Source organism: Motacilla alba, chromosome 1A (genome assembly GCF_015832195.1).
Source record: "Motacilla alba alba isolate MOTALB_02 chromosome 1A, Motacilla_alba_V1.0_pri, whole genome shotgun sequence".
NCBI classification, from domain to species: Eukaryota; Metazoa; Chordata; class Aves; order Passeriformes; family Motacillidae; genus Motacilla; species Motacilla alba.
Window position 1 is genome coordinate 3,802,440 of NC_052031.1, and position 141,909 is coordinate 3,944,348.

The 141,909-nt window shown below is 46.5% G+C and overlaps 2 protein-coding genes and 2 long non-coding RNA genes across 10 annotated transcripts; 2 read left to right on the top strand and 2 right to left on the bottom strand.

Annotated features, from left to right (window-relative positions):
* The first annotated feature begins 14,813 nt into the window (after positions 1-14,813).
* Positions 14,814-26,857, top strand: RBM17 (RNA binding motif protein 17). 2 transcript variants are annotated; one of them, XM_038155020.1, is made up of 12 exons: positions 14,814-14,890; positions 16,076-16,216; positions 17,322-17,438; positions 18,037-18,203; positions 20,090-20,187; positions 20,679-20,735; positions 22,432-22,573; positions 23,498-23,649; positions 24,292-24,365; positions 24,706-24,804; positions 25,126-25,198; positions 25,342-26,857. In XM_038155020.1, the coding sequence occupies exons 2-12, from the start codon at positions 16,094-16,096 to the stop codon at positions 25,443-25,445; spliced, it is 1,206 nt and encodes a 401-aa protein (XP_038010948.1). In that variant the 5' UTR covers positions 14,814-14,890; positions 16,076-16,093; the 3' UTR covers positions 25,446-26,857. The 2 variants fall into 2 exon arrangements, with proteins under 2 accessions (XP_038010948.1, XP_038010949.1); XM_038155021.1 differs by having other exon boundaries at positions 20,093-20,187.
* Positions 26,858-32,541: 5,684 nt separating this feature from the next.
* Positions 32,542-39,143, bottom strand: LOC119708176. Its single transcript, XR_005258984.1, has 2 exons — positions 39,034-39,143; positions 32,542-33,783 (listed from the first exon to the last, which is right to left on the bottom strand). It is a non-coding gene; the product is annotated as an uncharacterized LOC119708176 (long non-coding RNA).
* Positions 39,144-39,207: 64 nt separating this feature from the next.
* Positions 39,208-80,588, top strand: PFKFB3 (6-phosphofructo-2-kinase/fructose-2,6-biphosphatase 3). 6 transcript variants are annotated; one of them, XM_038154250.1, is made up of 18 exons: positions 39,240-39,368; positions 60,705-60,819; positions 65,022-65,147; positions 65,436-65,532; positions 65,790-65,856; positions 65,990-66,064; positions 66,369-66,425; positions 68,111-68,235; positions 68,962-69,169; positions 69,849-69,995; positions 70,123-70,227; positions 71,218-71,347; positions 71,509-71,571; positions 71,730-71,794; positions 73,302-73,472; positions 74,534-74,556; positions 76,379-76,429; positions 77,723-80,588. In XM_038154250.1, exons 2-18 carry the CDS (start codon positions 60,741-60,743, stop codon positions 77,727-77,729), a joined length of 1,596 nt encoding a protein of 531 aa, XP_038010178.1. In that variant the 5' UTR covers positions 39,240-39,368; positions 60,705-60,740; the 3' UTR covers positions 77,730-80,588. The 6 variants fall into 6 exon arrangements, with proteins under 6 accessions (XP_038010182.1, XP_038010178.1, XP_038010179.1 ...); XM_038154254.1 differs by lacking the exon at positions 60,705-60,819 and having other exon boundaries at positions 39,208-39,368; XM_038154251.1 differs by lacking the exon at positions 39,240-39,368 and having other exon boundaries at positions 60,597-60,819; positions 76,382-76,429.
* Positions 80,589-103,184: 22,596 nt separating this feature from the next.
* On the bottom strand, positions 103,185-116,275 carry LOC119708358. Its single transcript, XR_005259059.1, has 3 exons — positions 116,125-116,275; positions 104,827-105,156; positions 103,185-103,660 (listed from the first exon to the last, which is right to left on the bottom strand). It is a non-coding gene; the product is annotated as an uncharacterized LOC119708358 (long non-coding RNA).
* Positions 116,276-141,909: the final 25,634 nt, after the last annotated feature.

Genomic DNA, 141,909 nt, shown 5'->3' on the forward strand with positions numbered 1-141,909 from the left:
GAGTCTTTGGTTATTCACTATTTCCAGCAGTTCCCTGGATGATGAAGACCAGCTGGCAATGTCACAACACGAAAAACTTAAATCTAACCCTGAACTGTGCAGCACAAGCAAAGAAATCCCTTGTTTTGTGCTGTGACAGTGAAGCCATGGACAGGATGCTGCCGCTACTTGTGGGCACTGCACGCTGAGAAAAGCATGGAGCAGCAACGGGAATGAAAAAAGGTCTAGAAAACCTTTTCCAAAAGAAAGGACCAAACAACTTGAAGCTGTCTGAGGAATGATGATGGAGGAGGGGACAAGGTAAGAGCCTTAGCAAGGTGGTGATGGAGCTCATCTAGGCAGGGACTGGATGAGCCCTCAAATCTCCTTCCAGCACTGGAGTCTAGGGACTATTTAAATAGGGCACATCCCCTTTATTAGAGGCATCTAAAATCAAGAGAGACAAATGTGAGCAAGTTTCAGTGCTCAGTTTGGCACATCCCACTATTGCCATTCCACCTTTGGCCCTTAAATTGCCAAGTGAACTTCCCATGGTTGAAGATCACCATTAGAAATCATTCTGCTGCATATAAGAAAGCACCTTTCTGCATTTTCTTTACCTTCAAGAGCTGGGTAGATGCTTCTGTTTAGAAAGGCAGAGCTCAGTGCCTTCCTTTAGCTCAGTAAAAGCACAGTTAATCTTGTCTGTATGAATTTTGTTGAGTCAGCTCTGAATTTACCATCTCATAGGAAGCTGATGTAGATCTTCCAAGAACTGGGGCTAAGTTCTCTGCCACAGAAATTAAAAGCAAACAGTTTCATTTCAGGTCCTAGACCCTAAAGAAGTGCCTTATCTGGGGAGTAAAAAAAAAAAAAAAACACCTCTAAACTGGATGGATTTTGAGGATTGCTTATAGAAATGCAGAAAAATTAGAAGTTCTAAATGCAAATAGTAGTGGGAACTATTTAGAGAAGTTCTTCAGCTTGAGTAACTTAGAAAATTTCTAGACCTAACCACTAACCAAGAAAAGTTGGTATTCAAGTGTGAAAATTGGTATGGTACTCAGGAAACAAATACATAGTGAGAAAATGAAAAGCTGTGTAGAAAGCTCGGAATGCATTTTGCTTCAACCAGGCTAAAGAAACAGAAAATAATAGGAGTTTTTTCTTCTTGAGCAGAAATTATTAAACCTGACCCTTTCATTCAGTGCCGAATAAGGGTTCATTCCTTTTTTCTTTGCTTCTAATGAGGCTCAGGACTTTGTCCAACATCTTCATGATGACTCCCAAACCCTCTTCTTACAGAATAAAGTGCAATCCTTCCAATGATTGCCAGAGTAACTCAGGCTGAGTTTTGTTACAGAAGTCAGACCTGATGATTTGGGACAGAATTTTGAAACCATGATATCCTGTGATTGCTGTGGGATTTTTTGTAGGGCATTTTTCTAATGCCCATTCAGTGGTTCTCAAATACTCCAGCGACACCAGTGTTCAAGCAGTTGTAGATGAGGTAAACTAAAATGGGACAATTATGAATTAATGAGGGAGCACTGATGTTCAGCAGAGCCAGACACTCAAAGACAGAACATTATGGGTGAGATATTAAATAAATAGCTCACTGCTGGGTACCCTTTGCATTGGGTCAGATCTCCATGGCCTGTTTTGGTGCAGTTGACCTAAAACCATTTTCATTGACTGAGCACTATTTGTGCAGTGGAGAAGGGTGGGGCTGGGATGGGATCTTCGAAATATCAAATCATTCAATTATAGAGTCACAGAATAGTTTGGGTTGGAAGGGGCCTTAAAGATCATCCAGTTTCTACCTTCCTATTGTGGGTAGTGCCACCTTCCACTATCCCAGGTTGCTCCAAGCCCTGTCCAACCGGGCCTTAAACACTTCCAGGGATGTAGAGTCAACAGTTTCTCTGGGAACCTGTTCCAGTGCCTTACCACCTTCACAGTAAAGAAATTCTTCCTAATATCTAATCCAACTCTACTGCCTTTGGCTTAAGGCACTTCCCCTTGTCCTATCACTCCATGCCCTTGTGAGAAGTGCCTCTCCAGCCCTCTTTTGAGCCTCCTTTAGATACTGGAATGCCGCTCTAAGGTCTCCCTGACCATAAGACCTTTTGGATGGACGTTCGAGGTGCGAAGCTCTGAGTAACTTGACGGGTCTGTGAAGGATTCCAGGGCACTTTGTGTCTTTCTCCTGAGGGAGCTCAACTGCTGAGACAAGATGAGAAAAGAATTTTGGATCAACAAGGTGGTTTTCACATTTTGTCACTTAATGAGAATGTTGGTGTAGACACAGACTTTTGAGTTAGTCACCCGTCTGCTGTCACAGTGAAAGGAGAGGAGAAGCAGCAGCTCAGATGACCTATTTCTGATGCCTGCATTGGGGTGAAACGAGCTCCACTGTGAAGTGGCTGCTTAGCTGCACTGGCTGTGAACACCCAAATGCTGCAGATGTCACATTTGGTTTGAGGATACCCACCAAACCTCCCAGCTGGCACTCAAATGCCACGAACAAACTCTGCCTGCTATAATTAACACCAAACATTGCCCTGCATTGCCTTGGTGTCCGTAACAGTCTCCCAGTGCTTAGAGACCTTGGCAAAAACAACCTCCCTACCACCAAGTTTAATCTCTCTGATTGGATGAGCTAGAAATTTGTCAGTTGTCCTGGATGCAGACCCTGTCACCAGCCTCGCCATCTTTCTGACTCTTGTGCACAGGTTATAAATGCTGGAGCACAGCAGTTTTGGGGCTGGATTCCAGACAGTTTCACTCTTGAAGGGTAATGCAATTAAAGGTGAAAGCAATGGGCTGCAGCTGGCAAATCTGTAGAATGGAAAGGTCCAAGAAGTCCACATGAGTCCAAACACCTGTTCTTTAAATTTGTTCAGGGCCTCTGATGGTCAATGCCTCTCTACTGTTGGGAGGAATAGGAAAGAGGATGGTGACCTAGACAGTAAAGCATGCTAATGAAATACGGGAGTTATTTCCATAAAGCAGTTCATATTTCATGCCTGGAGCTGTTCTTCCAAGAAAACAGAAGCTATTTGTCAGGCTGTTCACAAGTACTCTTACCCTGAGGAAGTTCTCCTCTGACCCTAAGGAATTAAACTGTCCACATTTTACAGCCAGATCTTATTTCATCACCTGAATCCATCCAACTGAGGGAACTGCCTGGTGGTTGGCTTTGGAAGTTGCAGAGGAATCACTCATGTGGGGCAAACGGCCTCAAGCTTTCTCCCAGAGATCAGGACAAAACTCATTGTAACTTAAGGACATTCAGTGCTGAAAAGGGGTCCTCACCCCAACATGCTGAGCCCAGACAGTGAGTGCAATTGGCTTTGAATTTTATTGTATTTACCAACTGCACAAAATATGCAAATTTTTCTGGAGGCCAGAAAAATTCCAGAATTCCATCATGTGTGGGATGGTCTTGTGCTTTGAAATTGTACAGTGACACTGAAGGCAGGAGACCAGATAAAAAAACAACATGTGGGATCTTTTCTATCTCTTCTGGATATACACTTACCCTCTTCTCTATTGTTACCTCTGATTATCATAGTTCAGCCCTTCTGAAGTCCTCTCTATTTCGATCCCTGCATGGTGATAACCATAACCCTACACAGTCCTCTGAAGAAATCATTAAACAGTCTCATAATTTTAGGCTCTGTCCTAAGGTGGATGGTTCCAACTCCTAATTTTCTTTATTTCTAGTTCCCAGAGATCAACATTCCCTCATCTTGAGTTTGACTTGCAACTTACTTTTAATATAGGGAATTATTAAATAAGTCTTTGAAAGTGAGAATATTTTGGGTAGAGTTTCACATGTCCCCATGTCCCACAGAGGCTGATGTCACTGGTGTTGAAGGAACAAAGAGAGGACAATTTCCAGGGCTGATTTACTTCCTATCAGCCAGACTGCCCCTCGCTCAGATGCCCTCATGACCATCTTCATTATATCTGTCACCTGCATGATACAAAGAGTAGCACTCAAAAAACATCTCATTAGCCGTTTTCATGGTGAGCAAGTGGAAAACCTGAATATGTGATGTGACTAATAAAAGCCAGACACTGAGCTTTCTCAATTTGGAGTGTTTTTGTCAGGTCATTTAAAGTTAGGAGTGGAAAGTACTCCAGATGCTCTGCCAGGTATGTGCAGCTTAGATTATAAAAGAATTGATGAAAGATAATATGAAAAAAATAAATCATAATAGAATGATAGTATCTACCTGCTTGGCTGTTCAGTATTCACCAAGATTATTACATCTGTATCATCTCTCTTTAATGGGATCAAGAAAATTCAAAAACTAAATATTTGCACAAAGACAGTAACTGCACCCATTTTAATGCAACTGGGTTTGCATCCCGGCTGCTGTGGCATCTCAAATGTCCATGCACAGCCAAACCTCAGCTTCTCACACTCCCCAAAAAGTGACATTGTCTGAGCAGAGCTGCTGGCGCTCACTGATTGTCACAGGCATTGCTGTGAGCTCCCCATGGTGGCACAGCCTGGCTCTGCCCTTGGAATGCTCCATTCTGACAACATCCAGCTCCAGTGAGGAGCTTTGAAATGAGAAATCATTACCAACAAAAGAGAATTTCCAATACATGGGAAACCAGAGGAGCTCAGAGAGGGAGAGCTTCATGAGAAGGACCAGCTGCCAAAGGCAACAAGCATCAGAAGCAGCCCTTTATGCCTTGAGAGGCTGCCTGGAACAGAGGCTAGACAGAGTTAAAGGAATAAAGTAGGTATTTATTAAAAAACCCCTCAAATTATACACCTTCAGCAGTACAAGAGCCTGGCTGTGGCTACACCCAAGATGGACAACCGGACATGAGTTTTCACACTTTAATAAGTTTTGGTCCATTTACATGTTGGGGTTAATTGTCCAATTACAGCTTCAGGTTATGCAGTCCCATCCTCCCAGATTGCTCTCCTCAATTTACTGTTGTTTATACATTTTGGGCCTGAAGCTGCAACAGTGTCCTTGGTTCTCAGGCTGGAAAACGGTTGTTTTGTCTAACTAAACTGTGAAGAGAATTTGCTAACATATGTTGGTTTGTATCTTGGCTGTTTTTGTGCACAGGAATGCAGAAAAGGGCATCCTTCAGGTCTACAACAGTAAACCACCCAAATTCATCCCTCAGTGTGGTCAAAAGGTTATAGGGATTGGCTACCACTGGGTGCATGTCTCTGTAATTTTGTTAATTGCTCTGAATTCTTCCAGTAATCAATAACTCTTACCATCTGAGGAGACAGCTAAGAGCACCTCATCCTAATTTTGGCTCCTCCACTAACTCCAAATGTGGATGGGCAAGTCAACTCCTTGCCTTTCCCCTTGCCCAACACCTGTAAACACTTGGTTACAAAAAATTCTTGATAAAAACCTTCATGTTAGCAGCAGAGATGTCTCTATGTTCTCCTGCTTGATGCCATGTGCAGTCTTTGAATTAAGCCAGGACTCTGTCTTAGAATCACAGAATCATTTGGGTTGGCAGGGACCTTAAAGATCACTTTGTTCCACCCCCCTGCCATGGGCAGGGACACCTTCCACTATCCCAGGTTGCTCCAAGCCCTGGCCAACCTGCCTTTAAACACTTCCAGGGATGGGGCAGCCACAGCTTCTCTGGGCAGCCTGTGTCAGAGCTCACTACACACACAGTAAAGAATTTCTTCCTGATATCCAATCTAATGTTGTCCTCTGTCAGGTTAAAGCCATCCCCCCTTGTCCTGTCACTCCATGCCCTCATACAAAGTCCCTTTCCAGCTCTCTTGGAGAGTGCTTAGGTACTGGCAGTTGCCTGAAGTTCTCCCCAGACCCTTCTCTTTTCTGGGCTGAAGGATCATTGAAAACACCTCCTCCTAATTCTGAATAACTAGAAAACAACAGAGCAGAAAAACTAGAAAATAACAGAGCAGAAAAACTAGAAAACAACAGAGCAGAAATTTAGTAAAAATGTTTCTACCTTACATTTAAAAAGAAAGAGAGAAAAGCTTCATTTGTTTTTGCTTCAGGAAGCTCTCTGCACCAACGGAGAAGAAAGTCCCTTTCTAAAATAACAAGAAATTCATTGGCACTGCTTGTACTTTTTTAAGGTCACCATTACAGATATTTTTGATAACACATCCTTTTACGTACATGTGGTCTGGTCTGATGGTGGAGATAATGCTGTTTACCTGAAGAGTAGGTTTGGGGTGGTTTTCTTTTTATGTCTTCCTTGTTTTCCAGGAACAGAAGGGAGGACAATGCTCACACCTGGCCATCGCTCGTTTATGGTTAAGGCATTGGAATGAGCGTAGGAGGAAAAACAAGGCACTTGGTGAACATTGTCAGGTTGAAAAAGATGAAAGCTCAGTGTTCAATTTCCATCATTTGCCTTCCATGATACAATGTTCTGATCCATGGTGGGATCAGATCATCAAGGACTTTAGAGTCCTTTATCTCTGGCTACACTGCTTTTGTTTTGTTTTAAGAAATATAAGAGTTGACAGGCTGGGCTACATTACCCATCAGGGTAGCTCAGTATCAGGCCTTTTTCAGTAATCAGGGTAATATTTCTGAAGGAAGTGGCAAGAAATCCTTCCCAGAAAAATGCAGAATAATCAGTCTTTGTTCCTAATCTTGTTTTAACTTCCAGTCATTAGGTTGTTTCATAACATAGAAAAGTTTTTCTGTGTTGAATGAGATACACACTCAGAATAAACACACAGCTCTTTATTTCTTACTCGAGCAGCGTCTTGTGAATTGCAGAGTTATCAAAAACTGCATGGCAAACAATTATGTATTTTCATAAAATTAAAACTGTGACCAAAAATAAGTCCTAGGATATAAAGTGGAATATAGAAAGTGTCCCAGTAAATTAGGAAAGTGCTGTTCCAGGGATTGTGTTCTAGAGATAATTGACCACCTGGCCACAGCTTGTGCTTGAAAATGTATTGGGCATCTCAGTTTTAGAAAGCTAAACCTAGATGACATTAATCGTATTCTAATTGTATAAGACAACATTCCTGAGTCCATCTATCCATATCTATAAGGTCCTCTTGTGAGATGGAACGTGTAACTTCTAACCAGCTGGAAAATGCTGCTTGGGGTTTAAGGAAGTTCCAAATCCTAAACCAGAGTCCTATCCCTTAGACCAGACTGGTCAGGGATGAGGATGTTCCAGTGCTCCTGTCTCTGTTGGCATCAGACACCTCTGTGGAAAAAAAACATTTGGGAGGGTGGGAATGTAAGTCCTCTACAACTACCCTAAACCAGCATTTCTTCATTCAACAGATTCTGAACATCTGTCTTAGCTTGTCAAAAATTCATCTGGAATATGAATGCCACTGGACATGCTTCAGTGCCCAGGATGCTGCACTTGATCCACATGGGAAGAAATCCACACAAAAAGACAGACAAGACCATGTCCCAGCACAAAATTCTGCATGGAAAAGAACCTGCATTTCTGTTTAAAAGCTGGGGATCCCTAATGGAGAAGGAGAACTCCTTTTGACATTTTCCCAGTGGTCAGAGAACTTGCAAAGTAAATCCAGAGCAAGTCTGGATGCTAAATCTTCTCCTTCATCTCTCTGGAGAGGTACACCAAATAACAAAGCCATAGAAATAATCCCAGATTCATCAAACAGTTCAGATTGGAAACAAGGCTGGTAATGAGATCCCACCTGGATTTATTCACTTGGCCTTGCAAACCTCCAAGGATGGAGACTGCACAGCCTCTCTGGGCAATCTGTTACTGTCCATGAGCATCTCAGTGCCCATTAGTGTGCTTCTAACACCAAATAATTCTGTTTATACCAAGAATGTCATGACAGCCACCGCGACAGGACATCAGAGAATTCTCTTTGAACTTCAAGTTCTTGGACTCAGCTGTTTTGGGCTGAAAATAGTGGTTCATAAGAACTTGATATAAATCCGGAGCAAGAGGAAGGGTAACCTCACCTATCTGTGAATCATCAGAGCAGAGGCATTTCCAGAGCGATGTCGCTCCGCTCGTTAACAACCTCCAGTTCTTAGAATTTAATCTCATATCCAGAAATTTATTTCAGTCCAAAAAAGACTACCTGTAAATTTGGATAGAGTTTTCATTCAGATGTTTGTAAAGCTGATTTTCTTCTCCACTCCCAAACCCTCCTTCAAAGTTTGCCTTGGCTTACAGTGTCTTTCTCAGTTACTAGTTTTAAAACCAGTGATCAATGCAACAGAGGTTTGACTTCCCCCATTCCCCTCATTTTCATAAAATCACAGAATCATAGAACATTTTAAGCTGGAAGTGAGACACTGAGATGACTGAGTCTAACTCCCAGCAAAGGTTGTTAATACAGATCTTTGTTGGTCAACTCAGGATCTTCTAGAATTTCAACTCAGGATCTTCTAGAATTCCAAAAAGACAAACCTCCTGAAATCCCTCCAGTTTCTCAGGCAGTGGGATTTGCAGCATGTAAAAAACCTGCATTTTTGGCACAAAAACCCACTGTGGCTAACACAGGGGAGTTCTGAATAATTTCTTATCCAAATCCTTCCTCTAGCAGAGCAGCACAACCTTTTTTTCCTCAGTGATGGCAGATATCCCATCTGTACTGAGTCTAGTCATGTGTAATATTTTCACTGCTATGTTTTTGACATTTTCTCACTTCTTCAAACAAGCTTGAGACCATCGTGGTAGGACAAAATGGTCATTTCCTCATTTAAAGCATGTTTTTTTTTCCCATGGCTGGCCAAACAAAAGCACTCCCTGTGCAGTGTCAAAAGCAATAGAGTTTTTTTCAGTTGTCATCAAAAATATTGAAGTATGTGTGTTAGAAACTTCATCTGTGATGAAATGTTTCTGTTCTGAGACGTTTCTTACTCATTTTAGTTATGGAACTCAGCCAAAGCATGAAACTAGGTGAAACTGTGAAGCAAGTAAAAAACAGGGGAAAAACCCCCACAATTTTCTGGGGGTTTGGGTTATTCTATACATGGCAAAAGGCACTTCACTGTTTCCTTCACTGCTTTCACAGTCACATTTTCAGCTGTTCCTTTAGCAGAAGAAAGAATATTTCAAATGCCTTTCTAACCATTTTCAATTCCTTCAGGTTGCTACTCCTTGAAGTTTGGGTTATGGTTTTTTTTTAAGGCAGCAATCCTAAGCTGATCTTCCCAAGCCAGGACAAGTTTTCCTCTGGGACTTTCCTCTTCATATTTCATTTTGCTCTGTGGGCAAAGCTGAAGATCATTGGAAGGACAACAGCAAGCATTTTCTGTGGGAAAAAAAAAAAATATAAAATCAAATCCAGAAAGGTTTGGAGGTTCTGGCAGGGTCACCACAAAAAGCGTGGTGTGTAGTAGGGTTGGTTCTCTGCTTGGGATCTTCACCATTGGCTGGAAAGCACCATTTAATGAGATTTAATAACTTTATAAGCAGGTTGACACTGCTATGATCAGCCCTCCTGTTTTGCTTTTGTGCCACGTGCTGATCCCCACCATTTCCCACCTGTGTGAGTGGGAGCTGCTCTGCTGTCCCAATCCTCAGATGTTTTTAAGGCTGGTTTCTCACAGCCATCCCAAGAAACTCCAGTTAGGTTGCCATGCACTGCCCTCTAATGCCATTTTGGCATATTAGCAGCCCTCACCCTCAGAGGAGATCTGTAACATAAAACAAATCATCCACATCCACCAAAAACTGCTATCAATGCTTTAGGGAAATGAGACATAAACGAGACATTTAATGGCTGCTTTTTCCCCCACCCCAGACCTGCTTTATTTTACACATTCTTAAAGATCACCATCAGGGAGAAAAATGAGAACTCTCTATTTACCTTTTCTGGATCATTTTGGGTGATGGATGCTTCCAGAGTCCCCTTCAGCTGTCTCTTTTCACCCAACACATCTGATTTCTTTAGGTTTTTTATTGCACTGCTGCTTCTTGGAGAGGATGAGATACCCAGGAGTGCAGGTGGCCACTCAAACATGCATGTGCACATTGGATTTATGAGGATACTTTCTCCTTTTTTAAGATTTTAATGCTTCCCAGCAGCCTATTTGCTTTCCTGCTTCCTTCCTTCGCTAAGTAGGCATTTCAGGAAAATTATCCCCAATGAATGCAGCATCTCTTTCCTTAATGGAAGCGGCTGATTTAGAGCTGCTGCTGTGTGTGTGTTTTGTTAGTGCTATTTTGTCTTGTGTGCATTGCTTTGCATTCATTAACACTGGGTCCCATCTGCCATCTCATCACCCAGCCAGTGCCACGCCATCCTTCTGCAACTTCTTGCTTCCAACTTTTGGATGATTACTCTGAAAAAATTGGGATTCGCAGCAGATTTCACCACCTTGGCTGTTCACTTTTTCCAGGTGGCCTGTTGGTACAATAAGGGGTTCCAAGCAAGGCTGGTAGTTCTTCTCACAGTGGGAAAATCGGTTTATTCACAGCTTTTTGGACCTCCCTGTAATTAATCCCATCTCCATAATCCTCCTCTCCTCTCCTCTCCTCTCCTCTCCTCTCCTCTCCTCTCCTCTCCTCTCCTCTCCTCTCCTCTCCTCTCCTCTCCTCTCCTCTCCTCTCCTCTCCATTCAGCAGACCTAGCTGCATCAAACTCATCTCAAAACGATGAGAAAATTGTGAAGCTGGGAGAAAAGAGCTGGAAGGAAACATAAAGACAGAGCTACGTGAGATTGGAAAGCAGATAGAGAGGTAGAACTGGTGACGCAGAAATCGTGAGTGGGATTCAAGAGGAAAAGCACCACCATGGAAAGGTTTGAAATATGAATGGAAAAAAAATAAAAGTAACAAGAAGATCAGACTTCCACATCTGTAAGGGTCTGCAGGAGGCACAGAGCTGGCCAGTGCTCCCCCACCTTTGCAGATGAAAAGGAGATTTCAGCCACAATTAACCCACCTTCAAGATGTGCAGGGCTGGGGATGAGCTCACACATTTCTGCTCCATTCCCAGTCTGTCTGGGACTTTGGCAGCAGGGTGAGGTTTCTTTATCTGCCTACAGCCTCCCTGAATGTAATGAGAAGGATTTTCCTGGCTCCTTTGCTTCTAAGTGGGCGTGTACAAATACACTGTGGCTGTTATTACAGTGATGGATCAGTTTTGATCCATGCCTGCTGCACTTTCCAGGCTTAACCAAGAGCTGCTTCTCTCCTTGTGAGTTATCTGATTCATGGCTTTAATAGGTAGTTATTTACAGGTCTGATAATTCAGCCTTTACCCTCCCTGTTATGACTTGTTCTGAGGAGGAACGGAAATCTCCCGTTGCTCTTGTGTTTTCCACCTTTGCAGACTCCGATCTCCTTCGAGTTTCTCCCAGTGGCTGTCATGCTGTGATGTTGCTCTGTAACATTTCAACCCACAGGGATTTCTCTCAGTACCTTTTGACGCAATTAATTACTGGATTCCTTCCTTTAACATAGGATATAGTTCTTTTCTCAGTGGGATTCTTATGCTGCAAAAGTAGTGCCTTGCTGATTTTTTTTTTCTTCCACAAGGTTACAGATGTGTGAATTACATCAATGCTTCCCTTAAAAAATGCAGGCATTGCTAAAGCAAAAAACCATAGGAAGATGCTTGGGAGATCCTCTAAAAATAAAGTGAAGCCAATTTCTTTATATATTTAAGGAGCTTTCACGTCATTATGAAAACAGACATATCTGTAAATGAGATTAGAGAGATTGGGTTAATAGAAAGCAGCATAAGTAGGAGAGGAAGTAAGAGCTTTATTTTATTTATTTTTTCAGCTAACCACAGGGAAATAAACTGCACAGTAGCACAGTCGGAAGCAATGCTGGAGATAAAGATTTTCTGATTAATACAGAGATATTAATCAGTGCTTGTAAAATGTTGAGGTTGAGGTGCCAGATCTATCTGCTTCAGGGCTGGAGGTTGAGTTTGGCTTTGCAGACAGTCTTGCATGTTTATTTGCATCATCATGTGGTGCTAGTGGCCATAGTTCTTGGAAAACCCAGCTCCTCTGTTTCACATGCTTGGTATGAGCTGGAGAGACACCGGCCCAGTGTAAGCAAAAAAGAAAATCCATTTTTGCCTCTGTCAAAAAGAAGATATTAAATAATTGGTGCAAGATATTGGGCTGGGAAATTGGTATGGTTGGGTAAATGCCAGGCTCAGACAGATGCAGAATTTTAAGGTTTGCTTTAGAAAACAAAAATTGTTTCTGCAGACTGAACAAGTCCACTTCTAATAGCCAAATATTTTGCAATAACAATTACCCAGCGACCTCAGTGGCAGTGCTGGCACTGTAAAATGGCAGCAAACATGCTGGAATAACAGACAGAACTGTTTGAAATACACTTGATGAGGAATAAGTTTTCTGTTTTCGTAACTTTCCCACTGTAACTGTGTTGCCAGACTCAGAAGAGTCTCCTATCACTGCCCCCATTTTCCCCCCCCAAAATCTGAGGTGTCCTTGGTGAGTATCTGGAAATACTGAATGGCCGTGGAGACAGGTTACTCACAGAATAAACTACCACAGATTGCTCCAGGAGTTAGAAACACCATATGGGAAATTGTAATAGAACATGCAGAGCAAACAGTGCTGGGCACAAATCCAGCCCTGCCCTCGGGTCCTGTCACTGTCACCACAGAGAGCAGGGCCTGCCCTCCTGCTCTCGGGAGGACGCTGAAGACTCCAGGGAGGTTGTCCAGTGGTCCTGTTAGAAATGAGAAGCTTGACTCAGCCAGTAATATCAAGCAGTAATTCAATTTATTAATGAATATGGTAAAGTATGAGTACAGTGGTGAGGGTTTGCTGGTATTTATTGATCTGTTCGTGCATATTCTTAAACTTTCTCAGCAGTTTCTATTTCCAATTTTTTACGTCACAATGCTATCCTTCAGGATCATAAATCTATGATAGTGATGTTTGGTTCCCTTCCCATTTCTATACTCTACTGTCATCTATTCCAGGTTTCAGTATCCCAGGATGTACATCCCAGGATGTGTATCCCAGATGGTGGGGTCCAGCTTCTATTTCCTAGGTCCATTAGTCTATGATAGTGATGTCCAGCTTCCCTTTCTGAAGTCATTAATCAGCGACGTTGATGTCCATCTTCCTTTTTCAGGATGTTTTTACCCTTTCGCTAGGAGCTTGGGATAGATTCACTTCCCTCTTTGTTTAAATCCTTTATACATTCTAAAGCTACAGTTTAAAAATCCTTAATACAAAGCAACATTCTAAAGCTATAAACCAAATGTGCTTATTTACAAACCAGCTTAAGACTGGTAATAGTTAATTGCAAACAAATGATTGTTTCAAAGGCCTTCTTCCGCGCTTTGCTTTCCTCAATTGTTTACTAGAACTCATCTTTACAACTGCCCCGTGGCCGTGTTCCACGCATTTCACAATTAAATTTACACAGGTTACCTTTATTTACCTGACACGAAACACATCTTTGTATTTCACAGTCCTAAACAACCCAAGCACCCTCAGGGCTTCCCCTCCAAACCCCTCCCCATCCCCGTGGCCTCCTTCGGACGCTCTCGGTGGTTCAGGGATTCTATGATTAAATAAAACCTCCGAGCTGTGAGACACAAAGCTGTGTTTCGTGTCAGGTACATACAGGCAGCGTGTGCACTTGTGATTGGGATATGTGTGGAAACTGATCATGGGACAGTTGAAAGATGAATTCTAATAAATAATTGAGGGAATAAAGCATGGAAGAAGGCCTTTGAACCTATCTTTTGTTTGCAATTAACCATTATAGCATCTGAATTAAAGCTTTACGGATGTTGCTGTTTGACAGGAACTTTCTGCTCGTAGCTAATATATAATATATAATATTATTATATTAGCTAATATATAATAATATACTATTATATATTATTATATATTATTATATTATATTGTATTGTATTATATTATATTATATTATATTATATTATATTATATTATATTATATTATATTATATTAGCTTGTAGTAAGGAGCTTTGTAACTATAGCTTTAGAATATATAAAAAGGAAACATGCTTATCTCAACACCTTAGCAAAACAGTAAAAAGCAGCTTGAGAAAGGAAGATGAACATCAACCCAAGGATTGATAGCTTCGACCAAGGGAAGCTGGACATCACTGTTATGAGATTTATAGTCTTTGCAATCAAAAGGTGGGCCCACATCTGGAGTCTGGACCGCACCAGCTGGAAGACCTCTTTCTTCTTTCAGAAGCCGGACCCCACCATCTGGGGATACTCCTTTCTGGGGTACATCCTGAGAAAAACTAACTCACAACAGTGTATAGAATTGTGATGGAAAAACTGGGAATAGAAACTGCTGAGAAAGCTTATGAGTACCCCTATAAATACCTGTGAGCCTCAACAATCGTCACGCAGCTGGGGGGAAAATTTGTCCCACTGTACCCAGCACTGCTTTGCTCATACTTTACCACATTAATTAATAAATTGATTGCTGCTTGAACATTGGCCTAGTCAAGCTTCTTATTTATAACAGAGCGCAGATCACACTCGACGAACCCGAAGGAACCCGCCTTTACTCTCCGTTTACTCTCTCTCACGCCTGGGCAGCTTCTCCGCCGCTGTGAGGGCAGCTGGGGCGGGGACACCATTCCTCCCGCCTACTGCACGCCCTGCCGCCCTCCCAGCCCCCGGGATTTGCCGCGCCGCCCTCCCAGCCTCCGGGAGGTGCCGTGCCGCCCTCTCACTCCCCGATATTTGCCGTGCCGCCCTCGCAGTCCCCGGGATTTGCCGTGCCGCCCTCGCAGTCCCCGCTGCTCCGTCCCGGGGCTGCCGTGAGGGGCGGCCATGGCGGCGCTGCCGCTCCCTCCTCCCGCCGCCGGGGGGCGCTGGCGCGGCGGCGGCGCGGGGCGCAGTGCGCAGGCGCGGCGCTTCCCGGCGGGCTCAGCGCCGGCTCATGGCGGCGGCGGCGGCGCCGGGACGGGTGAGCGGAGGCTCCGGGCCTGGCCCGGCCCGGCCGTGCGGGGAGGCGGCTCCGGGCCCTGTGGAGTGTGGGGAGGCAGGAGAGGGCAGGGCAGGGCGAGTGTGCCACGCTCGGCGGCTCCTCGGAGGGGTCCGGGCCTGTGTGGAAGGTGGGGCCTGCTTCGCCCCCTCTGTTCCCAGAGCGGTGGAGGTCGCAGCCCGCCCTTCCTTTTATCGTGGGACAGCTCCTGTGCCTCGCTGCCTTGTCCCTTCCCCGCGGGGACAGCGCCGTCCCTGCATCCATCCATCCATCCTTACGTTGTCCAGGGAAGGGTCTGGAGCACGGGTCTGGGGAGGAATGGCTGCGGGGGCTCAGCCTGGAGAAAAGGAGGCTCAGGAGGGAATTTCTGGCTCTCCACAACTCCCTGACAGGAGGGGACAGCCGGGGGGGGTCGGGCTCTGCTCACAGGTAGCAAGCGACAGGACAAGAGGAAACGGCATCAAGCTGTGCCGGGGGAGGTTCAGGCTGGACATCAGGAAGAATTTCTTAACAGAAAGGTGGTTAAGGTTTGGGACACACTGCCCAGGGAGGTGGTGAAGTCCCCATCCCTGGAGGTGTCCAAGGAAAGAATGGATGTGGCACTGAGTGCTCTGGTGTGGGTGACAAGTGGTTTTCAGACAAGATTTGGACTCGGTGATCTCAGTGGTGTTTTCCACCTTGATTGATTCTGTGATTCCCCAGTGCATGCTGTCTCCCCCTGGACAGCATCAGTCCTGCTGCCAAAACCCCTCTCCTCTGTGGCAGGTGGGAATTCCTACAGCACCCTGTCCTCAGCCTGTGCATCTGTGCCTTTATAACCCCCTCTGTGTTCATCCCGAGGCCAGGTGTTCAATAATCTTCAAAACCTCCTTTTTCTTTTTGCAGTAAACTTGTTGCTGTTGAGCCATAATTGTTCATAATCCATCGCAGGATTAAATTAATTCTTGAACAATTCTCATCACCTTTCAAACTCTTACTTTTAAGCAGCTTTGCTCTAGTTGTGTGTATTTACCACTAGCCAGAAAAAAAAGGTCAATTTTCTCTGGCTTTAAGAAGAGCGAAATAAAAGGTGGTGTACCCATATATGCAAACTATTAGCAAATAACCTGGAAATAGGTTTGTGATGTCATTTGGAGTTTGGGTTTTTTTTTTTCTTTTGTCTTTCAGTTTTAAATTGAAGAGAAAATGTCACTTTACGATGACTTGGGGGTTGAGACCAGCGATTCCAAAACAGAAGGCTGGTCCAAGAATTTCAAACTGCTGCAGTCTCAGTTGCAGGTGAAGAAAGCAGCTCTCACACAAGCAAAGGTACAGTCCCTTTCTGTTTTTCAGACTTCTTTCGTGTTCAGTGCATTGTGTTTGTGACCTCAGAATACTGATTTGAGGTAATTTTGCTGGCATTTGTCTGTGGGTTTGTGGCAAAGAGCCTGGCAAAGCTGAAGGGGAAAAAGGGAAAATTCATTTTTCTTAGAGGGAGTGTTGCAAAATTAAAACTGAAGGAAGCACTGATGTGTGTGCTGCAAACCTCTGAGCTTTTAACTGCAGAGCCAAAAGCTGATTTTCAAGTTTAGCTTTAAAGATAATGAGATTCAGCTTTATAATTTTTTATTTAATGTAAGTAGGGGCCACTCTGTGATTGATTATTCACATGTTTACATCATTTTATGGTTGCTATTTAAAGGCTGTTGGTGCTAACCTGCAAATCATTATGTGTTAGAAATTTTACAGCAAGTATTTCCAGAGCAGATGAAAAGGAGGAGTACAAGCTGGTTCTTATTAGGCTGTGACAGAGCCATTTTCTATTTTTATTGCTGCTTCTTTATATTTCACCCTTTTTCTTTGAGCAATGTTGATGTTTTGGTTCGGGGAGAACACAGGTGCTCTTTGGGGCAGCATAGGTTCTGTTGTGAAACTACTTAATTAAAAGGAGAAGCAGTAGCACTGATGCCAGATACCTAAGTAGCCACAGCATTTTTTCACTGGAATTACTCCTGATTTATGCTGCTGGAATCGGGGGCAGGATTTAGTTGATAACTGGAACAAACTGCGTGGATGAAATTTACTGACTGCTCTATTATTTATACTCTTTGTCCGTGTAACTGATGTGCAGTGTATCCATAGCCCAACAGAACAGGATAGGATTAGAAAACTCAAGAGTTCAGAAGAGTTTAAAGTATTTTATCTGATGATAAATAGGAAGACCAGTAGATCTTTGGAATAAATCTGAGTTTCTTAGAAACTACCTCATTTCAAACTCACCTGAAGTGATTGGATGAATTTTTAATGTGTGTTTCTGCTCCCATCCAAGACCTAGGACCATTCACCTACCACACCAAAGTATACCAAAGTAAGCTGATTTTTAGAAAACTGCTTTATCTTTTTTAGACGTTGTGTGTTTTGGTGGTTTTTGCAGAGTCAGAGAACAAAACAAACCACAGTCCTTGCTCCAGTGATTGACCTGAAACGAGGCAGCTCCTCTGATGAGAGACAGATCGTGGACACACCCCCTCATGTAGCAGCTGGGCTAAAGGTAAGACCAGGGCAGCTAAAAGTTCCAAATGTTTTGGAAGTCGAATGTTTCCTAGTGGTCAAAAAAGTGATTATTTTCTGAGAATATCTTCCTCTGCTGAGAGTTCTGTAACATTTCAGCTTCATTCAGACTTGCGTGTCATACAGCATGGAATTACCACAGTTTATGTGCAGTTATAAAGCAGTGTTCTTAGAATCCTAAACATCTTTGGATCCTAGAATCCTTCAAACTACTTGGCAAGACAGCAATTTGGGCAGCTAAATAATGACTGTAATTGTGTTTGCACCAGTGTTGGAACTGGACCTGTATAATAATCAACTGAAAAATAAAAGAACTAAAGCACCTGACGTTTTAAATTAATTTCTTGTGGTAAGGAATCAAAAGAAACTCTCTCCCTGCAACTTTTTCAAAGAAAAAGTTCTGAAATGGTTCTTTCAGATTAGAGGAGAACAGTCTGTGTGCCTCTGTTGATATTAATGGGATTAGGATATTACCTGACATTACAGAAGTCAGGAATCAGAAATGTTAAATTTCTGCTTTCCAGCTGGGTGTTGTTTTCAGATCTCAGCTAAAAAAAATAATTTATCTTTTTTTCCAGGATCCTGTCCCTAGTGGCTTTTCTGCAGGAGATGTGTTGATTCCCCTGGCAGACGAGTATGATCCCATGTTCCCAAATGACTACGAAAAAGTGGTGAAGCGTCAGAGGGAGGAACGGCAGCGGCAGCGGGAGCTGGAGAGGCAGAAGGAGATTGAAGAGAGAGAAAAGTAAGGCTTTTGTTTAAAGGTTTGACATGTTGACTCTTATCTAAATAGACATGTCGATTTGTTTAATTTTATCTCTCTGTATTGTTGGAAGTTCTTAGAGGGTCTGTGAATACTGCGTGCTCGTAGAAATAGAGCAGTGTTTTAATTAATATATGTTAATGTTCTTGGTAAGAATCACCAAACAGTGCAAAAACAATAAGAATTACCAGCTTTGCAGTCTCTTTGGGTGAAAGACCCTTGTCAAAAATATTCTAAATTTACTTTGTGTCAATAATAGCAGCAATATTTGGGTACTTCATGCATCGTTATCAGACTTTGACCTTGCAGGTGTTTTAGAGTATTTGATGTCATTGTCACCTGACTACAGAAAAACTTTTTCAACACTCAGTAATGAACCATCCTTTCTGCTTCTAAAAGCTACAAACTGATCCATGGATGAATTCAGTTTTAAATGTAGCTAGTACAGCCTTCCAGAGGCATAATTGCATTTTCTTTTTTAATACTCTGCAATCAGTAATTTAATTATTAAGTAGGTTAATTATGTGTTTAGTAATCTGTTGTCTCTGGACAAAAGAAAATACTGCTTTATTTTTAATCCCCTTTCCCTGAAATAAGAAATCTCTGTAATCATGTTAAGAAAGTTGAATGCAGAATTCAGTATCTGATTGTTATAAGTGGTAAAATGTCTGCCAGCCAAGCAGAAGATTACATTTGCTCATTTCAAGTGTAGTGAATAAACCATCTTCATCACAGTATGAATCATCTGAAGTCTGGAATTACAGTTCTGCTGCCCTGTTTAGATATAAATTAATATTTCCAGTCATTGGGTCTTCTCTGTCTCCTCTTGGTTATACCTTTGTTGTTTTGATGGAGAGGGAATGCCTGAGGCTCTGCCCTACTGGCATGCAAGACCTCAGGAATCTGGGATGCCATTCCCACAGCTTCAGCATTGACTGCTCTTTGGTTGTGCTTGTACTTGTGTGTGGGCCAAGAGTCTTTATACATATAAACATTAGACAAAAGAGGTGAAAAATGCATAATAAATTCTGATTTCAAGCTGGGGAAACAGTCTCAGCCAAACCCGCATCAGATGCGTGCTTTGGAAGTTCAGGCTGGACATTTGTTTTGATTTCATAGTGTAGAGATTCAGAAATTCTGTGTGGTTCCACAGTAGATCTGTTTTTGTCATCCTTTAGCACAGTTCTGGTGGCTGTGCTAGGAATGAGATTTGATTTGTGCATCAGGTGGTGCACTTTTGAGGAAAAGTGCTTTTCCTTTTTGTTGTATTAATGAGCAATTTCCTGATCACATCAGAGAACAGCTGAAGAGCAAACAGATCTTGAAGCATTCATTACTTCACATTAGAAGTTATTCCTGAATCTTATTTTAATTGCCAAGCAACCTTCTTCAACAATCTGGTGTTTAAGCATGAGAATATTTCTTATTCAGTAAATGATACTACTCTGTGTAGTGTGTGATGGGAAATGTAAGAGGGATTCTGTCCAAAGCAGGGTGATTGATTAATTAATGTTTGTTACCTTGCTCTCTGTTCCATCCAACACCTGTTCCATGTTAGTCATTCAGTCACTCTGGTCTGTTTGGACAGGATTTATTCAGGTGCTTCCTCCTTTCCGTGCATTCTTCTTGGCTCACTTGCAAGTGGAAAATGATCTTGGCTTAGATCCATCTTCTGTTTAACCAGAAATGCCCCATGATGGTAAAAGCAAAGAAACAAATGGTGAAGGTGTTAACTTGCACTTTCCTGGGAAGCATGTTAAATGCCAGTTGGATGGAGCAGAATAATTCACTCTGCAGAGGTGGGATCACAAATTAAAACCAAGAATTAACTTCCATGGTTCCTCACCCTAACTTGCTGTGTCTCCTAGAAGGCGTAAGGACAGACACGAAGCCAGTGGGTTTTCCAGACGACCAGATCCAGATTCTGATGAAGATGAAGATTACGAAAGGGAGAGACGGAAAAGAAGTAAGGAAACTGCTTATGGTTCTGGTGTGGAAAGAGGAGAAAGAGAGGGAAGGGAATTCACAGTCCTATTTCATGGATTCTTTATTTCTCTGTCCTCACATGAGTACTGTTAATTCTGAGCCTTTAGAATAAATCAACATAATGCAGAAGACTGGTATTTTTCCATAGAGCCAAATTACCTGTGGAAATAGCTCTGTTTAACCTTAGTTTGTTTAACCTGTTGTAAGTTTCTGCATGGTGTAGGTTCCAGGGAAGGGATGAGGCATGACATAAAATCAGGCTGTGAGAATCACTGAGTTTTCATTATTGCAGCTTTTCATTCCTGCATTTGTTACATCAGTGCCCTTAGAGCTTGTCAGGTAATGTGGGTCAGAAATACATCTTTGCATAAACAAAATTAGTCTTTAGTCTCTTTAACAACAAAGTTACAGTAAATAATTCAAGTCTGTTGTGATATCCTCCAAATGTGTTGTGTTCCATTTTGCTCGTAGGTATGGGAGGAGCTGCCATTGCACCACCCACTTCTCTCGTGGAGAAGGACAAAGAACGTGAGTACTCCAAAACCCTCTTCTCTAAACCCAGCAGTGTTAATTTCCTACTCAACTTTCTATTTAGTTAAGTCCTCTTGCTTTTCCCATTGGATTCTTTGTAGTAGCAGGACATGAGCAAGTTCTGTGTTCGTGGTGGGGAGGCTGTGGGGGACCTGTGATGCTGCCCTGCTTCACATCTCTCTTCTGAAGAAATCTTTTTGTATTGCTGGACAAGTGGCTTGGCAAACCGGGCTCTTACAACCATGTGCCACTTCTGATATGAAAGAACAAATGTCACAGGCATGTTTCTCTGGGTAGACTAGAAACCTCCACAGTGTGGGGAGGGAATTTCTCCATTGCTCTTTCCTTGAAGAGGTACTTAGTGAAGATCTTTTCTAAGTTTTGCACTAGATACAGATATTTTAAAAGATTGTCTGGGATGCAGTTTAGCTGAAGAGATTTGTGGGCAGTGGTGTGAGGATCTCAGTTGTCCACAAGATGGCATCATCCTGCTATAGGAACAAAACCATTCCCTTTTTTTTTTTTTTCATGTCTAACTGTTGTAAATTTTAAATTTAGAATAATTACCAGTATGTTTCTAATTTAAAAGATAATAATAAGAAAAAATCTTGTGCACACAAAGTTTTCTTTGGGAGTCCTCTTTGTATTTATGACAAGATTAAAATGTAAAAAGTACCTCAAAACTTAAGTGAATGATACAGTGAAAGCATTTGATATTTATAAACATTCAAAACAGAAAGCCATTGTTTTGAGTAAATAATTAAGAGCAATTGATCAGTGTCAAGGAAAAGTAAATATAGGCTGGAATTATTAGAAATATCCTTACGGGGAGAGCTTTTAAAATGTGACATGCTCCCACAAAGAAACTTTTGTATGGCTTCTTACTTGATGCTCAGATCCAGGCTGGAAGAAAATGAGAAACTATTGGTGTAGCAAAAGTGCTATAGTCCAGTCCATCTTCTGTTTAAACAGGAAGTATTTTTCTTCATATTATATCCTCAAACTTCATGTCTGACCTTTTCTTTGATAAGATACAAGAGCTAGTATACAAGAAAATATTCTAAAATTAGGTCAGTCTGATAAAAGTCTGTAAGTCCATTCAAAAGTGATTTTTTTTTCTAGTGTTCTAATAGGCTTTTTTTTTTTTTTACATTTTGCTATTTGACTTCTCCATGGAAGGTGACTTAATAATCTAACCAGTATGATTGAGATACCCAGATCCATCTCCATTCCCAGGAATAGCTGCAGTTCAGAAATTCCCAGTGAGAAGAGTTGCATTCATTCTTTTTAATAGACTGGCTTCTCTTCTCTGCAAATGTGCAATGTATTTTTATTACAGTCCTTGGGCCTTGAGTTGTGTGCAGTGATCCATTTTTGTCTTAATTCTGTTCCTGATGAATGAGAGTTTGTCCTCTGGATAATCTCTTTGTGGTGCAGGTTGTCTCTTAATGTTCTTTTCTTCATTTAATAAGAGGTTAATAAATGCATTGTAGAGCTGTGGAAATCTACATCCAATCAGGAACACCCAGAATAACTCAGATGTTGTTTCTGAGAGAGAGAGAGAGGTGAGGGGATGTCAAAACAGCATGTGCAAAGGAAATATTCTTCTGATCTGGATTTATGTGTAAAACCTTTTCACAGTTTGTTAGGATTTTATTGAAAAAAAAAACCCAAATGTCTCTGTTTTCTCCAGCTGTAGCATCATTCCCATATGAGGAGGAGTCAAGACCTCGGGCACCTTCTTCCAAAGCAGCAATTCCTCCCCCAGTGTATGATGAGCCAGAGAGACCTCGTTCTCCCACGGGACCCAGCAACTCCTTCCTCGCCAACATGGGGTAAAGAAATGAGTGACTCCTGCACATTTTGTGGGAAAAGGCAGTGGAAGGTGGTGGAAACCAAAAGCTTGAAATAGTTTGTCAGGAGAGAAGAGCTCAACCCATTGCATGTATGTGGTTAGTCTGAGTTCAGAGAGTCCAAACTGGCAGGATACAGGAAAAAATGTGGATTAACAGGATTGGGAAAAACACATTTGAGGTGGTGGCATTCAAGGCTGTGCTTTTAAGCCACACTCCAGCATAAAATGTTTATGGCAATGAGGTGTACTTGAAAACACAGGTGGAATGTGAGTTCTTCTAGGTTACTTTTCCAGCTTTTTCTTAAATTTGCTACATACCAGCAAATTGATATTTCAAATCATTTCAGCTCTGCTTTGTTGAAAAATTCAGAATGTATTTTGCATGAATGTAGCAGCTGTGGCTGCAAATCTGCCCATTTACTTTCCTGCCTTGTATGTGATGTTGTGTTAACTACTGTGGCAACAAATGAAGGTGAATCTATAGCTAAAAACAGCTTAGAGACCTCATTTTTGGGTTTGGTGGGCTTTTTTTTAATTTTCCAGAAAAAGATAACCAAACTTGGTACTGTTTGGCCAGCTTGTGCATTGTTACCACCTTTATTTAGTACTGTACCATGGAACCCTGACTTCGTTGAAGGAAGGGCTAAAAATCTGAACTTACCTGCCTTACTTTGACCACACAATTGGCTATTTCTTATGTGACTTAGTGTTTTAATCTTTCATAGCCAGGCTTTTTAGCCTTTTGCTTAGGAAAAAAATCATGTAACTTGTAGAAGCTCCTGTACTTTGTGTCCCTGTGTAAGGAAGTTTTAGGAGGTAGGATATTTGAGCACTCAGGAGAAATGCAGTGTTAATGTTTTGTGGAGGAAACCTTTATAAACTGATGGTTTTTTTCTCATTGCAGGGGGACAGTAGCTCACAAAATCATGCAGAAGTATGGTTTCAGAGAGGGCCAGGGGCTGGGCAAACATGAACAGGGGCTCAGCACAGCACTGTCAGTAGAGAAAACAAGCAAGAGGGGTGGCAAGATCATTGTTGGTGAATCTACAGAGAAAGGTAATTGTGTCTTGCACCAAGTGTGTGAAAAATTAGGCTCCTGGGTTTCTGTTTACCATCTGTCCTTGTGGAAAACATTGGAGTTGGAAAAAATAACTCATATTTGTTCTTGGGGAAATGTATTTTTTTTTATCTTTTTCTAAAGTGATCCTGTATGCCTTTTTTTTTTTTTAGCTCATCCTCTCCTTCCTCCATCAGTTGTCCTCCTTTAGTGTTGGGGAAGCATCTTCACTTCCAGGGCTGATTCTGTTCTGCCCTTATTACTTTTTTCCCTGTCACATCCTGTTGATGTCGCTCTCATTTCCCTGATCTTGAGACAACATCCAGGCTTCTGAGCACAAGTGGTAGAAGTCAGAATACTTTTAGTCTTGTATTTCTTATGATACAAATCTGAACTTAGGAATTCTTTCCCTCTAAGAAGTAATACATTGTCAGTGTTACTGCTTAAGTCATGCCACTGGAACTGATTTTTCTGCTTACTGTCATTCCAGGTAGCTACAAGTTAATAACTGTTCCTCACCAATATGAAACTACATTTTGTGGCTTTTATTTCATTGTTTGATCAATAAGATTCTGATAGAAGTCCCTAATAGAGCTTTAATCCTAAATTATACCATGATTCACTGTTCTGTCTTCAAACAGAAACGGGCAAGAAGGCAGATTCCAACCCCTTAACTGAGATCCTGAAATGCCCAACTAAAGTGGTCTTACTGAGGGTGAGTTGGGAGAAAGGGAATGTGTCTTGGTGTTGAAATGTTTAAACCTCTGTTCCTGATACAAAACTCTGCACAGTTCAAATGGTTCTGGCCTGCACCCACGTGGTGTTCTGTGTTCTGGAGAAATTATGTGACTTCCTGGGGTACGAGCTGTGACTTTAAATCAACACTGCTTTAAATTGTGCAGTTCTTTTGCCTTAGGACAGGAAACTGTCTCCTCATATACTTCTTAAGCTTTTAAAGTCTTTGTGGTCACAGTTCACAGAGCATCTGTGTTTTGTCTGCACAATCACCTGCACAGACTCCATCCAGTGAGTTGGGTTTGTTCTTTGACTTTCAGAACATGGTTGGTGCTGGAGAGGTGGATGAAGACCTTGAAGTTGAAACCAAGGAGGAATGTGAGAAATATGGCAAGGTTGGGAAATGTGTCATCTTTGAGGTAAGAGAAAACCTACCTCTCTTTTTGGCTGCTCTGAAAGTAAAAAGGGCACTCATCCCTCACAACTGGAGTGTTACTGCCTGAGAGGATCATACAAAGAAGATCTCTCAGGGTCCTTTACTGTATTGGAATTCTGGATTTTCTGTATCTGTAAGATACAAGCTTCTAACAATAGCAACTGTGTGAAAACCACTTGAGTATTGTGTTTTTGGAACCTTTTTATTTCATTCTTTCACTGCCTTTGTGAAGAACAGCAATTGAAAACAATGTTCTCACTACTGTTTTAATTACTTGTGGCTTGGGGTTTTTGTTTTGTTTCAGATCCCTGGTGCCCCTGATGATGAAGCTGTAAGAATATTCTTAGAGTTTGAACGGGTTGAATCTGCCATCAAAGGTAGGATCCTGAATTGTCCTGTGAAGCTCAGAGCTAACTTCTGTAGAGAAATTAAACAGTCTCACTGGTCAGGCTGTTTAGTTAGAGAGATGTTTATTTTATTGAATTGCTGCTTGCTGATCTGCTCTTTGTTTCAATTCCAGCTGTTGTGGATCTAAATGGAAGATATTTTGGAGGCAGAGTGGTGAAGGCTTGTTTCTACAACCTGGACAAGTTCAGAGTGCTGGATCTGGCGGAACAAGTTTGATTTTAAAAATCTAGCTCGAGGTGTCATTGTTTTGGCAATCACGTTTTCAGCAGTAGGCTGGGAATAAAGAAGATGAAAGTAGCTTTCCTAGCAGACTGGAAACAAGCCTCATTGAATGGATTTTACACATTCGTTGTGACTTATGGTTTTTTGTAATATAAAGCCCTTTGAAAGTAAGATTCACGTCTGTGTGGTTTTGAATTGCACATTTCTGCTTTCTGCTCTGGGGATCCTGGTTTTTTGAGCTTTCAGATGACTTTGCTCTGTTGAAAACCCACTGCTGAGGAGATGTTTTGTCTGTATTCCTGCTTTCTTTGTTCTGGTGCTTCATCAAGGAGTCCCTGTGCTGGATCCACAATAAGTGTGAAGCTTTGGACAAGGACTGTGTGCTATGGTCTTCTCTTCCCTGGTGGTCTCTCCTAGAGTTAGAGCCTTGCTCTCCTGAGTCTTCATCTCTGCACACCAGTGATTTGGGTCATTGGACAGTTGCAGCTGGTTTGTTCTGACTCCAGGACAGAGCTTCTGTGCCAGAATGGAGACTGAAATAACAAGGATTGAGTCTGTCTTCACTGAGCAAAAGAAAAATCCATCTCTAATCGAGGGAAATGGAGAGAGGAGGGAATTTAATGGACTCTTAGCAGCAGCTCTGTGCTGTCAGCAGTCTGTGCTGGGAATATCCAGGGATAACTGATTTCAGGTCATTAGTAGGGAGAAGGGAAACTCCTTCCTGTATCTGGCCAGCTGTCAGAATCTCACTTCTCTAACTCACACATAGGCAACTAACTTTGTTTAACCATTTCAAACCTGGCATTTGCTCTTTCTGTTTATATTTCTGTGTTTGAGGTCAAATGCCATCAGGGTTAGGCTTTCTTTTGGGAAGGAGTGCTTGTGGAAGTTTTCAAAGCAGGAGGTCATGGAGGGAAGATCTCATGAAAATCTGAAGAGTTGACAAACTAAACTACTAAACACTACTACTCTTAGTTTTAACCTGATGTAAATAGTACACAGCTCTCTGCTCCTGGGTTTATGTTTGCTTTTTGTTTGGGAACAGTGTGTGACAAAGGGGTGGCAAGAGGGGACTCTGGCACTTGTCTCTGTGCCCCGTTGCACCCAGAATTGTGGAGATACTGAAGTGGCTGTGAGCCCTGAGGGCATTTTAGCTGTTTGAAAGCTGATGCTGGATGTCTTCTTCCTGTTACACACATGGACTGGGGGGAGGGGGGACAGACCTGTAGTTCAACGCTGTGAATATCTCCAGTTCCTGCCCTTTGGTTGAGTTTTGGCTGCAGATTTCTATGACAAACCCTTGGGTCTTGTGTTTTGCTTATTTTGTCTGCTTGTGTTCCACCAACCTCTGTACAAACATTTGCTTGTAAAACAGATTTTTAAAAAAAAAAAAAACTAGTATTTTACCTGCTGTGTGTTGGCTTCCCCACTGCTCTTGTGTTGTGCAAGGCAGCCCCTCAGAGTTGGACACTTCCTCTGATCCACCCTCACTGCAGCAGAGGTGAGGAACAGGCCTGACACCAAAACCACAGAACTTGGGCAAAAACAGAATCTAGATTCTGTTCCTACCTCTGCTCTTCGTTTTCTCCTTGACTTTGAGCAACACTTTAGGGCCTTTGCTGCTGTGTAGTAAAACAGATTAGCCTGGTATGAATTAGCATTGGTTTGCTTGTAGTACTCAAATAATTTGAGTGGCTGCTGTAGAAGGTTTAAGCACTGGTAGCAGATTGAGTGTGATCTGAACGTAGCTTGAAATATGACTTGGCTTTAAGCAATGTGATTGATTTATGGCTCTTATTTCAGCAAATCCCTCTTGAGTGACTAGGCTGTAAGTATTTTCTGAGGTACACTGGCTGTTTTGTGTGCCTTTAACCAGCTGTTCTGCTTTTTAGCACCAGCTTCTGAGCTTCCAGTCTGATTACCTGAGAGTGTTCCATTTGCTGAGAATGGCTTTATTGGCAGCTTTTGAACCATTTCATTCTGAGAATCCTTATCGTGGTTGAAGACAGGAGTAAAGTTTATCCATGAAAATGTAGGGGAGAGGGTTTGTTCCTTTAGTATTTTGTGTAGGAGATTCATGCTATAAATGAGATGTTTTTTCTAGGGACACTGAAGCAAGCAAACCTGGAGCAGATTTACATCCCCTGAGTTCCATGTGCGTGATGGAGGCTGCACAAACACGTGACAGTGGAGCCAGGTGTGTAAGCAGGTGATGCAAGCAAACCTGCACAGCTGTGGAAACCTGCAAAGGTTCAGACACTCTGTGGTCAGACTTTCTTTGTCTCCTTAGCAGGAAGTATTTTTTTTGCAAATGCACCTTCTCCCTGTTCTCAACACTCTGCGTGTTGGCTCACACTTCCTCAGGCGTGTTTGTATCTTGCATGCCTTGAAATATTTGGTTCTGAATTTACTTCTCTGCTGGAGAATTGGCCTCCTCTGGAATCTTGCCACTGACTTCTATTTCTAGTAGCTTCTCAAGTAACTTTTTATCTAACACCTCCAGCTCTTCCTGCTTACACATCCAGTTTTCTCCTCTGTTTCATCAGTGAGTGCCCTTTCCAAAGGCTCAGCAGCACTTAATTTGGAGCTCTTTGCAGCTACCAAGTTTTGTTTGGTGGTTTGTCTTTAAGCCCTGGACATTGTGCAGCCACCTCATTCTGTCATGTACCTTCGTGGTGACTGGTCTGAAGCAATAATAATAATTTTGTTTCTCTTTTTGTATGGTGCCCTAAAAGGTTCTGATTTCACAGAAAGGGAAGAGGATGATGGGCTGTTAGGAACATTTACCTTACTGGCAGTGCAGGATTGGTTATAGTGCTATGGTGAAACACTGCGTGTTTTTCAGGTATGATTTCCTAAATTTAAGCTTTAAGTACCTGTGTAAATGCTGTGATTCTCTAATACATTTAATAACTGCATCATCTCTTGGGTTAAGTATGAACTGTTCATTGCTTCTGAGAATTCAGATTAGATGCCTGCTTAGAGAGATTTGAGTGTCCTGAAGCCAGCAGGAAGCTGAGAGGGACGTGTAGGACGTGTCAGCCCAGAGCTGAATGAGGTGCCTGGTGCATTAACAACCCTGAGGTCTTAAGAACAGGGATTTGCACAGTGGCATCACTGCCTTGTTCTCTTCCTAATTCAGAACACTGGCTACTATTTTAATAGTGGGGATTTAGTGACTTGATTACCTTCCTAATTGTTAAAACCCCAAGGTGTTTTAGAGCTGTAGCAGCTATTTCAGAGCTCATCGTTAAGCACATGGGTTATGATTTATTTCCTCACCTGCACTGTTCTGCACTTAACCTGTGTTGTATTTCACCTGTCAGTTTATCCCTTTGCCTGCTCGATGTCAGACTAAAATCTGATGTGAGATGGAGCTTGCAAGGAACATTTTTAACATTACTATTGTCAAAATCCTCTGTTTGCTTTGCCACTGTTACATGAAAGGTGAAAGCTGTTGCCCTGAAGAACTTTCTGTCTGAATAGCCATGGAAGAAGGGAGGCAGGTACAAGAAATACCTTGCCCAAGGACATGCAGAAGGTGGTTTGGAGAGTTGGCATTACACCCTATTCCCTTGTACTTGCAACTCTGCAACCAAAACCCACATTCCTGGTGGAGCTGCTTTTTATTGTGGCAACAGAAAATGGTGGAATCTCTTAGCCTTGAGCTTTGGATTCTGAAGCAAGTTCAGAAGGAGATGTAATTCATGTGCTACAGTCTGTGTAAGTGGTTGCCTTAGGAGAGGCTTATCTGAAACAAATCTCCTGTGGGAGATCTGAGTGTGTCAAGGTATTCTCCCCTTCTGTGCAAGAGAAAATATGTTTTGCAACATCATACAGTTTTCTTAAAGATAGGAAGACAAATATGGAAGGTTTCAAAGAGGATCTTAAACTCTCAGATCCTTCTTGTTCCACAAGCAGAAGTCTAATGGGGGAGTGAGAACTTTCAGTCCTCATAGCCCTTGATGCAAGAGGCCCTGAGCAAGATTAAGATTCACCTTACCTTACATTGAATTAATCCCATGTTCCTGCCTGGGATTGCTCCTCCTTAGCTACAGGAGTTGGCGCTTCTCATTGAGCTCCAGGATGTTCTTGCCAGCCTCTTCCCAGCCTGCCTAGGTCCCTCTGGGTGGCAGCATGACCCTCTGAGGTAGCTGCCACTCATCCCAGTCCATATGATCTATAAAATTTGCTCTAATGAAGGTGTTTAGGAGGGCTGGACCCAGCAGAGATCCCTGAAATTCACCAGCAGCTCCTGGCCTCCAGCCAGACCCTGAGCCACTGATCATGGGACCAGGCATTCGGACAGCTTTTGGTGTCTGCTCCTGCAGCTTCAAGAGCTTCTCTGTGAGGAGGATCTCACAGATGTCAATGTTTGGAAGTCTTACAGGAGTCCAGGTAGACAATACCCACAGCTCTCCTCTGCCAGGCCAGTCTTTCATTGTGGAAGGTTGGTTAAGCTGGGCAAGCATGACTTCCCCTCAGTGAATCCAAGCTGGCTTGCTGATTATCTTGTCCTTCATAAAAACAGTGTTAGATTAGCTACTCCCAGAGTTGTGGAAATTATTTTAAATTCTCTAAAAATTGGAAGAGAGCAAGAACATCCACATAGCTGAGGTCCTTGTATGGATGCATCTGGCACTGGTAACGTGCTCCTAGCTGGGTGCAAGACTAACCCTATTCCTTTTCCCAAAAAGCAGGAGCTGCTTGTGATCATGGAGGACTTGGTGTCACTTACAAGCCCTTTCTGTCACAGTAAGTGCAGTACTGTAATGACTGAGTTCTTAGGGGGATTCCTGCCTTTAGGTGATGAGGCAGTTGTCCTTAAAGACAAGCAGGGATTGCTTGTGTCTAGCAGTGTGTGCTCTGTTAATTTGCTGTCACTGAGCAATGAGAGAACTCAGCCAGGAGATTTGGATTCCTGCTGTGCTGCTCTGGGCAGATGTAGGTTCTTCATAGATGGGTTTGAAAGTAGCACCTGGGCTTAGGAATTTTTTTGGTGTGTCCTATAGACAGGACTTTGCATAAAAGACTTCCCTCTTGCCCTGTGATGCTGTGATTTTATTCAAGCTGCAGAGCAGTTAAAGAGTAATCTCAGTGCCTTTGTCGTCCATCAGTTTGGTTTATCCTCACACATCACCACTGACTTCTGGTTGTGGCTGTAGAAGGTACTTCTGAAGTCCAGCTGGAGATGATCAGGCAGCTCCTGGCAGGACATGTGGCCCTTGACTTTGTGTTTAGTATGTGAACACAGCTGTTTCTTACCTGTGACGTAATTTAGAGGATGAATTCATCTGCTTTGCCTTGTTGTGAATCATAAAATCATAGTATGGTTTGGATTGTAAGAGATCTCAAAGACCATCTAGTTCCAAACCCCTGTCACTGGCTCTTGTATTTGCTGGGACCCCCGTGGCAGGAAGGAATGAATCTGACTCCATGTTCTCAGAAGGCTAATTTATTATTTTATTATACTATATTTTATTAAAGAATACTATACTAAAACAATACTAAAGAAGACAGAAAGGATACTTACAGAAGGCTAAAAAGATAATAATGAAAACTCGTGACTCTCTCCAGAGTCCTGACACAGCTTGGCACTGATTGGTCAAAGAGTGAAAACAACTCCCAGCAGAATGCAATGAAACAATCTCCAAACACATTCCAAAGCAACAAAACACAGGAGAATCAAATGATATAAGAATTGTTTTCCTTTTTCTCTGAGGCTGCTCAGCTTCCCAGGAGAGAAATCCTGGGCAAAGGGATTTTTCAGAGAATGTGAATGCCACAATTGGCAGAGACGCTTTCCACTAGACCAGGTTGCTCAAAAATTAATCTTCTCCTCAAAAGACTTTAGTGCCATTTCCTGCTTCACAGAGGACAATAGGATTTTTTAAGGATGCAAAAACTGGTAATTATATGAGTTGCTCATAACATTAGCCAGAGCTGACAGACCTTAACCCCTGGGCAGCCCTGGATGTAACCATAGATACTCATGCCTTATGTCAGGAGCAGTAAAGGAGTAGCTGCTCCTTTTTGCTCCTCACTGAAGGTTTTATTAACTCTGAAACTTCTTCTAAATGAGTGCTTGGATTGGTAATATTGCCTTTCTTTTCCTGCAGGTCAGTGGGTTTCAAGTGCTGCTTGCCTTGAATGTCCAGTGTGATTTTTACCTCCTATTTACTGCAAAAAATATTTTGTGCCACTCAAGACGCAACTTAGCCAGTTAGTGGCAAGGAGAAAAAAAAATGCTGTAAAGTCTGCAGGACTTTTAACTGCTGCACAAAAACATGGGCAAACCTAAAGTCTTTCACTTCTGTTTCTAAAGAGAGAGAATGAATGACTAAGTCCATGTCTGTGTGTCTGTGTTTGGTACTCTAACCAGAACTGTGCAGTAGCTGACCACAAATACAAAAGTGATCCTGTTGTCAGCTGTGCTCCTTTAGGGATCTTGCTGCCTGTTTGTGTCAGGTGGGGCTGGATCTTGCTGGTGGCTTTTTGTACACGGGTGCAAACACAGCTTTCCATGTCAGTAAGCAAAGTCCTGTTTGAATGGGGGAGGGAAAATGGATATTGAAGAGGAAAAGGTGCAATGGAAGAACAGGAATGAAAGCCAAAGGAAACATTTTGTAAGTTGAAGAAGGGGTAGTGTGTATGTGCTCCTGCAGAGGTTTCCTCTCACACCCTGATTCCTGCTGAGCTCATGGTTGTGGCTTTATGGCTTCTTCTCTTTTTAGCATCAGGAAATTGGGAAATCCCTGAGCACAGGGTTGTTAGTACAGAAATGTAAAAACACAGCTTTATGTCTTGTGTCCAAACAAGTATCTGGTGTCCAAACAACCTTACCCACCCCAAGCTTTCAGCCCTATAGCTGTAGGAATCAGGGGATAGGGCACAAATGTCCCAAACGTCCTGCACCCACCAGGCCCTGTCTCCCATGCAGGACATCCCCCTGCCCTGCTTTGGCAGCCCCAACACTTGCAGCACAGGCTTAAAGCCCAAGACACCCTCAGCTCTATGGAAAACAAGATCTTTCCCAGGATCTTTTCTTTCTTCTCTCCTGCTTTTTATTCCTCCTCTGGGAGGAGCATGGTTTTTTTTTTTTTTTTTTTTTTTTTTTTTTTTTTTTTTTTTTTGGTTTTTTTGTTTTTTTTCAAAGCAGCTTTTAAGCATCTTGCTACTTCACAGCCCTTGAGTTGTTTTTCCTCTCCCAGTCTCTAAGGTGTTGATCTCTGGCCTCCATTTGAGAGCTTGCAGCCAGTCAACAGCTCAGGAATCCACATGGTCCTGCCAAGACAAAGGTCTTCCACTCCTCTTGGGTTTCTCCACCTTCCGCCGCAGGCACAAAGCTGGGTAGCACTTTTGGACTTCTCTGCTTTGAACTTGTAAAACTTGTATAGCAACTGTGAACCAGAGCCCAAATGATACTCTGGCAAAACACACCAAGCTCCTCTTGGGAGGATGGAAAGTGAAAACTGGTGGGGTTTTGTGTTTTTGGGTTTGTGCAGCTGAAGTGATGCAGTTAGCACTGGGAGACAATGTGAGCTGGAGCAATTCCCAGTGTCTTTTCCCTCTTTGTAGGAAGGGGCATTGCACTTGAACAGCAAAATTTAAAGACCTTTCCAGGGAAATAATCCTGTGGCAATGAAGTATACTCAAACTGGGGTTCAGAGATTTGCTTCAGGCACAAATTTCAGAGGAAGATCCATCTCCCTGCACCAGTTACAGCCCTGCCCATCATCCCTTATGGCACAACACCATTGCATCCAAAGACACTGTCCCAGAAGTATCACACTCAACCTGCAAGGACTCAGCTCTTCTGAGGAAGTCAGGACTTTAGGGATAATAAGGAAATTAAGTTTTGAAAATATTTTCAGCTATCACATACTAGTCATAGTTTCTTCCCCTTTCTTCACTTGGATTTCTACCTGATCATTTAAAAGTGTTTTGCTTTGTTTTATTATCCAGCAGGCTGATTCATGGGCAAAGCCTGGTGGTTTTTATTTTTCCTGCAGTGCTGGAGAACATAAAAGCCTGGAAACTTGAGGCTGCTATCAGCATTTATCAGCTAAAAAATAATGGTGTTGGCATCATAAAATCAATACATCCTTTTTTTCCCCCCAGTTTTAAAAACAGGGGGAGTTAACTGCACGGCAAGAATTTGCCTCAGCAAGCCTGGACTGTGTGAAATACAATTGATTATCTGTCACTCTTGATGCATCAGAAGAAGGATGCAGATGTTTCTCCAAATGTGACATTTCCTCTTCAGTGCCAGGTGGGTGTGTGGTAGCAGTTCAAAGCCACAGAAATCAAAGGAGAAGGGAAAGTGAATTTCCTGCATGGAAAGAGCAAAAGAGCAAAATCAAATTTAGAAACCTGCTGGAGCTGGCAGCAGCAGAGAAGCTGAGAAGGTTTCTACCTGACAGCTGCAGTAATTACTGCCTGCAGATCACTCCTGGGAAACTCTGTCTGGTTCTTTCTCTCCAAAACCCAAAAGCTGACAATTGTGCAAAACAGGAGACTGGGATCTGCAAGGGACCAAGAGTACTTGGTCACAAAATGATTTGGGGTAGAAGGGGCCCTAAAGATTATCTAATTCCAACACCTTTTACTATCCCAGGCTGTTCCAAGCCCCATCCAACCTAACCTTGGACACTTCCAGGGATCCAGGAGCAGACAGATTGTCTGGGCATCCTTGTGCCAAGACCTCACCACCTTCCCAGAGAAGAATTTTTTTCTAATCTCTAATCTAACCCTGCCCTCTGTCAGTTTAAAGCCATTCCTCCTTGTCCTAAGTCTTTGACCTGCACCTCTCTAATCCAATCTCATCTCCACACCTTTATAGAGCTCCTAATCTCTGTGATATGAAGATGCCAGCACTAATACCAGAGGTTAACAAAAGTAATCTCTCTAGGTCAGGCTACAAGGGGGATATTGGCTGTAAACTTTCCAAAAGCTGATTGTTCCCAGTCCCTTCTGCATCTTAAGCCCTGATGACCTGGTTGTGCTGCCTGTTCTCCCAGCAGGACTGGGCCACGAGCCCTTCTGCAACTTTCCCCTGCTAAATTTGCGAGGCTGAAGCATCAGGCTGGTGATCAGCACATGAATGAGGAGAGCCTGCTGTGAGAAAGGGAGCTGGGTGTGGTAATTCCTGGGCTCCTCGTGGCAGGAAGGAAATTATGACTCCATGTTCTCAGAAGGCTAATTAATTATTTTATGGTATTAATATATTAAAGAATGCTATACTAAACTATACTAAAGAATAGAGAAAGGATACAACAGAAGGCTAAAAAATAATAATGAATCTCATCACTCTCTCTCTAGAGTCTGACACAGCTGGAATGTGATTGATCATTAAGTTAAAATAATTCCCATGAAACCAATAAAACAACCACCTGCTGGATAAACAACCTCCAAACCACATTCCAAAGCAGCAAAACACAGGAGAAGCAAATGAGATAAGAATTGTTTTCCTTTTTCTCTGAGGCTTCTCAGCTTCCCAGGAGAAGAAATCTTGGTGAAGGGTTTTTTCCAGAAAATATGACAGTGACAGCTCGGTACCAGTGTCTGGCTGCTGGAGCGTGGGAGGGTCAGCAAAGGCCTGGAGAACCTGGGAATGGGCTGAAAGCAGAGGTGTAATGGTCAGTGCCTGGTCACTGAGGTGTGACCTTGAAGACTGGCTTAGTTGTGGCCACAGCAGCTCAGCCAGGAGCAGCTGAGCAGTAGGAGAAGGGGTCCGGTGCTGACAGGGAAAGCAGGACCTGTGTAACACAGGGGAAGAGGAGGAGAGCCTGCCTGAGCACTCAGACATCTTATAAAAGGACAAACCAGAACTTTGCAAGCTGGATCAATCGTGTAAGCGAGTCCCCTGGTGTGCCCAGCAGCAGCAATTCCCAGCAGCCTCATCTTCCTTGGGTTTGTGCCATGCAAGTCATTCCAAACATTATAAATATTTCAAAGGAACTGTTTGCATTCTTATTTGCTTCTAGAGTGCAAGACTTGCAGACAAGGAGATCCCTGTGACTGCTTTTCAGACTGGAAGCGCTGACATTCCTGACTGCTCCCACCCATGACCTCACTACCTGCAAAGGGAGAGCAGTTCAACACTCATTTCCTGGCTGGGGATGTGCAGGGCAGCTCATTTCATCCCTGTGTCCCTTGATGCAAAGCCTGGTTGTGCACACAGATGGATGCAGTGCAAGGTGGGGAAGGCAAATTAAATCTCCATCCTGGATAAAGAGGCTTTCCTGGGCTTAAGGATGAAGTTAAAGGAAAAATTCTTCCCTCTGAGGGTGGGCAGGCCCTGGTACAGGTTACCCAGAGAAGCTGTGGCTGCCCCGGATCCCTGGAAGTGTCCAAGGCCAGGTTGGATTGGGCTTGGAGCAACCCGGGATAGTGGAAGCTGTCCCTGCCCATGGCAGGGGATTTGGAACTAGATTGTCTTTAAGATCCTTTCCAACCCAAACTTTTCCATGTTTCTATGAAATTTGGGTTTGAAACCTGTGAGACAGGTAAAAGGATCCTTTGCAGGGTCAGTTCTAACTAAACAACCCCCTCAATAAATTAGTAATTAAATTGTTTCTTTTGGAGACCCCTTTCTACAGGACACAGCTGGGAAAGCTGGTAGCAACCACTGAGGCTCCAGGTGCCTCTCCCACAGAAACCAGGGCTTGGGAAGATCTCAGGAAGCTTTCTGGACCATCCCTCAGCCCTGGGGCACAATCAGTGCTGGCTGAAACCCTTCCCACCATGTTTGCTCAACATGTTCTGAAAACCTCAAGTGATGCTGAGCCACTGCCACCCTCTCTGGCATTTGTGCTCTGCCAGGAGGAGAGGTGCTCTGATTTCACCATCCTAGACCAGAGTTTGGTTGGTTTCATCTAAATCTTGTTTTGGGACCAGCTTGATTCTCAGTAATTTTTTTTTAAATTATTACTGTTTTTTTTTACTTTTAAGTTGTTCTTTCTAGATGCCAGACAGAAATCTGTTGAGCTGTGAGTAAGGGATGAAGATCCTCATACACCAGAAATCCCCAGACTATGTTTGAAGTCTTCTCTGCTTATTAAAAGTGCCTGGCACCACTGAGATTGCCTGAGGTGCTTTCTGTGGGTGAAACCCAATAATATCTGATAGAGGGAATGACGCTCTGACTGCTGTGATGGCCTTGGCTGGAGCTCGGAAGCTGGTTTCTGGAATTTTCTGGAAAATGGAAAGCAGATCCATTGGTGTGGACACCAAGGATGGTCCCATCTGGGATCTTCCTAGGCCAATGCAGAGAATAACTGGAGCAAATCCCAGGGCAAGGACCAGGTGACAGGAGCACCTTAATGGGGACCTGAACCATCATCCTCTACTACAGGTCCTGGTCACAACTACAAAACTCTGGGATGCTCCTACTGGGAAGGTTTTGGAGCTGAAGTGGCATTGTCCTGGCAAGATCAGCGTTGGAAAAAAACCAAACCAAAACAAAATCCATCTGAGGAGTTAAGCCCTTTCCAAGATGGGCAAGCACTGAGCAGGATGTTATGGACAAAAAACTTGGACATGAGCATCCAAACATGGATTTTCATGGATAAGCCACTCATTTTTGGGTCTAACCCTGAATATATTGCATTAAGTTTCTTTTGCTAAGCCCTGGAATCGTGTGCTGGAAATATCCTTCTGGAGATGAACTGCTGATCCACATTTATCCTGGGAAATAAAACTGTAAAAATCTGCTTTTGTAGAGATCTGAAAGCTCATCACTCCAAGGAATTTCACTAGTTTGCCAGAGCAGAGGACTGGGTTGGAGTTGAGGTGGATGAGGAGAACTCCTGGGTTCTGCTGCCCTGGCCTTGGGCATGGCTGGGCTCTTCTTCCTTTCCACCTGGGTGCTGGGACACATGGAGTGAAGGACGAGTCCCCTTTACCTTCTGGGCTGTCTGGCAACAGCACATGGGTGTCCAACCCACCTGCCCTAAATTATCCCAGCCTGTGGTCCTTTAAGGTTACTAAACAGGGAAATTCCATTTTTTGGATGATTTTTCCCCAAGGAAATGGTTGCCTGCTCAACGTGCTTGGGCAGAACCCCCAGCCTGTCCTGCTGTGTTTTCCAGGGGCAGGGCATAAACCAGCTGCTGTAACTGGTTCCAGTCACAGGAAAAAGCCCAGCAGCCCATGCCATCAAATCTTGAACAATTTTGTTCCTCACATGGTGCTGGGGCTCAAGAACATCACCTACAGCAGCCAACACTTCCTGAGCAGGACAGAGGCTGCAAAGCCATGCAGGACATTGATGTCCCTGTCCCTGCCACTCCTGTTGGTGTCACAGCTCTCATAACAGCCTGGGGAGTGGTTTTTTTTGGAGTGCTCCTCACCCACTGGCCTAAACAGGTTTCTCCAGTGAGGGTTAAGCCAAACCTGGCAGACTTTGCCCTGGGGAGGATGAAGAACACTCACCTGGAGCATCAAGGTGGTCTGGAAGGGGCTGGAGCCTGCAGGAGGTGGATGGGGAGGCTTTGCAGCACCCCAGGGATGGTTTGAGGAAAGCCCTGTTAACTCCAGGAGGGAGAAACAGTTTTGCAGGGAGCAGAGACACAGCATGGAGCTCATGGTATTGCTGTCAAGCACCAGGATGAAAGGATGGGTGTGGCATTCTTATTTTCTGAAAAATCCCTTCACCCAGGGCTTTCTCCTGGGAAGCTGAGAAGCCTCAGAGAAAAAGAAAAAACAAATTCTTATCTCATTTGATTCTCCTGTGTTGTGCTCACATGTGGAATGTGTTTGGAGATTGTTTACCCACAGGTGATTGTTTCATTGGTTTCATGTGAATTATTTTGACTCTTTGGCCAGTCAGTGCCAAGCTGTGTCAGGACTCTGGAAAGAGTCACGAGTTTTCATTATTATCTTTTTAGCCTTCTGTCTGCATCCTTTCTGTATTCTTTAGTATAGTTTAGTATAGTATTCTTTAATATAATATAGTATCATAAAATAATAAATTAGCCTTCTGAGAACATGGAGTCACATTCATCATCCCTGCCTTCATCTGGGGGCAACCCAAATACAATAGATGGGGAACTATCCTGCACAGTTCAAAGAGTTTGTCTTGAACTCCCTCCAGGCCAATGCCTCCTTCTACCTCCAAGGGAGGACATAAAGGAACCACAGTAAAAATAAACAATCCTCCCAGGTTAAAATGTTCCACCTTCACCTCCTGCTGCAACCGGAGCTCCAGAGATGAGCACACACCGACCTGATGCTGTTCCAAAGCTCATGGCTCATCCCCCAGCCCAGGGATGCCACCAAGGGGTATTTGCTCATCCCCAGGACGCAGCTCAGCAGGATCTGAACTTCCAGTGGCCCGTGCAAGGGCAGGAGATGCTGAACAGGGGGATCTGAGTTTCTGAAGCAGCTGGGTTTTCCCAGTTTGTCCCAGGGCCACCACAGAGAATATGGGATTGGCTCTCTGATGAGCTCAGAAATTTGCATAAGTGATGCAGGAGGCCAAAATTCCATGATCACACCCACATCCATTACACCCGGTTCTGTACTGCTCCTACCAAGAAAAAAAACCACCACAAATCAACCAAAAACGCTTTCCCAGTACCTTCCACCTCTTTCCAAGGCAATCAACTCCCTGTCACCTCCCTCCCATCTCTGCTGTCTCCGGGAAGCGAAGGGTTAAAAGCTCTGAAACTGCAAGAACTTCCTCCCTTCTGCAGTGCCACCCTCGGAATGACGCTGTTTTCTGCCGGGCTTTGCCCAAATATGTCCGTTTCCTTCTGAAAGACGGAGGAGGAGGGAGGAAAGAAATAGAGATACAGAAGAAATATATATTTTTTTTTTTTTTGTGGATATATCTAAGAGAAGACGCCCGCGTCCGGGGAACCCAGGCGTCCGAGCGCAGCCCTGCCTCCTCCTGCTCCATGCCGTTCCGCAAAGGTAGGGATGGAGGGGTGGGCAGCATCCCGGGATGCTCATCCAGGGACTGCCGGGCATCCAGGGACTGCCGGGCATCTAGGGATCGCCTGGGCATCCAGGGACCGCCTGGGCATCCAGGGGTGGCTCCGTGCCCCGGCGGTGCCTCCTGCAGGGTGGGAGATGGGAGCACCGGGCTGTGCCCGGCTCTGCCGCACCGCCGGCTTTGGGGGAGGATGGGGGGACACCCCTGAGGTTGCGTGGGTGTGTTCTGTGCAGCCTGAAAAGGGCGACTGTCCCCTCTCCGCCTCTCCTGTGGGGGTTTCCCTCTGTGGCCGGGCGAGGGGGATGAGCTGCTGTCCTCCCTCAAGGGCTGGGGGCAGAGGGATGTTTCTGGCCAGGGGGTGCTGCTGGGGGCTGCCTGGGGCGATGCAGCTGAGAACTGGCAGCCTGAGTGCGTTTGTGTCCTTGGGAAGGGCTGGGCTGAGGGGCTGCGAGGAGAGACTGGGCAGGTAGACAGCCCTCGCCTTCCATGCCTCAGATCCGCGCCCCAAACCATCTCTTTTCCACAGAAATCCCCACTCGCCGCCCCCTGGCTTGGCAGTGTGGGCAAGAAGCACCCAATATGGGATCTAAAGCCCTGATGGGTGCTCCTGTGCTGCTGTGGATGAGTTCTCCATCCTCTCCGGGCTGCTGTGTAGCAGAGACTCTTAAATGTCACCTCCTCCTCTGACCAGAGGGAAGCGGTGGGACACAGAGTGAGATGCTTGGGGTGGTTTCTTTTGGAGAAATGGAAGGGGAAAAGTCTTCTCCGGGAGACAGACAAGCCAGGGGAGGCAGGGTTAACTCGGGATGTGCAAGGACACGGGCGGGAGGCGCTGCCCAGCGTCGCACACAGGTGCTCTGGCCGGCGGGCAGTCCTGTGCTGGGGCAGGGACAGAGCTGGCACATCGAAAAGCAGCAGGGAGGGGATGAAACTGGCGGGGAGAGGGCTGGATTTGTTTTTCTCCCCTCTGGGGAGGATGTTCCGGGGGTGAGGCAGTGCCCGCAGTGATGCTCGCAGGCATCCAGGGGCTGCTCAGCGCGGCGTGATGAGGCTCACACCCTCGCATCCTGCCAGCGCAGCAGACTGCAGGGCTCCGTTTCACTTTAGGTGACAAACGCATTCATTTGGAGCAGAGGGAGAGATGCTGGGGGTGGGAGGAAAGAGCGTGTGAGGCTTTAAAAGAGCCGAGCTGGGGAGCAGGGAGGGAGATCTTGCCGTGTTGGAGGGCAGCTCCCGTGGCCCTGCTGGGGTACAAATGACGGGCAGGGCTCCAGCACCTGGGGACACACGGCGGATTTGCAGCAATTGATGCTTTTCCACGCGGTGCTGCCCAGCACACCTGCACTGGGTGTTTTGGGACACCGTGCTGCGCTCGTCACCGCTGCCGGGCTCGGGGGGCACAGCTGAGCCGCAGACCCTCGGCAGTGCTGTCCTGCAGCCCTTGTGTCACCGTCGCAGCCGTAGCTCGTGTGCCTCCAAACTTCCTCTAGAGGTCAACCTTGAAATGCCAGAACAGCTCTCGGCAGCTCCGTGCAGCAGCCTGCAGCTCCAAGGCGGCTCAGAGGCCGGTGGGGATGGGATGGTATTTTAGGAATAATTTTGTCACCACAAGAGTTGTCAAGTATTGTATTTGCGGGGTCCCCAGACGAAAGAAGGAATGATGAATCTGACTCCATGTTCTCAGAAGGCTAATTGATTATTTTAAGATATATATTATATTAAAGAATACTAAATTATACTATACTAAATTATACTATATTATAAAGAATACTATATTATACTAAATTATATTAAAGAATACTAAATTATACTAAAGAATACATAAAGGATACAGACAGAAGGCTAAAAAGATAATAATGAAAACTTGTGACTCTTTCCAGAGTTTCAACACAGCTTGGCACTGATTGGCCAAAGAGTGAAAATAATTAACGTAAAACCAATGAAACAATCACCTGTGGGTAAACAATCTCCAACCACATTCCACATGTGAGCCCAACACAGGAGAAGCAAATGAGATAAGAATTTGTTTTCCTTTTTCTCTGAGGCTTCTCATCTTCCCAGTTGAGAAATCCTGGGTGAAGGGATTTTTCAGAAAATGTGAATGCCACTGGAAAAGCAGTGCCTGGGGGAGTGGTGGAGTCACTGTCCCTGGAGGGATCTAAGACCTGTAGATGTGGCACTTGGGGACATGGTTTAGTGGTGGCTTAGCAGTGCTGTGACCTGGCTGCAGCCTTTCACCTCAGTTCAGAGCATCCCCTTGGGCTGGTGGGACCCCACATCACCAGCCCTGCCTGGAGCACTGCTCAGTGGCTGCTGCTGGGCTGCCTGGGCTTCCCAGGGACACCTCCATAAGCCACCAGGCAGGAGGGTTGTGGAGAGCGTGGCCTTGTGGCTGCCCTTCAAAAGCTGCCCACAGCAAGATGTGCATGTGCTGAGTTTGCAGCAGAGGTGGGCATGAAGGTATTTTCCTTCTAGTTCAACTTGGTGCATAAAAATCCTTGCTGAAGGTGGTGGCATCAGCTGGGTTGGGATCTGGCCGTGTTCCTGACCCTCCCAGAGGAACAGGGGGACTCCAGGCAGCTTGGCAAGGAGGCTGAGCCTTTACTCTGGGAGCATTTTGGGAACAGCATCTCACCTGAGGGTGGCTCACAGCCGCCCTGATCAAGGGTGCGAAGAGGAGGCTCTGCCCAAGGGCTGCTGCTCTGTAGACCCTCGGTAGCTTGAGGCACAAGGACACTTTGGGATGAGCATTTTGGAGGCTCTCAGCTGTCTTTGCACCCCCCTGTGTGTGGAAATGGAGCATCCTGTGGTGGAAAGTACAAACCCCACCCCTGTTTTGGCCGGTTTCTCACCGCTTGTAGCTTTGGCATCCCTTGCCTGTGTCTCCCAAGAAGCCTGTGTGAAATCCTGGTTGCCTTGGCTCTGTTCTGCCTCCTTTCTCCTGGGGCATCTTAGCCAGTGGCATTGCCTGTGGATCTGCACTCCCTGGCTGTGTAACAGCTGCCACTTAGCTGACCTCAAGGCATTTGGCAGTTTCAGATATTAAAGAAAGGTATTTCTAGCAGAGGTGCTCGAGCACAGCCAGGAGGAACGAGCTTAGCACAGAATTAATTTCTTCCAGCATTGCTGCATCAGCTGGGAGCCCTGGAGAGAGCCCTGATCCCCAAGCAGTGCCACTACCCAGGCAAAGGCCTGTCTGTGGCTGCAGCTCTGCTATCTGGAGGTGTTGGGAGCTTTCACCTAAAGTGCCCTTCCTGAAAAATATGATTTAATTACTGCAGCTGACGCGAGGAAGCCTGGGAGTGTGCAGGTGATAAGCTGGCAGGGCACTGCCAGCCAGCAGGACATTTGTCATCTGTCAAAGGACAAATGAAATCCCGGTGCTGCTGGCTGGGAAGGAGCTGGAGATAAGACTGAAAGCCAGTGAGCAGAGAATGAACACAGGATGATAGAAGCATGGAACAGTGTGGGCTGGAAAGGATGTAAAAGATCACCTAGTTCCAAACCACCTGACAGGGCAAGAACATCTTGTGCTTGATGAGGCTACTCAAAGTCCACTCCAGCCTCACCTTGAACACTTCCAGGGATGGGGCATCCACCACCTCTCTGGGTAACCTGTGCCAGGGTCTCATCACCCTCATAATAAAAAAATTCTTCCTTTTATCTAATATAAATCAACCCTCCTTCACTTTGAAACCATCACCCCTTGTCCTATTGCAACAGACCCTGCTAAAAATCTGTCCCCGTCTTTCTCATGGGTTCCCTTTAGGCTCTGGAAGGGACTCTGAGATCTGCCCAGAATCTTCTCTTCTCGAGGCTGAACCCCTCAGCTCTCTCAGCCTGTCTCTGTAAGAGAGGTTCTCCAGCCCTTGGAGCAACTTCATGGCCTCTTCTGGACTTGCTCCAACAGCTCCACATCCTTCTCATGCTGGAAATCTGAGCTGCACTTGGTGCTCCAGGTGGGGTCCCATGAGCAGGACCCCTTGCTCTCCTACTGCTCCCACTGCCTTGTGCGTCCTGTTGGCACAAGTTACACCACCCCCGGTCTCATTTCTGCTTGCTGAGATCAAGGAGGCTCTTGTTAGCAGGAGCAGAGGTGCCTTTTGCCTGCAGCACGAAGGGAAGGGCAGGACTGTGCCACATCCCGGCATTGTCACTTCTGCTGCCTGTCCCCCGCGCCACCGAGCACTTCCTTGCTGTCCCAGCTCTTGCAGTGACTCAGATTACGACACCCCCTGATGGGAAACTCTGCTTTTGCAGAATGGTTGCAGCTAAAGGTGGAGCACTGCCTTTCTGCAGCTTTTTTTTATGCATTGGAAGGGATAATTTCGTCACTTTGGGAGGCTTTCTGGGTTGCTGGCAATGCCCTGCAGTCCCACATGCTGCTGCCTCTGCTGGTCACATCACCCATCCCTCCTCGATGTCGTGTCTTCCTGGCAGCCCTGGAAAAGGTTTTATCCAGCATTTCCTGTTTGAAGCACTGACGGATGCAGAGGAGCCATGTGAGGAGTCAGGAGCTGCTTGAGGGGGGGTCCTGCCAGCTGCAGCTCCCTGGTGACAATGACACCATGGATGTCTGCTGGAGGGTGTCTGCTCAAAGAGCAGGGAGGAAATGTGTGGTAGAACTGGCCCTGGCTCTCCTGACTCACTGGCTCATGCCTGAGTCAAACCATCACCTTGTTTTCACTGAACACCTTTCCTGGAAGGCTGGAAATCCCCTCCTGTCCTGCTTTGGCCCCTGGCCTGTGTTTCTCACTATGGTATTTTCACTTTGGCTCTTGGTTTCATTTCATCCCCTTTCACCTCACCAGCCCCTTGAGCCAAAGCACCCAAAGGAGCAGGTGTCTGTCCCCCATCTCACCCCTCCCAGCACCTCCCTGCACTTCCAAGAAAGCCCTGGGTGAGCTGACCTTTCCACTGCCTCTCAGCCTTTGCACTTTCTTTAGCATTTATGGCCACTCATGGGCAGTTTTTTATGGATTTCAGGGTCACCATGCCTGGTTTTGTTCCCATTATCACTCACTGGATCATGCACAACCAAGCAGCAGAGGTCACCAGGTCTCAAGGTGCAGGGGAGCACATCCCAGGCCATGGTGGCCTGGTGGGACAACCCTGGCTGCCAGGTAGAACCACCACTCCACTAGAAACTCTTTGAGGAGGCTTCTAAAGGGTGCAGTGGGATTTTGGGACCCGCTCTGCATTCTGATCACTGCACAGAAACCAGCTGGTGGGGACAGATCTGGGTTGTTGGCCCCTCTCAGACCTCCTGAGCCTGGGAGTTAAACCATGTGACAATATTGAAGGTGCATCCTCATGTCCTAACCTGGGAGCAAGCAGACACACTGATAACCTCCCTGCCAGGGCCAGCACCCCACCAAGCAACTCAAGATGCTGGAAAACCCCTCCTTTTGGTGTCCTGCCTCCCTCCTGGCAGAGATGGGGAAGGATTCTCCGCTGCTGTATCTCCAGCCACCAGCTGAAACCAAGCTCAGTGGCTATGTCACACAGGAGAGCAGCTCAGGCTGGGCTTGGGCTTCACCCCAGTGCTCAGATCCCACCACCAACACCCCCCAGGCCCCTTTCTCCACCTGGCATCCCACCATCCCTGTGTCACTGGGAGCCTTGCCAGCAGAGCTGCTGCTTGAACCTTTCCCTAACACACCCTCCGTGATGGAGAAATTGATCGCAGCACAAAACAGCTCCAAAGGCCTTAAATCAGATGACCACAGATTTTTTTTTTCGTGGAGGAACGTGGGAGGATTTCAAAACCAGCAGGCAGCAAGGTGTGATCCCTGTTTTCCTGGTGTGTGCGTGCAGGCACTCACATCTCTGCAGGGCACCTGATTCTTTTCCCCATCATAACTACATTTAAAGGTTGGGGAAAAAAAAAAAAAAAAAAGAAAGGGGCACAGTCCCCAGCTGGGACTCAAGAACAAACCCACACAAGCAGATTTAGATTTCCTTTGAGTTTTCCCCTGAAGAAATCCTTGTCCTGGTAAGAGGTATTAGGATTCCACTAATTAGGATTCCACTGGGGCAGCGTATCTTGTATAAACCTTAAATATTCCTTGTTATAATGAACAGCTGTTATCTTCTCCATAGCATCCTTTTCCAGGCCAAAAGCTATTCCCCAGTTTTCTCCTTCCCGGAGAACAAAATCACTTTCATTTTGTCCTTTCCCATATACCCGATTCTGAAAACATCTCCCTGCTATTGCACGCTCTGTCCCATCCCAGATTAAACCTCTTCCCAAAACTGCAGGGCCTGGAGTGAGATGTGCCCTCCTTGGTGCTGAGGAAGCAGCACCATCCAGTCCAGAAAACCCACCCTCCTGCATTTTGTATGCCACCCTCTTGCTAAAACGTCATGGAATTGGGCTTTTCTTTTGGTTTCCCTGTATTACTATTATTAGTGTTATAAATAAATAAATATAAATATAAATATAAATATAAATATAAATATAATAATAATAATAATAATAATAATAATAATAATAATAATAATAATAATAATAATAATAATAATTTTCATTCTGGGACTTCATGCTGTTTGTTCAGAATTGACTGCTGAGACCTTTTTATTCCCCCTCTCCCCAGTCCTTTTCTCCTTGCTGGATGAGTTCCAGCTTTATCAACTGAGGCGGGGGAAACTGAGGCACAGGAGGGCTGAGATGGGCTGGAGGCTGTGCTGACGGTGCCTTTAGCTGCTCATATCCACGGATCCAGCTCTCTCTGCACCAATCCTGGCAGTGCCAGAGCATCCTGAGGTGTGTGTTCCCTGTGTAGGTCCATTTTGGGGGAATTACTGGTGCAGAATTGTAGCGCAGCGCTTCCAAATCAGCCCCTGGGGGGAGGAGCAGGGTGTTAAAACCCCACCTGCAGAGATGTTGATTCGGGCTGGAAATCAAGGAAAGTTTTGCTCAGCCCTGGAAAAGATTATGTGAGGACAGAGGGGGCAGGCTGAGACAGACCAGTGTCTCCTTGTGAGATGGTTTGGGGAGAAACGATGCTGCTGGGGAAGGGGCGATGGGGAAGGAGGTGGCGATTCTCGGAGAAATGGAAGTATTGCCGTGTCCTTGTGCAGTCCCAGCCCCGCTTTGGGCTCGGGAAGGAGGTGTTGATTCTCGGAGAAAAGGAAGTGTTGCCGTGTCCTTGTGCAGTCCCAGCCCCGCTTTGGGCTCTCTTCGGGCAGGGCTGGCGTGAACCAGCCGCATCCCTTCACCCAGCCCGATTTATCCATCCCGCTCCCCTCCAGCCGCCGCCGGAGCTTGTTTATCCGACCGGACGCCAGGAGAAGCTTTCCCAGGGCAGCGGGGTGAGCTTGTTTCCCAGCTGTGTTTATCGTTTCCCTGGCCTGCTGGCACAGCGGGGCACGGCCGGCCCCACGGGCCGAGCACGCCCCGTCCCCGTGGGCAGCGCCGCGGGCTCCGCTCCGCCGCTCCTCCGACACACGCGAAAGGAGCGTGCTGGAGCCGGCTGCTCTGCCCTTTGCAGCTCTTTCCAGGAAGCCCCGAGAGCAGCTGAGGCTGGTAAACAACGGGGATAATCTGTCGGTGTCACTGGTGGTTTTCTCCCGGCGGTGCTGGTGACTTAGGCTCTTATCTTTTTTATTTTTCGCGCCCTGTGCCGCGTTAGCGAGTCACTCTGAACTCCATTTAAAGCGTTAGGTAACTTCACAAACTTCACAAAATGTCTTCACATTTTGGTCAGACAGAGCAGTCCCTCTGGACCTGAGTTTCAAGCACACCCTACAGCCTCAGATCCCGAAAAGTCTGAACAAAAGTGAATGGGGGGAAGCAAACTGGGATGACTTCATTATACCCCTGATATGTAAATGGACCAAACTCATATAGGTCTGAAAAACTTGTGACTGTCATTCATTTTGGGATGTAGCCCCTTGGGGAGGCTTTGTCTACTCCACATAAAGTGTTAGTTAACTTCACAAACTTCACAAAATAGCTTCACATTTTGCTCTGGGGCTGAGACCCAAGGATACCCGACAGCCTTGAGCCCCCAAAAGTCTAAACAGAAGTGAATTGGGGGAAGCAAACTCGGGGTATGTGACCTCATTAACCCTGATATGCAAATGGACCAAACTCATGTAGGTCTGAAAAACTTGTGACTATTATTCATTTTTGGGTGTAGCCCCTTGGGGAGGCTTTGTCTGCCCTTAATGTACCTGGACGCCCTTCATTAAATATATCCATTTTTATTTTTTTTAACTTTGTCTGGCCTCTGTTTCTAGGTAAGCTCAAAAACACATCAGTACTGGGAGGAAAATTGGGTGTTTTGTCTCCTGCTCCCAAATCCATGAGCCCCAAGGAGGGATGTGGCTTCCCAGTTTTGGTCTCTATCAAGCCAGGATATTTCAGCTGCTTTTACTGGGGGATAAGCAGGGTTGCACTGGGTCCTGCTCGTGGGCTTGAAGGTGAGGACTGAACAACTGCTGATTTCTGTGCCTGGGAAACCAGATTTTTCCACACCTAAAAATGCAAGTGGGCACTGCTAGGTCACCTGGCACAAGTGCAAAATAAAGGCTCCTCAGTTACGAATATGAATTTATTTGGAGGAAACTCATGCCTTCATGCCATGTATGACCCAGGCAAGCACCCCACCTTAATGCCAGCAGGAGACCTGAACATGGCTGGAGCAGAAAATTGAGAATTTTACTTGATTTGTTTTGGTTTTTTTCTCCTTCTCACTGACTTTCTTAGAAATCCTCCTTATTAGCAAAGGATTTCTCACAGGAGCAGTAGCACATAGCCGAGGCTGTGATTTGGACTTTGGCATCCCAATGAAGCCCTTCCACAAAAGGAATGTGGGATGGCTTTATGCCAACACCAGGTGCTCCAGGGATGGATCCATGCTCACAAAACAACATTCCCATTCAGAGCAAAATTAAAAAAAAAAAAAAATAGAATTAACAGTATATAGAATAATAATAAAGAAAAATAAATGGTAGGGTTTGGGGTTTTTTTTTCCAGGCTGGGTCCATTTCCCAGCTGGAGGGCTGGATCTCATCCATGGCTGAGCACAAGGCTTTGGGGTGGGAAGAAGGACTCAGAAGTAGCTTCACCACCAAAATCTCCATGTTGCTGAACCAAGTTGAGACAGAAGAGTTGAGGCAGAAGAGGCACCTGCCAGCAGTGATTTTTGTGTTTATTTTTTTTCTCCAAGGTGGCTTTGCCAAAGGCAGGGAATGGATTTCCACCTCCTGCCAGCTGTGAAGATCATGTGCACGGGGGAACACAGTCAGCAAAGCCTTTGTTTCTCTTAAACATTAAATCACCTCTGGTTGCTGCCGTGCTTCTCCTTTCCCCTTTTTTTTTTTTTTTTTTTTTTCTTCTCTTAATAATTCTTGGGTGCAGCTGAGCTGCTGAGAAACCGATCACGTCCAAAACATTTACCACAAATACAAGAACAATGCAATAAACAATTAAATCATGTAGGGCTGTTGCAACAGCAGCAACTAGGTGGAAGGCATGAGGGTGGGAAGCGTTCTTTTTATGGATGTGACTTTCCTAGCCCAAATTCTGGACGACCTGAGGTTACCTTTTCCAGCCTGGCTTGGCATGTGCTGTCACAGGGTGCTGGCAGCCACGGGGCTGGGTGGCCTGGCAGGTAACGGCCCAGCTGCAGGCAAGATGGGACAAGGCAGCGTGGGATGGGGCTGGCGTGTGCCAGTGCTGGGCTTTAGTCACCCCTGTCATCGCTGACTGGCTCTGCCTGAATGCAAGAGGACCAGATTTTTGAGTAGCATCCCAAGGCACTGGTGGCTGCCAGGGGCTGGGGTGGCTGCGTGTGCTCCTGCACGTGTGCCAGGGAGTTGTGCTTGCTCAGGCTTGGGGCTGACATGGGTTTGAGATGGGTTTGAAATGTATTTGAGATGGGTTTTCAGGGATATTCAGCTGGTCGGGTCTGGAATGAGCACCAGTGTTTAGGGCAGGAGAGGCAGGGGCACAGCACATCCATGCTCTAAGCATGTCCTGCAGGTACTGCAGTTCCTGTGGCACTCTGGCTTCCCCACCTTCATCCCAAACCCATCCTGGTGGGATCCCCCTTAGCCACAGCTGCAGAAAGGCCTTGCTTTTGCCTAGCTGGCAGGTTTGGGAATTGCTCTGGGCTCTGCTCCGTGGGTACAAACAGTATCTCCCACTGCCCCAGTGACCATCCATGGAACCCTCGAGGCATCGCAAGCATTTCACCCAGCAGTGGGTGAAAGGTGCCCATCAATCAGGCACCTGGGGCTGTCCCAGCCTGGGAAATAACAACATGAACTGAAGGAAGGTCATGCCTTGAGCCTGAGCCTGGCTCTCCTCCTTTATAGGGAAGCTGGCAGGAAAGCCTGCCCAGGAGTCGGGTGTCCCTCAGATCTCTTGTTGACTGTCTAGCAGTTGTTTTGCTTCAGGCTGAGCTCTGGGTAAACAGCTGGGCTGGGAAATGTGAAACCCTGGCTGTGGCAGTGCTGTCACTGCAGGCTCAGCCCAGGGACGTGCGGGGAGCATGAACCCACCAGAGCTGTGCAGGGGGGCACGGGGGGATGGACACGTGAGGTGAGCCCTGTCCTGGGCTGTTTTGAGAGGTGTCCTATTTGTGACACAGAGTTTGTGCTGGAACAGCGTGCCCAGCATCCCTGGAAGTGTCCAAGGCCAGGTTGGATGGGTCTTGGAGAGCCTGGGATAGGGGAAAGTGTCCCTGCCATGGCAGGGGTTTGGAACTGGATAATCTTGTATGTCCCTTCCAACCCAAACCATTCTGTGATTCCCTAATGGATGGTGTTGCTGGAAATGCTGAAGCAGAAACAATAAAAGTGGTTTCCCCCATCTCCAATTTTATTCAGTGAGGATGAGTCATAACCAATGGCCAAGATGTGTTTCCACCTGTGCCATGCCCTCCTGGCTCTGGCTCTCAGTCACAGTGGTTATTTGGAAGAAAACTGAGGCACTCCCAAGTGCTTTGAAGCACAGCATCTTTCCTTGTGACCCCTGCCAGGCACCCAGACACAGCTTTGCTACTCCCTGTTAAACTCCAGGGCAGAAATCTAAACACTGAGCTCAGTTTTCTTTTTTATTTCCCCCCCCCTCAAGGAGCTGTTAACAGCTTGTCATTGCGGGTTGGAAAATATAAATGTATTTGAGAAAATATGTTGGCAGCAAGCTCCCCACATTGTTTCAGCTTGCCCCAAAATTCCAGAGAAATTTTCCATTAATATTTTTCATGTCTGATTGGAAAATATCAGGGAAAGAATAAACAAATTCTGTCAAATGTTTTTAAACAATTTTAGACTTTTTTTTTCCTAGCCAGGTCCCCATGGCATAGAAAAAAGTAAATTAAATACACAAATGAAAATCATCTGCTTGGACTTAAATGCACTAAAATCGTTGCTCTGTAAGTGGAAGAATTTTAAGAAAACCATGATAAGGAAATTTGGTTATTTAATTTCTGCATTCCAGCAATCTGTATGATCTGATTCCAGTGATTTGGGTCCAAAACTTGGTTAGGAGAGGTGTTAGGAAATTGGAGGTTCCCCGAGAGAGGTTGTGACTGTAAGGAGCTCCAGCAAAAGATATGGAAACAAAACTGGCCCTTACTATTCTAAATTTCACCTTGTTAACCCCATACTTCCCCTCTTACTTGGCTTTCACAGACCTCCTAAAAGCAGCGCCCGCAGGTCTGGAGTTTAAAAGCACATGGCACCACTCTGGAAAAGTGGGACACTTCGACCTCACCTTGTGGTTTCCAGCAGCTGAATGGAGAGGGGAGCCCTTGGGGAGGCTGATCCAGGGAACAGCTCAACCCCAGGGGTGGTGCTGGTCCCAAAAGTGGTTCCTCTTGGCCAGAGCTGAGGTGTGTGGGCCACTGTTGGGCAACCATCGTCTGTGTCACGCCAGCCCTGTGAGGAGCAGGGATGAGCAGGTTGTCCATGGGGCAGACGTGCTCACAAAGGTGAGCTGTGGGTGGGAAGATCCTCGGCACGTACACGATTTCAACATGCAGCTCCTCACCAAAGCTCTGCTCTTCCTCCCTGCATGGGACTCTGGATTGGCCACGGACTTGTGTTGTGGGTCACCTCGTGCTGGAGGGCACTGAGGTGTGTGTGGAATGGTTTTGGGCATAGCTCTGATGTTTCCCCCGTGCTCAGAGGACACAAACTCCTCGAGGACTCATCTCATCTTGGTCTGCAGTCAGTACCCACAGCAGGGCAGCTGAATTGCTCCCTGTGCAAGTGAGTGCCCATTTCTCTCCACAGCTGGTAGAAGTGGTCAAAGGTGACCAATTCCTTGTAGACACCCCAAAATTACATAAATCCTTCCCGTACTCTACCCACAGCTTTGCTGTGGATGGAGGCAGAACAGCAGGAGCTGAGAGCTTCAACGCCTCCTCCCTGCTCAGCATCCCTCAGGGGAACCTTTCCATCTGAGCCTCCCAGGCAGTGCAGATCCTTCTGGGATGCTGCTTCAAAAGGCCCTGCATCAGGAGCCAAACTGATTATCAGCGGGGGTTGAGACCTGAGATAAAAAAAAATACCCTTCTTCCTAGGCTGTGATTAATCTGCTGCCCACTGCTGCCTACAAGCACGTTGTCCTTGATGAAATCCAAACCCATGTTCTCCCCCAGAGCTTTGTGTTTTAGGTTTTTTGCATTACTTTGAAGAGATTCCCCAGCATCTCTGGGGTATCTGACTTCTCCACATCATTGCCTACAACTTTTTAGACGCTTCCCTGTCGCCATGACGATGCTGAGGTTGTCTCTGGCCCGGGCTTGTTACATAATGAGGTGAGTCAGCCCCAGAAAAGGCCACAGCCTTTGCCATTGTTTGATTTAATAACCTGCAATGATGAGATAACGATCCAGGCTCTTAATGAAAGGTGGGCGGTAATGAGGAGTTAGGAAACAGTTCAATAGCAAAGTCCACGGCATAATGACAGGCTGTGATTTCCGGAGGGTGCTCGTTGTCCGCCGTAAATGGGCTGAACGGACTCATCAGCCGTGGGGGGTTTCACATCCAGCACTGAGCTCTGCAGGCAGGAGACCTGGAGAGCTGCATCCCACGTGCATCTCCAGGCTGGGAATTCAGTTCTTCAATGAATACAATCAGCTTCAGCCACTGGGCACCTCCATGAAAATAAATCCTGTAACTATCTGTGCGTGCGGGAGGGCTGGAATTCTTTGTTCTTCCCATCAGATCTCCAAAACGCTGCATTGCTTTGCAGCACTGTGCTGGTTTGGGCTGGGACAGGTTGATTTTCTCCAGAGCAGCTGTTCTGGGGCAGCAGAGTATTCCGTGATTCTGACTTGTGGCCAAAACAGAGATGGTTTTGGTTTTGCTGAGCAGGGCTTACATAGAGTCAAGGCTTTTCTGCTCCTCACCCCACCCCACCAGTGAGGAGGCTGGAGGGAGAGCACAAGGAGTTGGGAGGAGATAGAGCAAGGACAGCTGACCCCAAACTGACCAAAAATATTCCATAAAATATTCCATTTTGTCGTGTTTAGGAAAGGGGTGATGGTGTTTGCCTTCCCAAGCCACCGCTATGTGTGATGAAACCTTGCTTTCCTGGGGATCACTGGAAACCTGTGGGAAGTGGGGGATGAATTTCTTGTTTTGCTTTGCTTGTGCATGTGGCTTTTGCTTTAGCCATTAAACTGTTTGTACCTCAACCCATGAGTTTTCTCACTTTTACCTTCCAGTTCTCTCCCCCATCCTACTGGGGGGGTAGGGGGGGGCGCTGAGCGAGTGGGGCTGAGCTCCCAGCCGGGGTTAAACCAAGAAAGTCCTGAATTAATTCTGGTTCAGGTGCGAGCAAATGGCTGTAATTCTGCTGGTTTTCCCGGAGAAGGCACTGTGGTAACACATGCCAAGTTCTGCTGGCAGCAGCAGGACAGGGAACATCTGATCTGGCAGCGGGGACGGAGCAGCCCTGTAAACACACTTTTCTCTCAGAGCAGCAGGATTTTTTCTGCTGGAACAGTGCCTTGTCGCAGGTGGTTGTGGCCTCTTGATTAGGGATGAGGTAACCTAAAGTCAAGTTCAACATCCTGTGGATTTACACCCTAAAGCGATCCAAGGATTTTCAGTGGGGAAATTCACACCTTAAAATAACAGTGCAAACAGGGAAGTGTTCCTTTCATGTAACTAAAAGTACCTGGCAGTAGAAGGCTCAACCCAGTGTCAAGCTAATGTGAATATTGTCTTTTCGGAAGCTCTGACAACGCCAAAACCTGAATTGTGGCTCTCTGACTGATCTGCACTCTTTGACCCTTGCTATTAGGACCAAGCCTGAACTTCTGCAGCCAGGTTTTGTTTCAAGAAGAACCAGTATTAAATTCCTGAGACTGGAATATCCCAACTTCTTGCCATTTAATTACCCCATAACTACTTTTAGAAACCTGTGTTTCCTAGAATCACAGAATGGCCTGGGCTGGAAGTGACTTTTAAAGTCATCCAGCTCCAACCCCTGCCATGGCCAGGGACACTTTCCACAAAAATAGATTGCTTCAAGCCCTGTCCAACCTTGGACACTTCCAGAGATGGGACAGCCACAACTTCTCTGGGCAACCAGTGCCAGGGCCTCACCACTCTCACAGTGAACAATTGATTTATAATATCTCCCCTAAATCTACCCTCTCTGCCACCTATGGAGTCAATTCTCTTTATGATTTAGCCCATTTATTATGGGGTGAGTTTTGTTTTGCACTAGTCTTGTACGGTCAGGAACTTTCACAGGACATTGCTCAATCCTCCTGGACCAGTTTCTGAGCAGACCTGCCAGCTTTGAGAAATGTCCCTGCTTTAAGGAACATTTGCAGCTTCAGAGTGTTATCTCCAAATTATATTTTTTGAGAACTGCTGAATGTAATTATTTTTAAAAATTAAAAATAAACCTAGTTTCTTAAATATGCACCTCCATCCGGGAGGCTCATTTGGGGTCATCAGTCCTGGCTAATGGACACCCATTGTACACCTCCCCATTTTTGGTCTTAAGATTTACTGGGTCTTCCCAAGGATCATCCAAGACAAATTTGGATTTGCATGTCCACCTCTCTGAGGACAGTGGAGGAAACCTTGAGTGATTTTGCTTTTAATTTGATGAATTGAGATTGAATCCAGGCTCTCATCCTTCCTTCTTCCCCATATTCATCAAAGCCAGGCATTGCATTTACAGCTCCCATTTCCTTTCCTGCTAACTCAGCCAATTATAACCAAACACCTCTAAGTTAGGACACAAATCTGACCACTCACAAGAAAATAAGGTTTGAACCCTTGTCCTCCTGCCTGAAGAGCTATAAATTAAAAGAAATTTAACAAACAAACAACTTTGTAGAGTGTTGACTTCAGGAAGAGTTTACTGTCCTTGAAAGAGTTCTGTGTGACAGTGACAGCACACGGGGAGCTGAGAGCAGAGGGCTGAGCAAAAGCAGCAGGTCCCCCAACCTGCTATCAGCTGAATGAAGCTGAATTCTGCATTCCTGCTACCCCTTCCTGGCTTTTCCTGTCCCTTGGCTGCCAGGAAAGCAAGGTCAGCGCTGGGTGCAGTGTTTGACAGGGGCTGATAGCGGGGTGAGCAATGCCCTGTGCCTTTGTGGGGATTTTCCCCTCTGGGGCTCAGCCCTGCTTTCTCAATGCCAGAAGCTGAACCCAGTTGAATTTCCCCCCTTTCTCTGCTTGTGGCTATTTTTAGGCAAAGCTGCACCCAGAGGCAGCCCAGGTCTTGCTCTGGTCGTGTCCCAGCGCCTGGCTGCTGTCAGCAATGATCAGAATTTCTTACAACAGGCAGAGGAAGGAGTTTCCTGAGCACATCAGGTGCAATTAGAGGGTGCAACAGGCTGAAAAACTGCACGGCTTGTCCGCAGCCGTGTCTGCACTGGTGGGTGAAAGGAGGGAGAGGCCTGGGGCACACGATGTTCCCTGCCCTGCCTGCATCCCGCACCCCGGGCAGGGCTCAGCCCTCACTGCTGCAGAGGGACCAGGAGCTCCCTTGATTTCAGGGTAAATCCCGTGCTGAGCAACATCCCTTAATCCCTGCAGGATACCCTGTCTGCAAATAATATCGTGAAGAGATGGTTTGGCTTGGTTTCTGTTCCCCTTTGCGGCAGGAGGAAGAAAAGCAGAGTGAGGCTGCAAGAACGGGGGGGGATGAGAGGAGAGAAATGAGGAAGCAAAACACAACTTGTTTAGAGGAGGGGAAATAAAAAACTCTTTTTCACGGCAGAAGCACCCCGACCCATGACAGGGACAGATGCAGGAGCTCTTGGTGTCCCTCCCGAGCATCAGGAGCTGGGCGGGATGAGGGAGAGGGAGCGGTGGTGATCCAGGTACAGTTCACACTTCGCTCCGTGTTTATTTATTCCTGTAGCTGAAATACCTGCGAGGGGCAGGGAGGCAATTGAAAACTGCAGGCGCAAAGGACCGTGAACTCCAGCTGCCGCTCCAAATCCAAACATTTTTATCAGCCTGATAAAAATCAGACGTTTATCACCCTCCCCGCCACGAGGCTGACCCGTAGCAGCTTTTTTTCAAGTCCTTCCAAAGAAAGCGCCATCAGCAGTGAAAACTACTCAGCATCCAGCTGGCAAGGGGAGGGGTCTGTCAACCACTTGGTTTCCTTCCTGACCTTTCTGAAAGCATCTAATTCCCCGAAAAATATTGCAGACAATTTTCTTGGCTTCTTCAGTATCCCACTATATAAGTTTGGTTTTTTTTTTGTAAGTGCAAAATTTAGCGATTTTTTTTGGTTGCTATTGCTGTTGGTTTGGTTGTTTGTTTGTTTTTTCCCCTTGAAAACCATATAAATTCCCCTTGGTCAGCCCAGAGGAATAAATTTTTCAGTTGCAAGAAAATGTCATTAACACACTAATAAGAGTCTGGGCAGCTGCTGCCTGACTTTTGCAACCACCCTCCCTGGGTAGGGAGCCCTTTGGAACTGCTTTAAACTGGATGAGAGTAATTTAGGTGGGATATTAGGGAGGAATTCTTTCGTGTGGGTGTGGTGAGGCCCTGGCACAGGCTGCCCAGAGAAGCTGTGGCTGCCCCATCCCTGGAAGTGTCCAAGGCCAGGCTGGATGGGGCTTGGAGCAGCCTGGGATAGTGGAAGGTGTCCAGGGCGGTGAGATTGGATGATCTTGAAAATCCCTTTAAACCCGAACCCTGCTGTGATTCTCAGCTTTGTGCCCACATTCCAGGCTGATAAACCAAGGCCACACTGGAAAGTGCTGCAGATGAAGCTGCCCTGACATGAATGGAGCACAGTGTGTGGCTGCATCTGCACAAAGATGTACACGCAGCTGCCAGCCACCCTCTCCAAATTCTAACCATGCAAAGAATTCCTGGATGTGTGACTGGGATCCCACCAGGCATCTCCCCCCCTGCACATCTGAAGGAGAGGATGCGTGTCACACTGAATGTAGGCAAGAACGTGACTGCTCCTTCCCTTCCGAGTTTCCTTTAGAGGGAATCAAATAAATAAATAATAATAAAAAAAATGTCTAAAGAGGAGGGTGAATCATGGCTTAGTCAGAGTTGGTGCTGGCATTTTGATGCTGGGGGAGCATGTCAGGGAAGGCTGGCTGGTGACCAGTAGGTTCTTCCAAAGGGGATGGAGAATGAAGTCTGGAGCTGTTATTTTGGGATGCATCCAGAGCATAATGCCACTGTTCAGGGTGGGTTGCTAGGTGAGTTTGACGTTGGAGCAGCAGTGGAACAGAAGAAGGAATTGAGAGGAGTTAGTTTTGGTCTTTTGGAGACGTTTGAAGACTGTAAACCCCATCAGAGGTGGGTATCCCATTCTCACAGAAATGGGGTTTTTCCCCTTCTCTGCCAGGTTTTCCCTTTTTGTACTTCCCTCTCCCACCTCTCTGGACCTGCTGCATTCATCCCTTGGATGCTCAAGGTCAACTTTTTTCCCATCTACCACCGGGACTTTCATATTTCAAACCCTGGCATTACATTTACACCCCTGTCCCTTCTCATTTATTAAATATCTGCCAGTTCCTGACTGGGGTATGGATGGGAGCACCTCCAGCCTACACTGGCTGGTCGATTCCTCCCTCCACCCTCTGTCCCACTGTGGGACAGCATCACTGGCTGTCCCATGTCACCCTGAGCCTGCGGTGGCTCTCCAGGAGCTGACACATCTTCTTGACAGCCTTCAGGCTGCATCAGTGACTTGATTTCCTGAAAAAATCGCTGAGCTAAGCACCCCCTTGGGCTTCTTATCACAGCAGCTGCGAGCAGCATTTTATTTACCAGGTGCTATTTTTAGGAAGCTGGGATTTTGCATAGCACGATTTGGGAGGGGGGAAAAATAATCCTCTGAGCACACCTAGTGCCATCCTGCTCCCTGCCCTCTCCCCGGGGTGCAAGTGCCTTAAAAATAGAAGTGCTTCTTCCAGCTGACCTCCCTGGGAGCAGCTGGGTGCTGGTGCCTTTGAAATCTAGGCCACTTATTTAGGAGTTGAAGCTTTCCGCTCCACTTATTTAGGAGTTTGTAAGCCAAGAGTCACTAGGTGGATCTAATTTGAAGCGACTGTGATTTTAATTCAGGCAGGGTTTCGCTTTCGGGCTCCTTTTCATGTCGTGGTGGGGGTGGTATGTGAGGTGGGAAAGAGCCACGGAGAGGGGAGAGAGCTGCTGGGGGAAGGGGGGCGATGCCCAAATTCCTTGTCCTGTAAAATCATGTGAATTTTTGTCCTCCTTCTGACTCATGCTCTAGCTGGGAACCGGCTTTCTGTTGCCCTACATGTGAAAAGGATTTGGGGATTTTGTGCAGAGTGGTCCAGGGAGGGCTGTTGTGCCTGACTCCCATCCCATCCTTGCCAACTGGAGCACTCACAGCTCTCTCCCATCTTCCTTCCCACATCCAAAATCTCTGGTTCTTTTCCAGCTCCCTCATAGTAGCTGTTTTTAAAAATTTCTTTTTCATTTTTTTTTTCTTTTTGCCTGTGAATATTTTTTCCCTGTGTAGGAGAGGGAAAGATTGTGCACTTTTTACTTCATCTTGGCTCCATGTAAGGAATGAGCCAGAAATATCTCCCTTCTAAATGCGTTACAAAAATACAAGCCTTTGCTTCCAGAGGAGGAAAATGCCCTAAGTAAAAAAAGATTATTGAACATTTTAGGTATCCGAGATGCTCCTTATCAGGCCTTAAATTTTGAAGCAAAATTTGCTGTATTAAACACCTCTGTAGCTCTTCCCACCAGTTTCCCTGCTGCGGCAAATTCCCAAAATCCTTCCAAAGAAACCCCTCCATGCCAGGTGGGATCATCCCCATCACTGTTGGGGGACAAGGGGGTTTGAGCACCTCTGTGTTTGGGATTTGGGCGTCATCGCAGGAATTTTCAGGGCGGTCCCAACCCCTTCCTGCTGCAAACAGAGCCTGTGTGGGGGTGTCAGCATTGCTGGGGTGCAGTTTGCAGCCTAATTTAGAGTGGAAACATAACTTGCAGGAACCTGGCAAGTGGATTAAGACGTTTAGTAAACTAATAAAAGAATGCAAATACAATTATTATTATTAGTAGTATAGTTATAGTTATAGTTATAATTTATGTTTATATTTATACTCATCGTTATAGGTACAATTTATATTTATATTTATATTTATATTTATATTTATATTTATATTTATATTTTTCTTGTATATGAAGATGACATCATTAAGACCAATTATATTATTATTAAAATTAAAAAATAACAGAAATAATAAAATAACTTAATGAAAACATTAAATAATAAATAATGAAATGAGATTATTAAATTAAAAATAATATTAATTTTAAAAAATATTGATTAAAAATTAGCATCATGCGCCCGTTTGAGAGCAGGGGCTCCCCGCGGAGCATCCCCAGCGCTGTTGGCGGAGGGACGCGGGGAGGCCCCGCCGCCTCCCGGCCCCGGCGGGGCGCGGAGCGGGGCGGAGCAGCCGCGGTGGCCGCGGGCGGAGGCGGAGCCGCCGCATCCCGGGCATCCCCTCCGGGGGAGGCGGCTCGGCACCGCATGTGCGACGTGAGCGACGTGCAGGAGCGCAGGGCCGGCATCCCCCGGCCCCCCGGGACCCCCCGGCATCCCCCGGCACCCCCCGGCCCGAACCTGCTGAGCGCGGAGTGAGGGGCGCAAGGGGCGCGCCGGCGGAGCCCCCCCAATCCCACCGCTGTAGTACTCAGGGTTCCTTTCTCTTTTTTTCCCCCCCTCTATTTTTTTAAAATTGTTTTTATTTTATTTGCCTCTAGTTAATTTCTTTAATTTTATTTTTTGCTTTGTCCAACATTATTCCCATTTTTAAGTTTCTTTCCTTTTCCCTTTCTTATTTTCGCCTCTATTCCCTATTTTATTTTCTTAATTGAATTTATTTTTTCTCTTTATAGCTTATAACATAGTTTTTTAAAAGTTATTTATTGTCGAGTTTTCATTCTCCTTTTCTTTTTTTTTTCTTTTTTAAACCCATTAATTCAATTTCCATTATTTCACATCGTTCCACATCGTTTTCCCTCCTTGATGGAAAAGACGCGAGAGATGAAATAGGGCATTTATTTAACCATAAATATTCCCCCCGGGGGTCCCGCGGTGCCCCGAGTCCCCGCTCGGGGGGCGGGCTCGGGGTCGCGCTCCCCTCGCGTCCTTTGTCCGCCCTGCAGTGCGGGGGGCGGCCGCCAGGCGGCGCCAGGGGCCGCGCCGCCATCCCCGCCTTCATCCTCCTCCTCCTCCTCCCTCTCCTTCCCATCCTCCTCCTCCCTCTCCTCCTCCTCCGCAGCGCCCGGCCCGTCCTGCCCCGCCCCGGAGGCGGTCCCGGCCTGTCGGGATAGAAATAGGCGGCCCGGCGGCTGCCGGCACATCGTGAGCGGAGCCGGCCGGAGCAGCGGCCCGGACTGTGCCACCACTCCTTCCCCGGCTGCCTCGCGTGGAGATTCTTCTGCCTTTCTTCTCTGGCTGTTTTTTTTGGTTTTTTTTTTTCCAATTTAAAAGGGAAGATAGTTTTTATTTTTATTTTTTTTAAATATCTACATTTTTTTCCACCCCGCTTTCCATCGCGGCTCGCAGCGGGGCTCGCCCTCGCTCCCTCTCAGCGCGCAGCGGCTGCGCTGGGGCCATTCCTGCCCGGCTTTGTGCCTTGCAGACCCGGCCCTCCTCTTCCTCCTCCTCCCCCTGCTGCCGTAAAACCTTCACGAGGCTCGCAGCAGCATCCGAAAGCGCCGCAGCCGCTCGCCCAAAAAACCGACTGCAGCAAAAACCCTTTTTATATTTTTTTTATCATATATTTCCCCCACCTCCTTCCCCCTCCCCTTTTTTTATTTCTCCTCCTCCCTCCCTCAAACGCATCAAGGTGGACGCGGAGCGCAAAAAGACCTTTGTTTTAAAAATGCCCATGGAGCTGACGCAAAGCCGCATCCAGAAGATTTGGCTCCCCAATGACAACCGCCCGGCGCTGCCCCGCCGCTGTGAGTACGGGCACGGCGGCATCCCGGAGGGATGGGATGGAGGGATGGGATGGATGGATGGATGGGCAGCTCTCCCCTTTCTCTGCGCGCCGCGGCGGGGCTCTGTGCAGCATCCCTGCAGCATCCCTCCTCCTCGGCGTGCCCCGGCATCCCGGCGGTGCCCGCATCGCTGCCATCCCGTGACTCGGTGCCGGCAGGGCAGGAAGGTGCAGCCGGCTGTCACATGGCCCCGCAGGATGCGGGGAGGTGCCGGCCACACGCGTGGCCCCATTTCCACTCTGCTGGGATTAAAAGGGAAGGGAGCAGGTTGTTCACCTCGTACCGGGGCTCAGCTGGGATTTTCATCGTGTCCAAGCGGCTCGCCCGGGGATTTATTAATGGCAGAAGCATGAATGGTTTGGGTTGGAAGGGACCGTAATGATAATCTCGTTCCACAACCCTCCTGCCATGTGACAGGGCACCTTCCACTAGACCAGGTTGCTCCAAATCTTGTCCAACTAGAGTGTTTTTTCGTTTTTTTTTTTTTTTTTTTTTTGTTGGGAGGTGGAGGGCGATGTATTTAGGGAGAAAAATCCCCAACCAGACACCAGCCGTTTGCAGTTTACTATTTAACCCTGGGGGGATGAGGAGGCAGGTGGAGGGCAAGGCAGAAATTAGTGCTGAAACTCCTGCAGTGGTTTCCCCTTGTCTCTGAAGCTCGGCATATAAAAATGTTTGGGTCATCCCGGTGTTACTATAAACCAAATCTTGAATCATGAGCCGATCCGAAAGCTCAGGAAGCAGCTCCTTTAAGTCACCCACTAGCGACACTGACAAGCTGCCAGTTGTGTGACTCCCAACTCCAGAAGAGCCTCGCAGGAATGTGCGGAGCCGGGATGGAGGGGGTGGCACTCGCAGCCTGGCGAGGGATGGAAGTGGCTTGGGTGAATCAGTCTTTCCGCTGCTTGCCTTCATCAGGCGTTTAAAGTCGCTTCCGATGTTTATTTACCTTGGCTGGGCAGTTTCCCCTTCTAAATAATAATAATAATTTTTTAAAAAATAGATCCTATGAACTTGCCAGATGCTGTTGCCCGCGGCTGTGGGTCAGGCACCCTGGAGCAGATGTTGGGATGCTCAGCCTGTGCCTGGCAAGGGCAGCCCTGCAAGCGGCAGCTGCCGAGGAAATGGATTTCTGTAACAGGCTGCACATCTGGGTAGCCAAGGGGCTTTGCTCAGAGTGGGGTAAAACGTCTCCCGGCTTAATGCTTTGCACGTGTGTCTCTGTGGCTGGATTTTTCTCGAGGACTGGCACCTCTGAAAGAAATCCCTTGTGCATGCAGTGGTTTTTTGCCACTTCGTTCGCCCGGTTTCTCAGAGAGAGCTCCCTTTTGCTAGCGGAAAAAAACCCGAACATATTTGATATATTAAGGCACCGAGGGGCTTATTAATAACACAATGCGGCTCGTAATTATATTTTCTTGGCGTGGCAGCAAGCCGCGCTGTGCTATACGAGAAGAGGCTTTTTAGGCTTTTTTTAGCAAACTCGAGGTATTTTAAACGCGAGGTGCTATTAATTCCTCAGCACTAACAAAGAGCGAGGGTGCAGAGCTGGGTGGGAAGGAAGGGAGGGTAACGGAGACCGCTTCCAGCGCGACGCCTGGAGGGAGCGGGCGCATCCCGGGGAGCATCCTCTGGAAGCACGCTCCGCGGGGGTGAAACAACCAGTCCGATTGTGTGATGGCTGGTCCAGGGGAGGCTGCAGTGACTCCTTCAGCTGCCCTTTTGACGGCGATCCATTAAATTGCTGTCACGCCGCACGTCTCTCACGTAGGGGCCGGGAAAGTCGAGCCCTCGAAGGCGCTGGCGGGGCGAGGGGAGGGGGATGCTCCGGCAGCGAAGGGGCTGCCACTGCCTCTCTCCATCCTGTCACTGCTTTTTCCTGTCCCTGGGACACACGGCGGGGGTGAGCCGCGGCTCAAGGGGCGGCGGTCACAGCGGTGCCTGCGGTGGGGAGGGCGGCAGCATCAGTGAAGGTGCTGGGGCTGCAGCGGGAGGGAGCTGGGAAGGGGAGCAGGACTAACAGAACGTGCAGCCTGGGCTTGCGGGAGGTTTTGGGGAGTACTTAGGAGGAGACAGTGCAAATGCCTGAAGTGGGGAGGTGGCTGTTGTATCCGACTTTTTATAGAAGCAAATTTCCTTCCCTTTTGGGCTTGGTGGTTTTTGGTTGTTTCTTTTACCCGCTGGTGAAGCTGACTTTCTGGCAAATAGCAAAAGTGATAAGCACCTTTTAAATACCCTCTGACTGAGCCTGAAAGTCATCCCTGCCCTCGACTTACCTGGCTAGATGTCGATAAGGAGTAATGAATATGTATTGAAATCCCTGATAGCTTCCCAGCAGTGGTGAAAAGAAATGATGAATGAGGCCTTTGTGGAAGACTGGGAGCAAAACACTGGGTTCTGTTTCATCCCTGATGCAAAGTTTCCCGGAGACTTTTGCTCTGGGCTCAGATTCCTGATGAAAAGTTGCTCGCTGATGCCATGGTGGTTTGGGAGGTGCTTCCCAGGTGCAGTTCCATTGTGCGAGGGCAGCAAAAATCCTGGATTAGGGGTGTTTAACTCTTGCAGCAGCCTTTGGAGGTGACACGTGTGTGCCCACACAGTGCCAGCCCTGGGGCTGTCGCAGCTGTCTGGAGCCACAGGGACATGAACAGTACCCAGCATTGTCCCTTTACTCTATTTAATGGTCCCAAATCCTCTTGGCTCTGCTCTTCGAGATCCTTTGTCCACTGGCAGGTAGGGAAAGGAAGAATTTCCTTATTCAGGTATTAATTCTTTCTCCTCCCTTTGTCTAATAAGTGTGTGGGTTTTGTGTAAAACAGCCTTGCACCCATAGCTTGGATGAGGATGTGAGATTATTAGAGGGGGGAAAAGTATTTTTCTTGGTATGTTGCACAGTTCCCTTGTGCCCCAGCACAGAAAATTGGCACTTGCTGCCAAAATCTTTGGGATCTGCCCTGGGATTTTGGAATGCAGCACTGGGCCCGGGGCAGGTTGCACAAAGGGAGTGTGTGAGGGCAGCTCCAGCAAAAAAACCCCAAAAAACCCCAAAAACTATATTTTAGGTAGTTTTAATCTCTTGCCTGCTGAGTTTGCCTTGGTGAGAAACTTGGAAGATGACGGGAGGTTCTTCTCTGGCATCTGGGTACCAGTGCCATAAATCTTCTTTGTGGCCTTAATTTGGTTTCTCCAGCTGCTGGATTTATTTATTTTCTTAGAAGGGGAAGGTAATCCCATGTACTTTAAATGTTCTGTGGGTACCTCTCAGTTTGTTCTGCCCTTTCCAGATCCACACTGACGAAAACCTCCCCCAGCCCTGTGCCCATCCCAGGGAGCCCCTGGCATCCCCTGGTCCCACCTTCAGGCAGCTGTGACAGGCAGGCAGAGCTCTCCACCCAGGCCATAATTAAAGCTGGGTTTTATGGCTCTGCCACCAGCCACTCACTCCCTGCATTCCTTTCCTATGAGGTCTCTGTGCTCACCGGCTGGATGGAAGGGTGGCTGGAAGGAGAAATCCCCTGCAGGGTCCCATCTGCCCTGCAGATGCTGCCTCTGGGTTTTCTTTCCAGCTGTTTGACATGGACCCTCTTCACCACAATAAAAAAAAACCCAAAAATTGAAAAAAAAAAAAAAATCCCAACAACCCAGCTTGGGTTTGTGAGGAAAAAAGAGATTAATCACTTGGATATCAGCTTTTAAATGCTGCTAGTTCTGTGGTTCTCTTGCCTTGTCTTCACAAAATCCAGTTAGCTGGTGGTGTGTCAGCTAGAGATCTAGTCAAAGATTTTGGGAGATGCTTTCCGTGGGTGAAGGTCTGGACCAGACCTGGTATTTCAGGGATGGGTCCAAAGTCCTTGGCTATCCTTGAGCTTTTCATGGAATTGCCAAGCCATTGGAATGTGATGTTGTGCTTGTTTTGATATAATTTAAAAAAAATATTATTTTGGTTGCTCATGAGGAAACTGAGGCACAGGCTCTCCAGAGAGCCTGGGCCAGCTGTTGGCTCCTTGCCTGCTTTGCACCCATCAGAATGTTCTTGCTGTGGCTTTCATGTTTCCTCCAGCTGCTGAAGGACTTGGAAGGAGTCTGGATAGGAACAAGCGCCTTGTTGGGTCGATGCAGGATGAGCTGGAGAACTAACAGCTCCTGTTCTTTTTTCCTTGCAGCCTGTGGGCCTCAGCTTGCCAATTCCCCCACTGTGATAGTCATGGTTGGCCTCCCAGCCCGTGGCAAGACCTACATCTCCAAGAAGCTGACTCGCTACCTCAACTGGATTGGTGTCCCCACAAAAGGTAAGGCTTGCACTGGCTGCCAGGGGAAAGCAGGAGGTCTGGTCCTCAGGAATTCCTCTAGATCAGTGCTTTGGGAGATGGAAGGTAGTGGGAGATGTTTCCAAGATCCCACAGGCCAAATATCTGTGTTTTCACATCCTGCTGCAGCCCAGGTTCTCCTTCACTTTAATGACCAAGGGATGCCCTGTGGATGCAATTACTTGGCCCTAGCTTGCTTTGACTGCAGAAGCTACACAACTTGGTCATGCCCCTCATTTTGATGGTTTGTTTTTTGCTTTTCCCACCTAGTTTTCAACGTTGGGGAGTATCGCCGCGAGGCCGTGAAGCATTACAGCTCCTACGACTTCTTCCGTCCTGACAACGAGGAGGCCATGAAAGTCAGGAGGTGAGAGCGGGCACCCTGACCCCACGTGGTGGTGAAGCCCGTGGCTGGGAGCAGAGTTACCCACCTTGGGGGTCGTGAAAAGAGGAGTTGGGCTCTGAATTTCCCCTGGACTTGAAATGCAGAGTTGGGCTCTGAATTTCCTCTGCTCAAGGAGGATTCTGAGAGCTCAACACTGAGTCTGTACAGGATTGGTCACTTCAGAGTGACCATCACACCCAGAGGACACCAGGGCCACATGTCTGTCCCCTCTTTTGCAGGCAATGTGCCATGGCTGCCCTGAGGGACGTGAAGCTGTACCTGACGGAGGAGGCCGGGCAGATTGCGGTGAGCTCCCAGATGTGCTCTGGGGTTTGGCAGCTGTGCTGACCCCAAACATCCTCTGCAGTCCCCTCTCTGAGGAGGGGCTCTCTGGGAAACCAGGCCCTCGTGGTGCTGATGGAGATCTTTTGTTTTAAAGGTTTTTGATGCCACAAATACCACGCGGGAGAGGAGAGGGATGATCCTAAACTTTGCCAAAGAGAACGGGTTCAAGGTCAGTGCCATGGGGCTGATGCCTGCACTGTGAAGTCCACTGTAGTGTGGAGTTGGTGTATCTTGTCTAACTCAGCTGTTATCCTCATGCTGCTCTGTGTGAGGGAGATTTCATTGCTGGGTTTGATTAAAAATATGAAACTCTTCCTTCCCTGTACCAAGCGATGGGGAAGGGAAGGATGGGAGTGGGGCAGAGGGGGAGAGCTCTCTGGGCAAGCAGGGAGGAGGCTGGGTTGAGCAGGGAGCTGGTTGAATGTTACAGAGCTTGTTGGTGGCTTTCAGCTGAGCTTTGCTTTGCTTCACAGGTGTTCTTCATCGAATCTGTCTGCAATGATCCCAACGTGGTTGCCACCAATGTTATGGTAAGTGTGGAACTGGTGGAAGTGTCCTGCTTTTGCTTTCCCTCTGTAGAGAGGTAGGAATGGCATCGCCTTCACAAGCATTGGTCTTCATGGTGGGCTTCAGCCAGCCTGGTATCTGCTGGAGGGAGAGCACAGCATGGCACTGCCAATCCAGGAGGTTCCTGAAAGGTGTTGGTGACTTCCTTCTCCAAGTGACAGCGCCTCTCCTTGTTTGCTCTGTGTTGCACCTTGTTGTCACCAACAAGGAGGGGCTGGTGAGGAATGTGAAGGTCCAGGGCAGCCTGTGCTGCAGTAGCTGTGAAGTGAGATGTCAGGAGAGCGGATTTTGGCCTGGAGTACTGTGGGATAAAAAGCACAGGAGGGAAGAGGGGCCCAAGAAAACTGGCTCATGCTCAAGGATCATCTTCTCCAAGTTCAGCTGTGACGCATTCCCAGCAAAGGAGCAGCCATCAAAAATGCCAGGATGAACAAGGAGCTCCTGGACAAACTCAAGCACTAAAAGGAAGCCTACAGGGAGAGGATGGAAGCAAGGACAGGCAGCCAGGGAGGAATACAGAGATTGTCTGAGCAGCCAGGAATTGGGTTAGGAAAAACAAAGCCCTGACAGAACTGGGGGACTGCAGGTGCAGTCTCACATCAGTGTTTGGGAAGAAAATGGGGCAGATCATCCTGGAAACTCTGCTGAGGCACATGGAAGATAAAAAGGTGGTTGGTGACAGCCAGCATGGCTTCACTGGAGGCAAATTGTGCTGCCAGCCAGGGGCTGAAGAGTGTCTTTTGCTCCTGCTGGGAGCTGTTATCCCAGTGACCAACTTCTTGGGAGGTTGCATACAGCCTTTTCTACAACAAAATGCTCAGTTTGCTACATTTTTTCCCTCAAGCTGGATTTTTTTTGAGGATTTTAATCCTTTTATTTGGAAACTAATGCTTGAAGGGTGAGAAAATCAGCTCCTAGCTGAGCATGGGATTTTGCTCCACAGGGAACTGCAGATGAATGCTGCTCTTAGTGCTGGGATCAGTGTGGCAAATACACCCCAGGCCTGGGATGCTGCCACATGTGTTGATCCACTGTGTTATCCTGTTGGTTTCAGGACTGCTTGTGAGGTTACCAGTGTGTAATGCTGCTGTTCAAACCCAAATCTTCTGGAAAATCTGCCTGTTAGATTAGTTCAGGCAGGACTTAGTCCGTGAGGGTTGTGGATATTCACACTGCCTGTTTCTAGTGTCTTTCAGCCCTACAGCTTGCAGCGAATAATGCACAGAAAGGGGTTGAATGTTGCCATCCCACTGTCCTGCTGCTGAGCTGGGATAACCATATTGTCTAAGTTCATGCACTTCTCAGCTTGAATTTGAACCTGATGGGGTTTTTTTTGGCCATTAGGAAGCTCAGTTTTCCTGCTGTTGGGTGGTGAAGTGCTAGCCCAGCTTCTGGGAGAGGGGATTGATGGGTGTCTGTACTAATCAGGCAATGGTTGATACCAAATTCTCCCACCTGATGCTTGGTTTTGGGTCTAATTTGCTTCTTTTCTGCTCTGTGATGAGTGATGACTATCAAGTACTCATCACTTCTTTCGGCTAATCACTGGATCTTGGCAGCACTTTGAAATTCCAGATTAGCATTGTCTGGCTTGGAAAGCTTCCTAACCTCTCCTTGTGGCATTTTTTCTTTTTTTCTTCTGTTGCAGGAAGTCAAATTGTCCAGCCCAGATTACCGGGACTGTAATTCCACTGATGCCATGGAGGATTTCATGAAGAGGATCAATTGTTACCAGGCCAGCTACCAGCCCCTCGACCCTGATGACTATGACAGGTAAGAGACCTTGACTTCTGTGCCTTTGAGCACCTGCCCTCTCCCAGGAGAGGAGCAGTGAAGGGTGGAGCTGTATTTCACTTTGTCTTCAAACGCCTGACTGTGCTAGAATGATTTATGGCCAGGCCTCACCTTGAATTTAGGCCTTTCATAGGAAAATGCTGTGTTCTCCAGGCCCTGTGCCAGGGATATGGGCACTGATGCCTCCCCAGGCTCTTCTGGGCTCAGATGAGCTGTTTTCAACCTTGTTCTGCAGGTGTAAATACAAAGACTTTGGAAAAGCACTTGGGTTGGAGTGGTTGAGGTGCTCTTTTCATTGCCCCAGTTAAAGGAAGGGACTGCTTGGCTCAACCCACAGGATTGAGCAAGCCCTGTGGCTTCTGCCTGGTGGCTGTGTGCCTTGGAAGAGCTTTGCTGTCCTGCCTGACTCTGCAGGCACCTCCCAGCCCCTCTGCTGCTCACAAGCACTTGTGTGTGCCCTGTGTGGATTGTCCCTGTCCTGGGGAGGAGCATGTTCCCCGTTAGTCCTGTTTAATCCTCTTTACTGCTGCAAGAGGAGGGGTGGCGATTACACTGCTGCTATTCAGCTCTCCACGAGTCTCCATTACCTGTTGGCTCCCTGCTGAAAATAGCCTGCAGGAAATCCTTTGAGCCGGGTGATTACATGGGCAGAGATAACTCACAGGGCTGCTTTGGAGAATGACGTCTCTGTCTGTCTGTCCCCAGGGAACTTTCTCTCATCAAAGTCATCGATGTTGGCCGGCGGTTCCTGGTCAACAGGGTTCAGGATCACATCCAGAGCAGGATTGTTTATTACCTGATGAACATCCACGTCCAGCCCCGCACCATTTACCTCTGCCGGCACGGCGAGAGCGAGTCCAACCTCAAGGGGAGGATTGGAGGGGACTCTGGCCTCTCCAACAGGGGCAAGAAGGTGAGGGAGAAGGGAAATGGTCCCCTGTGGCTGTAGTAGATGCTGTGCCTTGGGTTAAATGTGTGAGCAATGGTTAGTCACTTTTCATAGTTCAGGAAGGTTTAATAAACCTTACCAAAAATAGAACAGAAGATTGAATAGAGGAAAAAAAGGTTCTGGTGCTGGGGGCAAAGAACTTTTCCCACCATGTGCTCTCTCTCCCCAACACAATAGAGGTTTTACCCTTTCTAACCCTTTAACCCCTCCCAAAGTTCTGTCCATCAACCCCTTCTTCACTGGCCATGGTGAGATCTCTTCCTTAAATCCTGATTGGAGGTCAGATATCACCCTAGTGACAAGCCAGCCCTCCCAGCTGTCCCTTGATAACCACCCGAGGGGGTACAACATAACTATAAATCTATAAAACTTTTCTTAACCTATATACATGATATTTGTCTGCTCATTGTGAGAGTCAATCATTGCATTAATCATCTCTCACAAATGCATGTTTGATGACAGCTGGGCTGCTGAGGGTCCATCTGTAGCTCCTGGGGATCAATGAATGTGTGGCTGCCCTTCTCCTCAGAGCAGGAGGCTGATCTTTCTGCCTATGGAAGGCAACACTTAATGGGAATAGGGAACAAGGCCTGTTGGGAAGCTATGGACCAGGAATCAACCTCTTTTTTTCTATGCCCCACAGTTTGCAGTGGAACTGAACAAATTTGTGCAAGAGCAGAACCTGAAGGACCTCAAAATTTGGACGAGCCAGCTAAAGAGGACAATCCAAACAGCAGAAGCTCTCCAGCTGCCCTATGAGCAGTGGAAGGCACTCAATGAAATTGATGCTGTGAGTATCTCTGCAGCCACAGCAGCTAGATGGGGCTGGTATTTGCTGAACAGGAGAAAGAGAGGTTTTGTCTGGTGGCTGTGCTGAGAGCATGTCCAGTAACCTCATGCTTGTCCTGCCCTGGCAGGGTGTGTGTGAAGAAATGACCTATGAAGAAATCAGGGAGCAACACCCAGAGGAATTTGCTCTGCGTGATCAGGATAAATATTACTACCGCTATCCTTCTGGGGAGGTAGGTCTGCAGAGACACCTCCTGCAAAGTCTGCAGGACTTTTACTTTAAATGTGGCCTCTTTTTCCTCATTCTGTCCTCTACTCTTGAGCAGATGAGCAGTGGGAGCTCCAAGAAACTAGAATTAAAAGAGAGAGGGGCACACGGTTACCTCTACCTTGAGCTCTTGTGAAATCTTGGCATGTGAAGATCTCACTAATAAATATGTCACTTAACAAACAGTCCCACTGACTTTATAGCAAATAGCATGGAAAGGTCTCTGGAGGTTTTTAGTCCAACCTCCATCGTTCTATCTGCTCACAGTTTTGTGCTGCCCTAATTTTCTTTCCTTTCATTTCCAAAAAAAGTAATTTCCACCTTGTTCTCAGTATCATTCCCTAAGGGTTGATGGTAATATCTCTGTTCCTGGCAGTCTGCTTTCAGGGTGTGACACAATGAGGTGGGAATTGACATCAGTTCTGGATGATACTTTAGGCTGTGAATTGAGCTAATTATCCCCAAATTGAAAGTCATGCCCGTAGACATTTCAGAAAAATCTTTGGAGATATCCTCATGGCCCTGTATCTAACAGAAGAACATGTGGGGAGTTCAGACACCAACTCTGGGTGTCTGGGGCTCCTTCTGGCTGCCTGTCATGGTTTTTATGAAGCCCTTCAAAACCCTGGGGTTTCTCAGGTTGCTCCAGACTTCTCAGAATTTTGAAATCCTGTGCTAAATCAAATACCAAGATGATGGAGAAGCTCTGTCTTCAAAGCCCTTGTTGCTTACCTTAATTAATGCTCCAGGACTGAGATGTGAATGGCTGCTTCTCTGACAGAAGAATGAGGATTTCCAGAGTAGCCTGGGGATGAGGATTTATTTGTCTTTAGCAGTTCGTTGGTTTGCTCAGAGGCATGAAATCAGGAGATATGTACCAAGACAAGGACTGTTGTTTCTTTGGGATGCTCGTTGCATTGATTCCATGCCTCATCTCCCTTCCCTTCTTTCCCAGTCCTACCAAGACCTGGTGCAGCGCCTGGAGCCAGTCATCATGGAGCTGGAGAGGCAAGAGAATGTCCTTGTCATCTGCCACCAGGCTGTCATGCGCTGTCTCCTGGCCTACTTCCTGGACAAGAGTGCAGGTGAGCTCCCTGTCTCTGGGAAGAGCATTGGCCCTGCTGCAGGAGGGATGGTGGATACAGCTCTGGGCTGTTCGCATCCTGGGGTGTGCACCTCTTTGGTGTGGGATGAAGGCGTGTGAGCCTTGTGCTCAGATAACCCTCCTGCTTTGCTGTCTCTGCAGATGAAATGCCCTACCTGAAATGTCCCCTGCACACGGTGTTGAAGCTGACCCCGGTAGCCTATGGTGAGTGAGACCTTCCTAAACATGCTAGGGGGGTTGACTTGTACCTCCTCCTGAATCCAGGCTGTCTGGGAGAAAAGCAGGGATTTGTGGTGGGGCACTTAGGAACATCCTGTGCCTGCTGGGCTTGCTGACGTGTCTCTTTGTGCTCCTTTCTGCAGGCTGCCGGGTGGAATCCATCTTCCTGAACGTTGAAGCAGTCAACACCCACAGAGATCGGCCAGAGGTGAGTGTTGCTTTTCCCTGGAGCTGTCCTTTGGTGTCCCCCTCCTGTCCCCTGTGGTCACCTGGCAGTGGGAACTGCCAAGTCATGCCTGGGGTGGTGGGAATGGGGAGATTGCTCAGCTGGGTGCTTGGAAGTGCTGCTGGAAGACTGGGAGCACCAGATGTGTTCTTGCTCTGCCAAGTCATGGCCAGTTGAGGGTTTTCCAAGGGAAAAGGACTGTTGCATGTTCCTGCTTCCCAGTGTGTTTGCCCAGGGAAAACTCCTCTCTGGTCTCTGACTTTCACCTGCACAGCTATCCACTGGCCTGAGCAGGGAGTGGAGCTGTGGATGGACTTCTCCCAGGTCTCCCAGTTGGCTGGCAGAGCCTGGGCTCAATGCTTGCCCTCCGTCTGCCTCTGAGGGTCTTTTTTCCTGGTATGCCTGTGGCTCTCTGTCATTCTGCAGGGTGGGAGGTGGCAGTGCTGGGCTGGGGATACTCTGTGGAGGAGACCCCTCCTGTGGAAAAAAATTCCTGTAGGGTTGGGTCTATCTGCCAAGTGCTCCACTGGAGCTCAGAGGCCAGGACAGGAGGATGCCAACTCAATGTCAGGGCTGGGCAGCCACACAGAGTGGGCCACACCTGGCAGCACCCATGTCTCAAGATGCTGGGACATTTCAACTTGTGCTTAGTGGTGGAGCCCAAAGTGATGCTGAACAGTTGGGGCTGTCCATTTTGGCCCACATCTCCTTTCCTTTGCTTCCCCTGTCAGGTGGCAGCACCTGAGCTGCCTGTCCCTCCCCACAGCTGCAGGGGGAAGCCAGTCCTTCCCCCTGCATGGGGCCACTGATGCCCTGCTCTGCCACCCTGGGGATGGCACCAAGGCCTTGGGTAGGACAGGGTGAGACACGTGCCAAGTGCTTGGGTGCCCCTGCTCAGCTTTGCCTCATCCCTCCTCGCTTGAGTTGGAGCTTGGCGTGGCGCTGACCCTCACTGGCTGCTCTGCTCCCATGTCCCAAATCTTCCTGATCAGCCTGGGCTGGCTCATCTTCCCTCTTCTTGCTTTCACTCCTCTCTCTGGGTGGAGGGACCAGCTTTGAGGAGGAGACTGATGGGCACCTCTGTGTTCTGCAGAGTCATGGCTTGATTGCTGCTGGGTGTGTTCAGCTACCTGTAGTTACTTTTTTTTTTTTTTCTGTCAGCTGAGACTCAGATGAGGAGAAAATCTGTCTCATATCTGAGTGCAGAGCCATTTTTTTCCTCCCCTCCCCTTCTGTGCTCTTAAGCATTTTGCATCAGATTTTTTTTTTTTTTTTGTGCCCAGAGACTTTCAGTGCATCCTTTGCTCATGGACAGTGACTGTGGGGAAAAGCAGAGGCCACTTTAAGACAAAAAAAAAAAAAAAAAGAAAACCAAAGCAACTTGCTTCTTTTTTTTTTTTCCTTTATAACTGTCGCCTTCTTCCTTTTTCTTTATTTTGCTTTATTTTTTTATATTTACTTTTATTTTCTTTGTCTCACTTTAATTTAGGAAGCAAAGAAGGGACCTAACCCGCTCATGAGACGTAATAGCGTTACCCCTCTAGCAAGCCCAGAGCCCACCAAAAAACCTCGCATCAACAGCTTTGAGGAGCATGTGGCTGTTTCTTCTGCCCTGCCAGGCTGTGTTCCTCAGGAAGTGCCCACGCAGATGCCGGGACAAGTTAGTTGAACTCTTCTTTTTTTTTTTTCCTTTCCTTTTTTTTTTTCTTTTTTTTTGTTCTCGTTTTGTTCTCGTTTTTTTTGTTGTTCTCGTTGTTTTATTGTTTGTTGTCCTCCTGTCACTCCTGAAGCTGAGGAGCTGCTTGCACTTGTCGTAACCTGTGCTGCTGTCTGAGATGCACCTTCCTCCCACGGCTGCTGTCCCTCCCTGCCTTGGGTCACTGTTGATCCTCTCTTGGGTTTTGAGAGTGTCATCAACTTCCACCGAGCTCTAGGCTGCATTAATTTAGTGCCTTCACCATCCAGCATCAACCTCCTGAGGGGTCTCCTCCCTGGAGTGAGCAGGAACAAAGGGCTCGTGCCTTACCTTCCCTCTGGGTGTGCTTGTCTCTGTTGTGGAACTTGGCATGGCAGTAAATCAAGTGCTCTTGTGCTTCTCTGAAGGAGGAGCTGCTGCCAAGACTCATCTTTGGCTGGTCTCCTTCATCCTGGAGCTGTAGGCAAAATGGACCAAAACTGAGTTGGAAGGTTCTTGGTGTGGTGAACCTGGGTGAAACCCTGTGGGTAGCTGCCGTGGTGCTCATGTGTCCTCTGTCACCCACCCATGAAGGGACATAGGAAGAAAGGCCTTGCTTGCTGCTCACTTTCCCAGGCACAAACCCTCTCCTAAGCTCACTAAGGAGTCCTATATAATCTATAAGAGCCTTTGCCATGCTGCCCTTCCCACCAGCTGCCTGTTGGATCTTCGTCTTGCCCAGCCCCTCTCCCTGATGCCTGTGTTGGTGTGATGTCCTTTCTCCCCTCCTCGCCCAGATCCCAGGCAGGTTAGGAACGGCTCTGTGCTCCACCACTGCTCTGCTTGGTTGCTGCTTTGCATGAGCCTCCCAGGACAGCTGGGTCTGTGTCAGCTCCCAGGGCTCTGCTTGGGCTGGTTGAGCCTCACAAAGAAACCTTTTGCCAGCTCAGGCTGCCCGGTGCCCCTCGCTGCTGTCCACTGTCCTCTGCCCGGTGTGGCACGGAGTTACTGACACCTCTCTCTCTGTTCTCTCTGTCTCTCTGCAGCCTTTACTAGGGAAGGCATGCCTGTAAGTACCTTCTTGCCTCTTATTTCCCCCTTCCAACCCTTTTTTCCATGTCTCTTGCCATCCTGCTGGATTGTTCTGTTGTTGCAAAATCCGGACGGGGTGTGGATTTCTTGGAGTTAATGTTTGGCTGGTTTGGGGGGGATTGGCTTTAGGAAAGGTAAAGAGGAGACTGTGGGTGCTGGTTTGTATCCTTGCTGGATGGAATGTCCCAGTTTTGTTGTGAAATTAAGCAAATTATGACTTTCACTCTGATGATGCCTATGGGCAATGCTGTTTGGGTTTTCCTGGAGTTGTCTCCTCTGTGATAGCATGTTGTACTGTAGGGTGAGAGACCTGGGTGCTCTGTCCTTCCTGAGGGCTCTGAGTTGTGAGTGATGGCACCAGAGAGGTATCTGAGAAGCTTCTGACCTTCTCAGGAATGTTCTTTTCTGGAGCTGGATGATTCTGGGACCAGCCATCTGCAGTTCTGCAAACTTGGATTTTGGAAACAGTCGGCCTAGATGTTGTGAGCAGAGTGAATGGAAATTGTCCTTCTCTAGCTCTGTTAAGAAAGTAAAACATCTTGAGCATTTGATCCACTAATTATGGATAATCAAGGTTCTGGCAGTTTGGCTTAGGGCTGTTATATCCCCGAGGAACAGGACAGCCTCTGGAAAAATTTGAAGCTTTTGGACGTAATTAATGCTACATGGAGTTGAGAGCAGCAGTTGTGTGCTCAGATGTCTTCTCAAAGACTGGGAAGACTTTGGAGATGAACTGATATTGGGTAGTGTCCAGGGGCTCTTTTTGTCCTCTGAGGCCCAATTCAAATCAGCCTGAGAATATCCCTCTCAGGGCTTGGGTTGTTTTGTGGGCTGAAGATGGAGGGATCTGCTCTACCATGGCCAGGCCAGAGCTCAGCCCTGCCCGCCTGTAGCAGCTTTTGAATCTCGTATTTCTTCCCCTCTTAGAGTAAATGTTTTTGAGAAAAGGGAAGTTAGGACTGTTGCACTTGGCTTTGCTGGTGCATGGGTTAGGTGAGATCACCGAGTGTAGAAGTTGAGTTGCTCAGCATGGCCTGCATGCCTGTGATCCTCCCCTTGCTGCTCATGGCCACTAAAGCCCCTGATGAAACCTGATCCTCTTGGGTTGCTCTGAAAGCATTTTAGTTTTTATCCATCCTTCCCTCCACCCTTTTCACAACTGTATTGGAGCAAAAGGCACTGCATGCCTTGGTGCTGGCTGGGAGGCTGAAAACACACTCAGGTGTTGAGTTTGGGAGATGGATGTGTCAGATTTTGCTGGAGCAGGCAGTGATGGTTACCCAGGCCAGGTGTAGGCTGGCAGCAGCAAGTTTAAAATCTCCAGCTGCTGGGAGCCTGTCTCCATATCCTAGTGTGGGGCTCAAAGGCTGCTTTTGTGGGACCCATGAGGACATGCCAAACCCAAGGCTTGGTGACATTCACACTGCTGTTAGCTCTGGGAGGCTGCTGTCTTGCACATTGGTTTGTCCCTCACTGTCACGACCTGTAAAGGGCTGGGGAGGTGGAAGGTGCTTGTCACAACATCATGGGCCTGGGTTGGTAGTGGGAGCTTCACTGCATCAGCCCTCACTGTTGGGGTCTTGACCCCTATCCAGGAGGACAGCTGGGGGGGCTGGGGATGTGGCTGAGTACCTCAGAGTCCTCCTGGCTGTGGGATTGAGCTGGCTGGGGGTTGTGGGACTACCTGGCGTGATGATTTCTTTTCTTTCTGCTTGCTTTGTGATCCAAAGTGCACTCTTGAACAGTCACCTGATTCCCCCCCTCCCTTCTTCTTCCCTTCACTTTTCATGCTTAAAAAGAAGACCCGTTTGTCACTTTCTCAAAGTTTTCTCTTTGCTAATATTTCCAAGGTAAATGGCTGTGGTGCATGTGGCTTTTCCTCACCCTCCTCCTGTCTCCTTAGACAACAGAGTGAACAGCTCAGCCCGCTCTGCCTTGTAGCCTAGCTGGGATTCCTGGTGCTTGTAGGAGGCAGCTTAGGTAGTGAAAGCATGAAAGAAACCCAACAAAGGGACAAAAAAACTGCCAAAAACCAAACCAAACCAACAAAAAAAAGAGAGAGAATCCTTCCTAGCTGTTTACTAGTGCTTTTTTCCCCTACCTTGTTTCATGTAGTTCTGTGAGTTGCCCAATGTCCTTGTGCTCCCCTGGCCTTTTCCTGGAGCAGATCTCTCCTGGGGGCTGCTCCTGCTTGTGTGTAGCTGGTTGTCTCTGGTTTTGTGGTCCTCACCACGTGCTGGTGGGTACCTGTTGTCATCATTTAGTACCAGGGCTGTGTCTGGAGTGTCTCTTGGACCTATGAGACCTCATGGAGTGTCACCAGGGGAGTTGAGCTGCTGCTCTACCACTGGTGATGGGTGGTCCTTGGCATGGCCAGCAGGAGCTGCCTGTTCTTGGCATTGCCAAGGATGGGCAAACAATGGCCTCGTCCTTGGCAGGCAGGGGGGACACTGCCCACCCTCAAGGGGAGCAAGAAAGAGATGTTTAATTGGGCTGCTTGAATGAAGAGCATGGTCCCCTGTCACCTTGCTTTGACCAAAGAGCAGCTTCAGAAGCGCAGACAGGGTGGGGTGGGGTGAGAGGGTGTGGGTATTCTCAGTTCAGCTGAAGAAAGAACAGAGATAACTTCTCCCAGGCCGAGCCTGAGAAACTTAGAGAAAAGAATTAAAACAACAATTATTCTCTCTCCTTCTGTAACCATAGTTTATAGCTATGGTTCTCCAGAGTGTGTTACTCACAGCTCACCAATAGTGTGAGAGGTTTTTACTTTGAGACCAATCAAGTCTTGCCTTAGCGAGTCACATTAGAGAAGATCTGCTCCCTTCATTAAATTGCTTTCTGCTCCACCTTCTGAAGACTGGAGTCTTTCATTCTGTCCCTGCTCAACAGCATCAGGAGGGGTTCAGCTCAGTTTTTAGGGATATCTAAATTCTAACCCTGCAATTAAAGCCAGGCAATGCTTGAGGAGGGGTGAGCAGTGAGTCAGTCAGTGCCTCTCTCCTCGGGTGGGCCGTGTCCTCTCCTCTGTGGTGGGCGCTTTGTGGTGACCCGTGCGTGGCTTTGTCCCCTTGTTCACGTGTTCCTAGAAGCCGCTGCTGGGCTGGAGCCTGACCTCACCACCTCTCCTTCCCCTCTCGTTCCAGAACATGAACAACTCCCAGAAGCCGTCGTGACTCCGTGGGCACCGTTGTGAGGCCGCCGGCGCCGCCAGCTTCTCATCCCATCGCCATTCCCGAAGCTTGCTTCCAACCCGGTCCCTGGGGCTGCCCTGCGGCTGGCTCCACTCCCACTGCCCCCAGACCCCGCGCTGCTCAGCGGGGAGGGATGCAGGAGAGCCCAGGAGGAGCCCAGCTCCCTCTCGGGGTCACCACCAGCTCTTCAGGCTGCAGCGTTTGCTCTCCTCTCCAGCGTCCTGTTAGGTCGTAGCGAGCTGTAAAGTGCTTCTGTAGTGCACAGGAGTTTAATTTTCTTCTGTTTTAGTGGTTTTTGATCTTCTGTATGGATGATTGGTACCCATCCATCTCTGGGTGGGGTGTGTATATATGTGGATGGTGAGGGGTCAGTATAGAAATAGGGGGAAGGGGGTGGGTAAAGGGGTTTTGCATTATTTTTTTAATTATTATTAATGTTGTTAATTACTTTTGAATAAGCCCCTAACATGCTGTGCTGCAGTCCCTCACCCACACTACAGCTGGTCACACATGCCAGCCTGGCTCATGCAGATCTGTGAGCACCAGGAAAGCAGCTGTGTGAACTCCTTCACTGCAAGAACTGCTGGGCTTAATAAAAAAAACCAACCCATTCTTTCACTTTTTTTTTTTTAATCAACATACCTTAAAGGGGTTTGCAGAGAATGCAGATCTGCTGCTAAAACTGGTTGAAAGATGCTTGCAGTGCATGAGGAACCATGCCAGCAGGGGCTTGGGTGATGCTTTCATCTTGGGGAGCACCCAGAGATGGTCTGAGTTCAGGCATGGGTTAAATTTTGGGGAGGCTGAGCACTGTTTGAGGTGCTGTGCTGGTACTTCATCTCCCCTTTCTTCTTTTTTAGATGGAAGTGGAGGTATTGGGAAGGGTTTGAATCCCTAGGCTTAGATGCATTTTGTAGACACACAGGTCTCATGGTGGCCAGAGGTCTGGCTGGGTTGCAGGAGTCCCTGTCTGACTGCAAAGAGCCACAAGAAGGGACTGTTTTGTCTGTATTTTTTAAATTTTATATATACATGCACACATGTGTGTGTGTGTATGTGTATACTTAGAAATTGCTTGGTTTTTGCACTTTATTTGTGGCAGAAGCATAACTACTTTATTTTTTTTCCTAGTTGTGCCCCTTAACAGGGGAAGCCTGAATACAGGCAACTTTTTCTATTTGTTTTTAATTGTATTTTGCATGCTGGAAAGCTGGGACTACAAAATAATAGTAAAGTGTTTGAGGTTGGGGGAACAGGGTGAGGACCTGACTGACTCCATCAGCCAGCTCCCAGTGGTTTGATCCATAAGATCCCTTGTTGGCAGCCTGTCCTGGGCTGAGAGCAGTTAAAAATGGCAATTAACCACTATTGCTGTGTGCAAAAGTCTGTGGATTTTGGAAAAATTTTTTTAGGGTTTTGGGTTGGATTTTTTTTTTCCCCACCTATATGCAGCGTCTTCTCCATGCCCATCTCATGTTTTTTTTTTTTTTTTTTTTTTGTGAAGGCAGCCCCCCTCTCCTGCAGCACTAGGCTGGGAAACTGGAGGAGGGCAACCCTTTGGATTCATCCTTCCTTCCCATGACATTCCCCAGTGTCCTGTGTAGGTAACACCATCCCCAGAGATGGGATTGGAGAGGTTTTGTGGAGAAATGATCTTTTTGGGAGTGTGTGCATGTTTTGGGGGTGGGTCTGGTCTGTTTTTTTTTTCCCTTTGGGAAAAGGTGAACCACAGTGCCTCGCGCTTCGGCCTCGCGCTCGGAGCGGCACCGACGGCGGCAGGGCTCCCCGTGTGCCACGGGGCTGACAGTCCTGGCACTGCCCTGCCTGTGTGAGCTTGTGCATATGTGTATCATATTCCTGTACAGATTAAAACAAAGAACGCTCCCCCCCACTCTGCTTTATTTCTGTTTTAATAGCCTCATTAAAAGCAGACTTCTCCCTTTGTGCCCTGGGTGGCAGCTGCGCTTTCGGTTTCTCTGCCTTTCAGATAAATGAATGTTTTGGGGAGGCCACTCACTTGGCTCTTTTCAACTTCCTCCTTCGTGGGGAGTGTTATCTCTCTCCTCCTGCTGCTGCAAAAAGATAAGCCAGCAAACACAAACATGATGTCTGGCTGCCCCGAGATCAATCCTGTACACGTGTAATTGCGCAGATGTTTTGGTGTGTATTTGTGTGTGTATATATATAAATATATATATAAAAAAACCAGAAAAAAACCCCAAAATGGCCCTAAACTTTCATCCTTTAGTAACAATAGACGTCTCAGTAGGTCTACATAAACATGAAATTCAAACATGGTGTTTTTTTCCAGTATTGAGTAAACAGCTCTCCTGAGTTCCTCTTGTGCTGGAGGGTTTGGTGGGATGGTGTCAACCCTGTGCCATCACAACTGCCCCAAAAAGACTTGCTGTCCATCTTTTTGGTTAACAGAGCCAAGGACTGGGCAGTTGATGCCACACCCAAGGCAGACTGGCAGAGAGGACATGTCAAACCACACCAATGATTTCTTCCCCCACCTTTTTTTTTTTTTTTTTGCTCTCTGGTTTGTTTTCCTTTGTGATACTTGAATTTATTTTTTTAATTTTTTTTTAATAGCAAAGCGCTCTTTATTTATTTAATGTATACTGCAAAGCTTGGAGAGAAGGGTGCAGTTTCTTGGGATTCCTTTTTTTTGATTTGTGGTATGTTAACTGTTCTGTATATACGTCTGGAATAATTGCCTGATATAAAGCTGTGCCAGCTTAAAAACAGGGTATGCCTTTCAGAAATTTGTATATTTTGCAGTTGCTGGACCAATAAAATATCTTGTTGAAATACAGAGGTGATCTGGTTCTTCCTTGTGTCAGAAATCATGCTCTCAGGCCCTAAAAGTCACCCTGGGCTGCCTCACACATGTGCTCCTGTGCCTCATAAATAAAAATTCTTATAAAAGAGAGATTGGAGCACCCTGTTCTAGTGGAAGGCGTTTCTCAAACCATTCTATGAATTCTACAAGGTTAGTAGGTTAACACCTACTTAGGACAAGCAAATGCCCCCCAAGCTGTACATGCTCCATCACTCTTGAGTAGAAAAGTGATGTGTTGGGATTTGTCCTGCCTAGATCAAAATCTAGGGTGCAAATTAGGCAGGACTAGGCTTTTTTATTCAAACCCAGTCTAGTTCTTGAAATTAAGTACCTGGGTGCTGAGTGAAGGGTTGGACAAGAGCTGTCCCCTGAGATAAGGGCTGTCTGCCCTGAAGGCAGGAAAAGAGCAGGTCTCATGTGCAAGAAAAGTTCCCTGTAAACCTATGCGGGTTTTTTTAATTATTTAATTTAATATTAATTAATTGTTCCAGAGAAAAAGTAGGAAAAGGCAGAGCAAGGTGTAATTTGACATGATTTTTGGGAGCACACCTTGGGTGGATGCCTTTTCTGTGATTAGAGGCTTGTCCCACTATGGGAGTTGTATCTCTAAAAGCTTGTGGGGAGCTGAAGGGGCTAAAAGGTGCAGAGTGCTGTGCATCCCAGCTCAGCTCCGTGGTTTGGCTCCTGCTGGTGATGAGCAGCCCTTTCTCTGCTCTCCCCTGGGCTGGCAGAGCCTGTCAGGCCTTGCTTTGGGCCAGAGCTTTTTGGGGTGCACAGGGATCATCTCCCTTCTCCCAGCTGCTCTGTGCTCCAGGCTCTCTCACCAAGGAGGGTGTTCTCTCATTTTAAGTGTGATTGAGGCATCTGCAATAATATTTTCTAGGTGGACATGCTGAGGTGTGAGATTGTGGCCACACTCATCCCTGTGTGCATCCCGAGGACAGGGAGGACCCCAGGAAATCCAGCAGCCACTAGATTTTAATTAATTTTTTTAGCTTTTTTTTTTTTTTTTTTATCTCTAGCAACCTGGCTGTCTCCTTGAACCAGGCAGAGACAAAACACTTGTTTTAGGGCAATGAACATAGCCTTGCACCCTGCTCACAGGGAGTCCTGCAGGGGCTCTGATAACACCTCCAGCCGGGGTGGGCTGAGGTCACACGGAGCCACAACATCAGTGCAGCTCCCCTGCCCTCCCCAGGGCTCTTTGGAAGTCGTGATAAAACCTTATCCTTGTGGGAAGAGCACGGGGTGATGGGGGGAAGGTTTTGCCTCCTTGAGAATGGCTTCGGGCAGCATTTCCAAGGCTGCTCTGTAAGAAAATTCCCCCCCCTCCGAAAATCTGTTCCTTTTTTCCATGTGCACGATGGGGCTTGTGTCACACCCCCCCCAAAGTGAGGGAGGGGAATCAGTGCCAATGCCATCCCAGGCAGCAGCATCCTTTCTTTTTCTTCCATGTGATGCATTTTATAGCAGCATCCCAGAGAGGAGAAGCTGCTCGAGGCCGGGCAGCTTTAAAGGTTATACTCGACAGCAGGAACATTTCCCTGCTCCCAGTCCAGCCCCGTTTTTATTAAAAAAAAGAAAAAAAAAAAAAAAAAAAAAAAAAAAAAGGAATAAACCCCCAGCTCACTGCTGGCAAACAAGGCGGCGAGAGAACTTGTGATGGCTAAAAAAAAATAAAAAGGGCAGACCAGTCACGCTGGCTGACTCAGCTCTGATTGATGGCTCAGGAATGTGTCTGGGATTAACCCAACCACGGGCAAACCTTTACAATGCAACACGCTGGATGAAGCACCGCGGCACCGCTCACCTGCCTCCGGCTGGGGAGGAACTGCCCTCACATCATGGGATTGCAGGGGGGCTTTCTTCTCTTTTTTATCCATCTGTGAGAAAAAAAGATAAAAAGAAATGGCTGTTTTCGGGAATTGCTTTGCAAGGGGCTCTAGGAGGAATTATTTGCAGTATTTCCAGGTGTCTAGCTGCATTTATGCAGTTTTGCTGCAACCAAGACATCCTGGGAAGGAATATATTTATGTTGAGATATGGCATAAATCATCTCCCCTTCCTTCTTTTTTAAATGGAAGTGGAGGTATTGGGAAGGGTTTGAATCCCTAGGCTTAGATGCATTTTGTAGACACACAGGTCTCATGGAGATGGCCAAAGATCTGGCTGGGTTCTAGCTGTGTGTAAATCAGTCTCACTGCTCCTAAACTCTGCCAAATGTCAGGGTCTCTTCCCCATCCCCAGGGGAGCCCCTGTTATATTCATAGTTAATGGAAAACTGTGTGGATTATGAACATTTTTCCCTCACATTTCCCTTTTCTGTGTGTCCAGCTCTGTCCTCTTTGAGGCTGAGTGGTGTGGTGAGTAGAAAAAGTGTATCAAAATTGAATTATTGAATTTATTCGAATTAATAATTAATTAATTATTGAATTATTGAAATTATTTGTCAGCAATGCTGGGAGACACTACATCATGTGGATGGAGGAGTAGTGGTAAGCATCAACACCAAAAGCATTGACATAATCCCATAAACCTAATCTAGCTGAAGATGTTCCTGCTCATTGCAGGGGGGTTGGACAGGATAACCTTTAAATACCCCTTCCAAACCCAAACCATCCTATGGTTCTATTCTAGGAAATTAATTTGCAGGGCCTACATCAAAGTTGGCTTCATCTCTCATGCTCCCCCTGGAAGTGCCCTGCTCTCTGGTCCATCCCCAGGAGCTGTGTCTGCTCTGGGGAGGACATGGGTGTACCCAGCAGCTCCAGCTCAGCTGATGGTGGGCTAAATGCCTTGAGAGATCTTCTCTGGACGTTATCTCCCACAATCCTAAGGAAAATCTAATTTTCACTGTGACAACTGTTACTGAGTCTGGTGAGCTTCAGGGCAAGCCAGATAAAACCCAGCTGATGCATCTGTCCACACAGCTTCCTGCACAGGGAGAAGAGGTTTTTCTTGCTGATCTAAGATTCAGATCTAGCACGGTTTGAAGGGACAACAGTCAGGATCTCCCAGGCTTTATGAATTGCTTCTCCCTCTAGTAGAAGATGCAGACTCTGATATTGCACCCACTCCTGGCCAGACACCAGCAAACATTATTTGATCTTTACTTTAAGAGGGATCTGAGTGCTCTTTGTACTGATTTGATGTTGGTGGCTCAGAGAAGAAGTTAGAGAAGTGGGCTGCAGCAGAGGTTGTGACCAAAAAATGCAGCTGAATTAGAGCTACAAAGAGAAACAGTAATTAAGACCTAACGAATAATTACCATGGGGGAGGACAGCTCAAGAATGAGCACAGCCCCAAATCCAGACATTTCTAGCTGCAGCTCAAACCCCACAATTAAGCTGTGATTTTGGTCATTATGAGGAGGTATTTCCAGAGCTGGGTCTTGCCTTTTGCTGCCTTCATCCACCCAAATGACTGCCTGAGCATCAGCAGAAGGAAAACCCAGCATTTTGATAAATGTCATCCAAACCAGACTGGAGAGCCTGTGTTGGATGCCTCCACCAAAGCTGGGTGCCAACCTGTGGGCAGAGCTGGAGATGAAGAGAGGAGAAGGCTTTCTGGCTAGAAAAAAAGGCTTCTGGCATGTGTTGCTTTAGAGGTTGGTGGCACCTAAAAATACCCATGTCCTCCCTTGGGAGTCCCACCATGCAAATGTCACCTTGCATTTCTCTGGTTCTTGGTCCATCTCTACCCACTCATCACCCCAGGATGCTGATCCAGAGGGGGACAGGAGGCTGTGGCTCTCACACAGGTGCCTGGTCACCTCATGCACTCTGTGCTGCAGGCATGCCTGTCCTTGGGTGTTCCCTTGGGTGTCACCTGCATGTCAGGGTGATGGCACCAGTGCTCATGGCTGATCTCCCTCCTGCCTCTCCCACTGGTGCTGCTGCAGGGACTGTGACTTACCCTGGCAGTCCAGGGCTGCTCTTCTCCCTTTCAGACAGTATCAATGTCACCCTCTCCCCTCAGTGACACCACAGTGGTGCCCTGACTCACTCACTCCTCCTGCCAGCCTTGGTTCACCTGTGACAAGTTCAGATGTGCTCTCCTGCCACACATCCACCTTATCCTCTCTGCCTGCCTCATGCTTCAGCATTCTTTTGATATTTTGTCCCAGTTTCCTATCAGCCAGTTTCCTATCAGCCTGCTATCAGCACTTTCTCAGTGACATTTTTACACCATCACTGGTGTGGATGAGCCCACCTTTTTGAAGTCACTTGGTACAGGGAGGTTATTGTCTGGCTATTAATTACCCAGCAAGGACTGGCTGCTGTATAAGCAAGGCATAAGAAAATAATAAACAATTGATATTCATCATAATTAATTTGTAATAATGACTGGGATGCCTTTCCAGGCTTGTTAATTGGTTCATGGTGAATATTTCTGAGCATGGCCACTGCACAGAGACTGATTTAAGCCTCTTTTTTGGCACAATTTTGCCCGTGATGGGGTCTGTTGCAGAGGGGAAAGAATTCCACCTGCATCCCTTAAATAAAATCACTTGCAGGAGTCAGCAAACCCTGGAGAGAGATGGGACTGGGAAGAAAGGGAATTAAGCCAGAAAAGTTGTAATAAAGGGTTTGAAGGACTCATGGTTACAGCTGGCTGAAAACCAAGGATCTCGGTTCACCAGAGATCTTCTTTTTAAAATGTAAATAAAAATAAAAATACCTTCCTGTCCAAATGGGATGGAAACTGATATTTTTCAAAATTTCTGAAGCTCTTTTTGACCTCATGAACTGACATATCATTTTCCCTGTTTTGCTGAAGATGTTTTTAAAGAAGTGCTGGCCTTTTCTGAAAAAAAATATTCCCTTGTTGGAAAACCCTGCACTGGAGTAATGCTGGAGGAAGAAGAACCACTGATGGGAGAATGGGAGTGACCTTTTATCACTCATTAAAGATGAAATGAGGTTTTCACTGCCCTTATCTTGCACAGGGCTGGACACCCACACCTTGCCCACCCCCAGGCACCTCCTGGGAGACCCAGCAGAGAGGGGCAAGCTCAGGAATGCAGATGTGACCCAGCGTGGTGTCTCTGGCACCTCATTGTCATCCCTGGAAACGCTCTCAGCAGCTCTGTCAGCAGTGCCCCAGACAGGGAGAGAGCTCTAGGCTGGAGCACAAAGCCCACCTGTCTGCCCTTGGTGGTTTTATCAGGGCTATTAATTACCTCCCTATCTGCTAAGCTGATCTGAGCCTGTCTGCACCTTCCTCCCCAAGCCTCTCCTAGCAAAGCTCTGCTGCCCTGTGCCTGCAGAGCTGCTCCGGGGCCGGGAAGGACAGGCTGGAGGGTGATTTAGGGCTGTGAAGGTGTCAGCCAGCCCGGGATGGCTTTTTTGCCTGGGCTGTGAAGCTGATTTTCCTGCAGAAAGGCCAACTCAGCAGAGCTGGGAGGGTTAAGCTAAGCCAGGCAATCGCAGGGATGCCACAGGGTGAGCCCGTGCACGTGTTGGGTTTGGCTCATGGGCTGCCATTGCCATGGTTTGGTTGTGTGTCTGAGATTGTAATTTGAGTTTTGCAGCTTCTTTAGGGGCCTCTTCAATTTTTATTTTTTTTCCCCTCCACAAATGCGGCCTGGGGATCTGCCCTCAATGGCAGCAATGCCTTGCAAAGTATTTCTCTTTCTGGGTGCCCTGGAAGGTTTTTGTGCTAGCCTGGGGGAGAGGATTTGGTTTCATGGCTTGTCTTTGGCACAGCCAGGATTTTTGGCAAGCGTGGTGTTTGCTAAGAGCATGCAGGAGCCCACACAATCCCAATGTCCAGCTCATCCACTGGCTGAGGATGGAGTTCTCACATCTGTGCATCTCTTGCAGGCTATGGATCAAAGCTGTAGAAGTGCAGAGAACATCTCAGGTTGGAAGGGACCCATATGGATCATTACATCCAACTCCTTGCCCCTCACAGAACGACCTAAAACTAAACCCTCAGTGCCAAAAGTGCCAAAAGAAACACATCAGTGCCAAAAGAAACACAAGCAACAACCAATAAACACCAACTGTCCAGAAAGTCAGTGTTGAAGTGCTAAATGAGCACAAGCAAACTGTCCCTGCTCCAAAAGGGGATGTGTTTGCCCCTGTGCAAAGGGAAATACTAAGCAGCTGCCAAATTCCTCTATTGTTTTGAAGAGCTCATTTGAGATAAACAGCTGTGGAATCCATCTCTGGAAGAGGCCTGGGTCCAGTTTGGAAGGGTGGAGTCCGAGGCCAGGCTGCGTGGGAGATGCACTCTCACTCACAATCCCCTCATGCCTCAATAGGCAAATGCCAGAGATCAAGGTACCTCTGGATAAGGAAACATTTACTGGGAGGGCTTAGGAACGAATCCACCCAAGGAAATGGACCTAATAGCTGTATCAGAATCAGGCCTGGTGTCCTCGGGTGACCTGGACGTGTTTCAGACAGATCCCATTAGCTGCAACCCTCTCTGGGTTATCACCCCCTCTGCTGAGACAGGGTGCAGCACTGAAGCCATCAAAAACTGATCAATTCCAGGGTGGAAATCCACTAGCATCCTCTTCTAGGTAATTAACCAAAGGGCCCAAGCAACTATGTGCAAAGAGCAAATTAAATCACCGTGTGTTGGTCATGCCTGCAGTAACTAAATCTGTCAGGGAGGTCATTCCTGCTGCTGGCTGGGATTATTTATAGCCACTGTCTGTAGGAGCTCATCTGAGCAGGCAGGGATCATAGCAGGGCTGTGGCTGCTGGGAGAAGTCATCTGTGTTTAAGTGAGGCTGGGAATGCAGGCAGAGCCACGCAGGATTCTTCTGGGTGAGCTTTTTTCCTGAGATGAAAATGTTGGTTTGTCAAAAATTGAAGCTGTCTGCATCTACATGCCAGGCTGTGTTTATACAGCCAAACCAACAGGGGCAGGGCAGGGGTCATCAGTGGAGTTTTGGTGTGTCCCTGATGTGTGGCCTGGACTAACCAGGAGCAGTGCAGGGGGTGCCAGGGCTCAGGGATGCAGCCACATTGTACCCATCACCCAGTTTGGGCACATGCATCAGTTGGGGGTGTCTATTGTCCAATTTCGGGTACTTTCCCAAAATAAATCAGAGGGCTCAAATCACCTCCTTATTTGAGGCACGCTGAGGAGGATCTTGACCGCAGGTGCAGCCTGTGGACCACAGGGTTGTGTGGATTGTAACTACAGGGTCTGTGAGCACAGCTGAGGGCAGCATTCTGCTGTCAGGGGGTCAATAACCATGATGGATGAACTGGGCTGGTCTGGGAGCGGCTGCAGCCACATGAGCATGAGGCACTCCCTGGCCACACTGTGCACAGCCCCAGGAAAGTCCCAACGCTCAGAGGGAAGCTCCATCCCCACCACTTGCATATGGAAGGGGACAGCTGTGGGAAATCACCTGGTTTTGCACAGTTTTGGGGCAGAGGCATAAAATATTTCCCCTTCAGCTGCCAGCTCTGGAAGTTGCCCCTTGTGCTGGTGTCTGTATGTGTGCAAATCACCCCAAGGCAGGTCTGGCCTTGATCGGCAGAAAAGTTTTATTTTTTTTTATTACTATTATCATTGTTGTCTTTGTTACTATCACTGTTGTTATGTCTGGGAGTTGCATGAGCTCCTCTGAACATCTTGGGAGCCAGGAGGTCAGAGAGGGATCCAAAGAGTGGATTCAGGATAGATCTGTTGGAGCTGAAACCCTGTGTCTGGTTTATTTGTCAAGGAAGGGTCTGACAGAAGTGGTGAACTGCCTCATTTCTCACTCTCTGTGATCCCCAGGGGTACTTCAGTGATTCCTGGAGAGATAATTTTCTGTTAGAGCCTCTAGGAAGAGTCACACACCCACCTGGATCTCCAGCAGTTTGATTCACAAACCTGTATGGGAAGAGATCAAAACCAGGGCTCAGAGGAGGAGCCCATTCTGCTTTCAGACATAGCCAGGGCATCTCCCAAAAGAGAGACAAGGTGGAAACACATCCCTCCTGCCCTCCAGAGCCAGCATCCCCCTCCTCCCCCATGGTCCCAGTTATGGATTTTCTGCAGTCCTGGGACCTGCTCCTGGGCAATCCCAAGCAAGCAGTGTTCCCACAGGGCACATCAGCCTTGTGCTCTCACCTCACTTTGGTCACTGCCTTCTAGTTCAGGAGCTGCTGGAGCTGGGGGATTGCAGCAGAAGGGAGGTTGTCTGATGGGGCAGATGCTGGCAGAATCACAGGGTGGTTTGGGCTGGAAGGAACCTTCAAGATCATCTTGTTCCACCCCTGTCATGGGCTGGGACACCTCTCATGAGACCAGGTTGCTCCAAGACCCATCCAACCTGGCCTTGAGCACTTCCAGGGATGGGGCAGTCCCAGTTTCTCCAGGCAACCTAATCCAGTGCATTACTACTCTTTGAGTAAAGAATTTCTTCAAAACGTCTAATCCAAATCTCTCCTCTTTTAGTTTAAAACTGTTCCTCCTTGTCCTATCACTATCTGCTGATGGACCAAAGGAGTCATAAAGCACAGGAGAACCTCTAACTGATGTCCAAACTGAATATTTACTTCCTTCAGCTTCTTGCCATTACATTTATTAGTGTTGATCTTTGATTTAAAACCTGTGCCTTGCCTGGCAGGTGCTGCCATTGGCAAAATTTGCAGCTCCCGTTGCAGTTGGCAGCCAGGTGTTAATTGTTGTATTCCACCAGGCTGGAAAAGGTTAACAGCAGCCAGCCTGAGCCACAAAACTGCTGGACTTCAGGAGCATTCTGTCCATCTGTTTCCTGCAGGAGGCAGGCAGGTTTGGCTCCTCCCTGGAGGCAGCCAGGGGCTGTGGGTGGTTATTCCTCTGGTGAGTGAGCCCTGTCACACGTGGTGAGTGCAAGAAGTGACTGAGATTTGCATTTTTTCTGGCGCTGGCTCAGCTGCTCCGGAGTCACGGCTGCGTTCACACAGGGGGGAGAGAGGAAGCGAGGGGGAGGATGTCACCACATGTCACAGTCAGCCTTTTCCAGTAATTGCCGTGTGCTGAGGCAAAGCTCATGTTTAATTTAGCTGCAGGCAGATGGTGGAGAGCTCTCCCACTGCTTGGTCACAGGGCTTGAAGCCTCCTTTTCCTTCTCTGCTGTTGAGAGAGCAGAGACAACCAGCAGCACTTGTTCTTGTGATCTGTCCCTGCGTGTGGCCTCTTGGTGAGAGGGTTCCTTCCAGTTTACTCACTGGAGTTGTGACTGAAGGGCATCCTGGGCTGCATCACAAGAAGTGTGGGCAGCAGTGGAAGGAGGGGATTCTCCCTCTGTGCCCTCCTCCAGTGAGACCTCACCTGCAGAGCTGCCTCCAGCTCTGGGACCACAGCAGCAGAAAGATGTGGAGCTGCTGGAGATAGTCCAGAGGAGGCCATGGAGATGCCCCAAGGGCTGGAGAACCTCTGCTCTGGAGACAGGACCCCGGAGAAAGCTAGGGAAGAGAAGGCTCCAGGGATTCCTTAAAACACCTCCTAGTACTTGAAGGGGGGGTTTATAAAAAGGAGGGTGATTTTTTACACAGGCAGATGGTGATAGGACAAGGAGGAAGGGTTTTAAACTAAAAGAGGGGAGATTTAGACTAGATAAAATGAAGAAATTCTTGTCTGAGAAGGTGGTAAGGTGGCCCAGGTTGCTCAGAGAAGCTGTTGCTGCCCCATCCCTGGAAGTGATGGCTCTACCACTGCCCCACATCTAAACTGCACGAGATGGGGTCAGGTGCTTTGGGTTACCTGGAGTGGGGCTGCTGGCACAGCTCCTTCTGGCTTTGCTCAGCAGATGGATGTCAGAGGTCCCAGACTGACTCCTGACTCCAAGGGCACGTGGTTTTATGGAGAGCCCAGAGGCTGCACTGCAAAGGCTGGGTGGGTGGGCAGGAGATGAGGAAGCAAACCACACCTATTGTTTAGGTGCATAGATCTAACAAATTCCTTGCCACCTAGAGTTTGCTTTACAGAACAACCTGGGAACAGAGTTCATTAGTTATGCAAAGCTTCTTGATTATGAAAATAAAGTCTCAGCTAAGTCAAACTTACCTGTCATGAATCAACAACAACAGAAAAGAAGGTTTTAGAGAGAAGCAAGCCCAGCTCTCTGCAGGGAGAAATGGCCTGGTTCCTAGTCCAGGACTGTGCATCAAGTCCTATCTCATCTCCCAGACAATGCACTCGGTCCTCATCTCCTCCTCCTCTTGCCCACGGGATGTTTTGATTCCAGCACTGAGCAAAGAGAAAGGCATATGTGACCTAAATCAGGTTTTACTTCTGCTCACATCCCTGCAGCTGGAGTAAACAGCAGAGGATGTGACTGAGAGCACATACGGTGCCTTGTCAACGCCTCCTCTGCTCCAAGTCTTCTTCTCCATTCGCCAGAGGTGAGTTTGACTCACTCTGTATTTAGGGAGATGCTTCTCCTTTCCCCACACTGCTCATTAAACCTCCCTGATGAGTCGATCTCCAGCCCACCTCCGCAGCTTTTCTTGTCACACAGAGCAGCGTTGTCAGACCCTGCCTGCCAAACCCCGCCAGAGGGCTGGGAAAGGACGGGAAAAGCCCCCCCGGAGACCGACAAAACAAACACAAAAGGGACTCACTTGATCAGCCTGAGTGCCAGCCCCACCCTGGGGTGTGGAATAAACACTGGCAGGTATTTATTTATTGCCAGTCAGCATCCAAATATTTGTTTCAGTGTCACGGGGGCACACACTCATTGGTGGATGATGGATTCCTTTGATCCAAACAAAGCAAACCTGGGCACACTTTCATCTGCTAAGGCAGGGGAGGGAAGGAGCTGGCAAGATTTGTTATAAATATGTTGGGATTTCTAGCAATTTGACGTCTAGGTGCACAAGATTTCTTTTTGGATATCTGAACTTCTCCACCACACATTTGTCTATCCATTTCTAATCTTGCACTCAGGATACTCACATATTCATGTGTGTATGCCAAAGCATTTAACAGACATAAATCTCTATCCACCCACGCTCACCTACGTATGAGTACACAGTGCTGGAAATGATAATCTGGGTGTCTTGGCATTAATGATGCATAAATCAGATGTTTGCAAGAGTGAATGATGACAGATGATGCCATTTCAGTCTTAGCACACACACACATGTGCATCTTTTCTCCATCTGTCTAGTTAGGAACATTTAGGTGTGCCTAACACCAGCATGGGCTTTTATGGGAATGTTTCTGGGATGAATTAAGTTAGCACACAGCACTGGTTATTCCAGCCGGAGTAAACCTCACCAGGAGCAATTAATTAAGTCACAGAGAAGCCTGGGTTGGAAAGGAACTTAAAGACCATCTCATTCCAACCCCATTTCCATGGGCAGGGACACTTTCCACTATCCTAGGATGCTCCAAGCCTCACCCAACCTGGCCTTGGACACTTCCAGGGATGATGCAGCCACAGCTTCTGTGGGCATCCTGTGCCAGGGCCTCACCACAGCCTCACAGGGAAGAAGTTCTTTGTAATATCCAATCTAAACCTACTCTCTTTCAATTAAAATCCATTCCCCCTTGACCTGTCACCACGTAGCCTTGTTCCTGTTCATAAAAAAAAAACAAAACAAAAACAAACAAAAAAAAAAACAACCTAAACCATGCACTTGTTGTACTTTGCAGAATCAATATGGATCTAGAGCAGGCATCAATGCCCTGATCATCTCAAGGTAACTGCCATGAGAAGAATGAAATGACCTTATTTGACTAAATTCTAGGTGAATTCCTAGGCTTGATCACATGACCTCTGATGAGTTCCATCCAAGGTCCGATGTAATGAGGCTGCAGGTAAAAGGTGGAGGTGTTGCAGCTTCCCCTCACTGTGAGCACACACAGCCAGGTGATAACTGGCTTGTGATCTGTCCCAGCTTTATGGATGTCACGGGAAATGTCTTTAGTGCAAGCAAGGTGGAAATACTGACCATGGAGATTAGATAAGAGGTGTTTAGTGAGAAGCTTAATTTCCTGTCTGAAATAGTAACAACGGCCTGTGATGGGATGAGTAACCACGGGCTGCTGGAGGTCAGGGAACTGGCCCCAGGGGGAGGTTTCTTCCTATGTCTACGAGGGTGTGAAAAAGAGGGAAGTTCTCAGCTATCCTGAGTATTTTATGGAGCTGGGGTTTATTCTGATGTCATCCTCGGGGTGTTTCTCCACTGCCCTGGTGAGGCTCCTGAATTGGAACGGGTTTGAACTCGAAGAAGCATTAAGGGTAATGTGGAGATTCTTGTCTGGCCCAAGTCTGGTTGCTCTGTCCTCACAAGCAATTGAGGACATATTTTATCCTTATCTACTTTTATAGCCTTTATGACACCAATTTGCCAGGAACATGCAGTACTTAACTGAGGTGCCCTAGCAGTGCCCATATTGCCATTTAACTCGAAGGGAAATGTGGGTGATGCCCAGCTCCCAGAGCAAGCAGCAGGTGTGATGGCTAGTTTAGACTTAGGTGACAAAATGCCCATGTGCCTTTGACTCAATTGATTGGACAGGGAGCCAGGATCAGGCAGATCTGGCCTTTTCCTCTGCTTTCTCTGAGGTACAGAAGGCACAACTCAGTCACGCCAGAAAGTGCTTCAATATGACACATGCCCCACCTGAAGTCATCCTTCCACTGCTCCTTGCTGTGGGCACCTGGAAATGTGCATTTCTTCCACCCACCAGTGGAATAGACACAAATTTGCATTTTTTCATGTTTGTCCCAGGTCTGAGTCACCATGAGGTACAGCCTCTTCCAGCCACACCACCACGTGTGTATCACCTACAGAGCAGGCCTAAGGAATACTTTCCTTTGCTTTTTTTCTTTTTCTTTTTTTTTTTTCTTTTTTTAAATTTTTTTTTTAAACCATCAGAAGAGCAGGCAGGGAAGTCTGGGAGGTCACAGCAGTCTTTTTTCAATCAAGCGTCAAGTTCCAGCTCAGATACAGGGTGTTCTATCAGATAAGAGGAAGTAGGATGGCTCCTGACCTGTTGAGTCCCCAGGGGTCTCACGGTGACAGTGGCAGACAGTGCCTTGGAGCCACCTTGCAGTACTTCTATAATTGGAGACACACTTCTGAATCTATAAATGCAAATTGCCTCTGGAGAGATTACTGAGATCAGAGCAAGGAGTCATCAGCTGCTTTGTGGCCATGTGGAACACTCCAAATAGACTGGTAGAGGGAAAGGCACTACACAGGGCTGCTGTCCAAAACCAGGGATCTTCTGTGGTCCCTGGCTTGTTGCCATTTTCAGCTCCCAGTTAGACCCTCTAACCATCATCCACAGCGTGTGGTCTCGAAATGTCCCAGGTTGCAGCGGCAAGGTCACCCTGTGTTCTGCTGTAGGAGGGGAACAGAGTGGGAGAAGGTTTTTTGGGAAGTCCTACAAGGTGGGAGTGGGTTGATCAGGGCTCCTTGATGGGCTCCAAGACCTTCAGCGCCATCTACTGCCATGCCACGTCTTGGCTCCGTGTGATCCCTCCAGGAGTGGGTTTGGAGGATACTTCCAGGATCATTGGATTGAATAATTAGTAGCTAGATCCTGTTTTTATGGGCTGACTGCAAATTAAACAAAAGAAAAAAAAATAAAAGGCCAGTGTCTGGAGGCAAAAACCTGGTGCCATTTCCCTTCAAAATTCATAGGAAAGGAAAAAGAAAATACCTAAGGACTATTTCCTGAGAATGAACAAACTCCAGGCAAAAGATAGTGACTGGGAGTTCCAGTACTGCTCTTTCTGGTCTGTGTCTGCCTATAGGATGTTCTCCATTGTCAGCATAAACCTGTGAAGATTGAGCAGATCCTTCAGTGAAGGTCAGAGGGCAACAGAGATTTGTTTCCCAGAGAAGCTGTGGCTGCCCCTGGATCCCTGGAAGTGTCCAAGGCCAGGCTGGACAAAGCTTGGAGTAACCTGGGATAGTGGAAGGTGTCCCTGCCCATGGCAGAGAGTTGGAGCTGGATGATCTTAAAAGTCTCTTCCAGCCCAAACCCTTCTGTGATTTTCTGACAGAGAGGTTATCAAATATGGTTCACTGAGTTACCTGAGAGCAGATACAAAGCATCCCTCACATTAAACAGTGAAAAAGTGTTAGAGGGACACGTGACAGGACGTGCTGCTGAAGAAATGGGTCTGTCCCTGTGTCATGTTCCAATCTCAACCAACTTGAATCAGTTGAAATCAGTGAAGATATATTGAATTTCCAGCCCCTGTATTAAGAATGGGAATTGATTGTGCTCTTCCCAGGACAAAAACCCTAGAGGTTCAAAACTGTTCCAGGCCTTGGAAAGATCAAATTTATGGAGCAAGGCAACAAGTCATTTCTGATGTGTTTCAGGATTAATCCTTGTGAGCATAGCCTTGACAGCCAGCCTCAAAATCCATCTCTTCCATCATTTAGGAGCTGGAGTTGTTCTAAGGCATTTTGTGGGTGCGTTCCTGCCCTTCACTCTCAGGTGTAGCAGGGATTCAAAACACACATGTTCCTCTCTACCTGCTCAAGGATGTTGTTATTCATTTGATGAAATAAAGACCCAAAACTGATTCTGTTCAAAACTCCTGCTCCTGTAGATGAAGCCAAAGGCTAGAAGCTTTGGCACCTCCCAGTCCTCAGCAGTCCACGCTCAAGGCAAAGGGGAGGATGAAGTGTGAGTGTTTTACATCATCTATAAAACCATCAGAGAGTATTAAAAGAGTTTCAACATAATGGAAATGAGCAGCACTCAGGTCTCCTCTGGTGTGAGCAAAGATGTTTGGGGCTCCAGGGAAAACATCAATAATTTTTAGTTGAACTTGCCCTTATTTATGGAGTACAAAGACTTTCAGATGTAAAAATGACAGATTTCAACTCATTGACTCAATTAATGACTGATTTTATACTCTTGTGTTTGCTAATACCCAAGATTAGAGAATTCTAGGATGGTTTGGGTCAGAAGGGACCATAAAGATCATGTAGCTCCAAACCCCTGCCATGGGCAGGGACACCTTCCACTAGACCAGGTAGCTCAAAGCCCCATACATTTGTTTGCACTTAATTCTTCTGGTTAGTGAAACCATTATTAGGAACTTGAATCAGTTTGACCAAATGGGAAGGTCTGTAGGATGACACCAAGTCAGAGTTTTGACACAGTGTACACATTCAACTTTATATTCCTGTCCTGTGAGCCATGAAGAGGGCAGGGAATCCTACAGGTGGCCTGGACATCATCTAACATCTTGGTCAAGAGATCTGGGAACAGATCTCAGCATGCTCCCACACCAAAAAACAAACACTTTGCTTTCCCCAAGGTCTCATATGCTGTCAGATTCTCTGGGTCCTGGAAAATTGAAGGAAGCAGCTTTGGAGGAACTTGTAGCCCAAAAGGAGGGTAGATTTTGGAGGAAGAACTGAAAATTGGAGATTATTAAAACCAGTTTGCTTAGTGACACCAGCAGTCATCTAGGAGTTAAATACCATGTCAGGACCTCTTGCTTGCTCTTCTGGTGAGGATCTGATCAATCAGGACATCAGCAGATATTAGAAACCATTGGGAGGCTCCCATTAATGGAGGTTCAGAACATAGCCTGGCATAATTGCAACCTAAAAGCTTCTGCTGAGCTCCAGCTGGTGTTGATTCACCACCAGCCTTCTGCTGCAGATGGCTGGGTGAATTAGGAATGCTGTGCATAGCAACCTGTAGGCTTTTTCCAAGGAAAACAAACAAATCTCAGTGTAGTTTCTGCAGGAATGGAACTCCAGCTGAAACATTGGCTTTGTCACTTTTCCGAAGATCAGTCCTGGAGACCAGGTCTAAAAGGACATGAGAAATGCAGACTCCTCTCAATCATGCATAACTTCCTGGAAAATACGTGTTTTTTACCAAATCCTGAGTGGCGTCTCTTCTAGCTGACATGCTTGTGCTGCTCCTCCTGTCATGCTGAATGTCTCATAGAGGTACACTTATGCAAACACGCCCAAATTCCTCATGGGCATTGCCCAGGTCTCCAGCTGGGAAATTTGACATGCAAAATGTGACCTTGATCACATGATGAATGCTCCAAGGATGAGTGTTGTAAGCAGCCCTTCTGGGATGGCTTGTAGGCATGTGATAAGATTAACTGGTGTTAATCCCACCTTTGGTGTCCCTTTGGGTCTACATCCCCCTTTGGCAGTCCAGCACCTTGGCATGAGGAGAGCTGGGTTTCAGGAGTTCACAGCGACCTCTCTGATCCCAGACATGCCTGTGACTGAAAAGGACAGGCCTGGGGTTGGGTGATTTGACTTTCCAGTGCTTCCATTTATGTAGATGTGAATTACTGATAAGGAATTCTTGGAGATCTCTGCAAACTGCATCATGCCTTGCTTATGTAGGAGTTAATTATTCTAATTATTATATTCCTTTTGCTGCCAGTGATTCAGCACAAAGGAATCTACCTGAGGTGATGGGACAAGGAGCTTTTGACAGTGCTCCATCAGCGGGATTTGGAGAGGAGACATCTGAGCTCTGTTTCTGAATCTGTGGCTGAGACTCCTCCAAGACCTTGGCCAGGATGTTCAGACACCTCTGTGGCTCATGTTACTTGTGTTAAACAGGAGGAACAATGAGAACTCTGCAGGAGGGATGAATTCCTCACTGTCAGCAGCTTGGCTGGAGAAGCCTTGAGTGCCAGGGAATGCAAAGGTCCTTATCATTTTCAGTTTGGGACCTCAGCAACCACTCCATGCTCTGGAGTGGACTGTGATGGCAAGTTTGGGTTTGGGTTATGACAAGCAACAGGAACAAAGGGATCCACACCTCTGGTAGAAAACACTCCAAAATCAGAGGGGAAAAGTAAAAACTTGGATTACTCTGCCCTATTCAAGGCCAGGCTGGATGGGGATTTCCACCTGGTCTAGTGGAAGGTGTCCCTGCCGGTGGCAGGGGGGTTGGTCTAGGTGACCATTCTAACATCCCTTCCAACCCAAACCATTCTGTGATACTGTTCCGAACATGCAACAACAGAGATTTTTAAAGCTTTGTACATTAATAGTCTCTGACTTGATGAACAAGTGACTCTTCATGAGTAGCCACAGCAAACAGATCCTGCTGATGTGGGCTCTGGTCTGAGCTAAGGCTGCCTGTCTTGTTGACTCTACCCGTGGGTGGTGTCCACAGGGAATTTCTCCTCTGAGAAGTTGCTTCTCTTTTACTCCAACTCAGGTGAGTTAAACCAGCAAAAATTTTCCCAGTGGAAGAAAAGGGAGATGTTTACTCTTATCCACCACAGGATCATCTCTTACACTCGCCCTTCATCTTTTGCTGTCAGTACAGCTCTAGCAATTTTTTTTTCTTTTCTTCCTTTTCATTTTGTTTTTCGGGTTCTTGTCTACTCTGAGTTGTCTGTGGAAGACATAAAAAGAATATTTTGTAAGAGGACTTGGTTTGCCATGTCTTTCACCCATCCTCAAGGCTGACTTGGGGCAGAATTGCCTTTTCAGTGCCACTTTACACATGGATTGAATGAAATTGTGGTGATTTGCAGCGCTGAGGGGAATCCCACCAAAACAGGGAATAAAGATGAAAGATAAATAGGGAATAAAGATGACTCACACATGTGATACAAAGTTCTCCAACACAAAGAGTTTCCATTATTCTCATCACTCCTTCTTGTTTAGAGCCTGCTAACATGGTGATGATTGAAACAATAGTGAAGAAAAACAGTTCAGGGAGATGAGGGATGTTGAACTTGGCCTCTCAGGAGTTCTAAAGCACCTGAACATTCTTGGAAGAAAAACAGATTATAAGGGCAACTATTATCAGTTATTATCATTATTATCAATTTAAATTCTGCTTTCCAGGCATATGAAGTAGCAAGATCCCAAGGTCAGGGCAAAAGAGAGCTGCACACCACATGCAGCAGTGGAACTTGATCCTTGCTGCAGGGTGAGCTGCTGTTTGGACTTTGTACCACCTCAGGCAACATTTCCAGTCACAAGTGGCTTACAAGACTTGAAAATGGAATTTAAAAGCAAGCAGATAGTTTGTCAGCCCAGTACAAAACCCCTGAGATTTAATTCTGATATGTCCTCAAAGATGCAAGGCAGAACAACACTGTTCTTAGCAAATTAATCCCTTGGTGTTGGAGCTGACCTGGACTTTACTCCTGGAATACTTGAAAATTTTATTCTCACCTTTCAGGCATTATTAGCAAAATAATGTATTTCGTGTGCGGTTTCCTTTGTTTGTTGTTTTTGCTTTCTTTTCCTTCCACATTGGAAATTTGAAGAAATAAAACCAAAAGTAAAACTGCATTTGTCAAATGAGGAGCTATGTGCTCCTGAGTCATGATCATGGAGCAAGGAAGGGCTCCATGTGGGCTGCATTTTGGAACTCGTTGCCTGGACCTGAGGACTACTGGAGACCTTGGCTGAGAAGTGTTCCAATCCCACATTGCAACTGCCTCTGTCTGCAAAACTAACACACAAAACAAAAATTTTAAAAAATGCCTTATTTTGACTCATTGACCAGAAATGCTTTCTCTTCAGTAGGAATGCTATTGTCAAACAGAATGGCTTTTGCCTCTTGAGCGCTGCACAAGACCCTACCAAAAAAAAAAAACAAAAAAACAAAATCAGGTTATTTGGTCTTAGGCACCACATTGGTGAATGCACTGACAGCCTGCAGTGAGAAGTGAAAGTTTGCAAAGCCTAAAGCTCCTTTCTCCTCTGGGTTGTCCCTCATTAGAGCTCTGGAGCTGGCCCAGCTCCCCAGGCTCTGTGAGATCTCCTGGGCCTAAAGTTCAGCCTGGTGGGAAGAGCAGCTCCTCCCCTGGAGATAACCAACACGTGGAAGGGTGATGCCTCTGCCTGGACCTTGTGCCTGCCAAAAGAAGTCTTCTAAGAACTCCTGAAATAAAACCCAGGTGTGACTGGACAGTAACAGCAGGGTGATCTTCCCATGGGCCTGCCATTCCCTTGGGCCCAGCAGAGCTCTGGAGGAAGGCTTTTCCTTCCCAAAAGCTCCCATTATCTTGGTGAGAACAGCACTGGGCATAAAGCTGGTCCTTCCCTAGTGAAACCTTTCAATCTCCCTCCCCAAAACGTCCCAATTGTTATAAATATATCAAAATTCATGGTTGAATATAGTTTAGTTACATTTATAGAAGGTATAACACCTTAAGGGAAACATGTCCAGGCACATCCCCAAAACCAAGGGGCTTACAAAGAAACATCTGCCAGGACTGGGAAACAAGGTTACCTCGTACACAGTACCTATAGACACACTGGATTTACATGTGAAGAGGGGAGGCTCTGCAGGAACTGGCGATCTTAACTAAATCATGGTACAAGACATCAGTGGCCCATCTGGCTACCGATAACTAAAAGATGGCATATTTTATGATAATCAACTTAACGTGAATAGCCAGTTCTGGGAAACTCACTAACATGCAAAAGCCTAATGCCGGTAAAAACGTTATTCAACATGTCTGTATTCCTGGACGCGGGGTGTGTGTATTGCACGCGGCTTTTGTCCGAAGGAGACGACGAGATTCTGCGCTCGCGGGATAGAAGACAACGGAACAAAATGAATAATTCCCGAGGCTCTAGAGACTGGACTATTTGCTCATCTGATAGACTTATTCTGCACCAGAGAAACATCGAAAACTCATCAGACTGAGAAAAGGACAAAGGATACCCCAGCTCTGGGCAAGAAAAAGAGTACAAAAACTGGACTAAAACTCACACAATTCGTGAACGCAGCACTCTGATGCACGAGGGGGTCAGAGCTGCGTGTGTCTCACCCAGAGCCAAAGTCCTGGGCTTGGCTCTGTCCTTTTGATTCGTGGCTGGCATAGATTGTAATCCAAATGTGAAATAAATTTTATCTTTTTAATATTATAATAATTTGGCTCTTGCAAATTATTAATTTGGCTTAATTGGCGTTTTATCTATAACACTAGGGACCCCTCTAGGTGAACATGTGGCTGGATGAAGCCCTTATCCCTTCTGAGTAGGAACAAACCTGTCACCTGCCGCCCTGATTTTTCAAGTTTTTCTAAACCTTCTGATGCTTACATTCTTGTAATGAACTTTCTCACCCACTTCATGTAAATAACTTATTGTTTTGCATTCTTCTATGGAGGAAGAGAAATTTGATGGGCTGTTGGTTTAGTCCAGTGTCATTGGAGAGGTGGCACTGTCACCCTCCAATCCACTGTCACTTTTGGAAATCTATAAATGTTGGAGTCAGGAATGAAAAACGCTTTTTTTACCTTGGGAGAGCTGCGTGTCCTCGTTGTTTTATTTTGTGTCCTAAAGCGACAGTCACCTAAAGAAATTCAGTGGAAGATCTCTTCAAGGATCAACTACAGTGAACCTCTAGGACTTACAGATCAAGGAAAAGGCTGGAGAAAGGAAGCAAGGCATGGATCCAAAGTGGATCCTGCAGCCTCGGTGGTCTTATGTTATTGCTACACAGCGTGCTTTACTTTGTGCAGGGGCTGCAGATTATTTTGCATAAGAAAAGGAGGCAGCATAAATGAGAATTAGTTCCCCAGGTTTTGTTTTTGAATTAGTGTCACCCAAAAAAAACCAAGGCTGGATTCTGCTTGGCTGACCCTGAAGGCTGGAGAGGAACTTTTTTGCAAAGGCATGCAGTGACAGGACAAGGAGGGATGGCTTTAAACTGATAGACTAGGTTTGAATTGAATATTAGGAGTAAATTTTTCACTTTGTGAGCACAGGTTGCCCAGAGAAGCTGTGATTGCCCCATCCCTGGAAGTGCCCAAGGCTGGGCTGGACAGGGCTTGAAGGAACCTGGTTCAGTGGAAGGTATCTGTGCTCATGGCAGGGGGTTGGAACGAGATGATCTTTAAGGTTCCTTTCCAACAAAACCATTCTGTGGTTCTATAATGCCATTTCTCTCACATAAATTATTTTGGGACCAGGTTGCCACTAAAGCAGCTGACAAGGACAAGATGGTGCAGGACAAGTGACAAGACTCATTTTCTCATGCTCCTGTGAGCCATTTCTGCGCAAAAGGAGAGGGCCAGAAGAACATCACCTGCTCAGTCCCAGCCTTTGCGAGGCCTGGGAGGAGATGTTGATAATTAGGCTCGTGACTCATGCCTTGGGTGCGAATTTCTGCTCTAACGCTCTGCTAATTAGCACACACTTCCTGATCAATGGCGGGGTAATTACGAGATTAAGGTTAATGGGTCAGAGTCATTGAAGGCTCTCTCCTCTGTGTCAGATTACTCCTGCTCTCATTAGCTTTACCTTTCCAGGCTGCTGGGCACAGACAGAAAGAAGCACCCACAGGGTCAGTGATGAGGCTCCAGGGACCAAGACATTGTCAAGGGAGCTTTGCTGCCATGATTGTGCCAAGAAACAAACTTTAAACATACTGAGGCCTTCGAAGTGATGCTTTTCATGCATCCACTGAATCATTTGCTTTTTTGCTAGAAGGCAGGCAAAAATGGTTCTTCAGCAGGATTATTCCAGTGAAGCGGCGTGAGGGGACCTATTTTGCTTCAGCAGGCTCTGTTCAAGTAGCAGCTTGTCGGAGAAACAGATATTCACCACACAGGCTGGCAGTGTTCTGTTCTTGCAACGAGATCTGAACCAAATTTTGACAATTCACTGACAGCTTCAGTCATTTAAAGTAATTTTTCCTGTAGTTTTTAAGGTTTAAAGAAGAGTTAATTGATCCTGTAATGTCATAAAATCATAGTATCATTAAGGTAGGAAAAGACCTCCAAGATCATTAAGTCTAATCTTCAAGCAAATGCCACCATGCCCTCTAAGCCATACTGAGAAGTGCCACATCTACAAAGTTTTTTGAACGCTGACAGGGATGGTGACTCCACCACTTCCCTGGGGAGCCTGTTGCAGATTCTTTTACAAACTTCCTCAAGATCTTTTCCAACACCGTTTAAATTCCAAAATGAGTCAGTTGCCTTTAAAGCCTCACTTTTTTTTTTTGTTGTTGTTGTTTCCAGGAGTCACAGCCATGTTGTAGCCTCTCTTCTGGGATATTTGCAAACACTAAAACAGCCAACATACCTGGCAGCAAAATCTAAAGTCTGCCCATGAGGATGTACAACATAAGTGTGACAGCTTCTGGGGACATGAGGAGTTTCTTATCCAGCACATCAAACATCTGGATTCACCCTTTGCTGCTCATGTAGCAAGACTATCCTTCACAGAGTTATTCCAGTAACACATCTCAGGCAAAATCCTATTTATTTGATAGTAGTGGTCCCATTAGACATCCCCAAATAAATCTGACTATAGAAAAGGAACAGTGTTAGCACCTGAGGCTTTTCTGGGCTGTGTGCTGCTCTCCTATTTCCCTGGGACCTTCACCTCTCTCCTGGTGCTGCTCTTGGAGCTGCAGCACCTTCACCTCAGTCTTTTTAAAGCACAGGGGATGGAAAAGCAGAGCTCTGTGTATCCACGGATGTTCTCCATTGCCAGGGACATATTTTCCATCACCAAATATGCCACGGACAGAGTCCTGCTGCTTTCAGGGTTTTGAAAGTTATTTGCACAAATTCACTGGGACAGCATTCAGGAAAAATGTGACCATGTGTTTGTCTTGTCATACTTTCCCTTAGATCACTGCTGTAAACCAAAATTCTGGGCTAGATGGGCCTTGACTAGTCATTTTTATGTTGTTTTCTACAAATAAGTACAAGACTTGTGTTTGCACTCTCTGATTCCAGCCCACAGTGCACAGGATGAGCACAAGAGTGGGATGAGAGAGGATCAGGCCAATGTCATCCCTCAAATTAAAGGAAACAAACATGTTAAAACAGGATGAGCATGAGAGCAGCTGTACAGGATCACACTGATGGTCCAGATGAAGCACTGCCAGCAGTGACTGAGCAGAATATGAGAGCCTTCTGCTAGGACAGCCTTGCAGCGACCTGTGAGTCACAGAACACTCATGGGAGGGGCTGAGGTTGGAGGGAAAGTCTTGGTCTGAGCAGCTTGGAAAGTGAGGTTCATCAGCTCTGGACATAGCTGCTGGCTGTTCTGAATCCTGCTTCTTCCACACTGAATCTCAGCTGTTCACTGTGAAGGTCGGACCTTAAACATCAGCAGGGAAAATGTGCAGAAATTCATGGGGACCTGTGGGAGTGTGAGGAACAGGTGTTGAGGTGGTTGTGTAAAGTAAATCAAGGCAACTTCAACAAAGGGGAGAAATGATGCATCTGACTCCATGGATATCAGAAGGCTGATTAATTACTTTATTATATTATATTATTCTATACTATATTACTCTATATCTAAACTGAATCTGCACAAGCACTCAACTCAACTGAACAGAATCTTGTGACTGTCACCCGACAGTCCCAGCACACACACGTGGATTCAATTGGTCAATGAACCAAAACACTCACACCAGAATCTAATTACCAATTCCTTTTAGGTAAATAATCTTTTACAATGTGTTTTACTTGTGAACAAGAGAAGCAGCAATTGAGATAAGAATTGTTTTTTCTTTCTTTGAGGTTCTTCGCTGCAATTCTCAGAAATATTCTGGGGAAGCTGTGCCTTGCTTTTCTCTGTGAAGAAAAATGAGGCCACAGTCGTGTCCTGGAGAAGAGACACTGGAGAGGAAAAATTGGGAGAGCTGAGAGGGCTCAGGGCAGGACAGATTCACCTCTGCAAGCACTGAAGAGGTGTTTGGTCACCTTCAAGCCCAGGCCCAGAAATGTGGGAAGCATCTGGGAGAGGTGTTTCAACCTGCATCCATGACAGAGGGGCAGAGGGGCTGCTGACTCATTTTTGCCATACCTGGCCAATAAACCACCAGCCCTGGAGGAAAAGCCAGACCAAAATCCCTGCCCTGAAAGTTTGTTATTTGCCAAAATCTCCCCTTGAAACGCTAGGTAAGATTTCCCTACCTGGACATGTCTGCTCTGATCCCTCAACCCCAAATTCCACAAATAGTTTAGGCATTGAAAAAGTGCCTGTTTGCATTTGCTTAGAACATTATTTCTACCTTTTATGAGCAGGGTGGCAGTTTTCACAGAGAAATAATTCCAGACAGAGTTATTAAAAGATTAAAAAACACACCCAAAAAGGAAAAAAGAAAAAAAAAAAAAAAAAAAAAGAAGAAGAAATCCAGGCTGAAAAAACAAATATCTCTACCAGTACTCCAGGGCGTTTCTCATAACATCTTGCTTATGTTATGAAGTCTGATTTATTTTTTTTTTTTTAAGAGGGTGAGGTAGATTCAATTACTTTGCTAAAATTCATATGACCTGCTGATAAACCAGATTAGAAGTCACCTGTTGAAGCCTGGAAGTCCTGCAGGAACCTCCCCAGCTCTGCAATCTCGTTGGTTCCTGTGCTGACAGGAGATGCCTGGGTCGAATTTCCAACTGGTTCACGCCTTGTTCTTGTGACAGCTCAGAACTCACCCCCTGTGTGGACACGTGTTACCTGTGGCCTGCCAGGTCCCTGGGGCTCGTGACTCCTGGCAGAGCTGAGTCACAGCCCCAGGTAGTGCTGGCAGGTGTGTCACCTTGTCCTGGAAAGGAAAGGTGATGTGGTTGCATGCGGCTCTGTTTGAGCTCCGGCTGAAGAATTGAGATATCAGGGAAGTGAACATGAAAACCCTGCAAAGAAATAAAAAAAAATTACAAAAATAATAATTATAAAATACAGAAAAGCTGTGGCTTCAAGTAAATCTCGGTGGAAACTCAGAATCTCTAAAATGGTGGAGGATTTTAGGTGGCTTGTGTTTAAGCTGGTGCAAAATTTGCTGTGCTGAAACCCACTATTAACAGCATCAATATTACTTTCCATGGAATTGCTCAAGGACAGGAGGGATAGGGCCCTGAGGAAGCTGATCTAGTGGGTGGCATCCATGGCAGGGGGTTGCAACTGGCTGATTTTTAGGGTCCCTTCCAACCCAAACCTTTCCATGATTCTCTGACATTCACATGCTGCCCCAGCGCTGCTTCACCTTGCTCATGTAGGATGAGATATTTGCTCCTTTTGAAAGTAAAAAGTGAATGTACAACATCAAGCAGGGAAAGCAGATGTATTTATAGAGTTACTGATGTTTGCTTGAGCCGGCAGATGCTGGGCATGTCTGAAATATCTTCATTGTTTTGTTTTGGTTTGTGTTTTGTTTTTTTTTTTTTTTTTTAAGTCACCGAGTCTCCTGGAGATGAAGTCACCCTCAGAGGTGACTTCAGGACACGGAAATCACCTCGAAGCTCTGTTGGACTTTTGCCTTATGTCTGTACCAGGTGTTCTGCAGCACAGTTTGCTTTACACATACTTCTGTCTCTTGGGACACCCAGGGCCTAAACAAAGCCCTGTGATCCCCTTTCTGTCCTTTGGTCATTAAAATCACAGTGATTCCTTACAGCAGGCGTGCTGCAGCTCAGGTCTAAATATGGTTTTAGAGGAAACTCAACATCCTCACTTGAAAAAAAAGCCAAACAACCTCTGCCCGTGCCTCCCCCGTAATTACAGTTTGACATAATGAGTGGTGTTTATTAACTTCAGCTCTCAGAGCTGATGTCACCAACGAGTTGGGGTCCGGGAAGTCTCTGAGTCACAGGGATGGTGCAGAGCCAGAAAATGGCAGCAGAAAGAAAGGAGTAAATATTAAGGTGAAAGATGGTAGAAGCTGGTGGCAGCTTCCTGTGGGAAGCTGGACAGTGCTCAGAGCAAACTGTGGCCTTGGGTGAAAAGTCAATATTCAGCTTGGCTGGCAAATTAAGGCAGAATATTTCCCTGTGATGATCCTCTAAGGAAAGGAAAAGGGAGGCAACATGCTCGTATGTGACCCAAGGCCCTGTATTGTAAACTGTCCTTTTCCCTCACCACTTCAGATTATTGAGAAAGCAATCAGTGTCTCCGTGGGGGGATGGGGAGCCCATTTCCATCTCTGTTCATTTTCCTGTCAGACCCAGCCTTGCAGTATGTGGGTTAGGACTGGGCTTTGGTGTCCCAGTAACTCTAAAGGCTCAGGGCGTGGGCTGAGAGGGTGGTCTTGGCATGAATCAGAGCTTCAGATGGGCAGAAGTTTGTTGTGGATTCTGCATGAATTCAGCAAATGATCACAGGCAAAGAAGATTTTGGAAACATTTTTTTTTTTTAAATCTGGGATGCAGACATCTTTTAATAGTCACTGCCCGCTAAAATCCACGCAGTTTTCATTTTTTCTTCCTCATTTTTACCCACTGTATTGGTGGCAGGTGTTTTGTCACTAGATAAGTAGAAGAAAGGAGACAATCTTGGGGTGAGAAGAGAAACCAAGGGCCCATGAGACCCTGATGGTCTGCACTGAGTATAAATTCAGACTGGACTGCCCCTGTTCCAGGTGGCTTGGTGGACTGTCTGAAAGGCAGACTGTGGCTTCTGAAAAAAGTTGAAGTAAACCCACAGAACCAAACCACGAACAAAACCCCAAGGCTATTTTTTTTTTTAACTTTTCTCTTATTTTAAATTCCAGTTTTCCCTCATGAGGTCATCTTAGTTACAGGGGTGCAGGGCTTTGTATAGACAAGCAGAAGACAAGGGAAGAAAAGAAGATTTGTCCTCTCCTGTATCAGTGAAGAGAAAATGTCTGTCTGATGACTTCAAGTAAACTTGGTGTGTCTCTGCTTGATCTGGTGAAGAAATCTGAGTTTCACTTCACTGTGGGAACTTTGCCTGTGGTCTGAGTTTGCCATCACTTGCAGCATCATGTATTTTTTGATACAAAGCTTTCGTTTGCCTGTGCTGCAGCACGGCAGAATTTAATCTGATTTCACTTCTGCAACTGCAGCCCTGGCTGGGGAAATGGCATGTGAGCACAGGGAGAGCCCAGGACTTTGGTTCCAACACTGGATGTGCCTGGCCACGGAGCAGAAAGGCCACATTCACACTTTTCTCTCCACCCCTTGTATGTGACAGCACACTGCACCCTGTGGCATTCATATTTTCTGAAAAATCCCTTTGCCCAGGATTTTCTCCTGGGAAACTGAGAGGCCTCAGAGAAAAAGGAAAACAAATTCTTATCTCATTTGCTTCTCCTGTGTTGTGCTCACATGTGGAATGTGTTTGGAGATTGTTTACCCACAGGTGGTTGTTTCATTGGTTTCATGTGAGTTGTTTTGACTTATTTGCCAATCAGGGCCAAGCTGTGTCGAGGTTCTGGAGAGAGAGTCACAAGTTTTCATCATTATCTTTTTAGCCTTCTGTCTGTATCCTTTCTGTATTCTTTAGTATAGTTTAGTATAGTATTCTTTAATATAATATAGTATCATAAAATAACAACTTAGCCTTCTGAGAACATGGAGTCAGATTCATCATTCCTTCCTGCCACGGGGCACCCCCAAATACAATAACAGCTGGTGATGAGGAGGAAGCTGCTGGTTTAAGTTTCCTTTCAGATGAGTCCTTTCACAGCATGACTCATTTTGTGCCTATCTTTGCCACATTTTTTAACAGCTTTTTTGTCTAAAATAAAAACTCTTTAGCCAGGAAGAACATCTCTTGCCTCCAAGGGATGTGTGTGTGCAGTACAGAGGTGATGGAGTGGTGTGTGAATAAATTTAAGAGGGATGTCCCAATGAGACTGGCCTGCACCAGAAATCATGAACCTTTTCTCCAGTTTCTCAGTTACTGAGAGAAGCTTTTTTTATATTAACATTTTTTATAATGTCCAGCCTCTCAGAAACCCCAAAGTTGATGCTGTGTCTAGGTTGCATCTCTTTTAAACTGAACTCTCTGGATGTAAATGGGTTCAGGGAGATGGGGATTGCAGGGGCTGTTACCAGACCACTCTTCCCCCTCTCTGCTGCTGCTCCATCACATGTGGCTCCATCCCTCACTGCAGCTGCACAGTCTAGACAGCCCTTCCACAAGGTTCAGAGTCAGTGGATACAGCTGCACTTCATGTGCCTTTCTGCTCAGCCTCATGCATTTGCATTTTTTTAATCGTGGATGCTTCTTGCCTTTTGTCCTCGTTCTGCTCTTTTGAACTCTCTCTGACCTCCTGCGAGGCTTATCTCTGCCTCATGCCAACTTGTGATATGCTCTGGGAAGCTGGAACAGCTGACTCTGGATAAGGCAGTGAAGGCTGGCATAATCTCTTGTAAGTACGTCTGGAAATAAAAACTTTGAATAAAATCAGGAGAATTCAGGTGCTTGCAATTTCCCCTTTTTTGGCTAACTCTGAAGATATCTTTGTCCTGTTTTAAAGCACAGTGGAAACAACTGGAGGTGCTGCTTCTCTTCAATTCATCATACTTTATATAATGAAAGTGATTTTAAAATCACTCCCAAAGGGCTTTATTCACCAAAAAGACTGGGATCAAAGCCTTTTGCAGAGTAATTCCTTTGAGACTCAGATTAATGCTATTTACAAGATGATTAATGATTAAAGGAAAAGTTTAGCATTAAGCTCTCTGGTGCATTAATGACTTCATGTTGCTCCAATATTTTGGCCACCCTGCAATCCCAGTTTTGTCTCTCATTGCTGTAGCCCAGTTGAAAAAAAAAAGAGCCGTGGGAGACAGCAACAGCATTTGTGGTTGTTCTCTCTCTAGTAAAGAGACTAAAAATGTGACACACTCTGTATTGATATGTGGTGGGAAGGTGAAACCAGGACCTGACTGGTCACAACTGCTCATCTGCCCTTCTCAAAGGATCAGCCACACACAAGGGGTTCCTCAGTGCTTTTATTTAGCCTGCAGGACACTCATGTTTCATACCACATGATTTTTGAAGTAAAATCAGCCCCCATAAAATTGTGCTCTCTGTAAAAACAGAGGGAAAAAATCCACTGAAGGCTGGACTCTCCTTCAGCCCCTCCAGGTCTTCAGGCCTTTAAGTGGTGACACAAAGTGCAACAATCCAAATTTAGTTTCTGTTGAACTTTTTCCCCTTGTTTGTTTCCATTATGTGATGTGTCATCCCAAAACTGACACTCCAGTGTCTGTTTTAAGGAGGTTTTTGAGTGAAGACCTGCCAGGCAGGGAACAGGGTGTCCTGAAGGAGGAATTGGGATGTGGATGGAGGCACGGAGTTGCTTTATTCCTGCAGAAAAAGCTGTGTGGTGGGGAAGGGTAAGAAATGAGAGCAGGTGTGTAACCCTGTCCTGATTGGAAGGGCTATGAGAACATTATGCAGAAGGTGAATGGAAGCTTTAAAATCAAGGGAAAATGGACACCATCTGCTGTGTTTTGGATGGAGAAATCTGGGGGAACAGGCAGGAAGAGCAATAGGGATTCACACTATTTTCATTCTGATGTCTAGGACTTATGTGTCTACTATAGAACTATATCTATCTTTTAGTGTAGGATTCTGAACTTCTACAGATATTTGCTCCAAAGTGGGACTTCCCACTTTCTTCATCTCTCCTGACCTCCCACAGATGATGTGTCACCTCTTCAAGTCCTTTGCAGAGGTTTCTGTTACCCATGGGTGTCTCAAATGGCCCTGGGTGCCTCTGGGCTGTTGGAACAGCATCAAGCTCCTGGGTTTGGTCCCAGGAGCAAGGCAGAAGGGACCATAAGTGGGATTTTTGTGTCTGAGAGCCTCAAGGCAGCTGTGCTCTCACACAGCTATGGATGAGAGTAGAAATAAAGGGCAGGAGGGAAGTGGTAGTTCAAGCAGTTCTCTACAGTCGTTCTGTGATTCCTTCCTCATTTCACCTGTTTCCTGTTTCAAGCACTGGTGCTGATACCAACATGGACTATGCAGAAAACTGTGTGTTTTGGTCCTAAAGTTTGTGTTGGAATGACAAACTTCCTTCCTGCCAGTCTGTGAAAAAGTCAGAGGAGGACACAGTGCAGCAAACACCATCAATGGACACCTTCCCCGCTTTAAAGAGTCATCCCTGCCATTTAGTGGTTCTGTAAAACCCGGGAGGGTGGCACTAAAGTGTAAATTATAGCTGTGAATCTTAGATACGTTGTGCTGTGGCTGTTGTTTGAAGGCTGGGAAATGGAGCCTGCAGGGCAGAAAAGTTGAAATCTCACATTTGGAGGGCGCAGGAAGGTGAAGCAGAGATGAGTATGAGTCAGTTTGTGGTTTATTCCTGCCCTGGCTGGGAACTGGGCTCTTCCATCACTGAGATGCATGACGAAGAATTAAAACTAAATTAATACCACACCTTTTTGAGGACCTGCACGTGAAGGTGCCAGCACAGCTTATGGGGATTGCTGCTGGCAAGGCTTTTGCCTTACTTTTGCACTCACCAGTTCCAGCTGAATTGCCCAATTGTTGGGGGATGGGGTTGGCAATAATCTCACCCCACTTCAGGGCCTTGATTTATGGGCTCAAACTCACCCCAGGTATGAGACATCCACATGGAGGTGGTTGATATGACCCGGGACCTACGGGACCACAAGGCTGCCTTAGGGGTTGGCAGCTGGAAGCCAGCCAGGTTGACACTGGGTGTCCCCTTCAAGGGACTTCCCCACCATAAAGGAGGTAAAAGTGGAATTCTAAGGGCTGGATCCACGGGAATAAAGAGGTGTGGTGCCTCCTCTAGCACTCAGACACCCACAGGTCTTTATGGAGGCTTTATTTGGCTCACCTGCACCCAGAAAAAGTGGCTGCTCCAGCTAAAGCTGAGAGAATCTGACAGAAATTTCTTAGGAAGCTGCCCAGGAAGCCCCAGGGATGTCTGGCACATCAGGAACAAAGTGTGAAAAGGCAACCTCTGCTCTGAACTGCTGTACGTGGGGCTTGAACATTGCCTTTGAAAAATGAGGCTCTTGACCTTTGTCACAACCATCCCACAAATTTAAAAAAAAAGAAGGAAAGCTACAGCTGTAATTTAATAAAATAAAGCACCTTTCCCCCTCCTTTTTCCCCCCTCCTAGCTAAATTGCTTTCCTTATTCATCTCAATTTTCTCAGACTTTTCAACACAGCAGCTGAGAGCAGTTTTCACATGGAGCCATTTCCACTGACGGTACCTTTCTTCCAGTAAAATCACAGCACATTCCCTTTGTTTTCAGACTCGTAGACAATCACATTTATCTGCTCACTGCCCTTCAATAGCAAGCAGCTTCTAATGGGTTTCTGCATGAGGGCTGTACCCCCTACCCACTCATTGAAATTCAGTGCACAGAGTCACATCAGTGCACTGGGTGGTGGAGAATATCAATGCACACAGCCTGGAGGGGGAACTGGCAGAGGGAATTTTCAAACTTTCAGTGCCCAGCAGCAAATGGGAGCGGGAATTCCGAGTGCATCAAAGCACTGGAATATAGTCACGTGCTTCAAACCTTGCTCTGAGGGTCCCAAAAGGTAAATGGGATTGACATCTGTCCTCCAGTCGCTTCAGAGGAGAGGCTTAGGGGCTTAGATAAAATGAATGTTGGAAACTTCACTACTTTTCAGCCTCTGGTTACGGGGAAAAAGCAGCCTTCAGCCAGCAGCTGAAGTGCACTGACTGCTGTGCTGGATCTGAGGATCAGAGCCTGGGATGCAGAGCTACACCTCGTGGTTACAGGGCCTGGATTGATGGTCAAGAGAACTGGGCTTTGTTCCCACCTCTGCCTTCTGGATGACCACAGGCATGTCAGCTCCCCTCTCTGTGCCACACTTCCCTCACCCATGAAACAGATCCTATTCCTGTGGAAAGTCACTTGGGATGCTGCTGGAAAACAGTCACAAGAACAGCTGAGCTCGTAAGAAAGATGACGAGAGATTTTTAAGACCCAACAGGGAAGGATGCACTGGATGGAAGAGATTTCTCTCAGAGGATGTGGACACGATTCAGCTTCCCAACAGAAATGTCCTGTGCCATATGTGAGGACCTCCCACCTTCCAACTGCCTCTCCAAAAGGGAATAATTTTCCTGAAGCTCTTATGTCCTTTGTATTTGTGCTGCTTAGATGTTTCAGGAAAGCCAGAACATGTCACCTGGCTCTTGGCTGCTCCAAGTGCTCGGTGGAGCCCTCTCTGTTGGCTGTAGCAGGAGGCTGGGAGACACCTGCCCACAGAGAAGGATCTGCTGCTTAGACAGAGGTGTCTGTTGTCACTTGAGATGTCCCCACATGGGGCAGGCAGATATGACAGAGGTCTGTGCGACATCCATGCCTTGAGGAGGAGCAGCTGGAGAGCTGCTGGGAAGGTGTGGTATGGAAAGAATGACACACAATGCTTGTATTTACTCAGCTGAGTCCTTGTGCCACCTTAGGCACTGCAGATCACCCCAATACTTTGGCGCCCTAGAAAACTGATACCTGTTTTAAAGTAGCTCCTAAAAACACCAGCTGGGCTGTGATTGGCATGGAACCCCTAAGGAGAACAGCCCAACCAGATGCCCTTAGTGAGATGCCCTCCTTGACTTTAAGAGATGGGTTTTCCTGGTCCAGGCAGTGACATCTGTAATCAAAACCACCTGTGACCAAACTCCAGTTTAGAAGAAACCAGGTTTCTGCTCCTCTGAACTAGGAAGGCTGAGCTTAGGGAGATCTTCTGGTAGATTTTTGGGGTGAGTTGCTTCATCTCCCTGTGCCTCAGAAGGAGATGGCAGCACTTCACTCTTTCTTATCCACTAGGAGATAAAACTCTTTGATAAGAGGAGCTATCTCTCATATAGACAATTTGGGCTGCACTTATCAGAACTTTCTTGCATATCCTGAAGTCCTCTCTCCTTGTACACACAGGGCAATCTTGCTGTTGCTGAAAAGGGATATTTTTTAACATTCTTGTTTATTTTTGCCCTGGGAGAAGGGACCATTTCTCACAATATTTGCAGACAGCTCTCGCTAAAAGGAGTTCTGATCTCAAGCACGGTCTCCAACCAGAACTATAATTCGAGTGGTGATAATAATGATAATAATAACAAACACAGCAATAATCATGCCCAAATATAGCACTTGGCACCACTTTTCCTGTTCAAATCCCAGTTCCTGTGACTGTCATTCTTTGCACGCTTCCAAATGCTGGCATTTGGAAACGGCAGCCGCTTCCAACAACGCCTTTTTGTCCTAAGGAGATTATTTCCAGCCGAGTGCACTGCAAACTGCCATGCTGCACTTCATCCCTCCAAGGTAGGGATGGGGACAGCGTGTGACTCATGCCTCTCATATGATCCTGGAAAGGGAATCGTTGGTGCAGGCTTCAGCTGGGCTCTCTGATTTCAGCTTGAGCCTCCTCCCTTTAGACAAAGACAAGTCCACTCTCATGATTTCATCTTTTGGGTCTACGAGCTCTCCACAGATCCTCTTTCCCCATTTTTCTTGCAGGGCTTTCCTCAAACCTGCTCCGTCTCTTCTTGCACCCACCAGGACAGGAGCCAGCCTCCAACGAGCCTGGGCAGACTGTGTTTCTCATGAAAGGTGTGGATTGCCCACTTCCCAGAAGGTCTGGAGATGCTGGATGTGGGGCTGCATTACAGGCAGTCGAAACAAGAGGTGTGGGACCAGTAAAATGCCATTATTTTCTTCCCAAATTAGTCAAAACCAGTCTGAAATATTCTCATTTCCAGAACAGCTGTCCCTCTCTTTAAACATGTTTCTGTAAATACCTTATTTTGGTATTTCTAGGCCAAAGGAAATATTTTCAAATTCCTGGATTTAATAATGTTTCTGTTTGGATTTGGTTTGTTTTTTTGATTTTTTTTTAATTATTATTTTTTGTTGTGGGTTGTTGTTATTTTTTTATGGAGTATTTTTCCGTAACAATTAACCTGAATCTTTCTGAGCTGTCAGAGACCATCTGTGTTTGGGTTTGATGATATCAGGCTCCTCTCTACCCCCAGCCAGGCACTGCATTCCCCTCTTTTACTGGATGAACATGGACACGGTGCAAGTCAAGGTCTAGGGTGTACCAAGGAAAATGTTGTCCATCCTGGAATGTTGCCTCCCAGCTGAATAAAAAGGTCTAAGACACTGGAAAGCACTTTTATGAAGTCCCTGTATAATGAAAATAGGCAGAACATGAGGTCAGCATGACCCAAGCAAAATGCTTCGTTTCTGCTTAACAAAACAAAACAAATGGGTTCAAGTGATTTTAAGCAGAAATGAAGTGGTTTGTTTTCATTTTCCCCAAGGGAAAAGAGTAAAACTGTGCATACATGTGGGAATTCAAATTTGCTGGCAAATTATATGAACCTCCAGCTAGACAGAGACTGTATTTTCCATTAACCTAATGCACAGAAATGGGTAGAAAATCCCCAGGCTGATGGAGTGATAGGATTTCTCAGACATGCTTGGTTTCATGAGCATTCAAGAGAAATTAATGAAAATTCAAAAAATTAAAAAGCCTCTTTATCCAGGAAGAAGAGGAGATTGCCAGCCTCCCTTGCAACTTGGAATGCAATTAGGAGAAATAAAATTAAATCAACAACAACCACATAGATAGGTGGGAATGTGAAGGGCCAAGGACAGCAGTGCAGAGGGAGGGGACACTCTAAGAGGTTGAAGGAAGAAATGGGAGGGGATGGACCCAAAGACAAATCAGCTTCTCTCCCTCCACTGTTTTGGGTAGGATTTACTGGACAGATGAAGAGGGATGGACAATGCTAATGAGGATTCCATCTCTTTTGCCCCCCTGTGGCTGGTGTAGCTCACACTGACAGCATGGCAGGATCACACAGACCCTGCTCTGGGCTGGAGGGAGGGGATTGATCCTTCCCAGGACTCACAGACAGGAACTCCCTGTGGTGTTGTGGCACTGGAGTGCCTTGGCCTTGCTGTGAGGCAAATGGAATCACAGAATGGTTTGGGTTGGAAGTGACCTCAAAAATCATTTAGTTCCAACTCCCTGCCATGAGCAGGGACATCTTCCACTATCCCAGGTTGCTCCAAGCCTCATCCAGCCTGGCCTTGGACACTTCCAGGGTTGAGGCAACCACAGGTTCTCTGGAAAACCCATGCCAGGGCCTCACCACCCTCACACTGTAGAATTTCTTCCTAATACCTAATCCAAACCTGCCCTCTATCAGATTATTGGCCACATCCAACACACTTGTGACTGCCAGGATTTATTGTCTCCCTTCTCAATCCAAGCATTTTCAGTGCCTAAAACCATTGGGCGGGGTCTGGGCATGATGCTGTGATTACAGTCACCTCTCTGTGATCAAGGGAAAGCAATGGTTTAGTTTTTGTTGCTATAACTGATATTCTGGATGTCAGGTGAAACAGCACAGGCTGTGTGGGCTCTCTGACTCCTTTTGGAATGCTGGTTTTTAAATAGTCACAACTTTGTAAGCCAGAAAGGAGCATCATGATGATCTAACCTGGCCTGCACACCTGTCAGAAGACAAGTGACCCCACCCTGTGTTTTCAGTCCTGCAGCATGGTTTTAGATCAGCATTCCTTGGCATTGCAGTTGAACCTACAGCCTAGAAGAGGAAAGTTCTCTCTCCCCAGGCATGGAAGGAGCACAGAAGAGATTTGAAGGCTTCTCCTGACCCCTAACCTGGTATATTCCCCTTCCCAGGAGGTGAGAAGGAATTTGGGACCACAAAAGCTGAAGTAAAGAGACAGAGGTTTTCTTTTCCTTCTCTCCCAATCCCACTGCATCCTGTCCCATCCCAAGAAGAGGGATCCCCACTGAGAAGCCAGTGCTGACCACACCTGTTGATTTTACTCACATTGGGAAGGGCTGTGTCCTTACCTGCTGTCCTGGGTGAGGGAAGCCAAGGGATGTGGGAGACTGGCTGCAGGCAAGGATGAGTTGGATCTGCTTTCCAAAATCTGTGGATCTGTGGGAATCCAACAGGACAGTGTCTGGAACCCAGCTGTCCCAGCTCCCACCTGTGCTTCCTTCCAAGGGTTCACTTGTGGTGAGCACTTGACTCTCCTGCACCCCCAGGAAACTACACACACCCAGGAAATGATGTGTGAAAATGCAGGGGGACAACATTTACTTCACTTGTTATCCCCAGACAACAGCGCTGAGTGTTAAATTGCACTTTCAGTGTCTGCTGTGCAGATGTCACCTCGAGTTAACCACGGAAAGCTTCCTTCTGAGCCCCTGGGAGACATCAGGCACTAGGAAGTGTGACTCATTTGCCCTACTGAGGTTCAATAACCCTCAATCCAGACAGTTTCTCTTTATTGACATTGGAAACAACTGGCTCAGATGTTGATAGATCTGGCTGTGCTTGAGCTGTTGAGTCCCATCCCTACACCTTACACCAAGCAGGATATTTTCCTACAGAGTGTCCAGCTCCATCAGGACAGCAGAGCTGAGTCACTACCAGGCTGATGAGATGGTCACAACGACCCCCTTCAGGCTCCAACCTTTGCGTCTGTGAATAATCACTGCTGAGTAGCAAACTCGGGGTTTTAATGAGACCCAGGGCTGCTTTCTTTGGCTCTCAAAGGTCAGTTGTCGTCCTGCATCTCATCCACCCTGAGTTCAAGTTACACTCAATAATTGCAGAGCTGAGTGATCAGACCAGCAGTGGCCAGATCCCTCCTCATTTGTCCCTGCTCTGCTGGATTTACTGCACATGTTTATACAGGGACAGGGGGAAACCTCATATTCTAAGATTTTTACCTTTTTGCATGTGTGTGCTTATATCTGGTTATTTAATTCTTGCTGTCAGTTAGGAAATTCCTTTTAAAAAAATCTCTTTTTCTTGTCTTATCTGCGCTGTGGGGTGTTTGATGGTACTGATTGTGCCCATAACCACCATCAGTGCAGGCCCCATCAAAGTCTGCTGGATTTATCTTCCTCTTGCATCATGTCCTGGATCTGACAGTGCTTGATGTTACTTACTCTAGTATAAGGTCAAACTGAAACCTTTGGTAATCTCCTTTCCTCACTTGTCCCTCTCTTTCCCCTTTTCCTGGCCACTCCAGGTGGGTTCAGCTCCATGCTTTGGTACAGGTGTGATTCTGTGCAAGCAGACCTCTTGCCTTGCCTTTCATTCCTCAGTAAAACAAAACATTTTAAATCATCTCAGCTCAAATCTTGTTTATCACTGTTGCTGACAAGTTTCCAGTTACTACAAGCTGAAATTCCCACATATTTTTTTTGCATTTCCATTGTTTTTTTCCACAACAACCCAATCAGATGGGAATGGTTATTGATCTGCTTAAGAAGGCAGTGTCAGGAGTAACAGGGAAGCTCAAGGGGTACTCAGGTGAATTGTTTTCCTGGATTTAGTGAGGAAATCTGAATATTCTTCATGGTAACTGGAAGAAATGCTTCATGACTTGTTTGTTGAGACTTAAAAAAAAATCTTTCTTAGGGCAAGAAGGGGAGTGGTTTCAATGACAGAAGACAATGATAGAGGAAATGACATTAAGAGGGGCAGAAAAGACAAACAAGATTTTTTTTTCTTGCTACTTTAATTTTCCAGGCTGCTAAAGCTCCGCTTTAAATTAAGCTTAACCTTTACTTTCAGAGACAGCTGAGGAAATATATTTTCCGCTGAAAAACAAGTGGTTGCTCTCTGGGACAGGCTTCCCCTTTGGGGCTGCCAAATCTCAATGCAGCTCTCAGCACTGTCCTCAGTTAACCTCTCCCAGAGCCAAAAAACATCCAAATAACTGGCTGCCTCCTGCCCTGGCCATTAACACAGCTCACACCAATCAGACAAATTAATTCCAGTGCATTTAAACAAAACCCTCCTGAGGCTGTCAGACTGCCAGTGGAGTCTCCCAGATTTACTGGAAAGAAAGTGGAAAAGGTAAATAATTCCAATCAAAAGTCCTCTCCAAAAATGTGAGTGTGGCTGTCCTGGGAGTCCTCTGGAGGTGGAGATCCCACAAGCAGGGGGGACATTGCTGTCCTTGAGGGACACATCCATGCTGACCTTCCCTGTGCCAAAATGACCAGGACACACCTGGATTTCTGTGATATGGCCAGGAGTTCTCTCCTGGAATCACTAAGGGTGGAAAAGATCTCCAAGAGCATTGAGTCTTCTTATCATTGCATTTATCAATGTTAATACACCTGAGATCGCAGTGTGAGCTTTTCAGAAAATTGCTTTTCAGCACGTGGCATCTCCTAAGTAGAGACACAAGTATTAAACCCCACTTTTTTTCGTATCTACATGTTGTGCAGGAATGGGAAGATGAGTGTTGAAATCCCCTAAAGGCTTCTAGGCAAAGTGTTAGGGTAAACCCCAGTTAGAATCTCCTTGATATAAATAAGTCAAGTCTCCTGAAAAACAGTGAGATGTCCATGGACACACACATATATACAGATAGATCTATAGATATATAAATATGTAGACAGATATTTACACATGCACACTCTGCATGGGTGTATATATATATAAATACATCTGATTGTGGTTAAATATCTGGTAATACATTTCGTTCCTGATCAATCTATAAAGTCAGAATAATATTTTAAGCCCCTGATTCAGTAGATTGAGTTCAAAGCACTGGATTCCTAATAAAACTTGTGTTTTATATAAGTGGTTCCTGCAGACTGATGTCTGGTGTGACCCAGAAAGAAGCATCCATCATCTCATATCTCATCTCATCTCATCTCATCTCATCTCATCTCATCTCATCTCGTGCCTTTTTAAGGAAGAAGAAGCAGCACTGCACTGAAACTTAAAATGAGGACCTGACAAAGAGGAACATCAGTTCTACAACTTTTGGCAGATGCTGCAATATGGACAACCTTTCGTCAGCAGAGAGTGGACAGAGAGTACAGAAGGGCTTGTGTGCCTTCTTAGAGGCCCTAATGGCAAGGAGCTACTACAGACATAATAAAATGGGAGAGATAAACTATAACCAACAAAGATAAGGAGAACACTCCCAGGCTTTTGGCACTGGCAAAAATCCATGTACAAACTTGGGTTTGGGATCCCTCACAAGGACTGAGGGAAACAGGCACTGTTGTCCCCAAGGATATGTTGTCCTCAGCATCTCCCTGTGATTGCATTGGCCAACCCCACCACAGTTTCCCCTTGGTTTTGCTTGGTTTGCTGCCTGCTCAGAGGTCACCACCTGCCCCTGGGACAGAAACCCTGGCAGGGCTGAGCAAGTTGCTGCCCCAGTCCAGCATCCCTTGGTGAAATGAAGCTGTGAAGTGGCGCAGTGCCATCTGCAGCAGATGGGCACAAACATGTTGTCACCCCTAATGCAGACCCATGATCCTCCCAGGGGAGCTCTGTGGGAGTGCCAGGCTTTGTCTGGGATGTCACCTTCTGTCCACCCATATGCTGGTTCTGCACTCACTGAGTTACCACAGCTCACAATAAACTGTGTTGTGTTTTCTCTTCCTGAGAGCCAATATTTACATCCACAGCACTGTGGAAGAAGCTAAAGGTCCAAGCAGATGGTCTCCAAGGCTGAAGGCAGCTCTGCCTCTTCCCTCAGCTCTGCTCTGATTTAATTTCCTCCTCTCTTCTCCAGTCCTCCTGACTCACTGATGTCACCTGCAGCTGGGGCCACCCTGGCTCACAGTTTCTGTAGCAATCATGGCTTGAAGAAAACAAGCAACATGGAACCTTAGTCCCAATGTTCTCCCAGCTGCTTTTTTAGCCATAAGACCTTAGGGCCAAGGACATGTCCTATTCACCAGGACAGGGAGTTCTGTGACAGCTCCTCAGCTAGCCTGGGGAGTGGAGAAACTGATCCTGGCACACACCAGCTTTTAAAAAGATGCTGTAGAAACTTAAGGTAGGGATTGGATTATGGGATGGACCCTGGAAATGTTTTGTGGCTTCATGTTTCTGGAGACATTGAGTTTAGGTGTTTAATTGAGCCAGGGCAAGAACCAAGCAGGTGCCAATCAGGAAAACTGGTTGTCTGGGAATGCCGAATGGGTTAAATCTGTCGAGCAGGAACTGGCGGTTACTGGAAGTCTTTGATTCTCTTTCCCAGCTGCTTTCATAAAGGGTTTGTTGCTGTCTGAGTCTGCCCCAGCCTGACTGTCTGCAGCAAAGTCAACAATCCTGCGTGTGCTCCGAGCAGCAGCGGCTCCGCTGGTGGGGCTGGTGGCTCTGCAGAACCTGCCCTGGGCTCCACGGCATGAAATCCCCTCCTGCCTTTGCCCTGCAGCTCTGCACAACCTGCCCTGGGCTCCATGGCATGAAATCCCCTCCTGCCTTTGCCCTGCAGCTCTGCACTCTGGCACTGACCTGGAGTGGCTGTCACACAGCTGTGCTGTAGTTCCTTGGCAGGGTCAGGCTGCAGTGATAAATTTTTTTTAGTGAATGAGGGTGCTATGAATGATCTCACAGTGTTTTGTTAATTTATTCCCTTTCTTGCAGGCTGATAGCACACACACATACAAGCACACCAAAAAAAAAAAGGATGAATTGTGTATTGTAGCCTGAATCTGAATAAAACCGCTGCAAATTTCACAAGATGTACATAACACAGACTCAAGAGGTCCTTTCTAGCAGATGCCTGAAGCCAAAAGCAGATAAAAATTTTTAGCAGGGTCTGATTTATGGTCTGGTTTGACAAATATTCATATGGGTGTGAAAAAGCTTCTGAAGAAGTGCCACGGAACATTGCATCCCCTGTCATCTTCCTTGCTGCCTGCTCCCCCTCAGATTAGATTTGGTAATTCAAGTGGTTTCAGCTTCAGGCTGATTTTTCTTGCTTCAGTTAAATCTCAGGTTTCAAGCTGATGATGTTTCACACATGGCAGATTGGCACCTGTAATCTAAGAGTCCAGCAATGCTGACCATGATTGAGTTTTGCCCAGACAACACACTGGAATAAATCAACATGATTGGTTGGAAGGGTTGTTGCTGGGCTGTTTTACACCAGGCTGGTTTTACTCTCAGCAGGATTAATAACGGGCAATTTTCTAATGAGCCCATAAAGTTCTGCCTTGGTGTCTTTGCCCTTTGCTTTCTCAAAAATCCTGCAGCACGGCTGCGTGGCTCCAAATGCCACGGGTGACAGAAGACAGTCTCAGTTTAATTGCCCAATTGTGCAGGCAGAAGCCATGCAGAAGGTGCATGCCCAGCACAGGCAGCCGAGGACACGGCAAGAGGAGCAGGCAAAGGAAATGTGTGGTTATAAAGCAATAGAAAGTAATGCGAAGATAAACATTTCATGCACACACAAGGCACCTTTGCTGCCTTGAGTAATATCCAAAAGGATGTCAGTTATTTCTGAGTGTTTTCTGGAGTGTTTTCCTTTTTCCTCTTTGGCCTGAAACAATTGGAAACTCTAATTCATTATGTTTTGGAACAAAAGCAAGGCAGCTCTCACAGTCTCTCATGCATTCTGTAGAATTTCTTTCCAACCTTAAGGACTCCATGATTCTCTAACAGCAGCAATAGTGGCTGACAATGTTTCCCCAAGAGAAACACCTGAAACATGGGTAGCAGGTGGAGATAAAAAAAGCAAAACTTGCCCAACAGCTTGTTTTCCTTGTGTGACTAATTCTGTGCCTGTTCACAGCCTGTCTTCCTGAAGAGCTGGGGAATGACTTAAAACCAAAATTATGTCTTTGCAGAACCAAGTTCCCTTGTTTGAGTAGGTAAATAATACTGTTGTCAAGGTTTTATGCAGAATTTTCAGCCCCTGAGCTCAAAGATCTTTACAAAGCAAGGGGTGAAGAACCAGATCCTCATTTTACAGAGGGTAAAACAGAAGCACAGAGAGATAAAAAGGTTTCCTGCAGCTGATGCTTTGGCTGTGCTGCTTCTAGAAAAGACCTATTTCTTCAAAACCTGAAGAGAGGAGGTTATCCAAATCCCCCCGACCTGACTGAACTCCTTGAATGTCACTTCCAGCCTAAATATCTGAGTTTATCATGAGAAAAAAAAAAAAAAAAAGAAAAAAAAAGCCTACTTTAGGAGCAAAGACCCGATGAAAGACGTAGACTCATTTGAAAGTCTCATCTTAAAGCCATTTAGCGACACACACATTTTACCAGAAATGTTTAATGAAGTCTTTCAGATGGACAATTGCCCTGAGCATGTGACAGCTCACACTGAGTTGGTTTTGGAAATGAATACAAGCAACAAGCCAAGACGGGCAGTCTGCAGGAGGCAGGGCCAGGAGTGGGTCACTGGGACACCCGGAGCTGGAGCACAAAATGGGTTTATGAAAATCAGCTCAGGACTTGCAGGACGATGTGTGGATACAGCCTCTCTTTTTAACCACTATTGTCTGTGTCCTACCTAGGAGGATCAAGAGAAACTCACTCCCAAAGAGCCTCAGAGCATAAAAACTTCCACAGAAGCTGCTGTCACCAATTTTTGTCTCTGGTTGTATTGCAACTTTGCTCAAATTTCTGAGAAATACTGGCTCTGTTTGACTCCAGGCACAGTTACCAACCCACTTTGTGGTTTGGGGTAGGAAGTCTTTAAAATGGACAAAGTGGAGTATCCCTGGTTTTGAAAACCTAACTTTGTCAAATGTATCTGTTGGGTGCAGGAAACAAGGAAATCAGGCTGAAGAAAAAAGGAGAAATAACTGGCAGAAGTGCAGCCAGGATACTCCTTGTGCATGTGCCCCATTGACATTTTCTCCCGTGCCTGCTGAATCAGCATTTTCCTTCTGCCAGCCTGTAAACAAGAAAATAAAGAGGCTGGTGACCTCGGCCAAACGAGCCCATTCCACTCTCCTGGAAGTCTTGGATCAAGGAGAAAATCTTTGTCCATCTCAGGGCACAAAGCCCAGCCAGCCCCCGTGCAGTGCCCAGCTATTGGTGAAAGGCTTTCCAAACATGCAGAGCTAAGACCTTTGAATCCCTCAAGAAGGGGACCGAAGCCAAAATTTCAACAGAAGCTGCCATCCTCAGCTGTCATTGCCACAGTAAAGATTTTGTCTCAATACAAAAGAGAAAAAAAAAAGCGGAGAAAGAGAAAAGGGTGTTTCAAGGCAAGAGAAGGTCTTGGAGGAGAAGTTTCTGCTAAGTTCACCCCGAAGTAAAATGTAACCTTGCAGAACTGAGACTCCTTGGTGCTTTGCCATGTAGGGTTGAAACCAGCTTTCTCTTGGAATTCAGATGCTAAGCAGACCCAGAGCTGCTCAGTGCTTGCACGTGAAGACAGCACAAGTGTAAGTGAAGAAGTCCAGGGTCAGGCGGCCTACTCCAGAAAATGCTGAGATCAAAAAAAACCCCAAATCCACCCAAGAACAGCAACAACAACAACAACAACAACATCTTCCCAGCAGCTTTGGGCTGGCAGAGGGGGACTGAGGAGAACTTTGCCATGCTGACTCACAGGGTACAGCCTGCGTGTCGTTGACTTTGTTCTCTGTTTCCAGGGATTTCCCTTCTACCAGCAAAGGAGCGACTGGGCCTTAGCAAAAAGGAGAAACTGATATTTTGGTCACATGTTGGTGGCAAAGACAGGCTTGACAATGAGCTATTTTCTTCTTGCATTGAACAAGGAGCCTCAGTTACAGGGAGAAAACAATATCATCTGAAAAACTCTCTGTTTCCTCAGCTGGCAGAGGCTATCAAGGGTGGTTGGGAAGTGTCTGGACAGAATTATTTGCAACTCCCAGATCTCAGATCAAGTGTTTCTAAACTGTGGTGGCCCTGAGGTGCTGGAGGATGAAAAGGGATGTGGATTTATTGTAACCTCTGTGTGACATATGATCTTGCCATATCCTACTAAATCCCCAGAGGTTTTCCAAGTGAATGGCAGGGATTCTCTGCCTCAGAGCAGAGGGAAAACCTGCAGGACCAATGTCAGTCAGCAGGGACACAAGAAATGATGGGGACCTTTTTATTTTGAGGGTGAAAAAAGTCATTTCAGGAGATAGGCTGACTCCCATCCAAGGGCTCCTGGAAAAACTGCTATGAGCATCCTTGAGGACACAAGGAGGGAAGCTGCTCTCCACTGTTTTGGCTCATCATTGGGTCAAGAAGCCAAGTGGCTCCCAGTTTCACTGGCTTATTCATCATCTGAAGGATGCGTATGAAGTGGTGCCTGCTCAAGGAGCATTGCCATGGATATGTCATCAGGATTGTGCATTAGCCAAATCTTCTTCCCTCATAAAACTGCTTAATTGATGACACATCATTAGTGGAAAACTGTTTAGGCCTCTTTATGTTTCTGCAAAGCTGGTCACACAAACAGGGCTTAGCATTCCCAGAAGGGTAAAAATTCCCCCTCCCTCCCCTTTTGGAGGAGGGAATATATTTGTGAGTGTATAAACTGCAGTTCATGACAGATTTGCTCAGGCTCCAGGGCTGATGTGTTTGGCATCCTCTTGAAGCTGGTCCTTCACCAAGAGAACACGTCGGATGCGTCGGGGTCAGGAGGAGGTTTCACATGCTCCAGGCTCTGTGAAAGCTCTGTGCTCAGTCAGAGCCAATTTGTGGGACACCCTGTCAAAAGGCAGGCAGCAGAGAGCACCCACAGGCTGTTTCCAGTGATGGTCTGGAAGAGCTGAGGTCTCCAGGGCAGTGGGCAGGCATCTTTTTGTGGTGTGAGGGAGAATGGGCTGGCTGGAAGTACCAAACAAAGAAATCTTTGGGAGCAGACTCCGAGACCAGAGTTCTGTGGCTCCATAAAGATCTCGAGTGAGAGCCACATGGGGTGTCCAGCTGCTGTCCATGGCCCAGCCTGAGCTCCCCAAAGCCACAACACAGTCAGGTCCTATTACCCCAGTGCGGGGACTGTGAGTGGGTGCACGCAGGGCTCACTCGGGTGAGTTGGGTGGATAGCAGATGCACTTCCCTGGAGAATCCTGCTCCATGCCAAGGAGCACGGAAGGTCAGTGATGTGTCCATCGCTCTGGGGCTCATCTGGGGCTCTATGGACGTGTGTGTTCGGGCCCCCATCTAGTGGCTGTCCCCAAGGCTGCACCGTCCTCCTCTTCCTCAGGTGACACGCAGCTCCGAGGGGAGCACCGTGACTCTTCTGTCGATGCTTTTCTGATTCTTTGTGGCTTGGGACTGTGTCCTTTCACAACCAGGCTTTATGGCACATTCCCTCGTGGGAAATTACTGGTGCACAAAATTCCTCGGGGGGTAAAAAATCAAATTCTGATAAGATGAAATGCCTGTAAGTGAAAGAGGATTGTGTTTCTTACTCCTTTCCATGTTCCTAGCACACTGGGATCTGGCATTGAGGAATGTGTCCTTGAATGGAGCCCCTCATCTCAGACAGAGCTTCAAAGAGGGGAAGAAAATATTTTGGTGATGATAAATCAGGTTTTCCCTTGCCCTCATGCATGGGACTTGCTTTTGTGTAAGCGAAATTCACTTTGCAATGTGGTTACCTAAATGAAAAAATAGTAACAAAATCATTGAATAGTTTGGTCTGTAAGGGACATTAAAGACCATCCAGTTCCAGCCCTCCTGCCACAGCCAGATTGCTCCAAACCCCATCCAAGCTGGCCTTGGACACTTCCAGGGATGGGGCAGCCACAGCTTCACTGGGTACCCTGTGCCAGGGCCTTACCACCCTCACAGGGAACAATTTCTTCATAATTTCTAACCTAAATCTCTTCTCTTTTAGTTTAAAATTGTTCCCCTCTATCTTATTATTGCCTGCATAAGAAGATTCTTTCCCTCTTTTTAATAAACCCCCAAAAGTCCCTTAAAATTACCACCAGCAACAAAACAAAGGACTGTGTGTTCAGGTGTGAGCTGCTTCCCCAGGCACGGGGTGAGCTTTCAGACAGTGTCTGAAGTGAAAAGTGGAAGTTGTGTGTAAACATTTGGCTGCTCTGCCAGAGCCTGGGAAACAACACAGTGAGATTTTAGTGCTGAGTGTAACTGGATTCCCCCAGTGAGCCCAAGACACTCCAGCAGCCATGTGCCTTTTCCACAAGCTGCATCACATATCAGCTCCAGTGGTGATATAAAAGGGATCTCTATTTTCTGTAGGTATTTTTACAGCTCCTGTTACAACATTATCTCAGCTCTTTACAGCCTGTATTGTATCTCCCCCAGCTCTTCAGGCAGGTAGAGTTATTTCTGGGAAAACTGAAGTGCAGAGAGATGCAATGAAGATCCCAGAGGAAATAACCACCGAAGAATGCAGGGAATTAAACTTGGAACTCTGCTTACCACTGAGCTGCCTTATCTTAAATAAACCCTAAACAAAAGCCACAGAACCTCTACAGCAAGAGCAAGTTCTTATATATTTAAAATTTGTGAATAGATGTCCTTTAGATGCATCCTGAGGGCTCTCTGGTTGGTTTTTCATAGCGTGCCTTGGCTGCTCTTGCAGGCATAAAATAATTTTCGACAGGAGAAAACCATTATCTTTCAGCTATGTCTGCCTGACTTAGCAAGTGCAATCCCTTGTGAAGAAAAACCACTTGTCAGGACACATGGATTGGGGACTGCCAGCTCTGTCAGTCAGAAGGGCATAGCCAAGGCTCAGGAGCTGGAGGCAGGATTGGTGTTCCCTCTGGGTTTTTGTCTTTCAGGCCATTCATGATCTTCTAGGCCTTTTATTCCACTCACAACACCCCATTTCCAGCTGAAATGCTTCATCTCTTGAAATGCAAAGCCAGATCTGTATCTCGGCCCTCCTATTGCTCCTCTCTGTATCTCTTCCAGTTTTGCTTGTCTTTTTTTGGAGAACAAGAATTGTGCTTCATATTCCAGATCTGGATTTCTGTGGCACCCTTATCTTTCCAGTTAGATGCTGGATTTCATTCCCATTCTTCCAGTGTCCTTCTTCACCACCCACCTTGAGCTGTCCCCAAACTTCTCCCCTGTCTCTCTGGGTTCTCACACGGCAAAGTGGAGAAGTGAGGAGTTTCTGATACAGAACCTTCTCAGGCTCTTTTCTGCCCAAAAGAACAGCAACACTGAGTAAAGTCTTCCAGAACTGAGTTGCTCAGTCAACACCTTCCTGGAGGCTTGGAGGGGAGCAGGGTGATCTCGTGAATCTGTTTTTCTGTGCTCTCAACCAAAGGTCACTGACTGGGGAGCTGTCAGTGGAGCTGTCCAATCTAAGGGCTAATAAACAGGCCCTCTTGGATGCAGTATGGTTCACAGTTGGAAGAGAGAGGAAGAAAGCTTTCTTTTCAGGCCCTGCAGTGATCCCAGATTTGATAAACCCACTCTTTTCCTTCCCTCTTATTCCCTCACCTCCCAGGGGTACAGCTCCAGTATTTATGAATGCAAATGCTTCTTGGGTCAAAAGCAGGTCAGAAGATGCTGTGCAAGCAGGATAACACACCCTCTGTTCCACCAGGACACATGGCTGCAACACAGAAAATGCTGCCATGCCCCCTAAGTCTCTGTTCTCACTCCCCTGCCCTGTCTTACCTCGTGGAGTCTTTTCTGAATCCACAAAGGCTGAAACAATCAATATTAGCCTGATCTGCTGAGCCCTGGGTCTGCATTTCTAAAAATGGATGGGGTTATATAATTTTTTTGGCGGGGAGGGAAGTAAAGGATGGAAAATCACCATCAAAAGCTAAGGCTGTTCTCATCTGCTGCATGTCACTGCTAAGGCAGAGAGGCTTCTCAGAAAATGCACAAACTCGAGACCTCTGTGGCAACAAGTACCAAGTGCCCATGGATTTTGGAAGAGAAAACATGATCCTTGGCTTCTCAAAGCACAGTGCCTGTGCAGATTGTGGGCTAGGCTGAGCTCTTTGTCACCTTGTTCACCTGCCTAAAATGCTCCTGAAGCCACTAGGGAGAGTTTTGATCCTTATTCCCTGCTTTTGCCAACTGATTGTAGAGGAGCAAGGTCTGCTCTTTGGCATGGAGCAGCCTGAGCTTCCCCTTCCATCCATCTCGAACTCCTCAGCTGTGCCAGTTATTCAAGCAGGTTCCTGTGCTGTATGCATGGTGCTGTGAGCTCTAGGAGACACTTTAGTTTGGCTTTCACTGAAGAATGAAGCTAGTAAAAACCCACCAGATCCATGCTAACACTCCAGCCTCCACAGACAGCACATCCCTGCGTGGTCCATGCGTGCACATTTCTGCCTGCCTGGGGACATTGGCATCTCATTAACTAATTGGTCCTCATGACAGTCCTGTGCTGCGTCTGTCCCAGGTCATGGGGAGGGGAAAGCTGATTTCCAATTTCCATCATTGCCTGGGGAGTTGATGGGGGGCACAGACCCACCCTGCCCAGCTGGCAGGCACCCAGCCCTCTCCTGTCTGCCCCTGGTGCCTTCAGAGATCCCCTGATGCTCCTAACAAGGTCGTTTATGAATGCTCCTCATGCTCAGCCCCTGCACAGGAAATACAGGCAGAATTTAAGCATGATCACAGCATATTTATACACTAGTTATTCTTTTAACCTTGGTCACCATCTGTAAGTCCTGATCCTATTTATACACCGGCTGTCATGCTAAGCAGCGTTGCAGTGACCCAGCTGGCCTCCTTCCTGCAGATAACGATGAGATAATCTAACTGATCATCCTGCTTCCTGCTTGGAGGACTAAGAAACTTATTTAAACTGGCAGCTGGGAGAGTAGGGTTAATTGTCACCCTCACTGATGCTCTAGGAACCAGATCATAGGTAACCCAAGAAACCTGAATCATCCCTTCACTGTTTGTTTTCTGCTGAGCAATAGCTGACACGGGGCATGCTGCTCAGTGAACAATGGAGGCCATGTTCAGTGGAGAAGAGGGATGACTCCTGAGATTGTAAAGTCACCTCTGGACCAATTTCAACTCTTGATGTCAGTGGAAAAGCATTTCCAGCCCAGGCTGTGCATGACACTGCCCTGCACGAGAGTGATCTGTGTGTAAATGAGCCTGGAGTTGCACTGGTTGAAACTCCAGAAAGAGGTGATATGGAAATAATACACAAAACTTTGTAGAACTGATTAGATCATCCTCCTCAAAGGAAAGGTGAGCAGGGGAAGGCCACCCTCCAAAGCAAGTAGTTGCTCCTATCACTTTTACCTTATCCCAGTTCTTCCTTCCCCAATGAAACACTAACCCATCCTTGAAGAGCTGCTTATCCTGTGTGTGGAAGAGAAAGACATTTTGGAAGAGAAGAAGCCGAAGACCTAGTCCTGGTGTGTGAGGAGGCCAAACTGCAGTTTCCCAAGCATCAATCATCTGTCAGCTTCCAACAGTTTGCCATCACAGCTTGACAGCTCACTTATCTGATGGAACACATCAGAATGTAATCCACAGTCGTGCGGGCACAGATTAACTTCACTAAAAGCACTCATAGCCTTTACAAAGAAAAGGACAGCCAAACGAAATTCAGTGGATGTATTTCTACTAAAACCCATGTGCCTGCAACTGTCTGGGTTAGACTGGCTGCAATTCCCCTCCAAATGAGGTCATTTGAAATGGTACAGCAAACATTGCTAATGCTGCTGCATCATGCTGGGCTGTCAGACAGATCCCAGGGCTTTCATGCAATGCTATATATTTATTTATACAGTAGCCCATACTTATTTAATTAGGAGATGCCAATGCTGGTGGGAGACAAAGCAGAAAATGCCAACAAAGGCAGAGCATGCTTCTGCTCGCGTGGAGGCGTTCGCTGCTGGCAGGATTCCGCTGCATCAGCGGCTTCTGTCGGGGTGTATCTGCCTCTGGTAAATCCTATTGATTAGCAGTTAATTGTCTGCAGTGATGTCATTTCACAGGGGAGGCAGAGGGGTAAGGGTAGAGGGCTGGGGTTGTTCCCAAGGTGACAGCTCTATGGGGGGATGTACTCCTAGAATTACAGAATAATTAAGATTGGAGGAGATCTCTTACATCATTGAGTCGAACCATTAATCCAACACAAAAGCTTATCCCTGAGTGCCACATCTACACATCTTTTAAATCCCTCTAGGGATGGTGACTCCACCACTTCCCTGGAAAACCTGTTCCAGTGCTTGACAACATGTGTGGTGAAGAAGTTTTCCCTAATATCCAGTATAAACCCTGCCTAGCACAACTTGAAGCTGTTTCCTCCTGACCTATCATTTGTTACTTGTGAAAAAATCCTGATCCCCCCACCTGTCTACAACCTCCTTTCTGGGAGTTGTAGAGAGTGATAAGATCCTTCCTGAGCCTCCTTTTCTCCAGGCTAAACAACCCCAGTTCCCCCAGCTGCTCCTCTTAAGGCATGTGCTCCAGACCCTCAAGGCATGAGACAATAATACCCGGGATGGAAAGGCTCATGATCTCAGAAAAACCTTGGGAAAGGCTGCCTGGCACAGGACAGCATGGAGGTGACTGTCCCTCCTTGGTCTGGTCCAAAATTTCCTGGTGCTGCAGCTGTAGGGGGGTAGGGGCATGAAGGGGACGAATGTGGCGTCCTTTGCAAAGCACAGAGTGGATGTGTGGGATGGGGCTGCAAGAAGCAGCTTGGAAGAAATGAGCTTCAGAACAGCTGCCCCTGATCATAGAATCAAAGTATCCTGGAATCACAGAAAGTTTTGGGTTGGAAAAGACCTAAATATCATCTAGTTCCAACCCTCTGCCACAGGCAGGAACACCTTCCTCTAGACCAGGTTGCTCCCTGTCTTCCCTTGGCTGGGTGTGCCCAATCATATGCAGCATGTAGTGGCAGGAAATGTCCAAAATTTGGATAAGGAGGAGTTGAATTTTTGCTGTTTGCTGTGAAAATGGAAAAGAAAGGAAGAGCTCAACTGCAAAACCTCGTCAGGACATTCAGATACCATCACACATCAGGTTCCATAGCAGGTTATGTCTGTCCCAGTCCATACTGGGAGGTGCCACTCCCCCACAGTGGTGTGGAGACAGATCCTCCAGGTACGCTGCCCAGATGTGCAGCAGTGACGTGGTAGACAAGATGGACATTGATGCAAGTCAACCTTCAGGATTTCCTCAGAGCTCCCGTTTGCCATAGCTTTTCTCAGAAAATTGCACCCATGCCATTAGGAGCAGAGTACAAGAGGGGTGGAACTGATTGCAAGGCTGTGCACAGACTTCAGACTATGGAACAGAAATCCCTTTAAGATCCCTTCCAGCTGAGGCCACTCTGTGATTCTACGAGTTTCAATATAGAAAAAAAAGCAAACCAAAAAACTCAACAGGGAAACAACCTGAAAGCTCAGATGACTTTACTTTCATCCTGAACAAAAAAACCCCACATTGCCTGTAACAAAACTCATTTGGGTCTGAAGTGGGATCTGGAGTGAGACTTTCAAATTAAAAATATAATCCCTCTACCTATTGATCTTGAAGGTTAACCTATCCCACAGCTGTAGGATGGCACAGTTCCATCTGGATGGCACAGTTCGAAGTGGAAAGGCTAAATACTCATGATTCTACTTTCTCAGAGACATATCTTCATGATATTTAGAATAAATGTTACTGACCATACACAGAACTGCTTCATATACCAAAATCAATACGGCTGCAGCAGAATGACATTTCTACTAGAATTCTGTGTAGACAAGTCCTTGGCGCTGTGGCTTAAACTAGGATTCAACTCTGGTTGAATTTCTCAGCTAGCCTGACATTTTTTGCTCTTTTTGTTTTTCTTGTAAAATGTGTAATCCCTGAGGTTAATAAGTTTGATTCTCCAATCTCAGTGAATTTGGTGTTATTCTCTTGAAACTGTCAGACCCTGAAGTGTTCATGTGTACTAAACTCCACAGAGTTTTTCTTTGAAGCAATCGTGCTTGGATAGTGTTTGGTACCCAAGAGAAGATTAGGAGAAGACACATTCTTCTGCCAAAATTAAAGTTTATCAGAATTGCTGCAACACAGACTCAGAACAGAGTGAAACCTTTTGGAAGATTTTCTTAGCTTTGGCAAACTCTGCTGTTTTGAGCTGCCTCCTATTCCCCAAAGAACTCTGAAAGTAAAAGAGAAAATTGTTTCCAAATAAGAATAATTAAAGCTTGCATAACATAGTCTTGCATTCAGTTACAAAGTCAAAGAAATCAATCAGGGTATCTCGCTTGTACAAACAATGTCTTGAATTGCATGGAGAAATGTTTTGTGATACCCCCAGTTTCAAATCTGGCTACACTTTGTTCTAAATTTGAAAGTTCAAAAGAATCACAACACCTAAACAATCCTCATACTTTTCTCCACTCCCTCTTGCTAAAGACCTTCCCTGAAAACCAATTCCTAAAGTTTTAGGTTGAGAAAAAACAGGTAAAACCATCAGTTTTGCCCTTGAATTTCTCTGTGCTGGCCCCAAGGTCTGTAAAACCTAAATTATTTTACACTCTTACACACTGGTCTCTTTTCTCTCTTTCCTTTATTTATTTCATCTTTTTCAGGCTGTACATGATGAATATCTGTGATGAATATCTGTACTTCAAGTGTTTTCTTTGTAGTTGATTCGCATGTAGGGAGACAGGGATCTCTGACTGTGATACTCTCAATAAACAAATCATGAACAATTGCTTAGTTCTTTGGGGCAGGACTCCATAATACAGCCCACCCTAAATAACTCTGTCTAGGCATGTTTTGGGAATAGGGGCTAATATAATAATTCTGGGGAATTTTTTTAATGAAAGCAAAGGCATGCAGAGCAATGCCCTCCTCCTCTGAAGAGCATCTGCCAACACCCTGGGACGCTGCACGGTCATGGCAATTATTGAAAAGATGGAATAGGCTGCCAGTAGTGCCAGCAAATTCCATCCTGTGGAGAAGGAGGGGTTGCAGTCTTGGTAAGAGCTGGATCAGATAAACAGAAGGGCTGCTTTTCAATAGCTGGTGCCCAAGAGCTGGTGCACTGGGACTCTGCCACTTGAACATATCGAAACCCAGCAGCCCACAAACTTTTTTTCTGGTGAAGGAGATCAGCCCAGGGCAGGGTGTGCAGCTAGGGATGAAGTGCAGGTTCTTTTTCTTCAGATACAAGTTATGGTGTGATGTGCCAGCAGATCTGCCAGCAGTTTTTATGCTTATCCACAATCTGGGATACCTGGAGCACCTGCCTGGTCCTCAGTGCCTGTTTAGAAACCAAATGACCATTTCCAGCTAACTTGACATCCCTTGGGAAAAGTGTAGCTCTGTTCTCAGGCACAGAGTGTCATTCTTGGGGCTGTCCTGTGCAGGGCCAGGAGTTGGACCCAATGATCCTTGTGGGTCCCTTCCAACTCAGGACATTCAGTGATTCTATGTAGTTTCACCTCTCCAGACTTCACCTCCACCCATGTCCAAGTAAGAGAACATCAAGGTATTGTGCTCTGTGCAGCCATTTCAAGGAAGGAGATGGCTACCTGAGCAGTCATGTTGGAATAGTGTCACACAACCTACCATAAAGGCAATCTAATCTGGTCTAAAAACAGCTTCTGTTTTTGCAGTGGTGATGAACCCACCTGTTGTGTCCACAGAACACTGAGGGACCTGCAAATGGCAAGGCAGGAGAAATTTCCATTTACCTTTTTTTTCCCTCCCTTTCAGTGGGGATCAGAGACCACAGGGGTGTTCCATGCTGCTCTTTCCACCTCGCAAGCAAAGCCAACACAGGGATCAGATCCTTCTTATAGACACTGGCACCCAGTGCGTGCATCCAGAGGTGTCCACCTGTGATTTAGGAGCCCAAAGCAGATTTAGATAACCAACAGAATCTGGGCAGGGATCCAGCCAGTCACATGCAGGGGCCTGACATAGAGTGAGTTATGTCACTGCCCAGATTATCGACTGCCGTGTTCCACTCAGTTTTCCAAACACAGATGTGTGGCAGATAAATTGTGTGCTAGAAGTGTTCCCTGGCTGTGGAGGGAGTCTAACCCTGGTGGTTTTTTTGCAGAAGACATCTGAGAGACATTGATTTGATGAGCTCATCACAGTAAGGAGGTGACAGGAGCAAACAGCCTCTGTTGCATCACTTTGACAAATGTACAGAACAGACAGATGCTTGTCCCTCCCTTCAGATTATGACAGCAAGAGATTAATCTTGATTCTGCTGCTTAGATAATTAGGGATAGATATCTCCTGTTCCGCCTTCCTCTAAATCCGAGGGGGGGAAAAAAAGGGATTTTGAACATCCACAGGGAGTATTTTTAAGAGACAAAGTGAGTTTGGGTGGGGAAATCTTCTCTGCCAGTGCTCCATTTTCAATTAGTTTTATGAATTCCTGTGGTTTATGTTTATTTCCAGAAGATATTAAACCACTGACCTGACCCAACATGAGTAAGACCCAGGTCCTGTAGGCACAGGATGGTGTTCAGTACCATTCATGGTTTGCTTGAAACCCGGGTCACTGCCAACACATCTTTGTTTCCTGTTGGGATGTGAGGTTCAGTGTGACACCAAGAGCATGAGGCCCTGGCCTGGGCAACAGGAGAACCAGGACTATTGGGCACACAGCCCATAGATCCCTACAGTCAGGGATCCTTCCCAATCCTTCTCATGACCTTCTTAAACTGTTCAGAATCCTTCCAGGACGGAGGGAGTTTTATGGGCACAAACTGGATCGTTGGGGAAACCCAAAAGGGGGAGTTGAAGGTGAGACAAGAGCATGAACCCTATTGAAATCCCTCCTAAGGGCAGAAGAAACCCTCTGCAACAGCCAGGAGTGCCAATAGTGTGGGACAAGCCCTTGTCCATCGTTTTCCATCAGCATTTCCCATATGGGAAGCATTTTACACTGAAGCTTTCCCTAGCTGCAGTGTACTCTGTGTTCAGAGCCAAACACTGGAATTTATTTTGCTTTGGGGCCATGGCTCAGCTTGAGAATAAATTGCCTTTGGGTGGACACAGGAAGGGAGCAGGGTACATTGTGTCCTCCTGAGCTCCCCCTCTCCTCCCAGGCCGGGCTCAGGCAAGAACAATAAACAAGATCCAGCCCCAGTGCCCCTCCTGCCTGGATTCCCATGGCACGTGTTGCTCTCACGTGGCTCCTACCTGAGACCAAGGAGTTTTGGAGAGAATTACAATAGTTCCAGTCAGTGCCTCCCCTCTTCCCCTGCACCCTGTGATCTTATCTGAGTGTGTGAGCCACAGCTCAGAGATCTCTCTTGCAGAGGGGAAAACATCAGAGATGTTATGAAATGTGTTCCTGGCGCTTGCCTCGCTCCGCGGTGGGTGGAACAATTGAAAAACTCCAGCGCTTTCCCTCTCTTACCTGGCTCCTCTCTCCACCAGCACCCAAAACCTTGCTGGAGAGCATTGGAAAGCCTCCCAGGTGGAAATGCCTGAGTGTTTTGCAGACTTGCAGCTCCTTCAAAATTGTCTCCATGCTTGGAGACAACAAGGGCAAAGCACACGTCTGCCAGCTTCCCCCACGAGCGCAGCGGAGCTCAGTTCCCTCTGCCCGGTCCAAACATGTTTCAGGTTCAGATTAAAAACTACAGAAGCTGCCTTTTTAGCGCAGAGATGTGGGTTGATTACCAGGGAGTGGTCACTACACTCCCGCTTTCTTGGCAGGGGCAAGGGAAGAGAGGGAGGAATACACCAGGGAATGGCAATTCGCTCTGCCAGCGTCTCCCTGTCCACAAAACAGAAACATCTCAGGTATGCAAGCTGAAGCAGACACTCAGGCAACAGTTGCAACTCTTATCCCAGGAAATCTAATTTTTTTTCCCCTGGAATTTTTGAGACTGGTGACACTGACACACTCGTGGGAACTGCCTCGTTTTTGAAGCATGTCAAAATCCCACATTTTTCCAGCTGCATCTCCAGTTTCCAGCTGTGAGGATGCTGAGGTGGGTCCTTCCATCCCACTAGTTCTGGGATGCTACAGACTGTTTAAACTGAACCTGGCAGAGAGAAAAAGGCCCCAAAAGTACTGATTAAAAGGAGTTTAATGAAAGTAGGTAGCCCGAAGGAAGACAGAGAATATATCAATTTCTCCACTGAAGGAAGGTCTGTGCCATGAAATCATTCCTTACAAGGCACCAAAGAATTCAAATTAATACCTGAGGGAGAGGGAAAGCCCCACTGGAAGCTCACAGGCATTGAAAATCCGACCACGAGCTTCCAAACAACAAATACAGGCAGGCTCTGCCATCCAGGAACAGCTTGTTTAGCCCTGGTTAGAATAAAATGGATTTAGAAATAATAAATAAACTTTCCCTCCTGCCCCACCCAGGCTGGGCTCTGCTAGAGCCTGAGATGATTTTACATTTTCGTGGATGCCTTTCACAATAACCTGAAGGCTCTGGGCTGCAGCTGCTCAGTCTTGTGGAAACGTTGCTGAAGTTTTTGTGATGATAAACATGGTATTATTAAAATGTCTTTCTGTGATTTGCCTGCCCATAAATAACAAGGTGTTTTGCTTACACAATGATTCGCTTTTCTACCACTTCAAGGAAATAATATTCAAAATTATGGCTTCTGTCAGTGTGGGGGAGAGAAAGGAGTCTCTATTCTTCGTTTGGAGAGAATACATGAAAACTTGGGAGGAGCAGGTCTGGAGGAGAATGTGGAGGAATTTATGGAGTCCTGAAGATGAAGCATGAACTTATGCCAGAGGAGGTTTTAATCCATATCAATTAAAAAGATCTGCAGGACTTAGACTGTTCATGGGAAAGGAGAAGAAGCCAAGAGCTCCTGGCAGGAGATGGAGGGTCTTTCAGATCTGGACATTGAAGACACAGGCTAATAAAGTAATTTAAGGCAATTAAAAGATGAATTCCTGGAATTTAATGAAGAACCCCAGCTCTTCCATTCAACAAGAGTGAGTAAAAGAACTCTGGGAGAAGAGTGATGGTCTGGAGGCTGACTGCAGCCAGGCTGTGGAGAAATGCAAACACTTGCACTTGGATGTGCAACAAACAAGTTCTTTGGCCTTGGTTTTTGTTTATTTTTGTTTGTTTTGGGTTTTATTATTATTATTATTATTATTATTATTATTATTATTATTATTATTATTTATTATTATTATTATTATTATTATTATTTCTTCTCCCCTCTCTCCAATTTGAGACTCATTCCAATCTTTATCAAGGACTAATAAATATCAGTGATGTTATTAATGACACACAGACACTGAGAGCAGAGTCGTTTCCAGCTGTCCAGGAGAAGTCTTGCTCAAGGATGTAACCCAGGGGATTTTCCTCTGGCACAGGTTACAGGGGATGGAGTGAAGAGGGGTTACAGCTCCCACTGTAAATGTTTGTAAATAAAGCCCTTGGAGAAATGGGTAATGATCCCACTTCTCGAAATGTCTTCATTCTTTCCACCCCTGCTAATTCATCTCTGTCCACCCAGTCCCCTTCTGGATGAAGTTTTGGGAGAAGTGATGAGCTCAACTCCTTTTCTGGGCTCTCCTGGCTGGAAAAGAGCATTATTGAGGCTGCAGCTCCATCTACTGCCATAAAGGGAAATGTCAGTCCTCCACCAGCATCTGTCTTGGGCCCTTCTGCGGGTGCATTAAACAAAGTCAACTCAGCATAAAAATGTCCCACTCAGCCTTTTTTTCCTAATAAAAATAACCTAAATCAATAAGAGGAAAATTGTCATTTCTCAACGTTCAAAATCCCAATGAAAACAATTCTTTTAATGTAGAAAATAACAATATGCAGATTTTTTTGGTGCCTAGACCTACCAAAGGCATTTTACCTGCAATAAGTATCCAAAATTGAAGGAAGGGTTGAAAAATTGGACCTGAAACACTGTGGCTTAACCTTGTGCTTGCCATGGTCTGTGGGATGGGTTTGCTTTCCATGGGTCAGTGTTCCTCTGGGTTCTGTGACTGAAAGTGCAAGGATTTAGTGTAAAATATGGCTTTGGTTCTCCTTGTGGTCAATATGGAGACAGGATAATTACAGAAGGCAACTCATCCTCCTCTTGGATGCCCAGCTCAGGATTTCATGGCTTTATTTTTAATTTCTATTGTTTTTTCCCCAAATTTGAGAACTGATCTTTATCAAGGACCAATTAATACCAGAGATTTTATTAATGATACAAAGACAGTGGGAGCAGAGGAGATCCCAGGAGTCCAGGAGAAGCCTTGCTCAAGGATATAACCCAGGAGTTTTGCTTTTAACACAAAAACTGATTATTGGATGGTTTCAAACAATTACCTGATGTTTATTTGCTGGATCTCACATTTCCCAGCTCAGTTTTTGCATTAGAAAAGGTGTTGCTATACCCAGATAATGATTTCACATCACAGCAGAAGAGCTTGCAGAAGATGTAAGGCTTTCAAATAGGGTTATGTGGGAGTAGGACAAAGGAGTATGTGATGTAAGAAGCCCTTCTGGGAATAAAAAGCACCTAAAATATTAAAAACCTGCTGAAAATCTAAGCCTTTATCCTGCATTCTCTGAAATATTCAGAAAAAGGTGACCATGGATTTCAGGCTCCTGAGGGACACGTGTCACAGCCCCGTTTGGACTCAGCTGTGGCCACTGGTAATACTTGTATTGATTTCAACAAAAGCAGGAGCCAGTCTCGTTTTGCAGAATCCAGGGACAGTGCATTGGTCACCAGAGACAATGGCAGCCTTTCTATTGGCTTCACTGGGCTCAGGCTGGGGGCTCTGAAAGCTGGTCTTGTGTTGCACAGAAAGGGAATGGCTTTGGGACTGTATAGCTCCAGGGATTAGTAACAAACAAAGAGCCTTTAACTTCTAGGTCAGTGCTCTGAAGCCCTGCCAAGCTTCTGGCCAGTGAATGCTGCTGCCCTTTGTACAGAGGCAGCTGATGAATGAGTTTGACAGTTCTTGGCATGGTCCTGAACAGAAAATGTCCATATCATTGCAAGGCCAGCCTTCTGTGCCTTCCTTTAGGAATGGAGGGACTCGTGAGGTGCAAAGTTCTGCTGCTGGCAGTGATCCCAGGTGTGTGGTACCTGCTGGCAGGGAGCACAGAAGTGCTTGGTCTTTGGAGAAAGATGCCTCTCTCATTTGTCTGACCACTGCTGTGGTCTTGGTCTGGACAATGTATTCCTGCTCAGCCTCTGGTGACAAACAGAATAAATGAGCAGCTGTAAGGACCTGAATTCCTGACCAATCCATGTTGGCAGCTGTGTCTCCTCCTGGACAATCCCTGTTGCTGTCTGTCTCCACCCCAAGAGGCAGAACCTGAGCTGTGTGTACATCCTTGCAGCTCTAGGTGTGTACTGGACCCCTGAGCTGATGCTCTTTGAGTGGATATTCACTTTTCCCTGCTCAGACGTGTTGTGAATCATATTCCCCTATTTAGCTCTATTTTGTAGAATCATCAGGTAGTTCTGTTGGGTTTGTAGCCTGCTCATCCTCCTCACTGGGAAGAGCTGGACACAGTGGTAGGACATGATGTGCAATTGTGGTGTTGGGAGGAATCACATCCAGGCAGTTTGCCTGGAATGGCTTTTTGTCACTTGAAAGTTCACATGAGTACTTTTCCCACTTATTTTCCTTCCCATCCAGTATTTACCCTTGCTGGTATCAAATATCTGTCTCAAAAACAATCCAGAGTTTTGGAGTAGTGAGCTGTGTGTGATTCTGCCTGTGAGTGACCTCCCCCACCACATCCCCATGCATACCTAATTTATTTTTAAAGTATATAAGATGTCACAGAAATAGGGACAGAAAAGAGGATGCTCCTGTGACAGCAGAAAGGCCTTCCCAGGAGGGGCATTTCTCTCCAGACAAATGATCCTGAAGGTAAATCAGTACAAAGAAATAGATTGGTTACTACAAAGATCAAGGTAATTGCAGGGAAGGGATGGCTAAGTGGGGATCTAAAGAAGGATGAAGGTTTGATCACAGGATTCAATGCCCACCCACTGAACTGGTGAACATCTGAGCCATTCTGCAATTTTCTACTGCTTGGTTTATTCACCTCTGACCCCCCAGCTATCAATGCTGTCAAACTGCAGGCAAATCTCAGAGCCCAGACTGAAAAACTGCAGGCTGGAAATTTACAGGCACTCCTAGGGGAGGACTGGCTTTTAGTAATGTGTGTCTATGACTTGGAGGAAGAAACTTGGAGTGGGGACCTGTAGGAATGCCCTCAAACCAGTTTGAGGGGTCTGAGAGGAGAAGGTTGGCTTGGTTCAAGGTTAGAAATATCAATGACAGCTTGTGGGTTTTCCCTGTGTCACTGAAACCCACACGAGCTGCAGTTTGGATGATACCAGGATGGCAACACCTCCACAGGAGCTGATGATCCTTGTGGGTCTCTTCCAGCTCAGGATATTCAGAATATTCCAAGATCCAGTACCATGGTTGTGTGAGGGGGAAACCATTTGGATTTTGATGGGGAAAAAAAAAAAAGCCCACCTGAGAAAATGTTAAAGCCACATCTGTAGAAACCACAGTCCCTGGTCCTGCCACAGCACCATGAAGATGGGAAAGACACAGACCCAAATGTAAATCACAAATCTATTCTGGACTGGGAAGTCAAGAAATGAGGGGTGGGACACGGCACTCAGAGTCCAAAACCAGAGCAGCTCTCTCCCTCCTCATGGAAAGAACATCTGCATTATGTTTTTAGTGTGTGGGAAAGTCTCCCCAGCAAGGAAAGAAATCTCCCTTTAGCCTTGTTTCCTTTGGAAAGACTTCCTCAGTGCTGTGGGTCCCACCGAGAACCATTGAACCACTTGGCTGGTTCCAGTCTCAGTCAGGAGGGAGGGAGATGTCTCCCAGGAACTGACATGCCCAAGGATTTTGCAAGCATGGGGCTGGGTGGAAAGAAGAATCTGTAGGAGAGGGTCTATTGAAGGGGACACAAAGTCACTGGGCACAAAAGGCCCTGTGCAAGAGCAGCAAACAGAAAGGTGATCCATAAATGTCTCAGTCACATGCCTACAGGCCTTAGCCACAGGAGCCAAGAGAGGAAGGATTGTGATGTTGTGAGGAACTGGTTTCCTCATTTTCATTAAAATTTGCTAGTCTGGCACATCTTTTCCGGAGTGAGCCTCACACAATCATGCGACTCTGGGAGCAGTGAGTTGCCATCTGCTCCATCTCCCTGGTAGTTGATGCTTCTTTTCCTCGAGTTCCTTTTGGTGTTGGCTCAGTCTGGTCCAGCGGCTCAAGTCTCATCCACATCAGTCAGAGCTTTTCCTTAGAGAGGGGCAAAGAGCTGGGAATTTGCACAGCATCCACAGAGGACTGAGGAGTCTTTCCCAAATGCTGACTGGGGTGGGAACACTGCAGACGCAGCAGCTCTGAATTTGGTTACAGTATAATCCTGGAGAGTGCATTTTTTTGTTGCTAGTTTTTTGCTCAGCTTGTGCTGCATTTGCCATCTGGCACTTTCTGCCTGGACTAATGAGGATTTTCATAGAATCAGAGCAACATTTAGTTTGGAAGAGATCTCTAATGTCATCGAATCCAACCGTTAATGCAGCACTGCCAAGTCTGACACTAATCCATGTTCCTAAGTGCTCCATCTACACATCTTTTAAATCCTTCAGGGGTGGTGACTCCATCAGTGCCCTCAGCGACCCTTTTCAATGCTTGGCAAGCTTTTCAGTGAAAGAATTTTTTCTAATATCCAGCCTTAACCTTTTCTGGTGTAATTTGAGTCATGTGCTGGATTTAGATGTACTTCATTTGGGTTATTGATACCACCACATTTGTTGGGGGGAAAGCCCTAATTTCTACATGAGCATGCTCACGCATTTCTAATAACTCTCCTTTTAAACATCCCAAGAATCAGAAGCAGTGTAAGGTTCCAAGCAAAGCTGGCAGTTGGTGGATGGCAGCACCATCTTGTGTTCACTTCTGGAGAAGGGACAGAGGCTTTTTTCTTCACTGAACAG

Excerpts from the sequence above, each read along its gene's own strand:
- RBM17 (XM_038155020.1), top strand. The coding sequence starts at position 16,094 with ATGTCACTTTACGATGACTTGGGGGTTGAGACCAGCGATTCCAAAACA. Across the intron at positions 20,736-22,431 it reads CGTGGAGAAGGACAAAGAAC|CTGTAGCATCATTCCCATAT; the intron begins GTGAGTACTCCA and ends TGTTTTCTCCAG. Across the intron at positions 24,366-24,705 it reads CTAAAGTGGTCTTACTGAGG|AACATGGTTGGTGCTGGAGA; the intron begins GTGAGTTGGGAG and ends TTTGACTTTCAG.
- PFKFB3 (XM_038154250.1), top strand. The coding sequence starts at position 60,741 with ATGCCCATGGAGCTGACGCAAAGCCGCATCCAGAAGATTTGGCTCCCC. Across the intron at positions 60,820-65,021 it reads CCCGGCGCTGCCCCGCCGCT|CCTGTGGGCCTCAGCTTGCC; the intron begins GTGAGTACGGGC and ends TTTTCCTTGCAG. Across the intron at positions 65,857-65,989 it reads AGGAGGCCGGGCAGATTGCG|GTTTTTGATGCCACAAATAC; the intron begins GTGAGCTCCCAG and ends TTTGTTTTAAAG.